Source organism: Amia ocellicauda, chromosome 1 (genome assembly GCF_036373705.1).
Source record: "Amia ocellicauda isolate fAmiCal2 chromosome 1, fAmiCal2.hap1, whole genome shotgun sequence".
Classification (NCBI taxonomy): domain Eukaryota; kingdom Metazoa; phylum Chordata; class Actinopteri; order Amiiformes; family Amiidae; genus Amia; species Amia ocellicauda.
This window is the reverse complement of record NC_089850.1, coordinates 57,366,914-57,509,758: the sequence shown is the minus strand read 5'-3', so window position 1 is coordinate 57,509,758 and position 142,845 is coordinate 57,366,914. Positions and strand designations below refer to the sequence as shown.

The following is a 142,845-nucleotide window of genomic DNA, read 5'->3' as shown; positions in this document are numbered from 1 at the left end:
ATCTCTATTAATGAAGTTTTGACTTGTCTCTCTGTATGTAAAGACTGGCCTGGATTCCAATAATGTGCACCTGAAATTAACCTTTTCCAACTGTCCATCCAAAAGATGTCATGCTGATCGCCGAATAATGCAATTACAGACATCTCATTTCACCAGTCTTACTCCTGATGTTTTGAAGCTTATTTTTAAATGGTGTTATTTTCCATCTTTTGCATTTGACTTGAGATGTTTCAGAAGGTATGATCCACAGAGGGTTGTTGGGTCCCTGTATTTTTTCCTCTTTTCTGTTCTTTAAACATTTTTATTTAGGGAGATGGTGTACAGTCCCTTCCATAAAACATTAATGGGCAGAAATATTGGCCCTTGCATATTCACACCTCCATGGGCCACACACTTGTGCGGAGATGGGGAACCATATTAAACTCATGGCAGAAATCCGGGGCTTGACTGATACCCATTACACTTTTGTCCACTTTCGAACAGAGGTTTATCACCAGACACTTCTAGAAGTCTTCATGGTGAAGTAGCTGAATGCTGAAAAGTAGGACAGGATGTACTTCACACACACACGACTGAGGCACAGACGCTTTTTGAGCAGGTTAACACGGCTATTTAACACTGGTAAATATACCATTCAATACAATGACAAATAAACAGTGAAACCACAGATCAAAACGGGGACTGTTGACAAAAATGAACACAGGCCTTCACCAGGAACATGATAGAATGGACTTTTATATACTATGAATCCAAATCACATAAGAAATTGTTAAATTAATGTGTTATGTATAATAATCTTAATTTCTCAAGCGTAGGAAGTAATAATCAGACAGGTTTAGTATTTAACATCAACCACTACTGTAATACTACTACTAATAATAATAATAATATACCAGTGAGTCCAATGACAGCTTGCATTTGAGTTTTTTTTTTCTAAGAGCTTATTTGTGGCATTGAGATCTATTTCCACTGTAAAGATGGTAAATGAAAGTCATGTTCAGCTTTAGGATAAGTCATCCTCTGTTGATGGTAATTTAGCCCCAGTAATGCACACGTAGACTGTACTTACACAACGAACCCAAGCAGCCTCGACAGCCTAAAATAAATGAAAACCCAAACCAATTGGGGTCTGCTTGTCTGCAAAACCTCCATGTTTTCTGGGCAGCGTGAATAGCATGTTTTCGGTCCTTGGAATCGGTCTCCCTTTACCTGCAGCACCCATCACTCCCTTTAAGGGGAAAGACTTTGGTTAATACTCTGTTTGATACTGAAGAGTAGAAGTGCCATGGGGATGCAGTGCAGTTCTTTGCAGGAGGGTATGGGCTGACAGTATGCAATGATCAAGAGAACCAATTCACAGTGACCTTGTGTAGAACAGGCCCACGTTAAGATTGTTACAGACATATCCAGAGAAAGCAGGGATGTGTCGAAGAGGAAAGCGGAGAAAAGACAGGAAAACAGGAAGCAGCGCATCTGATGCACAAAGAGAGTGTAGGCTCAAGGTCTCAGGACCTGTGTGAGTGGAGAGGCAGTTAGCTTTGTGCCCGTGGTGCAGTGGCTTGTGGCGACAATGTGTCTTGCGATGGAGGCAGAGCGAGGCGGGTCTTTGGAGCCGGTCCCTGCGTCAGTACCAGGGGTGCGTTATTTGACGTGTGGTGCTCAGACACAGACTGGAACCGGTTTGCGGCTGTCTTGATTGGTGAAAAGCGTTCCATTTGGTGCGGAAGGTTCAGTGCGAGACCTGTCTGCTCGCGTGTCTTGGGAAGGGTGTCTGTTATCTGATCCCAGTCTCTGCCCAGCTCTAGACTCCAGGTGATACAGCAGGGTGGAGGAAAAGACGACCAGCTGGAAAAGAAAGAAAAGATGGGATCATCTGAATCAGTGAAAATGTGTTGCAGTCATTAACTTAATTGGTTTCACATTGCGGTGTCGGCACGGCTCAGTCTTCCCAGAGCAGAGCACTGAGATCCAGCAGGGAGACTATTGAGATGCCATTACAGTGCAGGTGGAGAAATCTATTTCAATGGAGTTTTAAACTAATGTAGCAGAAAAAGACGTTGCCGATCTCGCGCCTGATTTCTGATCTGCGCAACCAATGCACTTTTCTCATCCTCATGGCCAGCCATCATTCTCTTAGTCAAGCAAGTTGAGGCCAAAATAAACTCTTTTTTTCTTCTACATACATCTGTCGGGGTTGTCTGAGCTCCTGGAAATGTGCTCTTATTATATTAATAGTTCTGTTCACTGTTGAGTTATTAAAACTCATTAGCTGGCTAAGATAAATCAGAGGAAATTATATTACAATGGAAATTTGAAAATGAAAATATAAGCATATATGAACACAGATTGTTTTGTATTAATTGTGTTTTTACTGTCATTTTTGATTGTTTGAGGTTAGCAGAGGTTTCCCCTTCCAATCCAAAGACTCAGTCAGTCTCATGCATTTATCAATGTAAGTAAGCTGGCAAGTTCCTTTGTGTATTTTTGGTTAGTATGACACGCCCTTCATTTTTAGTGCAAAATCTAGTTTTTGCATGTGCGTTTACATGTGTGCACCCTGAATAGCCCTGAACTCACATGAATGCTGGTCAACGCAAGGAAGGACCTATACCAACTGTCATGAAAACCAAAGGCTTTCTTTCTCTTTTCATTTATCAAAGACTGAATTTAAACTCATCCATCCCACCTTCAAAGAGTGTCAGTTTTGTGTGTGTGTGTGTGTGTGAGAGAGGTTTTAAGCAACTAGGGCCGGCGGTGGGGGCGAGTCTATTATGAGCAGCAGTGCAGCCAAATGATTGGGAAATTGGGTCCCTTGGTCCCTGGGGTTTTGAATCAGGTGTTGATCCCCTCGGACCTTGCAGCACCGCACACTCTGCCACCCTCCGGTCCATTCTGAGTTCCTGCTTCCCTAATTGACCCAGCTGACGTGCCTGATTTGACTAATTTAATGCTGCCCCCCCCCTTCCTCCCCTGCTCGGAAGCTGCTCTTTTGTGAGCAGGTCTGCGGTACCTACTGGAGTGTGGCCTTGGCAGAAAGCAAGCCACAGCATCTGCACACCCCGGCAGTCTCGCGTTCGTATCTAGGCCCCCTCAATAGCAGTGTTTATTTCTCGACAGGCCCCCAGTCTCCAAAGCTATAATCAGCCCCCATTAAACGCTCGTTCTCTGTCTAATCTAGCGACGTCTGCTTCCACAGCCGAGAAGCATTCCTGTCACGTCCCTAGACCTAGGTCCTTTGTTCGGAGACGCATTCAGAATCACGTGCCGATTCCCTTTGTGCTGAAGCGATGAGAATACACGATTGAAATACTCTTTCTTTCTCAAAAGTAAATCGAAATCTGGATTTTTTTTTTTTGGTTTGTTGAAACAAAGCAACACCTGAATTGGATCTTTTTTTTTTGTGTCATCAATACACAACCAAGTGCAAATGGATCACCCTGTTCATATTCTCTTACCATCTGTGTTTGCCAATTACAAGCATCCAGTGTGGTTGTGCATTGCTGTGTCTGCGGTTGGCTGCGATAACAAATCCAACCAGTGAACAGCCTTGTGTGGCTGTAAAGCGAGACCCTACTCTCTTCCACCCAGTGCCTCAGCCCAGCACTAAAGGACTGTGCGTTCAACCATAACTAACCCACATATAGGCTTTTGTCATTCCTCTCATTTAGCTACAAGCAAGCATTTCCAAAGCTGTACATATGTGTTTTATGTCCTTACCGAAGGAGCCTGACAGGTGAATGACGCTGGCTGATCTTTTCCAGTGTTTCTGGTAGATGAGCCCAGTTTCAGAGCCGATGTTCGAGCAGTGGTCTCGAACGCTGGCCCTGGCACTGTCTAGTTGGTGTCGTTGGTCACCCTAAAGCAGCCATTTCTAAAGACTTGGAACATGTTAGTTATTAACTTGTGAACCACATCCCTTGGTCAATGAAGTGGGACTCTGGTCCTCTTGGGCTGAAACCCAGTGAGGTGCTGGTCCAAATGAGTTCCGAAAGGCTACCTGTACCAACACACCAGCTTAAAACAAACAACTCAACCTTTCCAAGTGTTGCGCAATTCATTGTTTAGGGTGATCTATGATCTGTGGATTGGGGCTCTCAGTGGCCAGGGTTAGAGACTCTAGGGTTAGATCTTGGTAGACGTTGTTAGTTCCCCAGAGCTTCACTTCCTGGGTGGTTTCCTCTTTAATTGACTCACCCAAGCTTGTGAACCCAGAATTTAACCCCACTTGGCACAGAGTTAGAAATACTGTGCTATGAGAATATTAATTAATGACTTTCAAACTGCATTTAGTGTTAAAATGAGGGATGTTTCAACTTGGGAAAACAGTTTGACTACTCAATACAGCGATTTGAGACATATCTTCACCCTTTCAAATACACAACTGATGATTTAAGCCAGACAATTAGTTTTCAATATACATAGCTTGTACATTTGATTTTTATATGAACAATTTTTGTAACTGCATTTATGTTTCCAGTTTGATATGGATTAACTCTAACTCTCACCTTCAGTGCCTTTGTCTAGCAGAGATGTAGAAATCCATCTGTCCCCTGAGACCTATTAATACACCCTCCTGTCTCTCTGACTGTGATTTCAAGAACTTTAGCTCACTTGTTCAGTTGGCGGCTCAGTCCGCTCGATGACCCTAGAGTCTGGTTCTTGAAGGACCTGAGCCAATGAGCTTCCACAGTTTGGTGAGGTAGTTGATTCCAAACCCCCACAACTCTGTGAAGCTGCATTTTTGTCCCTCTGGATTTATGTCTAGTTTAAGCTGTATGTGTTAGTTTGTTGGGGGGTTTTTGAGGGGGGGGGTGTTCTCTGGACCAAGTAAGAAATCAGTAAGTAAGCTTTATGAATTTCCTTTTTCTGTTGAGGAGCAGTGAATGAGATTTGGAGCTGTCACTAAATCAGAAACCAAGCAGTGTCATGCCTTTTACATTTACTTCCACGGCATAGTGATGCTCAACCAAGTGGTTCTACTGTAGAGATCCTGGACGTGAAGCTCACCTCTTGGATATATCTCAGCCTGACGGGGTATCCAGGTGTCGCCCAGTCCCCAGTCTTTGAAGACCTTATAAATGCTTACCTTGCACACAAATTACTGAGGGTTCAGACACCTGTAGGTCACTAGAAATGGCTGCCACTGAGTCCGAAGACAACGGTCTCAACCAGACCCCCAATAAAGAGTCCTACAACAGAGTGAGGCAGTTGATACTGTCCTGAACACGACCAGTCTGCCATGTCTCTCTCTCTCTCCAAATCAAATCTAGAGCTGTATTATCTTCGAGTGAAGGGAGTGGGGGTTTTGGGTGGGAGGGGGATGGAGAGAGAGGGAAAAAATCCACTTCCTCTCAGAGCCGGTCCTGTCCTCAAATGGCATTTGGCCTACTTAGCATAGCCGAGCGTCTGTGATCTGGGAACACTCAACTGCCTGACAAGCCGACTGCTCCGCTCGGTGTGGGAGGGAGAGCAAGCGCGAGATTCGGCGCACAACACGCACAACACATCCGCCTCTCTCGCTGTTTGTTCGCTCTCTCCCTCCTGCGCAGTGTATGTGCCCTGTCACTCCCCATTAGCTCCCAGTTCATTTGTCACTGCTGATAAAGCCGCCCTGCTTCACTTCTGCTACAAAGGTCAGAGCGAGTGGCTCTGGCTGTCCAAGCCATAGAGCCAAACGGGGAGGGGGGAGAATAATGGTATGTCTCTATATATTAATATTTTAATACACGTCTATGTGTGTGTGTGTGCATCTGGAGGTGTGTGCAGGCATGTGTGGCTAGGTACCCGACAGTGCTTAAAAATATGAAAAATAGGACACTTGTCAAGGGCCCTAAGAATCTTGTCATAAATAAAAATGAAACCGATAGCGCTCAGTCAACATCAAGCGAAAGCAGAGCTAACAGAAACAGCTTGACAAAATTCCCACCAGACAAATAACTCTGAATCGGTAGGTGGGCTGAAACATCAACACAACTGGCTTCGAACAGTAATACCACAATGAGCTCATAGCTATGAAAAGTTTTTAATTGTTTTTTGTCAAAGACATCCATCTCAATTCACACGTCAGATGGGCCGACCTCAAGCACGGCAACGTCCATTGAGTCTCTATACAGACCGCAGATGAGGTGGCTTATTGAAAGATGCAGTGTTGTATGATGTGTCTGGTATATTCTTAGTGTAGGAGTCAGGTCATGGGTCACATACATAAGAACATAAGAAAGTGTACAAACGAGAGGAGGCCATTCGCCCCATCGTGCTCGTTAGGTATCCATTAACTAAGTAACTAAGTGATCCAAAGATCCTATCCAGTCTATTTTTAAATGTTCCCAAATTGTCACTTCAACGACATCGCTGGGGAGTTTGTTCCAGATTGTGACAACTCTCTATGTGAAGAAGTGTCTCCCGTTTTCCGTGTTGAATGCCTTGAAGCCCACGTGATTTTTTTTTATTATTATTTTTTTTTTTTAAGAAAACCATCAAATTTCCAATTACCATCTGTGTCAAATGCTACCCTACTGCTTGTGAAAGCGACATACTTACAGACATAAATATCTTATCTGTGTTCTGTGTTGGCAAGAACTCAGAGCTGTGCAAACGTGAACTTATTTTGACCTGTTGTCAAGCTGAAGCAGCTCTGAGTGAATATAAGCCTGAGCTCAGATCAGTTTTAAGGTATCAAGGTATTATGGTTAGAAGTAGGTTGATTGTAGAGGATTATTTTGATGAATTTAGCTACTTTTCCCGGTGGAATTAAGTGGAGACGTTAAGTAAAGGTCATAGTTTGGTTAGAGTCTCCAGTGAACAATACTCCCATTAAGCATAGGGTTGCATTTCTTTTTAGTTAACTAGGACTGTATGTAGTTGTGGTTTGAGCATTGCCTCATATTTTGGTGCTGGCTATGGTTGGGTAGGAAACGTATTGGCGTAGTACAAGGCTATATCCTGTCAAGTCTTCCCATTTTGGCACAGAAAATATACTCTCATAGTTTAGTATATATAATTAGAACATTATTTAGTTGTTAGGCTAATCAATTGTTGTCCTTGTATTATCTGTGGATTTGGCAGTTTAGGTCATTTTACCCACCAGAGAAAAAACTATTGAATCTAAAAAGAAAATATAATACAAGTGAAAATGACTGGGCTAGTTATAGAGGGATAGATGAAGTTGAGAATCATCTTATGGTTTAGTTTGCCTTAAAACTATTCATTTGACTAATTGATCCAAACTGTGCTCTGTAATTAAACTGATGCATCGAAGCCGGTTGCATTTTCACCTGGGCAAAGGTGAGAGTTCGACTCTCCATTAAACCTAGTTGTCCAATCGTTACAGGGATGAGTTTCAACTGGGTTAACCAAACTGTGTGTAATTGTGGATTGGGCAAAGCTTCAAATGTTGGTGTTGGCTTTCGATGGGTTTCTGGCTTTTGAAAAGGGTGAATTATCTCATTGTTACAGTACTGTGCTGCATAATGTCAAGTCTGTACACGTGACACTGCAATGCAGTATCTTAACTCGGAAAAAAGATTCAGTTATTTGAGCTAAATGATGTGTATCCCTGTATCAACACAGACTATTTGGCTGATTGAATAATAAGTTAACTTAGAAATTAGGAACATGATAAATTATTTTAATAATGCAAATAAATATAATGGAATGCATGGGCCTCTATGAGTGGTTTCATCTTGGTTTGGGGCCAGTGTTTATTATGAAATATGAATTCATATTGATTTCATTATGCGTCTTGATTTGAAAACCTGTACACAAGCATAAATCATTCAAGAGACGTCAATAGGGCTTTTTTGTTCTTGCATACATTTTAAAAACCAGCCAATTCTGTTCGGCCAAATTATATTTCTTTGTTGAGTAGTCCATAAATATCTTCCCCAAGAGTAAATACATACACTGATGGAATTCACCTCTCCATATCTCTTGGAAATGTTCTCAATGTTTTGCTACGGGGAACAATAACACACAATCACTATGAACACCCACCCCTGCTAACACATTGAGGTACTTTCAACATTGTGTGCGGTTGTTTTTTTGGTTATCTGGCTAACGTGACACGAGAAATAAGTTGCAGAAACATTAAACTGACCACATGGCTCCATCTCTGGAACTTATCCATATACAATACATATCAAGCTCAACTGTATTATTTGACACACATACACCGATCAGCCATAACATTATGCCCACCTGCCTAATATTGTGTAGGTCCCCCTTTTGCCGCCAAAACAGCCCTGACCCGTCGAGGCATGGACTCCACTAGACCTCTGAAGGTGTGCTGTGGTATCTGGCACCAAGACGTTGCAGCAGATCTTTTAAGTCCTGTAAGTTGCGAGGTGGGGCCTCCATGGATCGGACTTGTTTGTCCAGCACATCCCACAGATGCTCGATTGGATTGAGATCTGGGGAATTTGGAGGCCAAGTCAACACCTTGAACTCGTGATTCATCAGACCAGGCCACCTTCTTCCATTGCTCCGTGGTCCAGTTCTGATGCTCACGTGCCCATTGTAGGCGTTTTCGGGAGTGGACAGGGGTCAGCATGGGCACCCTGACTGGTCTGCGGCTACGCAGCCCCATACGCAACAAACTGCGATGCACTGTGTGTTCTGACACCTTTCTATCAGAACCAGCATTCACTTTTTCAGCAATTTGAGCTACAGTATCTCGTCTGTTGGATCAGACCACACGGGCCAGCCTTCGCTCCCCACGTGCATCAATGAGCCTTGGCCGCCCATGACCCTGTCGCCGGTTCACCGCTTTTCCTTCCTTGGACCACTTTTGATAGGTACTGACCACTGCAGACCGGGAACACCCCACAAGAGCTGCAGTTTTGTAGATGCTCTGACCCAGTCGTCTAGCCATCACAATTTGGCCCTTGTCAAAGTCGCTCAGATCCTTATGCTTTCCCATTTTTCCTGCTTCTAACACATCAACTTTGAGGACAAAATGTTCACTTGCTGCCTAATATATCCCACCCACTGACAGTGGTCATGATAATGAGATTATCAGTGTTATTCACTTCACCTGTCAGTGGTCATGATGTTATGGCTGATTATATATATTATTTTGTATATTCAGTATATATTTTTTCCCCCTTCAAATTTGTTTCCTGTGTGTTTTGTTTTTTTAATATATTTTCTTCTCTTGATGTAGTTGATGAGATGCCATTTTATAACGTTATTTAACCACTGTTTGGGGCCTACAAGTTTGTGTCGCCACCATCGCATATTGTTCTGTTTTCACTTCATTGCAATGTTGCCACAACATTATTTGGTTATCAGAGACACAGCCACTAAAGCAGCAACATGATGCATGATGCCAACAAAGCAGCTGGGGTGATTCTGAGGGCTACCAGCAGGAAGTGAGCAATCAATCCATCTACGTTCTGCCAATCGTCAGCAGATTATTGATCCTAAAACTTTGGCAAGAGGGTTTCTGGAAAACACACAGCCGCCCAGCAACCACAACAAGGCTTACCGATGGACTGCACTCTCCAATGCTTGCCTGGCAAAAGATGGTGGGATTAGATGACAGAAAAATAAAAGTCCTTGGCTTTTCACTAATGCTTTTTCAGTGGGTGACTGTTGGGAAGTGGCCAAGAAAGCCGGCCATATAGTTTTCTTTGGCTCAAATCAGTTTTATCTCCCCATATTTAATGTTGCATCATTCCCAACTGCTTTTTGAGACATTGTTCTCAGTTTCTCTAGAGTTCTTTGATTTGGGGATTTTTCCTCCTCCAGAGCAGAGAGATCCATTTCAAATTTAAATAGTTGCTTCCTGTTTCATAATCACTTCCACCTTTATTCACATTCTGTTTTTTTTTTCTTTTTTTGGTTTGAGCTTGCAGAGGGAAAGATTTCGTACAAACGGCATCGGGAGAAAGAATTGGAAAGGTTTTTATTTTCTGAAAATATTTTTTTATGGGTGTGAAAACATGTTCGGGGTGTATTGTGCCAGCTTGCAGGAGATATGATATTACAGAAATAAAAAACTATTGCTGAGGTCCACAAGGAGAGAATGAACCTAATAACCTCTGGCTAGGTTCTCTTGTAGAAATATGTTGTGTATCGTAATGGAAACAATTGGGGCCAGATTGTCCTGAGGTTTGAACCACTGTTTGAGATTATATAAGACATACTGCAAGAGGCTGGACGATATATATCCATTACGGCTGGAATTAAATCAAAACTCCCTCCCTCCGAACAACTACACATTCCAATCACCTCACAGGACGGACAACTTCCTGTTTGCCAGGGGCTTCTTGTGCTTAACCAATGAAAAGGCAGTGTCAAGTGTTGATCAAATCCACGTCCTCAAGGGCTGGCAGGATTCAGGTTAAGCACTTACCTAATTATTCACTTGTCCAGTTTATCCCCTTGCCTAGTCTAATCGAGGTGATAATGTAAAGAAAGCAAGAAAACCTAATCTGGACTTTTTATGGACTTGTGTGCAGCTTTAATGATGTCATTGTCATCTGTCCCACTTTGATCTCAGTCAGAGCCAAGCGAGAATAAATACGTTACACATCAGAGGTTTCTAAATGAACATACTTGTAATTTTATCTGTCACCGATTAGATATCCGACTCCGGCTATGTCTGGTCTTTTGTTAACTTAAGTCCAAGTCTGTTTATAGAGGGGAACGAGGGATGAGGAAGCAATGGGCATTCTGGAAACCTTGCTGTAGCTGCGTTGGTCCAGTTTGCTTGTATCAGATTGGCCACTGTCAGCTCAGTTCCCTGTGGACACTTGCATAAAACATCGTAAGAGAAGTTGCTCCTGAACTGTTCCCTTCTGTGTTCCTTGAGTTCAAGGGTGTTGCATGAAACAACATCAGACTGAAGTCAATACACTTAGTTAAGGGTAAAGCTGCTGTATTTAATAGGGATGTTACCTTTTATATACTAACTGCCACCTGAACACTATTCCCTTCTAATTTTAATTTCTTCAGATGCTGGGATCCAGGTGTGTTAGTTTAAAATACCTGAACCTGATTAGGATTCATGTCCTTTTCTTACTGACTCGACGTCTGGCCACTTGAGGTTACAGAATCGCTGGGCAGAATATGTTGCAGTATCTCTGGTTTTGTGTATTCAGATTCAAAATGGTCGCAAGGGCAGATCGACTTTGCCCCAACAGAACAAGTCTGGAGATGGTGGGAGTAAGGAACCTGACTCTTATTGGCATCCTGTTCTTCACCTCTGAGTATTGACTGTCTTAAACTTAGCCAGGCTGTCTGGGGACCAGGGCAAGCTTGGGAAACTTGATTTATAGCCACCTGAAGAGTCCCCTTCCCTGAGTTATACTGTATTGTAATGTGCTACAGCTATTTGTGCTATTACAGTATCATGTACGATAAGAATTATACAGCCAACATTAATTTTTTGGCTTTTATACACATGCACTCGTACATGAGGAGGAAAAAATTGAATTACAAAAGAATGCCATTCCAATACAGAACACTTTAAACTTTTTGAAGTATTTTCTTAATATTTGGATGGATTTTTTCAGCATGGATTTGAGATTAATATGATAGGTGTGCAGGATGAAACAGGCTACGGACCAGCACTGTATGTGCTACCGACCAGCAATTCCATGGACCTGTGTTTGAAATCCACTGATCTCCCGTAATACAGCGGCTCTGTGGCGCAGCCCGAGGGACCTGGCGATTGGGAAAAAGAGGCAAATGAAAATTGATCCAGGAAGTACAGTATGTATGCATGAGCATCGCTGACAATTTTCAGCATCTGCAGTAAATCGGTTCAGAAACGTGCACAGGTCTGAGCATGATGAATGAGCCCGCTGGCCCTGCTTTAGTGATCCCGCTAAACGCCGGATAAAGTGTGGCGTCGCAAAGCCATTACGGAGGCTTCCCCTGTTCCAGACCAGACGGTGTTTAAGTGGGCTGCTTCCTCTGATGCCGGAGGCAGGCCCAAGCATCGGCCCTCCCTCAGCAGTTTCCTGAGTGACAGCCGCTAACCGTTCCCCCTACCTGGCCTCAGGTGTGTGGGGCGCCCAGTTCAGGGCTGGTGGACTGCTACAATCTTTTTTTTTTTTTTTTTTATCGGGTTTTCCTGTGCCATTTCACTGCTCCTTTGTTTCACGTTTTGTTGTGTTAATTCCCCTCTACTCCTAGCTTCAGCCCCCAACATGGTGTGCCGGTGATCGCCACAATTTATACACACTTCTGCCGTATACGCACTCCCCTAACCCCTATACCACACACTTTCTACTCCCTATACCTCAGAACCTTCACCCTCTGTCTGACCCCTCCCACATTATATGCCCCGCCCCCCATACCCCACACTGCCTTACTCTAAACCCCATCGGTCCTATACTCTGTAGCCTCTACAGCATATACTCCAGTCCACTATACTTTTAATAGCGATAGGATGCCACACTGTTCCCCAGGAGAGTCACTTTGGCATCGGCACATTCCTTTTAAGGGGGAGGCCAGGATTAGGGGTCTTTTATCAAACAAAACAAAAACCATCTTTGAGGCTCACAACGTTAAGTTGTTGGTTCCAGTCAGGTCCAACTTGTAAAATTGGTTTGTTGTTTTTTTCCATACCGGGCTGTTAATGTAGTATGTCCTCTGGCCAAATGCGTTAAACTCGATCCTTCCTGAGAATATAGAGACTTGCTATATAATTCAGGTGGGGGATGCACAGAGGATGGCAAACTGGGGGACGTGTGTATGTGGTCGGTTCAGTCCGTCTCCCCTGCTCTGTGCCTCCAGCTTAAAGCCAGGAGGATTGAGACCCCCCCACACACTTTCTCCTTGTCTAAAATAGCCCTCCTCGGTCGAAGGAGAACAGACGATAGTAACACTAACAATAATAATAATTATGATGTGAAAGCAACCTCAAAAAGATACACCAGTACAACACGACCCCCCCACTAACCCCCCCCCCAACCTCTCCGTCTCCTTTCCTCACTTCCCAACTGTAGACTACAAGAATTTCCTCTCTCCCTCTCTCTCTCTCTCTCTCTCTCTCTGTCAAGTGCAGTCCTTTCATAATGAATGACAAGGTACGATAATAGCCCCCAGTTGCCATGGAAACCAGACAGCGGCTCTGTGTGTGTTGCATTTTTTCATCGGGAAAATGAAACCGGAATCCAAGGCGAAAGACTCTCCCTTGCTCACTCGCTCTCTCTCTCTTTCTCTCTCTCACTCTCATTTTGCACTCTCTCACTCTCTTTTAAATTTTAAAGACAGCCTTATTAAAACTTTCCATGAATAGATGAGAATCTGGAAAATCACAAAGAGGAAAGACGAAACAGACTAATCACCAGACGTGCTGAAATTAGACGCCGGGCTGCAGTGCACTACCTTGATTTAAAAGGCCGTTTTTAGACTGCTTTCGCTGTTTCACATTCAATTAAGTCATCGCCGTTCCTAGTCGATTTTCATGTTCATGTGACACACGTTATACAGCCTCCTCGGTGCAAACCTGTATCTGGAGTTATTCCATTGAATATTGTGGCTTTGTTTTACTACATTGAGCTGCTGGATTCACTGTTTTTGTACCATTTTGTACATGTGCAACGACCATGTTTTGCACACAAATGCCGTTCCTAAGACACAGAAGATATATTATCAGATACACAGAAACAACACTGGCCGCTGTGCACAGTGCATTTAATAGGCTTCAGCCGCCCCCTGGTCTTAATGACAGCTGCAGATGTCCTTTTGAAAGATGGTTGGAAGAGAAACTGTGTCTTTCCCACAAATGAAGATGATCTGTTTGTCTTGGCCCAAATCATGCTGGCAGTTCATCCCACAGGTGTTCCGTCAGTGGGATAGGGATCAAACATCTTTGCAGGGCCATGAGCTATTACAATCAACACTATTTTCATACTCTTATTAAGGCTGAACTTGTATACTAGGTTTTCTGGCTGGAACTCTGCTTCTTGGACGGTGAATATTGTACAACAACTGCAATCAACATAATGATCATTCTCTTTGAACCCACCATGTCCCTCTCCGAGCTTTGTGACACAGTGCATTGTGGTATTCAGACTGGGATGAGTTCTGTGACCTCGGCAACATTTTGGACATGAATAATTATTTGAATCACCTTGGATGGAAGCATCTGCTTAACTATTTCATAATGACATGAGTGCCTCCGTTGTTAATTGCCCAGGCACCAGGCTTTTGCTTTGCTACAGACCATTTTAAATATGACAAAATAATGTGTATACCCAGTATATTAAGGGGAGAAATCCTGATAAAAGAGCAGTAAACTGTCATAACCCTCATGGGACCCACGTTACAGTTTCTGATAATTTTGTAAATGTTATGTACTCAATTTAGTCTGTTTCCAAGAGATGAATTGGAAACAATATATTTATTTTGGGAAGACATTTTCTTTTCTTTTATTTTTTTTTGGGGGGGGGAGGGGGATTATTTTTCATAGAAGGCTTCACTGCAATGGCCTCAGTGTATTTCCATTTAGACAAAGGACTTACTAGTGAGGAAACATTTCATTAAGCTTTTAATTACCCGTGACAGTGTCTGTATTCTGGGTATTGTGAGCAGCGCCGGTCTCTCTCTCTCTTGCTCGCTCTCTCTCCCTCCTGCTCTCTCTCTCTGTTTCTCCCCCCTGCTCTGGGGCTGAGTCTGGCTCTGTGTTCTCCTCTGTGTGCGGAGACGATGTGCTGAGCAGACATGAGCAGAATAAAGATCCGTCGTCGTCTTTGTCCTACCAACTGCTGGAGTGATAGTGGGTGTATGTGTGTGTTTGCGTGTGCGAGCGTGTGTGTGTGTGAGAGAGAGAGTGAGCATCATTCCTCTCAGACACACCAGTTTCTCTCTTCCTTCCCCACACCCTCCAATCCCCCCATCAGTGCCTGTACACAAACCAGGCCAACGACAGCGGCCCCAAACCCGCAACATCCCATGTGGCTTGTAAGAAATCTTGTTTGGGGGCAAATAAAAAAATATTGAGCCACTTGAGCACATGCCATCAGACTGTGTGTAGTGGGATCTACCTCATAGTATTGGGGAAAACCTTCAGTGTATCCTGGCAGTGTCTTCAGCGGGTGGGGGGTGAGGTATGTGCCCCCTTCCACCCTTGATCCTTGATGGACGGCTGCAAGGACACTCCGCTGCTCCTCCCCGCCGTGCGCTTCCCAGTGCGGCGAGAGAGGCCAGTCTGTTCTTGATTTGCTGTTCCAGTTCATTGAAGAGGTGTTCTGTGGGATTGAGGTCAGGACTGGGGGCGAGCCTCTGAAAATGTTATTCAGCGCTGCACCGCTCGAGGCACTGGTGCAGCTCTCCCCGCGTTGGGACCTGACAGCACAGTGGTGGGAAACGTTCAGGGGGCCTCTGCTTCGAATTCCAGCAACGCGGGCGGTACACGGTCTGTCGTCTGGCATATGGTAGCACGCACAGGATGCGCAGTCATGGTGCCTTTCATATAAGCCCACCTCTGCACAGCACAGGACTTTCAATACGGGTCATTCTTGGACAAGGGAGGATTGTCCCGATAAGGGTAACGCACTCTAAATTGACACAATGCCAAGCACAAAAGGGAGCAGACTGAAACATGCCCGGGAATCTGGAATCTACCAGAAAAAATCTGTTTCCTTTGCCAGATGGTAAACAGATCTAGTACATGTATTCTAGTACATTATCTAGTGAGGCATTTTGTTTCGTACAGGCTTCACGTTGTTGCTTTCGAAAGCTGTAAGCATAACTGTACAGAACAGGACAGAAATGACTGGTTGCTGTTCTCTCCCCCAGCCCTTGAGGAAATCAAGGCAGAGAAGTGTTAGGGTGTTGCACCGGCTGGGATGCACATAGCAGCCTCCAGTGGGGCTTCAGCACATTGTCCGATAGCCCTTTGATTCCCCCTAGCTCCCCTTCCTTGACGTCTGCCGGGAGAAGCCTCTGTGAAATCTTATTTACCGGGAAAACAGCCATATGAGGACGTCATTCGTTACACAATCAGAAAGAAATTAAGTGAAAGGAGCGAGGGGGAGGACGGAGCAGGTAGCGTCAGATTCCTCTTAGGAAGTGGGTTAGAGAAACAGTTCGGTGCCTGTCTCAGGGATGTGAAATGATTTCAGAGAGGAGACACAATGGTGCTATTCAGAGGTGTGACTCTCAGGAGGGATCGCCGTGACTAGCAGTGCAGTGACAGTCTTTGAGGGCCAGACCTTAATGATGTACTCATATTAGTGCATCCGAATGTCTGCAGAAACAGTCGGATTCACCAACAAGCCACTGTTGAACCCTAGAACACGATTCAATCTGATTTAATCACGTGAAGACAGGGATGCAAGATCATATAGCCCCCGCCAATGCAAGCATGATCAATTATCATTATTAATATTAGTTTAATTATTATTAGAAGTAGTAGATGTATCATAATTGAACAAATAATCAAACCATATGAGCAGATGAGAAAAAGGGCCAAGGGAGGGTTTGGCTGTGGGAAGTTTGTGCCACAGTCAGAGTTGAACTCGGCCTTTACACCGGAGTTTCTCCCCAAGATCCTTGCATTGCTGTCACTTTAAAAAGTTTTGGGGGAGGGGGTGGAGGGTGGGGGGGAACTTAGTATGTTTTCCCTTTCAGTACTTAATGTATCATCAAAGCCGGGATTAAAATTTTCACCGAGAAATAGCTTGGCTGCTGTAAGGTTTTAAGCTTATTAGCTTAAAACCAGGATGGGAGTTTTTCAAGTGATGTATTGCAGACTTCAAAGATGTTTTAATCTGTCAGTGTACATGCTTTCTGTAGTCTATTTATATTTGGATGCCATATTGCTTTTCTTTTCTTTTTTCTTTTTTCTTTTTTTGGCTTTCTTTCTTTGCTCCGAAACTCTGGGGTTATAGGCTGCAGACAAACCTCTTTTAATTAATTAACTCTTTCCTGCCTTGATCTGTGTGTGTCGGTTTGTGTGTGGCCCTGGCAGTGCTCTGTATAGGAGCCCAGCAATCAGTTCTGTTCATAACAAAGCCTGAATTTTAAGGTAAGATATTAATTATTGTCATTAATTGATGTACAGACAATAAACCTCTAAGTTGCGCATGAGAGTTGCAGATGTAAAGATTCACTCACATTCACACCAAATGATTTTTTTTTGTATATGGGATTGTATCACAAAATATGTCTTTCAGAATATAGAGCTCATTGTGATGTCGCTGGGCCCCTGTATCTGTGGCACATTCTAGTATTTAAGCTCAAATTTGGATCCATGATAATGCATACACGTGAACAGAAAACCTTTGGTGAAGCCTCATTGTTTTAATTTAGTTTAATTTGCTTGCTTTGGTGTGTTTAGATTCAAGGCTTTCGTTTGTGTAGATTACACTAACGGCGGCACGGCCCAGTGACATCACAATATGGCTCCTCAAAAACACTTGCAACTGTGCCACTGAAATTCTCTTGTTTTTGTTGAACTGGTCTTGAAACATTGAGATTTGTGTTTTGTATTACTTTTTCTTACTTTTGTACATCACATACTCTATTATATTGAAGGCTGTTCCTTTCCTTGCACAGTAGAGTGACAGTTGGAAACCGTGAATAACAATCACCCATCTTAAAGTGGACCCAAGTGAATCGGCAGTGATTTGGCCATTTTCCCAAGATCGTACCACCCATGTGTTCTGGCCTTTCTCTGGTCTGGCATGGTTTGTCTCAGGGTGGACATTACCGCTCCGTGCTTTAGTATGGCTGGGCATGTTGAGTTAGAGAGAAAGAGAATCATTTTCTTTCCTATTTTTTTTCGGCTTCTGCCTGTGCTCAATTATTCCTCTGAGCTCTGAGCAGCAGTGGGTTTTAAAAGACTTGGAGACTTTTTCATTTTCCTTCATCATCTTCTGACTTCGTTTTTTGGTTTCTCAAGAGATTGTCTGTTGTCGGGGGTGTTGAATTTTTTTGGGGATGTAATAAAGTATTTCTAGGATGTGCTGCTGTATGTAGCATTAATCCTTCACTTCTAGACGGGCATGGAAAAGGGCAAGGCTGGCACCACGTTGGCTGTCAGTCTCATTGTCCTTCGCCCTGCATCCAATTACCTGCATCCTCCTTTTCTCTTGCCTCAACATGCTATTTCAGAAAAAAAAAAAAAATCGTGGGATATCTCAAAGCAGACTGTCAAGAACCGTATGTGCGGGGGGATCCATTTATGTAGCACCTGCAGCCAGTCACAGACACTAGATGGTACATTAGTTTATTTATGTTTTGTCCACATTTATTACTCCTTTACACAAAGATTTGTGGGTGACGGGAACACAGATGAATCTGGGATGCTTCAGATGGCAGCCCTTCTTCTCCAGACTCAAGCAGGAGATTGAGAAAATTCTGTCCTCAGCAGAAACTGACCCACATTCACTAAATAGAGGGTTATGTTTTGGGCTCACCATGTCAAAATTGTACAATCTTTTTTTCTGTGCTTCTGTCTTTCTTTCTTTGTCTTTTTATTTCTTTCTTACTTACAGTTATTCATTCACAGCCATTTTAGGTGTAAAAACAGCCCTTTGCCAGTCCCTGCCCGGACGCAGTGTGTGTGTGTCCCAGGTATGCAAGTGCGTCTCTATAAAAATACCAGATAACAGGCCATTCTAGCTCCATAAATAGATACTCCGGAGCGGAACTTGTGAGGCCCTCAAGCGCTTTCCATGGATGAGAGAAAAAAAAAAAGAAAGAAAGAAATGAGAAAAGAAAGGCACGCAACGCAACAGTAAGTCGGCAATATTAAATGCCCCTAAGGATGAGAATTGACAATCTCTTCCTTCTCTTCCCCCTTCCCCCTACCACCCCAGCCCCCCAGCCCCTTGGCGTGATAGTTACACCACCTCGTTCACATTCTCAGTCCTTCTGTATCGAGTGACGCCCCAGTTCCCTCATCGCACTCGGCTCTCACCACCCTAACGGCGCTAAGCTACGGGTGTGTCCACATCCGTGTTGGCCCAATAATCCTCCTTCCCTTGGCCCCCACTGACAGGCACCTCTCAACAGGGAGAGGAAGGCGTTACTTAAACTGATTCGCAATAGAGTTGAAACCCGTGCCTTTGTCTGCCGCTGACACGGTACCCGTCACTGCCGTACGCGGAGACGTGATGTGTCGTCTGAAGACCTGACATGCACACCTGTCTTAAAGCACTCCACCCTGAGCTACCCTGACACACTGAGCAACCCTCCCCCACTCCTGCCCCTCGACACCGATCCCAGGCAAGATCTAACCCCCAGCACGGGCTTTCATCTGTGCTTCCTGTTGTTCATTTGAAGGCTGTGAAGACTGAGGGATGCGGAGGTCTGTCTTGTAAAAACAGAAAACACTGTGTGTATGTGAGAGAGAGAGAGAGAAGGTGGGGAAGATTCATAATTGTCTTGGAAAGAGAAGCTTTTTCAGGCCATTTATGAAGCAGGAATGGCTAATTGAGATGCCAAAGAACAGCCAATCAGGCACTGAATAACTTCTTAAATATAGAACTGCTTCCCTTAAGTTGTGCTCTCAGTACAGTAAGATATGGGGTGAATCATTTAAACTCAGTCCCTTTGAAGGAGGAGCCTAAACATTTTTTTTTTCAGCCACCGTCCTGCATGATTTCTAGGGTCGCTCGTTAGCCCACAGTTCATAAAGACCGAGGACCAAAGCAACTTCTTCTATCTCTTCTTGTCAGTACAGCTAGCAGATCAGTTCAGTGCAGGCAGATGTGGCTGTATTCCTGGAAAGCTCCGATAAGCGTGCAGACGTCAACAAGTGACTGAGCCACTTAACGCTTAATAACCGGGCCAGACGATGGCTCGGCTTGGGAAACGGATTACTTTAAAACACAAAACAAGAAGAAAACTGTCGGCTGGCCATCACTGAACTACGCTGGACCAGGAACGCAGCCCCCCGACCGAGCCTACGAGCGTCCACCCGCCCCCAAAGAAAGAGGATGTGAGGAGGGCAAAGGAGGAAGGAGCAGCCCCGGCATACGAGGGCGCCCCCCTGCCAGTGACCCCAGGAAGTGTAGCGTGTGGCGAGGGAGACAGGCGGGGTATCTGCGCCGGGCTTTTCATTCTCTCTTCCTTTCCGAGGGGGTCGGGGGGGGGCGAATGCTTGGTGTGTGGCAGCTAGTTCCCCTCTTTGATCATGCCCTTGCCCTTGTCCCCTATTCACAAGGAGCCTAGCCAAAAAAAAAAAGAAAGAAAGAAAAGGAAAAGAACTAGAAGGGGGGAAGATCCATTGAAGTGTTAAGTGTGCGCGACTTTCTTTCTTCTTCCTCCGATTATAAGAGTCTTATTATGTCAAGCCAGGGGGAGGGGGGGGGTGGGAGCGGCGGGCCGGTGTAGAGTGGGGCGGGGGGGGGAGGTTGTGAATGTTCAGTCGGGGGGGGGGGCACTCTTGTTTATTAATATCGGAAGCAGGTTCCCACACACGGAACAATGTGCTACCCAAGCGAAGCAGCGGTGTCTGCCAGGACGGCCTATCGGAAACTCGACACTACCTGGGTAGAAGTTAGTGCCGGGGGGGTGGGGGGGGCAGACAAAGCGCCTGGGTCTCAGCTCTCCTCCTGTTGACTCTGCACAGCCTGGCTAAGCTGAGGGGGAAAGGAGAGGTAGAGTGGGCAGAGAATTATAGTTTTCTGTGTGTGTGTATATAAATCAGCCAAATTCCCCTACCCCCTCCCGCCATCCACCACCATCTCTGCCCTGACCCCCCCACCACCACCTGGGAAGGCAGGGTCACTGGGGGTCGGAGGAAGTCCCGCACAAAGCCCATTTGCCAAACTATTCTAACTTGGAAACTGGTGCTGCTGTGAACTGAAAACTGTGCCCCTCCGACCTGTCCCTAACAATGCCCCCCACACCCCCCAGCCCACCTCCAGCTGATCCGACCTGTAGCTTAAGAGCAGACTGGAGTCCAGCTGTTAACGGACTCAAAGCACACATAGCGACTACACTTTCGACTGGGCACGCAGAAAAGTAAATTAAAAAAGAAAAAGCACACAGAATGCCTCGCAAACTGATCCTTTAAGTTCAAGTGCAAATTCCCTTTATTTCATTTTTTCCCTCCTTCTCTTTTCATCCTCTCCCTTGTTTTTTCTTTTTTTTTTTTTTTTTTCTTCTCTCTCCTGCCAGGCCAGCCCCTCGCGCACCCAGCCGTCCGCAAGGTATGTGACCCTCTATTCATTGTCCTCGGCGGGGGATCCCGACTTCAAACGCTTTTGTTCTCCAAAGAAGGCTCGCCGAATCCCCAAAGCCGTAAGCGGTGTAGACAGGCGTGTCCGGCCCGGCCCGCAGTTCAAAGTCAGAGGCTTAGAGCTGCGGCTTTTCTTTCACTGGCCAGTGTCTGCCGTTGCTGTGGCTCTCGGTAGCCTTCGCTGGACGGTCCCTAGTTTGTACACTATGTGGTTATGGGACCTCTTTTCAGCACTTCTAAGGTCTCCAAACGCAACACTATTTAAACCAGTTATAGAAACGGATGTAGAAACAGAAATGGGTCGTCGTGAAGCCTTTTCCCCTTTTTAATGTTATAAACAGTTTGGGAAAATTGATCCTCATATTATTCTTGATTATTTGTATGTAATTTGAGCCTACAGACTAGGGGGGCTGATAACAGGTCCAGACAGAAGTCTCTCAACCCTTTATTTGGAAAGAAAGTGTTCGCTTCTTTGTTTATCCTAAAAAAGTATCTCAGTGGCGTTTGATGAACACTAATTCACTGTAGTAAGAGCAACAGGTTGTATATCTGTGGACTTGTTGACCTTAGCCAGCGTATGGGACATGTACCGGTAATCACCAGGGTGAATAAACTATGCATGTCTTACCAATAAAAATATATTTTACATTAATTAGTTAATAACAAAAAGGATGACTATACCTTTGTTTGATGGATGGTATTATTATTAGTTAAATTAGTAAGTTTGTGGTCCTCTGAGGGTGATTGGTGAGCCAGCCCCACTGTGTCTGGCTAATGCAGTGGTCGGGACAGTTGGACGCAGAGATCGGAGGTCAGAGGTCGGAGGTCGTGTGCCGCCCCACCGAGTGAGTTCCTTGCTGGGGATTGGGGCGTCCTGACATCACCACCGACCAATTAGCCGAAGCGGGGAGCCGGCCACAGACAGGTGAGCTGAAGAGGCCTCTGAGGAGAACCTGGGGCCCACAGTCACCCTCATTAGGCAGGCGAGGCGAGAGCTCGGGCCCTTGTAAGGCCCGGGCTTCATTTAGCCTTGCTCAGACAGGTTTTCAAGTGGTGCATAAAAACTCATTATCTCCTTTCGGAAAGGCTTAATAGAGTCCGCTTTAGAGGGGTATGTTTAGAGGGTTTTTTCCTGAACAAAAAAGCACAGGGAACGCTGAGAGGTTGAGAATGAAGCTTGGAGCAGGCACCCACAGGGCTGTGGAGGCAGGAGATGGGGCTATAGATTGTGCAGGTAGGAGAGAGGGAGTGGGAGTCGACGCCTCCACCATCACCAACCACTCCAACACCGCAAGCTTTTATTTTTCACTACCTACTCTCGTGCAAAATTCGGAAGTTGTTGGTTTGTAAATCGACTCAAACCCTGATGTCCTGTCTGGCGGCAAACGAGAGAGAGAGAGAAGGAGAGAGAGAGAGAGGGCAAGTTTAGTGCCAATTAGATTCCCAGCGACGGTTGTGATTTATGTTCTTATAATTGCCAGGGTTTGATAACATCACCACCCGGCCGCTCTCTGTGCCACAAGTCGAGCAACTTCAAACAGCCCAGCTCTGCGCTCCTATTACAGGTTATTTAGATGCAATTGGATAGAACTACATAAACAATTGTGGGCGCAGGGAGTTTACAGCAGTTAGCGTTCAATTACAAGCCTAACTCCCCCCCCTTTCAACCGTTCCCTGGGAGAGAGTGAACAATTACTGTAGTTTTATCGCCTTGACTTGTACAGCCGCACCACAGGCATGCAAACAGTGCAACCACAAGCTGCTAATGTAAACACCGACCTATAGACCACCCCCCCACTCCCTCCCCCCCATCCACTGCCATCGCCGGGCTGAGGATCTGAGCTCCTACTGAGCGCTGAGCCGAGACAAAGGAGCAGGGGATTCGGCGGTAACATCTCTGGCCTGTTGCACCAAACCCACTTCCCTGCGCTCTTCCCCCTGTGTCACTCCTCGAGCTGAAGGGTGCCGCACACCGTGCCGCCCCCCCAACACACTGCCACCCAAACGCTGCTGAAGGGAGCATTTCAAAGGACATTCAGAACTTTTACTGGTCCCCAAAACCCAGTGTAAGGTGGTGAGGGGGATAGAAAAGTTTGCAGGAAATTTGGCACAGGTTTCTTGTGCTCTCTTTGAAGCCTCAGCCACCACTCAGGCATCGCATCGGTTCAGTGTGTCTGGTAGAGCCCTCACTATGCCACACAACCAGCCCGGGAGTGCGTGGAAGTACGAGGTAACTGTCTGGCTCAAGTGTGGGTATCTTTTTGGCTCTTTTTGGCTGCATCAGAAGCGAAGCCTAAAATCTCTCTCTTCACACGCTTCCTCTCCTCTCTCTATATTCCACTTTTTTATCTCGTATTTCTCCGTCCTCTCCCTCTCTCTGTCTCTGTCTGACAACCATCTCCCTCATGCCTCTCTTCTCTTTTTCACCCCCTTCATCGCTTGGTTTTTCTCATTCACTCACTCTTAGTTTTCCTCCTCTCCTATCCTCGATGCAACTCTCTCCCCCCTATATGCCCACCCACCCTCCCTCCCTCCCTCCCTCCCTCCCTCCCTCCCTCCCTCTCTCTCTCTCTCTCTGTGAGGTGAGATTTCTCATTAACAATGTGTTTCAGGGTCTGAAGTACAGAGCCCCCCAGCCCAGCACTGAACTTCACCTCAGCAATATTTTATTGGATTCCTTTCTCTCTCTTTCTCCCTCTCCCTCCCTCTGTCCTCCCTCATTCCCTCCCTCCCACTCCCTCTCCCCCCCACTCCATTTCCCTCGCAATCTACCTTCTCTCTCCCTCTCATTTCCTTCCCACCTTTCACGCCATCTTCCCTCCCTTGCTCCCTCTTTTCCCTTCTAGTCCATCTCCTCCCCTTTCACCAAACATCCTCCTCTCTCTCTCCAGCTCCCCCTTCTCCTCAATCTCTCTCCCTCCTACCCCATTTGACTCTCTCTCCCACCTCTCAAACTCTCCACACCCCCACCCTCTCTCTCTCTGTCTCCCTCGCTCCCCTGCATATCGCTGGAAGGGAGAAGGGGATGTCTTCTGCTCCTTTGCTGCAAGGCACACTAATATTTATGTAGTTAAAATTGCTGTACATTCTTCAGATTAGTCTGAGCACAGTGAGCTGCAGCCCAGAGGCTGGCAGAGAGGGCTGTGTGTGTGTTTGTGTGTGTGTCGGTGTGTGTATGCGCGTGTGTGTGTGTTTCAAATCCCCGAATGTCGCCAGTGCCAATGCAGCATAACAAAGACGAGCACTCATCTGGATCCGAGGATATACACAGGACTTACATTAAAACAACACTTAAATCCAAATGCACTCTCTGAGCAAGGCGAGAACTGAGTGAGAGGCAGACATTGATCTGGATTCATTTCCTCCCGGTTTCAGGCACCTGGCCATTGGACACAGAAATATGGAAATGTGTTATATAGTGTCTACTCCCTAAATGTTCATGTTTTTGTTTTTATTGTTTCTTTCCTTCGTTCAGTTCATTCAATATTTTTCATTTTATATCTTTCTCTCTTCCCTTTACTTTTTTTCCTCTCTCTCTCAGGTTCAATATAGACACTACACCTTTCCAGATTACCCTAAGTGTTCAACACAGACGTTTGATTACCCTTAACTAGTGTGTTGGCTTCAAAGTGTCGTGGGACTTGGTGAATCAATGTTAAACACCACCGGGAAACGGAGGGGAAACTGAATGTGTTTTACGCAGCTGAAAGTTCAGATGCAGTTCAGTTCAGGTCGGAAGTGACAGGAGATCCAGGACTGGGGACAGGAAGTTCCTACAGGAGGAAGAGAGAAACAGAAGTGTAGTTACTGAGTAATCTGATTTACTCGGATCTTGAGGTCTGCCTGGATCAATGCGTTACAGAGAGCTAGGGGCCTGCTCTAGAGCACACTGATCTATAGGGGAGAGACAGTGATGGCTGCATTATCAAGTCACTTTGTTTTCTCAAAGTCTTTTCGGCTGCAGGAAATTAATTCCATGAAGCTCAGAAACATCTCTGCAGCTCCGAGCTGCGACACATACTGCTGAAAGTAATGAGCCGATGGCAGCATACAGTAATTAGCATGGAATGAAGTAGCCTTTTGGAGCGAGCCAGCTGATCCAAACAAACTTTGGTTTAATGAGCTGTGACGAGGTGCTTTGGTTGCCATGGGAACTGCCACAGAGATTGGCTTGCTTGAATTTGACCAAGTTTTGGGAAAGCGCGTTTCTCTGGGGCGAGCTCTTGGTTTTGCCGTGGCCGTCCGCTCCTCACGGAGAGAGATTGTGTTACTGTCGTTCGCCATTCTGGTTGTGTCCAGGTTTCGTACTTCTCCAGTTTCTTTTTTATTTTAATTAGATTTTTTACAGAGGTTTGATTCCAAGTTTCCCATTCTTCTTGGACACATCGCACTTCTGTTAAGCCTGTATTTTAAATATATTTTCTGTTTTGCAGCAGTGGCTTCGTTAACTGGTCCAGGAGTGGACTGTACTCAACAATATTGAACCGAAGGTTATATATCTAGCTGGGAACTGACTGAAGCACTTTGCAATATTCCATCTTGGAATGCCAACTCAATCGGATAATCGTTGAGTTGAGATTTCAAAACAAATCAATAAAGAGACACAACAGGAGGGAGTCTTTAAAAAGGAGACCACCTATTATTTGCAATTGACCTTTGTCATCTAATCAGAATGTGCATTTGATACTCGTATAGATTCAATGGATTTGGGAATGGATTCTTAGGAAGGAATTGGAATTAGGACAGAACAGCATCCCTGACTGTTTCCTGTCTTGACACATAGAGTTTATGCATGTGACGCAGCACCAGGCACAACAGGGAGCAGGCACAAACACACCAGTGTTGTGCAGGCCCCACTCACCATCAAGCCAGGCCTTTGTTTTGCTGGAGACATGGGGTGGAAACACAGAAGAATCCCACGGATGTTTGTCCAAGTGCTCAATTAACTATGACAATTAAAAAAAAACTAATAATAATGACATTAACAATTTCCAGCGAAACAGAACTCTTGCAGAACAGCCAAAGTAGCTACAATACCAGCTGTTTACTATTTAACAACCTGTGAAATGCGCCCAGCTGAACAAAGTGGATGCCATGTCGACCATCGTGTCGAAAGGCACTCCCTTACAAAGCAAGCACTCGACTGATGTGCGCGGTGACAGAAAGGCCTGTGAAAAGTGAATGCTTAAGTAGGTGGGAAAGCACACACACAAACGCACAATTGACCGAGCCAACATTCTTCACATGAAGGCCCACCAAAGCCTTTGAACACTGTTGTCTTGGTTACCCTGACCAGTAACAACAGGACAGGTGTCTGAAACAGAGGCCAGCAATGTCAGTGCCTCCCCCTCTCCCCCTCTCCCCGCTTCTTCCTGCAGTAAATGACAGAAAATGACACACCTGCTCTCTCACATTTGGACCCCCAATTTCAATGTCCAAATAAAATCCAGGTCAATTTCCTCAAACTTTCCTCAAAGTCAAAAATGTCCAATTTTTTTTTTAATCTTTTTCCCCCACCTTTAAAGTTTCCTCTCACTGGATCTACTAAGGCAAAAAGGAGAGAAACATTCCAGGTTACTAATTTGATTTGATAGGAAACCACAGATCTGGTGCTAGTAATTCTTTGGCCAGTTTTGATTGTTTTATAGGAATAGATCATTTTAACACTTGAATTTTTGTGTTCATTTTGTTTTAGAACAGCTTATTATTGTAACTTTCGGTATTTAAGACTTTTGGGGGGTCTTGTAATAAGAAATGATAGTTTTTGAAAGTGTTTGATGTTGCATTGTTGGATTTATCTGTGATTTTGGATGCTTTGTGTGAATCTGAGCAGTTACTAGTTGTCTTCTGGGTGCTGATTCTTCTGTTCCCTAGTGGAACAGGAATTCATAGTGGACTGTTTTGAGGGTTGTCGTTGGTTGGGTAAAGGAGGTTTTGATTGGATGTTGAGAGGGATGGGCGGTTCGTTGGTTGGATGTTTGGTGGTTTGGTTGGTTGGTGGCTAGTGGGTTGGTTTGTTGGTTGATATTGGGTGGGTTGTGGGTGGGCAGGGCTGTACACTGGAGAGTTAGTTAGTGTCTATCTTCTTGTTAAGTGGTTTATGTTTTAGGACGAAGGTCACCTGTTCTTCTGCAACTCAATGTCAGTCTATTATAGAGCTATGGCTTCTACTGTCTTTCCACTTCAGGTCATTGCCACTTGACTATTCGAGGGCACCATTTTGGACTTGTAAGCAGCCACCCTTCCACCTCTGGTCAGACTTATTGGGAAGTCAATGTCTACACAACGTTGGCTTCCCAATTCTCATACAGGCCATACCTGTGTCTGTGTCTTTATCTGGACCTCTGTGCGTCTGGGTCCCAGTGTGTTGTGGGTGCCTGCCATACACACAGCGTCAGTTTGGGCATCTATGCTGGCACACTCAGTCCAGGGCACACCAGACCATCTCCCTGCAGTAGCTGTGCGTTGGCCCAGAGCCGAAAAACAAAAGAGATCCGTTCTGTGTGGTTCGCCAAAATGTGAGAGTGAGCTTCAAAGCAGGCGCCGGGGCATGCTTGGACCTGTGGCCAGGCGCTGGTTTCAGGGGCCCAATCTTGCATGGCCTTCCAAGGAGAAAGTAGTTTTTCCCAGGTCCCTCTTGGCCTCCGACCGAAAAAAGGCTTTTGGCTGAGGTCCACAGCGTACAAAAGGGCTCGGCATTCCAGCTGTCTGCTTCTAATCCCCAGTGTCAGGTCGCGTTAACGTTGCAGCATGAAATCTGAAGGTGCAGAGCACCGTGGAATATTAAAAAACACCGTTCGAAATTCCTCTGGAAACGCAGCCAGTCTGCCAGGGGCATAAACGCAGGGCTGCGGATCTCTATCTCGCAGAGGGTGGGGGGGGCGTTGGGGGGGTGCCGAAGAGAAAAAAAAAACAATAATTAAAGTCCAGAGAGAGCTCCGGCTTCCAGATCCCCACCCTCCCTCTCTCTCCCAAAAAAAGAGAACAGGGCTTGACTGACGCGAGACTAAATTAGCATTTCCGATTTTTTTTCCCCTTCCTTTTTCATAGAGACAAAGCTAACAATAAAGGGATGATATGCTGGGGTGCCTGGTTAATTATCTTAGTGCAACCCTCCCCCCCACACACACACACACCCACACAGCTCTCTTTCTCACTCCCTCCCAACAGCCCCTTATCCACTCATTCCCTTAAAGATGGTCCAATACTTAAATAACCCACAGCGAAATGGCCCACCTTGTGTTATTGGCCTTACTTGCCTCATCCTGTGTTGTGTGTGTGTGTGTTGTCAGTGATTGTTTCTGCTCAGACTGTCACTCACTATTCTGCTTGGGCTGGAAGTTGAGCAGCAAATCAGCATTGCCTTTGGCGCTCACTATTTTCCCAGCGGGCTCCAGGGAATTGCTCAGTGCTAATAGACTAACTTACAGCTCCAAGGCCTGTTCTTTTGGCCTCGATTCCTTTTGATGGAATAGTTCGTTTGCATTTCCAGCAGCAGGTAGAGTCCCCCAGCGTGAGAAAGCGGAGCAGGCAGGGCAGCAGAGATGAGGTGTGGGGGGCGACCCCACACCAGGCACAGAAGACACCACGACTGCAGTCTGCTGGGGAGTGCGAATGTTGAGAGGAGGCTGGGATGCTGAACAAGGTGGTGGCAAAATCCCCCTTTATAGAACAATTACCATTTGGTAATAAATGGTATGTGATGATTGATCCTTGTGTAAATGGCCCTACTCGCCCTATATTTCAATCATATACACTCATATATGGATTACAGGCTACAATAACATTTTTTTTTTAATTATTATTATTATTATTATTATTATTATTATTATTATTTATTTCTTAGCAGACTCCCTTATCCAGGGCGACTTACATATATATAAGAGCAATACAAAGTGCAATAATACAGTGTGCAATTTCAGGCATAATACATTTACAAATTCCAATTTACACAAGTGTATATGAGATGTACAGTAAACAATATATGAGGTCTTACATCCTAGATTGTAAAAGCTGATGAGTGCAGACAAGATGTTAGGTCACAGTCAAGGGCCAGAGGAAAGGGAGCATAGGGGAGATCAAAATAAACAATACGAGTACTAGTAAAGCAAGGCAAGTAGTATGATAAAATGTTGTAAAGTGCTATCTTACAGGAGAGTAAATGACTAAATTTCAAGTACTGTCTGAAAAGATGTATATTGAGTAAGCGCCGGGAGGAGGTCATGGACTGTTTTGACTTCAGTAGGAAGGCCATTCCACCACTTAGGGGCCAGGGATGAGAAGGAGCATCTCTGAAGGAAGGAGAGTGCAGAGGAGGCAGAGTTAGTCTTCTGGCACCGGAAGACCGCAGTGGTCTGGAGGGGATGTATGGGGAGACGAGGGTCTGAAGGTAACTCGGTGCAGTCTGTTCAAGACAGCGGTAGGTGAGGGTCAATGTCTTGAACTGAATGAGTGCCGCTATCGGGAGCCAGTGGAGGGAGCGGAGTAGTGGAGTAGCGTGTGTGAATCGGGGCAGAGAGAATATCAGACGAGCCACAGAGTTCTGGATGAGCTGCAGCGGCGGGTAGTAGTTGCAGGCAGGCCGGACAGGAGGGAGTTGCAGTAGTCCAGGCGGGAGAGGACCAGACACTGGATGAGCAGCTGAGTCGAGTAGTTGGTGAGGAAGGGTTGGATTCAGCGTATGTTGCTCAGGAAGAATCTGCAGGTGTGTGTCAGCGTGGTGATGAGTGCAAGAGAGAGCAGGATCGACTCCTAGGTTCAGAGTGGAAGAAGAGGGAGAGAGTGTCGTAGATTCAGAGAACAGGAGCGGGCCCAGGACGGAGCCTTGGGGTACGCCTGTGAGGAGAGGTTGGGGGGTGGATGAGGAGCCTCGCTATGTCACTTGGTAGGTCCGGTCACTGAGGTAGGAGGAGAACCAGGTGAGAGCAGTCCCAGAGATTCCAAGGTCAGTGAGGCATGAGAGGAGGATGGAGTGATCAACGGTGTCAAATGCTCCGGAGAGATCAAGGAGGATGAGGACTGAGGAGAGGAAGGCCGCCCGAGCACAGTTGAGGGAGTCAGTGACTGCCAGGAGAGCCGTCTCAGTGGAGTGAGCTGTGCGGAAGCCAGATTGCAGAGGATCCAGGAGTGAGTGATGGGGCAGAAAGACAGGTGGACCACCAGCTCGAGAGTCTTTGAGAGGAAGGGGAGTAGGGAGACAGGGCGGTAGTTCTGAGGAGAGGTGGTGTCAAGGGTTGGTTTCTTGAGGAGTGGGATGACAACAGCTTGTTTAAATGCAGAGGGGAAACAGCCAGAGAGGAGGGAGGAGATGAAGGGGAGTAGATCAGGAGCAGTCGCTTGGAGGAGGCGAGTGGAGAGAGGGTCCAGGGCACAAATCGTGGGTTTGTGACGTAGGAGGAGAGAGGAAAGTTCAGAGTCCGAGAGAGGTGAGAATGAAGAAAAGGAAGCTTGATGGGTTTTAAATATATTTTAAATATATTCCTTAACCATCCATCCATGCTGTTACAATCCAATGGCTTCGTCCAACACGGGGTCACAGTGAGCTGGAACCTAACCTGGCGGACTGAGATGTATCCCATGTATATTAAAATAAACCAAAAGGAGGCCATCCTTGTGATGAAACCTTCTCCGAGAACAAAGCAGGGCTCTGCAGAAGGGGACCTAACAAATTTAAAAGGGAGTGATCCCAAAGACACAAATTCCCTGCAGCCTTTTCTGATGACTGGCCACTATGTGGAGGCGCTGGGCAGGGTGTTCATTATCAGGGCGGTGTCATCTTTCTCTGTTTTTATACAGAAGGCTTGTGGCAGCTATGTGAGAAGTTCTGCGCCATGCTGCTGACCACTGCTGCTCAGACCCCCCCGACAGACCTGCGAGGGATGGTGGGGCGAGTGTTTTGGGTGTCAGAGGAGGGGGGGTGGTGCGCGCCGGTCTTTTATCTTGGGCCGTCCCGTTGCCGTCCATGTTCTGTCGTGGCGTGTGGAAACATGAGCACTTCTGTCATTGAAAGTGTCTGACGGCAGGGGATATGGGGAGGAATCGGCCCGCAGTAAGTTCTGTGGCGTTTCCTTTAGCGTGTTTGTGAAGTGACAGCTGATAGGAGCCGGGGCTACAGTACGGTTCACTGGGCTGTTACTGTAAATCCAGGACCTAACCTTTCTTCAGGGCCCGTTAAGCCTACTTGTGAAGTGCTGGTTGTCATGGGAACCACGTCAATTATTTTTTCTTCTTCTTCTTCTTCTTCTTTCCAGGCACCCCAGAAGCTGAAGTAAAGAATTATATAAAGTACTTCAAACAGTCACCCGAAAAAACGTAAGAGTGCCCTCAATGCCCTGTGGTGTGTGTGTGTGTGCGTCTGGGGCAGCTTTTCCCTGAACTTGCAAATTCCAGTGAGTGGAAATCTTTTGTGCAGCATTCTTTTAAATTGAAGGAACTAAGGGCAACCTGAAGCAGTTTTATTGATACTGAAGGGTTAAGGGGATGGCTGGTTTGTTGATTAAGAAATTAACTTGTGTCGGGGCTGTGACAGAGCTGGCATTGTGGGTCGGGTCTGGTTGTCCGAGGCTGGCCGGGGGAGGCGTGGCGTTGCGTGGGGAGCTGAGTGTGGTCTGCGATGAGGTAGTGTGGTCATGCACGATACCTGTGCATTTCTCCCACTGCTCCTTTCATCTGTGGCCTAGATGCGAGCCTAATCCTGACAACAACAACAACCAAAAAAATAGCTCCAGACAAAGCCTGGAGAGCCAGGTGGAACACTGTGGCTGTTGTGTATCAGGGCTAGCCTTGGCACCAACTCAGCCTGCACTTGTAAGACTATCCTCCCTGCTTCCAGCCCCAAGACAAGCCTCTCAATGCTACCTTTGTCCCAGTGTGGAGGGGGGACGACATTGAGGATCCTGGCGCATCAACACCTGGCCTTTCGGTGCCGTATAACAAGGCGTATAAGCTCACCCCAAAGCAAGGGACCTTCCCTGGATATTCATTGTATGAAAGGTCATCCAGCCACGTTCCACGACTCTCCCACACGCCTCAACTGTGAGTGTCCTCTTCTCACCTGTGTAGGTGCTGTTGACCATAGTCTTGCAGGTGCACAATAGTTTGTATTTAAATGTTCTCATATCTGCAGGATTGTTTGAGAGAGAGGGAGACACAGAGAGAGAGAGAGATCTCCTCCCATAAAACCTCACACCCACCTTTTTTTCACTTTGCTTTTTTTACCCTGGAACTCAGACATCACGTGCTCTGACTGGGAAGGAGTGACACCTGATATTAAGATACCCCTCTCTCTCAGACACAGTCATATGGGCACAGACACAACCCAGAGAGCAGGTCATTCACATCCCCTTCACCTGCTGTCTTCTCTCCCCTGACTGCCTGCCCCCCCACCCCCCAAACTGAACACACATCTGTTCCCTCTGGTCTCTCCTTGTGCCTTCAAATCCTCACCTTAAATCCCCTTCATCTTCACTTCCACACGTATCTCCTTGTCTTTGCTTCCTGGTAAGTCTTGAAAAATAGTTCTCGGCTTTTGCTGATACCTTTCAGGATTTGTGCATGTGATTTCTCCTGTCCCGGACTAAAGCGATTCAGAGGCGCTGTTCTCCGGTCATTTCTGTTCGGTGAGCATCCTCTCCTTCTCGTGAAATAGCCAAGCTTCACCAACTTTGTTCTGAGCTCAGTCTTGGCCTTCACACCCTGCAAGCTCTTCTACGGCACCCTTGACGAGATTCCAGGAGGCTGTTACAGTGAAAAGGAACATTTGGAAACTTACGGATCGGGACGAATCGGCCGGATGGCCAAACGGGAGTCATTTGGACTGGAGGACGTGTGATTGTGCTGCAAGTCATATATTCTGATGTTCTACTGGGAAGTCATGCTGTCAAGTTAAAAGCCATTGATTTATTCACTAAGGCGCGTGTCCAATTAATGATGCTGAGGATTTGGCTGAACACTGTCTGGCTAAGGGTGGGGAGAGAACAACAGAAAGAGCACCCTTGTTTGGTTGGGTGGAAACACTAATGATCTGTGTGCATGTCCTCTGTCTGTCTGTCTGTCTATCGGTTGGTCTGTCTGTACTTCTTTGAATACCAGCCAGAATAAGAACAACTCAGCCTGGTAGTAGAAGTACTTGTTTGCGTGTGTGTGTGTTTGTGCATGAGTGTGTGTGTGTGAGTCTATTCAGCTATCTCCTTGTGTCTGTGTTTGTGTGTGTTAATCTGCGCATAAGAGTACGGGCTGAATAAGACAACGAAGAGCCGATTCCAAACTGATCTTGATTTAAAAAAAAAAAAAGGAGAATTTAAAAAGCTCTCCGTCCCAGTAAATGCAGGGGGGACTCTGCTGTGCTGTTATACGGTATTCTTCAGCGAGGGGGAGGAGGGAAGGCAGGGAGGGGCGCCGTGAGTGCAGCTCTTACTTTTTTGCAACATGATCTGTTTAATGAGGAGAAACAAGAAAGAAGAAAAGGAAGGAAGAGAGAGCCCTGTTTGAGCCTGACTACAGGAAAGAGACGATTAGCAGGGTAGCTGGTATCAGGTGTGCAGTGGGGAATCACGGGGGATCACAAGGTCACTTTATCAAAGCCGTGAGAGACGGCTGTGCCGCGTCGGCAAACCAAGACCGCACAGAGACATGTCCTCCAGACGTGAGAGAGAGATGGTTATGGCCACTCTGCTATGGTTTTACCAGGGTATACTATTGCAAACTATCCTGAGGGGAAGAACACACGCCCCTGGGTTCCCATTTTGCAGAGCATTGTAAGATTCCAGACAAAACATACCCCTCCCAGGTTCGCATACTACTACACCCTGCCAATGGTGTGTGGAGGTTGACATTGGGTTTTGCCAAGAATGATGTAATAGAGCAAAAATATCAAACACTCACTGAATAACGTTGGCTGAAAGGTTAAGTATTTTTTCGTGTAAAGCCCAAAGTTGTTTAAATGGGTCCTGAATGTTCTACTGTGGTGTTCTCGGGATTCTGCCCATCAGTGTCACAGGCATGATTTATTGGTCCATGTCTTTTCCACTAAGAACGAAAGGCATTTCGAATAGTTCCTTTTTTTGGCGAAACTGCGTTTTTTGTTCGGTTGTTCGTTTCTTACCGTATTGGGAAAATCCAAATGCGAAATATCACCCCGTCTGAGTATCATTTTACAGACGTGGCAATTCGACATCTCGGGACCCGTGTTGCGGCATCGGTGCTGTTGCCGCCACATTTTCTTCACTGGTTCCTCATCGCCTCCCCTCCCGGGTCCTCACACGCATCATTCATGAAGCAGAAGGGAGAATGGTGCAAATAAAGCAGCCATTATAAGGGCAGAAAAAAACATAGTAATTTCATATCTCCAAGACAGGGTGGAGCTCTGATGAATGAACTGCTTTAACATCCTGTTCCTGTGAACTATATATATATATATATTTATTTTTTAGCCCGACCCCACATGTTTTTAAAGGCCAGGATAATGTGGTTTGGGCCCTGAAAATAGCCACTGCCTAAAATTAGACTTCATTATGCAAATCGCAGATACTTGAAGTTCTATAAGTGGACCAGTGGGAATGCAGCGCGGAGCTGTAATTGTTTCCCCTTCCTTATGCGCCAGGCCACCGCACGCCAGACAAGCGTGGCTATTGTGGGCCCCGCAGGAGCTGTGCTGGTCTCATCTACAGTTTGCCAAGCCTTCACGACTGCCCTGGATTCCTTCGCAACGCAGCAGCCCCCCTGACACCCTGGCATTTAAACAGCAGTGGTGGTGGCCGGCAGTTCAATCAGTGCAGTTGATTAATTTATTTATTTTGATGTCTGACCTGAAGATTTGCAGGGATGTGAGTAAGGGCAGAGAGCCGACGCCAAGGTTGCCTAGGATCTGTGTGCGTCTCCTTCACAGACCCAGGTCCTTGGGGATCCGAATGCATCTCAAGCTCCGATTGCAGATGGCAGCTGCACCGGTGGGGAGGAGAACTGGCGGGGGGCACATTTTGAAGCATCTCCACAGAAGATGGCCAGCCAGCAAAGCTTGGGAGAGGTGAGGAGAGGAATGATTCCCTCCAACCCCTCTCTTGAGCGGTGAAGGTGCTGATTTCTCCCGTGCTTTTGTGAACGTCTGTAGCCGCACGTTGAGTCTGGCAACATCTCCCTAGAGTCTACTGAGGTGTCCTCACAGTCAGATGGATGTGCTCTGAAAGCTGGGCTCAAGCAATGAGCATGACCTGTCTGGATGGACATCTTTAAATCTTTATCACAAGCAGGAGTGACTGTGTATGCTTAACTTGTAAGAAGCAGTGGACTATGTTCTCTCCCCCTCTTTCCATCTCTCTCTCTCTGGCTATGCTAGGCATAGCAGGTCATTTGCTTTAATCGTGGCAGCAGGAATTGGCATTGGCCATTCCCCCGCAGACCCTCTTCAACCCACACACTCACCCGGCGCTCCAGTCGTATCCCCCCACCACTACCACTTCCTAACACCTCCCATCAGAACAGTTTTGTGTGTGTTAACAGAGGGGCAGGGGGTGGGGGAGAGAAAGTCTGTTTTTTTTTCCCCGGAAGTTGGCTCAGCCCGCGATGTGTTTGAGGGGTGACTGAGAGAGAGATGGAGAATATCAGAAAAAATTAGGCGGAAATGAAAGACAAAGAAATAGAGAAAGGAAGAAAAAGTAGAACATACAAAAATGAATGTCTTTTGATCTGGTCTTGTCGAACACAAAAACGTTGGAACCAAAGGACTCTGCTCTATCCCCCCCCTCCCCCCCTCACACTGCTGTTCGTAGGTGAGGCGCAACATGCTCTGACACTGACTCTCAATTACTCCAGATTAGCGGCTCCGAGCCCCAAGAGGCCTAGCTCAGGAGAGAGCAGCCCAGCCGGGGCCGGCCCGTGGCCTCTCCTTGCTCTATCTGCTGCCTCCATGTTTCTCCCGCAGTCCGGCCCCCAGACTCTCCTCAGAAATGCATTAAAACAAGAAGGGGCCCAGATTTTGCCTCTCTGACCTCAGTGTGGATTTCCTGATGGTACACAGGACAGGAACGAGCCGGTCTGTTCCGATTAGAAAAAGGGGGTCATGGCGGTTTCTGATATTACAACATGCTTTTTCTAACATCCAGCTTACTCCATAAATGCAGAAAAACTAAAAACTGACAATGGTTTCATAAATCTGAGTTCCCCGGCAGCATGTCACTTCCTCGGGCTGGCTGTTATGGAGCCGGTCTGATTGCCCTGCTTGCCGCCGCCAGTGAGAAATGGGTGAGCTTCGCATTTCTGCGCCACACAACAAAAAGAAAAAAGCAAGAAATGATAGCAATCAATCAATCGCAAGCAGACACAGTCTTTCTTTGTTTGGCTAGCAAGAAGACGAGGGCCAGGGAGGAGGGGGTGAGCGTTGGCAGCAGCGATTTGTTTTGCGGACTCCAATAGCCAGCCCTTTGTCCAGCGGTATTGATGGAATCTGAAAATAAGCAGATTTTCAACGGATATTAATGGGCAGGTCCAGAACAATGGGCAGTCGGGCCACAAGGTTCAAAACAAGCGATCCTTTCATGTTCTCAGGGCCCAGCGCGATGGTGCTCTCAGTCACAACAGGAGAGACAACGACAATATCTCCCTCTGTCCCTAACTCCTGCCCCCCCGACTCCTCACTGTGTGTAAAGCCACCGCCGTTCTTGTGCAAAGAATTAGCCGCTTAGCCAAGAATTAAAGACATTATAATCAAACGCCACTGCTGTGGTGCGTCAGGAGGTGTGTCTGTGTTCCAGCATTAGTTAACACTGTGTATCTGAATTATTCAGAGCATCAGCTGATAGTGGTCGACATCGCCCTGAATGGCAGCATCTCAGCAATAATCCTGATATGATTTCACAAGCAACGTGAATACAGCTGTGGGGAAACGGCTCCACAGGAAGTGAGCACATACACCAGGTGGTAGAAACTAGGTGAGGTTGTGTGATTTTAAAATGCTCCTTCGCGTTCCAGTTACCACTACCAGTCCAACTGGTGACAGTTCTTCTGTACAGGTGATTTCTAAAAGAAGTTGACCAGGGGTCTCCTTGAAGAAGGGCAGCTTCTCCGCGTCTCAAGAAACTCTGCCTCTCACAGCGCAAGGTAAAGCAAGTCAAAATCACTTGAATCGTTTCTCTCTGGCGTGGATTTTGTGCCTTTTGTAAAAGGAGGGTGGCACGAAACGGAAAGACACAAAAATGTGATATAACCATTACAAAAAAAAAACTATTTCAGCCAGAGGATATGGCCTGCCTGTTTTCCTGTGAAGGAGCATCACAGTCCAAATAATTGTGTAATTGTTCTCAGTTGACAATGAGTCGGCATCCAACACAGTCACAAGTCGACTCGCGGACAGGAATTCACTCCCACGAGGAGTGATCGGACACACACAGCCACCGCCATCAGGTCTCCTGGAAACAATCACCAGGGAAATCCACCACAAGCAAAGCAGCCACTGAGAAGCACAGAGATTGATAGTAGAAGCACAGAGATAGATAGTAGAAATCGATTTTGTGGAAAGAATATAAATACAGAAATCTAATAAAGCTGAAAAGGGAAAAAAAAAAGCAATAATAATAATAATATCTCTTGCATCGCAAACCCATAATCATGAAAACTGAAACTGAAAACTTGCCAAGCATTTTGCAGTGCTGAACTGAAAGTGAAACTCAAATTGCAGTGGTGGGGAGGCAGGAAATGCAAATCAAAACTGAAATAAGCAGGAGCCACTACAATAACCCTGATAAAGACCACATTCGCAAGCATGGCCATGCGAAGCCTCCTCTCCAGAAGCAATTGAAAAACAAACGGAGCGAGAGCAGCGTGTGTGTTTCATTCAGCACTCGGTTACATAAAGCCACGAAGGACACCTACCTATTGCCCACGAGTGGCCTTTTCATATCATAGTGGGCTTGTAGGGCATTCTGCCTTTCAACTGCTCTGAATGGAGCGTCGCAGTTTCGCCGCTCACACCGGCAGACACCACTCCATCAGCCCCGCCATACCAGGCCTTGCTGATTGATATAATCTATCCGTCGTTTGAAATGAACACACACAGGAAAGGTTACTAACGAGAGGTGGCCATCGGGTTGCCCCGGCCGCCGTATATCGATCGCCAATTCTCCTCGAGTTGTCTTTGATCCCTCTATAGTTGGCGCCCCCCCACCTCGCTCTTTCTCTCTTTGTGTTAAGAACCACCTCTTGTTCTCAGCTCGGTCATCTCCTGCCACATTGTTTCCCAGAATCTTTGACCATTGGATCATTGAACTTAGTGCTACATTTAAGTGGAATTTCAAATCACATATGATATGAATTGGCTCTGATTCAGATTTCTCTACATTATGTAGCGATTTCTAGCTCAGATGCTCCTGGAGAAGACCCCTCCCCCCCCCCCGCCGATCTGAACAGCATGTACCAGTAATCCCATGCACACGTGTGCTACCTCACAGACGCCTGCAAGCAAAAAGAGACGCTCTGATGGGTGTAGAGAAATAAGCAGAGTGCCTTTAGTGTCTGGAGTGTATTTCTCAAGAGGAGACAGTTCAAGGATGCAAAGATATGAATTATCCCCGGAGTAGAGAAGCCCAGCCTTGTCTCTCTATAGATAATGTATTCCTTCCTGCAGTGGGGTAATGTATGTATGTATGTATGTATGTATGTATGTATGTGTATATATATATATATATATATATATATATATATATATATATATATATAGATAGATAGATAGATAGATAGATAGATATAGATATATAGATATACAGTGAGGGAAAAAAGTATTTGATCCCCTGCTGATTTTGTACGTTTGCCCACTGAAAAATAAATGTTCAGTCTATAATTTTAATGGTAGGTGTATTTTAACAGTGAGAGACAGAATAACAACAAAAAAATCCAGAAAAACGAATTTAAAAAAAGTTATAAATTGATTTGCATTTTAATGAGGGAAATAAATATTTGATCCCCTATCAATCAGCAAGATTTCTGGCTCCCAGGTGTCTTTTATACAGGTAACGAGCTGAGATTAGGAGCTCTCTCTTAAAGGGAGTGCTCCTAATCTCAGCTCGTTACCTGTATAAAAGACACCTGTCCACAGAAGCAATCAATCAATCAGATTCCAAACTCTCCACCATGGCCAAGACCAAAGAGCTGTCCAAGGATGTCAGGGACAAGATTGTAGACCTACACAAGGCTGGAATGGGCTACAAGACCATCGCCAAGCAGCTTGGTGAGAAGGTGACAACAGTTGGTGCGATTATTCGCAAATGGAAGAAACACAAAATAACTGTCAGTCTCCCTCGGTCTGGGGCTCCATGCAAGATCTCACCTCGTGGAGTTTCAATGATCATGAGAACGGTGAGGAATCAGCCCGGAACTACACGAGAGGATCTTGTTAATGATCTCAAGGCAGCTGGGACCATAGTCACCAAGAAAACAATTGGTAACACACTACGCCGTGAAGGACTGAAATCCTGCAGCGCCCACAAGGTCCCCCTGCTCAAGAAAGCACATGTACAGGCCCGTCTGAAGTTTGCCAATGAACATCTGAATGATTCAGAGGAGAACTGGGTGAAAGTGTTGTGGTCAGATGAGACCAAAATTGAGCTCTTTGGCATCAACTCAACTCACTGTGTTTGGAGGAGGAGGAATGACCCCAAGAACACCATCCCCACCGTCAAACATGGAGGTGGAAACATTATGCTTTGGGGGTGTTTTTCTGCTAAGGGGACAGGACAACTGCACCGCATCAAAGGGACGATGGACGGGGCCATGTACCGTCAAATCTTGGGTGAGAACCTCCTTCCCTCAGCCAGGGCATTGAAAATGGGTCGTGGATGGGTATTCCAGCATGACAATGACCCAAAACACACAGCCAAGGCAACAAAGGAGTGGCTCAAGAAGAAGCACATTAAGGTCCTGGAGTGGCCTAGCCAGTCTCCAGACCTTAATCCCATAGAAAATCTGTGGAGGGAGCTGAAGGTTCGAGTTGCCAAACGTCAGCCTTGAAACCTTAATGACTTGGAGAGGATCTGCAAAGAGTAGTGGGACAAAATCCCTCCTGAGATGTGTGCAAACCTGGTGACCAACTACAAGAAACGTCTGACCTCTGTGATTGCCAACAAGGGTTTTGCCACCAAGTACTAAGTCCAAGGGGTCAAATACTTATTTCCCTCATTAACATGCAAATCAATTTATAACTTTTTTTAAATGCGTTTTTCTGGATTTTTTTGATGTTATTCTGTCTCTCACTGTTAAAATACACCTACCATTAAAATTATAGACTGATCATTTCTTTGTCAGTGGGCAAACGTACAAAATCAGCAGGGGATCAAATACTTTTTTCCCTCACTGTAGATATATATATAGATATACACTCACCTAAAGGATTATTAGGAACACCTGTTCAATTTCTCATTAATGCAATTATCTAACCAACCAATCACATGGCAGTTGCTTCAATGCATTTAGGGGTGTGGTCCTGGTCAAGACAATCTCCTGAACTCCAAACTGAATGTCTGAATGGGAAAGAAAGGTGATTTAAGCAATTTTGAGCGTGGCATGGTTGTTGGTGCCAGACGGGCCGGTCTGTGTATTTCACAATCTGCTCAGTTACTGGGATTTTCACGCACAACCATTTCTAGGGTTTACAAAGAATGGTGTGAAAAGGGAAAAACATCCAGTATGCGGCAGTCCTGTGGGCGAAAATGCCTTGTTGATGCTAGAGGTCAGAGGAGAATGGGCCGACTGATTCAAGCTGATAGAAGAGCAACTTTGACTGAAATAACCACTCGTTACAACCGAGGTATGCAGCAAAGCATTTGTGAAGCCACAACACGTACAACCTTGAGGCGGATGGGCTACAACAGCAGAAGACCCCACCGGGTACCACTCATCTCCACTACAAATAGGAAAAAGAGGCTACAATTTGCACAAGCTCACCAAAATTGGACAGTTGAAGACTGGAAAAATGTTGCCTGGTCTGATGAGTCTCGATTTCTGTTGAGACATTCAGATGGTAGAGTCAGAATTTGGCGTAAACAGAATGAGAACATGGATCCATCATGCCTTGTTACCACTGTGCAGGCTGGTGGTGGTGGTGTAATGGTGTGGGGGATGTTTTCTTGGCACACTTTAGGCCCCTTAGTGCCAATTGGGCATCGTTTAAATGCCACGGCCTACCTGAGCATTGTTCCCTTTATGACCACCATGTACCCATCCTCTGATGGCTACTTCCAGCAGGATAATGCACCATGTCACAAAGGTCGAATCATTTCAAATTGGTTTCTTGAACATGACAATGAGTTCACTGTACTAAACTGGCCCCCACAGTCACCAGATCTCAACCCAATAGAGCATCTTTGGGATGTGGTGGAACGGGAGCTTCGTGCCCTGGATGTGCATCCCACAAATCTCCATCAACTGCAAGATGCTATCCTATCAATATGGGCCAACATTTCTAAAGAATGCTTTCAGCACCTTGTTGAATCAATGCCACGTAGAATTAAGGCAGTTCTGAAGGCGAAAGGGGGTCAAACACAGTATTAGTATGGTGTTCCTAATAATCCTTTAGGTGAGTGTAGATATATATAGATGCTGCTTGGTCCAGATGTGTTGGGAGGGCAGGTGTGTCAGCATGGGCGGCGAGGGGGCAGTGGGTGGCACACTGGCAGGGTTTCAGCCTGGGGGTGTTAAAGAGCTGTGAACAGGATTGCGTCACACACCGGCCGCCCCCGAGGAAATATTTGGAAATCGTTAAAAAGCAGCCACAGCCTGTAAACACAGCCAGCACAGGGCAAAACGCGGGCAACGCCAGCCTCCAGGTGAGATTAGTGTTGTTGCTTCAGTTTGATTGGCTCTTCTTATTATAGTATCTGGGCCTTTTGTTTTGTTTGAAGTCTGCAGGCTGTGACATCACAGCGCAAATGATGCCCGAAAAAATACTGTTCCATTGTGCATCTGTGTAGAGGAAGAGACTGATTTCATAGTATGGCTAATCAATGGCTTTTGACATAAGTGGACTGGTCTTACATGGAAACAGTAAGACACTAAGACACATGGAGTCCGGCTTCTTATCTCCTCCTCTGCCCTGAAGGAAGACTCATGATTCTCATTTGTGAACGATACAGTACAGCTAATCTCCTCTCTGCAAATTCTGGCCAGACCAAGACAGGCAGCTGACAAGCTGTAAACAATCAGAAACGCAAATATTTATCTGGAAATGTTAGTCTCCGATGCGCAGTAGGCAATCGGACCTCTACCACAGATGCCCATCTTGTTTTTCACCCTTACATTTCCATGCATCTCTGTTCCTCACCAGATTATAAACACACCAACCTGGTGTTGTGCCTGAGAACGGTGTGCTACATATAATTTCGCACCCAACTCCATACCCCTCCCCTCCCCTGTAGTGACAATTTTGTATGTTCCTCCTGAACCGAGCTGTTGTCAAGAGGCAATGTGGTGTAAAATCAGAAAATTACAGAAAGACAGCTGCTGATCTGAAATCCCTCATTTCCTGTGAGTCCCATGTGCGGGGGATTGAAAGAGCTGCCCCATGCTCTCAATTCAGAGGAACAGGGACTGAACAGTGGACTGACCTGTCTAAGCGAGAGTGAGAAAGAGGGTCTCCTGAGTGTCACGAAAGACCAAAAAGCGGGATCCTACTTTAATTACGGGGACCAGATTTCCTCGTTGGCTTGTACGACACGCCAACTTCCTTTTCACCCTTTGAAGAGTGAGTACAGCAGTGTCAGCCCATGGCTCTCACCAGTGACCATCTGCTTTAAACCGGTCACCTTTAAACGCACGGGGGAGTTTGGTCTGATCTGTATTCAGGGCCACCGAAATGGAGTCGGAGGTTTGCTGAGCTGCTAAGCACTGTGTCTCCCTTGACCACCTTTGCTAACAGGCTGCCTTGCCCTGTCCGGGGGCCACAAGTGTTAACAAACATGGCGTCTGGATGCATCAGAATAAGCCTGAGCAGCACCATAGAGTCGATCAAGGGGCTGCGAGCTGTCAGCGTCAGCGGTGACTTGACCACATCTTGACTTGACCACATCTTCACAGCCCATAAATAGACCTTAATCACCAATGACATGCGATCTGACACGCGTGGGTGAGGCCACGGGATAACCCTCGGTGACCCCACGATTAGGAAGTGTATTTCCGTCCTGACGCCGAATGCAAGGGGGCCGGGGGGACGTCGGATCGGTGTTGTTTTTTAGTGATATGAGGTCAGATGAGGGCCCTCGGTCGGGATGCGACGGAGCTCCCAAGACTGTTGACTTTGGCACCACCCCATTGCCATGCCGTCTGCGGGAGTCAGAGGATCCCGGCAAGCGACAGAGAGACACCTTCTAAAGATAGGAGCCTGACAAGGACTCTATTTATAGGAGAGAACTGGTACTGTGCACAAAAGAGGGTCCTTGCTGCATCGCACACAGGAAAGACAATAGGCATCACTCCGGTGCTATGTACCGACACAAAGAGATGGAGAGAGAACAGAGAGAGAGGATTGCGGGTGGTGAAGAGAGAGAGACAAAGAGGCTGACGCTGTTCTTTTTTTTTTTCTCTCCCTTTTCTCAATATCTCCGATTGTTAACCTCTTAAGCACCGGCACCCACGGCAAAGAGAGCATAGCCTGCCAGAGCGGTAATCTCGGGATCTCTGGATGCCGGCGCTGTGTGCATGCAAGTTACAAGATCATATAGCACACCTCCCTGTCTAATCTCAGTCACGTCAAGATTAAAGAGGAGGCAGCTTGATGCATTGACAGCGCACCCTTGTTATATCGCTGCCTGCGTGTCGTGTGCAAGTCCTGTAATGTATGTGTCTCGCTTTTGTTGTCTGTGCGTAGGGCGTTTGTTTTGTTCTCCTGCGCTGTGCCAGCAAACAGACGCTTGTGAAGAGATCTCAGATCACATAATGTGGGGAAGGTGCATCTTTGGGTTGATTCCCTGGGCTCGAGGTGTCTTTAACATTAGCGCAACACTAAATTGCTTCTCCTGCTTGTTTTGTACCCTAACGGGGCACACAGTGTACATAATGCTGTTATGGAGGCATCACTCCCCTAGACTTGAAGCATCATTCACCCCCCATCCCACCACACACACACACACATCAGGTATCTTTTGTGTCACTTGGCTAGACTTGAGCGGAACAGGCACTCAGAAGTACTCTAGTCCAGACAGCTCATCCTTATTTATGTGTTGTGTTTTACATGTCAATCATCATGTTGTAATTGATTTGTAAGTGATAGAACACACTTTCAAAATAGGTTTTAAAATGTATTTGGCTTTCCACATGTTTTATGACCATAAAAGAGGGGAAGACACAGCTGTTTGTGTCATTTCCAGTATTCAGCATGCTTTACCTGCAAAAGACTCTACATTATTATAAATATATGTATTACAGTTACTATTGTTTGTTTTTGTAGGCTGTGGTCTGTAAACCCTTCAGAAGCAGCTAGTTTATGAATCATTGTACAGACCTGTGGACAGAGTCAGTCAGTTCAGAGTTTACTGTGCTTCAGTTTGTATATCCAGCTCAAACAGCCGCTGCTAGACTGATTTCCTAAAAAAGGGACCGTGCCCCTTTAACACACCAAACCAAGAGTACCTTAAACGCACTTTCCAATAGGAGAAAGAGAGCCAAGAAGGAACGAAAGACAGAGAAAGAGAAAAAAAAAGAAAAGCAGACGAGAAAAAAAAAAATCCCATTCCTTTCCCTGCCCCCCACTACAAAGCTGTTAAGTTGCCATTATTCATGATGTAATATTTCGGGTGTCAGTTTGCTAGCAGTAGTGTGGAGCGAGGGAATCTTGTTGCTAGGAGAGGAAGAGCTCAGTCGCTTCCCATTGGCCATGAGCGCCAGCCTGCTTGGCCAATCAGCCGGTCTGAAGCACCAGTGGAGAGAGCTGGCAGGCCAGACACAATTAATATGTTTGCCGTGTTTGGGGCTGAACTAGATTGAAAGGTAAATTTATTGGAAAGGTTGAGACGGGGAGGATGGGGAGGGGGAGCTGCTGTAGTGGAGGCTCCTGCTATTACCTATGCAAGGAGGTAAAAACAGACACAGGGTGTCTTACAAGCATTGAGAAGACTATTCAGTTTACTTGCACAAAGCATTTGTAGAAAATGTTTTCGCATAGCAACACCGGTTAATGTATGAATTCGATCTATATGTAAGCCCGGGGAAGTGATGTTCCAATACTCGCCCTGCTGATCACCGGCTTCTGTCACGACTGTAGAGAGGGGATTAAGACACAGCCTGATTCAGTCACTGTATCCTGACCCAGCAAATAAAAGATATAAAGAGAAAAGGCAAACATCTCTGCGGGGGGATGTAACTATCCAGTCTATACACACTGTCTTACAGCTCGAGATCGTGTCTGACTTTGTGTACTGTGACACATGACTCCCCGCAGCACTCCCGAGTTCTGGGGGAAACACAGTTATGTACAGTCTTTCGAATCGGGGACAGGAAGGCCCAGGGGCCGGTTGCATAAAACACTTCTAAGTTTTGAATAACCTAAGTATAAAACCGCAATGTCTCCCTGAACTAGCTCATTGGCGGCTGCAGTGTGTTCACAGTGCTTTGTGAGACACCCTTAGACACAAGGAACTCCTCAAGGGGAAGCTCGGGGCATTTTTACACCGGCCTTGTTACCAGTGTTAAAGAGACAGGTATGATGGCGGTGGGCCCTTCAAGTCCAAGAGGTGCCACCAGGTCTAGGGCAGAGGGAAGATAAGTCCAAGTTAAACAAAGACTCTTTCTTCGCTGAAAGATCTCTTCACCTCCGTGAATTCACATCCCTCTACCTGTAATAGCGAGGTGCCTGATTTTTCTCATAGCACACTCATCTTGGGTTTTATAGCTCTAGCCTATTTTACAGCCCCCCACTTTCCCATCCTGTTTGTTCCTTGAGCCCTGTCAGTCTTCACCGACTACCGTGCATAGATCCCTCCTCCCTCTAGGCTGTTAACTGTCCCCACTGTCACATCCCGACATCTTCATTGTGCTAAAAGACTCAGCGCGTGCCTCTCGTCCTCCTCTCCGCCTGCGCCGCTGCAGTGAAGCCCTGACGCAGTGTGCCTGCCGTGTCGCACCCCAGAGGCAGCTGCTGCTCAAGGGTATTGCACTGTGTTGTGAAGCACGCTGGGATGCTGTGACCGGGAAGAGTGTCTGCCGCATTCTGCCCCGTTGGAGCGAGTCAAACATGGTGCACTCTCTCCCTCTGAACTCATCTACATGGATGCTGGGAGCAGCGAGACAAATAGCCCAGCTGACACACTTCATTGTGGCGCAACATCGTGTGAGGAAGTAGTTGAGTCGTACGTCGGTTCTGACAACTGTGACGCCACAGCGATGTTGTAGAAACGTTGTGCTCTCTGAACACACGGTGGCATTTCATGTTCCCCATGTCATGTTCATTGGTCCATCTCGGGTACGTTTGTATGACCTAACAAACATACACTATATTTTGTCATCTTTTTTCCAATTTGATTATTCCTTTTTCGTCTGTGTATGTGGTCATTTGGGGAAATTGTCCCTCTGGGAAGTAGGTATATACATTTATAATTTTATTTTACAACTTTTATCACCAGGGGCCTACATTTTTTTTTTTTTTTTTTTTTAGTTATTTTTTGGTTATTTTAGCTGGGAGACTCACACCTCAATCCCAAAACGGAGGTGTGGTCCTGTTGTGAAATAAAATTCCATACTCGGTGACGATCTCAGAACAATATATCTGTTCAGAGGTCTATTTAAGATCCATTCTGTGGCCTGACTGCTTCCTCTCATTCTTGGCCAGATTAGTGATGCTCGGTGCTGTTCGGAGATATTGGAAAATAAGTCACAAGAAAGTGTAAAGCTTATATTGCTTATTGTGTCAACTGTAAGTCGCCTCGTATTAATAAATAATAATAATGTCACCATGCAGACACAAATTGACTAATGAACTTGGGTAACAGACTCTGCTGCTGGACACAGCGTTGGGATTGGGGGAAGGGGGCAGGGTGGCTATGGATGGATCTGACCGAGGGATCGATAATCTGTGTCTGGGAGATTCTCTCTCTCTCTCTCTGTCTCTCTGTCTCTCTCTCTCTCAGTCAGCAGCAGTTGATCAGTGTCCATTCGCCCTGCCCTGTGGATAACCTTACATAGCAGCCAGTCTGCCGACCTCTGACCTCCCCCAATAACAAGTGTCACGACCCCCAGACCAGTGAGGCAGCGCTGACCTCCTCTCCCCCAGCCATGAGCGGCAGACCACGGCCACAGACCACACAGCGCATTATGGGCTGTCCCTGCTGTTTCTTATTGAAGAGCCCTTATGTACCGTGGATTGGATGGGCCCTAATTGAGGAGTCTTTGAAGTGTTTAAAGAGCTGATAATGGGTTTGTAGGATTGCCCAAAGAAAGCTCGTTCTCGGGACTGGCGAGCCTGTAATTACATCCTCCTGCGATTTGTTTGTGTGTGTGTATGTGTGTGTGTGTGTGTGAAATAACTTGTTCCTGTTGTGCATGCCTGCGTGTGTGTGTGTGTGTGTGTGTGTGTGTTTGTTTGTATGCATGTTTGTATGTGTCTGTGTCTGTGTGTGTGTGTGTGTTTGTTTGTATGCATGTTTGTATGTGTCTGTGTCTGTGTCTGTGTGTGAGAAAGAGAGATTTTCTGTGTCAGTCTGTGTGTGTGTGTGTGTCTGTGTGTGAAAGAACTTGTTCCTGTTGTACGTGTGTGTGTGTGTTTGTATGCATGAATGTGTGTGTCTGACTGAGAGAGAGAGAGAGAGAGAGAGAGATTGTCTGTGTGTGTGTGTGTGTGTGTGTGTACACGTGTGCATTTAAAGAGCAGAGGAAGCTAACTGATTAAGTCTTCATGGATATCATATGTCATGGTCAAAGTGATAACACCCAGCAGATTAAAGTGTTATACACATACATGGAAAACTAACAAGTGGACAGACCAGAATAAGACACACATGAAACACAAATCTGACAGACAGTTAGACAGACACTTAAATACCTAGAACAGATGAACACACAGATACATAGATAGACAGGTATATAGACGCACAGCTTAAATTCGATGCAAGGGATCCAATTTAACACCGGTCTGATGTCTGTGCCACCTGTTTTTCCCTGCACTTCACTTCTCACATGTTGTCTAGTCTAAGACTTGGGCTCCTGCATAACAATCAGGGCTTGACTTGGCTTAAATCACTATTGGTATTGCTCATATTTCTCCTCACAGTCAGTTTCCCCTCAGGTGCGGTCTCAACCAACAGGAGCGTTGCGTACAGAGCAGACTCCACTACTTACCGTCCCTGCAGCGACCGTTACACCTCAGGCGGCACGATGCTGGGGTGAGACAGCGCCACGCCACGGTGGATGCAATCCCATGCACCTGTTTGTTTCCCTCCAAGTTGTGTTCCAGCGTGTTGCATTGTCACCTTGCATATTACCGACTGCAGAGGCGGTTTTGCACTGTTGATGTTTTATCGCGTACCCGTGTAGTCAATTTGTATTACAGTGTTGTTAGACCCCTCTGTGTTGCGGCGTCAGTGCTGGCAGGGAGTTGTAAAAGCACTCGTTTGTTGAATGGGAGACGGACCGTCAGTCAAGTAAATACCGAGATGACAGAGGCGTGCTCAAGAAGGTGACATTTATGCTGCTGTGTACTATTTATAGATTTCCATAGTACAAAAAATGGCAGGAATTTACTGCACTTACCCATTCAATTCTATCAAAATGATCCTCACCAAAACACACACACACACAGGGTCATTTTGGGCATTAAAAACACAAGGAAAAAATCATCTACGCAAGTAGAATATGAAATGTCTTAGTTTTTTGACAGCTGTTTTTTTCTTTTTTTTTTTTTTAGTTTAAACCATTTTCCTGGCACAATTGTAAAGTCACAGGTGTCGCAGGCTAAACTGAATCATTATGTCTCATCACCATCCCCTGCTGCTGCCCTGTAAAATCAGTGTCAGCCCTGTATTGTTAATACACACTTAGCCTGTTGTGAGTTTATGGTTTGGAGGCTGTATTGTTTAAGATATATTGATTGACCCCTTGCCTCACAGCCATTAGGTGATGTCACCTCGTCTTTCCAAAGTTGACATCTGCATGTATTTGATTTTTTTTAATCAACCAATTAAATCACATCCAGATTAAAGCGATTGGCTATTTGACAGTTTGTAAGGTCAGAGATGTGGTCAGTGGAGAGATTCATCCTTGTCTGATGAAGTCAACACACCCACTCTTTGTGTTGTTAGCGGAAGTCTTGGCACATAAAAAGACAGCTACCTGGAATAGGATCTTAAAATGCTTCTCCTTTCACTTTTGATGTCATGTGTCGATTTCCTCTACATGACACCCTAATTGGGAGTCCCCAGCTAAGTGAGTTACGTTGTGGCAACATTGCAATAAAGTCGACACAGAAGAAAGTGATGTTGTGGCAGCAGAAACATTTAGACTCCAGGGGGTGGGGTTAAAACATTGTAAACAGTTGTAAAACAATATAAATTGACTCGTGTAACCACGTTAGGAGACTAATAAATCACAAATGACAAAATCAAAATACACAGAATAAATACCTGGAGTAAAATTCAAAAATCTTAAGGAATATACTGTATCTATACCTGCAAAATGATACAGCTGTGCTCGGTATGTATGGTTCGTTTTTGTGCAACAAAGTGAGAACGTGGTTGGGGTGATAGATTTGTGCAACGTTTTTCTCCCATCGTCTTTGTCGGAACCAAACTACAACCGCATGCCACGCTGCCGGAATGAAATTTGTGAGTTGGGGCAGTAGCCGTTTGTCCTGTTGGGACTCATACACACTTAGTAAAATCATGCGTATATTTGTAATATCCTAAAGTTCGTCGCCCTGATGTCACATTTACCCAGATCTTGTGGTTCATGTCTGAATGCCTGGGACTGGCCTTCTTTAGCTTAAATCGTACACTTGCCGATGAAGTGCTGGATTCGCCAGTCTCCCCGAACTCTGCCTGAACCAGCGCCGCAATGCCACTTCAGTGTTTATTTATTCAGGGCTTGAGAGGAACGTGGGGGACTGAGCCTTGAAGCGTCCGGGGGGTGGAGGTGGAGGTGGGGGGAAGGCCATCCACGGTCGTGCGGCAGAATGGAGGCGGGGGACAGTATGGCAAAAGGAAGTGTGTGAAAAGGAAGAGAAGCAACGAGTCGCCAAAGCCAGTGGGACGCTCAGTGGCTGGTGTAAAAGTGTGCATGTGTGCCCGAGAGACAGATTCGTGTCGTCTTATCCGGGACCCAGATGCCACATTTTCCCTCCGCCTGTCCTCAAACAAGACAGCCCTCCCACTCGTACACTCGTAGACAGAGGCCTGCCTTAATAAAGCAGCCGTGGCCCAGAGAGAAAACTACTGGACAAAACACCAAACACAAACTGGCAAAGACGCCCCGTGCGGTGGATTCACCTATATACAGTATATTTAAGTTCCGTCTACAATACACTGTACATGGTTAACAATCCAGCACATCTGTGAGTGGAAGCTTGGCTTGAGGCAGTTCGCAGGGCCTGTGACCACTTGCATGAAACAATTTAGGTTATGTTTCCCCTTAGTTTCCCCCTGAAGAGTTCCTGGGGGTTTAAGGTTGATGCACAAAGTGCCCGGACACATTGCAGCCGATACGCCAGTTAAGGGAAAAGCTGCTCTTTTTAAATATACAAGTTATCTGATACCTTGGGGGGGTTATTTGACGCTGTTACCATGGCTATCGGAGAAATGGGCATTTCCGAGGTGTTGTGCTGCTTAGTTTAATAAGGAAACCAGAGCTCTGTGGTATTTCAGTACAAGAAGCCCAAATGACGCGTGAATCCCAGTGTATTGTAAAGGGTTACAGGCATGAAATGAATGGGCGCTGTTTCTCCCTTCAGCCGGATTTCCCTCTGTAACAGATATCAAATGTAATCTGATTTCTCTCTATATCTATCTCTCTCTCTCTCTCTCTCTCTCTCTCTCTCTCTCTCTCTCTCTCTCTCTCTCTCTCTCTCTCTCTCTCTCTCTCTCTCTCTCTTTTCATGGCCGTTGTCATTAGCTTGTCTGTTTTTCCACAGATTTGAAAAATTCAGGTCAGGTTGTATAGCAGCTATGCGTCGGCCTCGCCTGACCTGTTCACTCATTTGACTCCCACTGCGAAATATATTTCATTCAGCCTCTCTCTCTGCCTCTCCCTCTTCCTCTCTCTCTCTCTTTCTCTCTGCCTCTCCTCAGTGAATTGAGGTCTCCCCTCTCGGACAGCCCTCTCCTGTAACTCGACAGACGAAGGCCGGCATGCGACTCGTTTTCATTATTTATTTTCTGTCAGGACGACCCGCAATGGGTTAAGCAGAGCGCGTTGTGGTTTTGTTATAAAATGATCATCTGGAAATAATAAAAGACCCGGCCAGGCCAGCTTGCGCGCTGGTTCTGCTGACACCGACACCGCTGTGTGAGTCGGGCTGCCATCTAGTGTCGAGCAGGGGGGTGGCAGGACCCTGGGCCCCCTGGCTGATCAATGGGATCGGAGCTTCCTGTAGGCCACTTCCTCTACAGTGAGGCACCATGGCAACCTGGGGCCCACATCAAAGGTACAAACTTTCACAGTGCGAGCCTTTAAAACGGAGAGAGAACTCAAAATCTGCGGTTATGCTATCGGTGAACCATTTGTAGGCAGAACTGCATCATCAAACACCTGTCTCTTCAATAAAACCTGTCCCACCTGTCTTAATACAAATAATAATAATGAGAATACATTAAATCTCTTAAGAAAATAACTATAAAGGGGTTAGTTATTTTAGCCATACAAACGTTTTCTGACAGGTTTGGATTCAGAATGCATTTCTTAGTTAGTGAACAAAACACTGAAAGTGAGAAAACGATCTTTGTTCTTGTCTCCTGCCTCAACTGGCCATATTTCTGCCTCCCTGATGAATGTATTTCTAATATTCCCGTTCGAAAGGAGCTGTTGGTTATTTCAACTCTGTACGAGGTGAGTCTGTGAGCTGAGAGCATGTGAAAGCTCAATTTCTTGCTCTGTTCTCCCCTGCCGTTTCAGTATCGGTGGGGGAATGAAGGAAGAGAACGGACGCAGCAGAAGAGACGAGTCTTTCTGAGGTGGAGGTGAGTGCAGGGGCTCAGGAGTAGGTTACGCAGGTCCTACTAAACTGGAGCCTCTCTCTCGTGCGAGGTACACCTTAATAGCATTCATATCAATGATCGATACTTGATTCAGGACGTGAAACTCCTGACGGGTATTGACAAAGGCAACTGGGACTAGGACATGGGGTCGTAGTCAGTGTCAAGATACACCAGATGAGGCAGAATGGGAAATGGGCAATGCTCCTTTACACAAAGAGGGGCGGGAGTCTGGAAGTCTGCGGACAGGGCCACGGACCTGAACTCGGGAACCAGCTGGCCTAGATTAGCTGCACGAGACGAGCGCAAAAACAGGGGCCCGACTGTCCCTTTGTGACTTTGCCTAAACATTTGGAGGTTTCGAGGTTCCATCTGGGCGGCCGATGGAAACAAGGCTTTACCCAGACTCCTCCAGGGCTCATTCTGCCTATATGAGTAAGTGTGTGTAGTCAGCCCTGTTTGTTGGAGTAGGGCCCCCCCTGCGTGTCTGTGTCCGTGTGTGACTGTGTGTGTGTGTGTGTGTGTGAAGGAGGGATGGCATTGACAGAAAAGGCTGTCTGACTAGGCTCTCATTCCCCCCTCGAGCAGCTGCTAGCCAGGCACACACTGCTGCCTTTTTCCTTCCGCTCGCACAGTACAGGCTTGTGTTTGTTCTGCGCCGGCCGATAAGAACGGCAGGAGATTTCTGATGCGTTTGGGCTGTCACCGTCCCCCCGCACACAACTGCCCTGTTGTCTCGCCCGCCAGGTCTGGAGAGAGTGGAGGAGGGGGGGTGAGAGGGGGCGCAGAGCTGTATTCATGATGCGTTCGCTTCCCCACAGAGGGTACAACACCCTGGCACTGCTATTGACAACTGTCTGCTGCTCTTTGAACCCCACCGGAACTCTGTAATCTAACCCTTTGATTGGACCGTCATTAAAACTGACTTTCTGTTCTTAATGACAATTTGGCCTAATTATACAATAGCCTTAACCTTGTAATGACTGCTGGGGTTCAGGACTCCCCTTATTTTGGGGAGTCTTTTTCAATGAGCAAGTAGGTGTCTGAAAATGCAAGTTTGCGAGCCCAACGCTCATCACAGGAGGGTTTCACTCGCCAGAGAAACCATCCATGTGTGTGCATTACGAGCTGGTTACCCACGCGGTGCTGGTCAGATGGGTTTTCGGAGAGAGTGGCCGTGCATTTGCCAAGTTGGCTGGCAGAAACCCTCCCCAAAAAATCTCAGAAAATAGTTCACTTAAGGGGGTTGGGAAGTCTACTGAGATCGAAAACAAGGATTGAGTCTTGGTCACTCGGCCCAGGTTTGGAAAAACGCCGAATTAGGCCGCCGCTCGAACGGCATGGCCTCTACCGCCACGGCGCCAGTGAGGCAGAAGACTCCGTGTCTGTGGACATCTAGCGCTGAACATGTTTATTATACTGTGCAGTCCAGCCATCTGATTAAAATGTGCCAAGTGGATAGGAGCTCACCGGCAGACGCTGTGGGGATGCTGTCTGCCAGCAAACCCAGTGGCCTGCCCGGGTTTCCATGGCACAGACGGTCTGTGGCGTAACTATCAGCGACAGTTTATCTCTGTGGGAATTCTGCCTCCAGCAGGAAGAGCCTGAGAAATGTCAACCACAAGAAATGGCCGGCAGCTTTCCTGGAAACGATGCTGGTGGAAAGGGCGGCATTCTAATGTTAGCGTTCCAGCACACGGAACACGAGATCCGGAACCGTCCTGGCCGGATAACACTCCGCAGGCATCGGCTTCTGAGAAACAGAACGCTGGTTCCAGGTACGTCTCCGATCTCCCTCCCGAGACCTAAAAATAATCTAATCGACTAGAAAGTGTGATTGCAGACTCCAGCCAGTGTTTAAATGAATCGCTGCTGGCCCCTTTTACTCTGCCCCCTCTTTAAGGTCAGGGAGGTAGAGATGGGGAGAGTGTTGTAACAGAGGTCTGTTCGAGGCTAACGGCAGCGTGTACATTGAACAGTAATAGCCGGCAAATACGAAGACACCCCTGATTCTCTAGACCTTCAGTAAGGGGGCTCTGCTTTGGAAAATCAAACTCTCGGAGCATTAATGTTCAGTTTTCTGTTACAATGTGTGTGTGTGTGTGTGTGTGTGTGTGTTTGTGTGTCTAAATTCTGGTTCAAAATAAATTATACAGAGTTCTGCTTTGTGCCAGAGGTGTTAAGGCTGTGTTTAATCTGGGCTCACTTTAGTAAAGACTTGTGTTTCCTGTGCAGAGACCCTTCTGGAACAGGAGACAGCTGTGTATAAATATATTCATCAAACACTTCAATTAGAAGACACGTTGCATTGGAAATTATAATTATTATTTGTATTATTAGAGTTCATGTCCACTTGATTTCCTCATCTGATAGACTTCTGACTATAGTTTGTGCCAATTTATTTGTGGAGAGAAATCTAGTCGCATATTTGAGTGGTAATACCAAGACTGACTGGATGTGTTCTGGCCAATGGAGCCCTCTACTGGTAAGCTCAGGAAACAAACTGAACTAATCCTAAGAAACAAATAAAATGGGAATCCAGCCACATAAAAACCTTTTCCTGTCACTGTCCAATTAACTCCTGATCTTCTTCCACTTCTTTTTTAAACGGCCCTCGTTACAAATATATACCCCACACACACACCACCCCCCAAGTTCGTCTCAGGATTCCCCGTCTAGGTTTACTGTCTGCGGTCGGCCTGGCGAGGACTCAAAACAAACAGGGGCCGGGGCTATTTTAAAAAGAGGAGCACTAAAACAAAACAGGCGAAAATAGGAGCTTGACCTCAGTAAACATCTCGGGCAAAGCGAGGGCGTAAGACCCACACTGCACCTCTGGCAGGGATGGCCGAAAGGTTTTTTTTCTTCTATACTGAATATATGTTTTGTGAGGGAGAGGGAGTGATAATGTCATTGTGAATAGTAGGAAAGACGTTTAGAGTAATACAGGCCATTCACTGTATCAGAAATGTTCACCGAGGTGCTAAGGTTGTCTAAAGTTTGATTGAACCCCTGTGGTATCATTAATATATCCATTATTTTGTGTCTGTAATTCATTCCATCTTAGTGAATTTGCCAGGAAAACTTTTATCTGCACATTACAGTGAATTATTAATATTTATCTAATAGCAGACACCCATACCCAGGGCAAAAACACTACTCAAAGGCATTACATTGTACCATGAATTACAATAAGTGCGAAATATGACATTACTATGAAGCATAAATCCAAGTAGATTGTGCAATACAAACCCAGTAGAAGACATTTAAATAATTACCCACCCACCCCCACCACTCTTTGTGTAAAGACTCGCCTCCAGTTTTTACCTGTACCTTTTACGTGTTTTAAGAGACTAAAATATCTAAATAAATTACACACTCAAGATACACAGCCATGAAGTTAATCCAGGTTATAAATATAAATAAATAAAAAGGTGTCATTTCAGATACCAGCCAACCTGTGTTTCTTCTCTCTGCCGTTTCTCAGCCCTCGTCCCGATGAGACGACCTCTCGTTCCGGACTGTGGAGCAGCTTTGTTCAGCACGTTTACGCCTCACTGTCAGTGAATCGAGATGAAAGGGAGCTCTTAGACAGCCTCCTCCGCCCTACCATAGAAAGTACAAATTCTGTAATTGTCTGTGTTTTGGTGGTTAACCGCAACATAGTAAACCTCATTTGACAGGAGCCTTCTGCAGTAATTCTCTGATTCAATGAATGAGTGTAACAGACGTGGCAAATCAACTCACTTTACAATGCTAGCAACCATGTGTGCGTGAGCTCTAGGCCAGTTTATTTCCAAATACACATTTATTCATGGAGTGTGACGTCACGTACGAGGGACAGACATGGGGCGATTTTAAAGGGTCACTCATAAATCCTGCAGCCACCCCTGGGAACAGAAGACGTCTGCGTTGACAGTCGCATTTTACACATCCAGGCAGTTATCCGTTGTCTTAAAAACACACACAAGAGTCTTTAATGGCCCATTGCAGTTATTAAACAATACACAAGTGTTCAGCAGGACCTGAAATACAAATTATTTGACTCATAAAAAATGATTGAGGAGCATCGACTGGATATATATGGGAGTGTGTGGTCCCTGGGTTGACGGTTTGGGGTGGGAGAGGAGAGCGGGCAGCCCAGGTAGTGACTCAGCTGAGGAGGGCCACGGTTTAATAACATGGTCCAAGGGAGAGGCGAGAGACTGCAGGTGAGAAGGACTGGGGAAAACCGTATTGTCTGAGAAAAATGAGAACAGGAAAAAGAGGAATTAAACCTAGTTTGCCAAACTCGCCTGCTTCTCATGGTCTGAAGGGTCCCATTCGCTCTTCTGTGTTTTGGGATTTTATCAGGTGGGTTTACAGTATGAATAGTGGAGAGACCCCAGGACATCAGAAGACAGAAAGGAGATTCCGAATCCAAATCACATCCGTGGGTTTTTCTATATTTAGAAATATAAATGCATTCCTATCAAATCCATCTCATTTTTCATGGTAGAAAATATAAGATACATTATAGAAATACTGAGGCAACATTTTTAAAACATTATTATTAGGATAATGATGCTATGATTCTTGTTTCATTAACCTTAAGTGCTTACGAATGTATTTAATTAGGCAGAAAGGTACCTGAGGAGAGAGATCTATTTGTGCAGGCAGACCTGTTGAAGGACCTCAGTGCTCATTATATTAGAGTTGCAGTGAAACACATCTAATTCAATAACGATGTTTTAATTAGGAAAAGCCATTACAAGGTGTTATGCTGTGAGGGGCTGCAAGTGTATGCTGCACTGTTTAAACAGGCCCGGCCATGAAGGCGCACACAATGGCTTTGTGGTCTGGTACTGAGCAGCGCCAGATCCGATCAGCCTGTGCGTTGAATCAGGAAAATACTTCATATGCCGTAATGAAAGTTTAAGCATTTTTAAAGGTGGGGCTTCATGCACGTTGCAAAATTAGAAATCATCCACACACCCGTTGCTGCTTTAAAAAAAAAACATAGGTCTAATGTGTCTGTGGTGTTCGAGATGCTTATAACAGGATTCGTGTTTAGTAACCAAGCTACGTGAAACCAGCTGTGGCTTTAGTGACTGTGCAGAGGGTGTTGGTTATGGCACGGAGCTGACACCCCCATGGCTCCAGTTGAAACAAAAACTAGCCACAGCCAAGTTCGTAAGGAGTGATTTTTCCACAGGATAAAGATGAGGTTAGTAGTGGTAATAGTAGTAGTTGATGGCAGTGGTATTGTGCAGATTAGAGAGTGTGCATTTGAGAACTAGTTGTGTTTTGAAAAGGCCAGCCCACTGGTCGCGTGGTGGAGGGTGCAGGGAGGAGCCCTGACCCAGGGAGTGATGTCTGAGGTTACTGTGGTAGATGGTGCTGCTCCTTTAGCTCCAGAATGAGATCTGGAGGATCAAGGTGTCGTGATTTGGTATAGTGGTGGTTGTCGTGGCTTTATCTTCATGAAGTGAAATGTACTGAGGCACAGGTGGCTCCTCAGTGGATCCAGGTGTGTGTGAGGGCGCAGTGAGCTGGAGGGTCTGGGAAGCAGAGCACACAATGTGTTTGTCTGCTCTGTGGTGAAGAGAGAGAGATGAGCAGGTTTAGTCCATGAGTGAGATCTGCCATTCGTTCAGTTTCAGTAAACTATTCATAGCCAGAAAACTTTTTCAGGTTGTCAAATGCTTCTTCAGGCAGGAGAAAGCAGGACAGATTGCAGCTGAGTGTGTCACAAATGCAACAGTAGTTATGAAACAAAATGATTCGCAAAAACAACTTGGTTCCCAATGAAGAATGCGAGGACTTTCCATTACATGACCCGTGTCAGCTGGCAATCGACTGTACTTTGGCTCTAGAATCAAGAAACAATGACTACTGTCAATATGACATTTACACAAATTTCGGTTTTAAGGAAGACAACCCTCTTACATTCCTTCAGGGTGGCACCACACTTCTTTTGCCCCATAGGTGCCCAATCACCACACTGGAGGCATCTGCCCTCTCCTAACCAGAGCAGTGCAATACACCAGGGAGATGACACCACCCTCAGTCTCCCCGACACTGCGGGAGCACGGGCTCAATACAATATTATTGCAATATTACGGCAGCCAATATAGCCTTGTCGATTTACAATAAGATCAGAACACATTAAAGAGACGGAAACCTTAAAACACGCTCCACTCTTTGACGGTGGGGTGACTACCGACTACAGGACAATCACAACACAATACTGTCTGCTGGGCAATTGACCATAAAAAGAAAGCACTTGAATACTGGTTTGGTGGCAACCAGTTGAGACTTGTGTGGCACATGGAAAGTGGGTTTATAAAGGAAAAGGGACACCCCATGCACAAAATTCAAAAGAGTATTATATTACTGTAGTGGTAAGTGAAATGATACCAACAGATGTAGTTCCAGCCTCCAGACGCTAGTGTGTGATAGCACTATCTCCACACAGTACGCAAGACTGGAGTGCACTAATCATTACAGATAAAACATCGGGGTGACTGCATTGCCAGTATTGTGTGCGTGGCTATAACGTTTTATAAACGTGTCTATTATTATTTACAGAATAAAAGAGGCTACATTGGAACAAGAGTGCCCCGATTCATTCTTGTAAGTATGGAGCAGAAACTGACAAGCCGGAGAGGCTGAAGTGTTACACATGGTTACATTAAAAGCAATAAGCTGGTAATGACACATATACACCTGGAAAAATACAACTTTGTTCTCTGCAGTAAAACCAAGATATCTGAAATGTGGGCAGACAGATTGGGGTCCACTAATGTGGAAAAGAGATAGAGAGAGAGATCCCCCTGGTGTAAATATCATAAAGCAGGTCCAGTGGTAAACTGGATCAATGAAGAACAGCATTAGAGCAAAGAAAAATAACCAAGACCAAGCTTGACACAGAGATGCACTGGAGGCTGGAGCGCAGATTAAGAAAGTGTCAGTACTGGGATTTCCTGACACATACAAGGCTGCCATGAAACTTGGAGCGCTGACCGTTTCCACTGTTCACTGTTCACGAGGAAACTGTCATTTTAGACTTATGTGACATTTAATGAAGAACTCTACTGTGGTAACTCATGCTTGCACACACTAGGTTACTGAATGTCCAGCAGAAGGAGACATCGTCCTTATGTTTTTCCACCCAGCCCTTGTCACAAAGTTCTCACCACTGTAACATTATGTAGCTTCGACGAATGGACGGGTGAAATGGTGTTCCCTCTGTACGAACCCTAGACCTGCAGGATTGTGGGTTTAAACATGTGGCTGTTTTACCAGAGCCAGTGGTCCCTAAACCCCCCTCGGCCATTGTGTCCACCACTTAATTCATTTATCATTTACCGCTTATGAACCAGCGCCTAGTGAACATTGTGTCAGGAACGGATACACAGTGATGAGAATTGCCCAGTGCCCTGATGACAGTAACTGAGGAGACGAGGGTCTGGGTCCAGCTTCTTGCTGGGGGTAAGTTACCTCTCACCTCTGTTTGTCTTGGCAGAGATGGACTGGACATCCCTCCAGTGTCTGCGGATCTCGCCAGACAGGTTCACATCTGCAAAACAAAACACACTGAGACCCACTGACCTCGACCACATGTTTACTCAATAAAAACAATAAAATAAATGCCAAAGACCAGCCCCCGCACCAGAACACTATTCTCTAACAATGCTTGCTCAGCAATGCACTGTGTACAGCCTGCTCCTACTTACACAACCATTAAAGTTGTACATTGTGCTTTATTGCTTTGTCGTGTTTCTTGAGTTGTGTGTCACATATACGTTTCCAGACCGCCGCTCAGGCGCGGGGGGCAGCGGTGCCGTCCTTCTGGAAAAAGAAGGGACGCCCGTCACACAGCCGCCTCATGCTCCAACCACTTAGCTCTCACTTGCCCGACTGAACCCTCATCATTTTCCCAAAATCAGAGTTTTTCAATTACCTTAAAACAGCTGGAGATTTAATACAAGTCCTACATCCTAGACTGTGATGGCTCATAAATGTAGACAGGTATAAAGTGATAGAAGGCAGTTGAAATCTCCAATGTTTTGTAAGCTAAGGAATGGAAAAACCCTGCGCCTCTGCGGCTCCCGAGTGCCTTCATGTGCTGGGAATCTGGTCCTATAAAGCCAAGGCTGCAATTTAACAGTAGGACCTGCAGCCTCACATCACCATAAACACTCTTGTATCGTCCTTATTAATGACTAACCACAGATTGAAGGATTGTTGAAACTGAGAGCAGAGACCTTCAACAGTGTGAGCCCCGGCCCTGATGCGTCAGAAGGTCTTCAGTCTCACTGCAGCTCAATTACTCCATCCATTTCTGAGCCAGGCTGATGCAGGACAGGCGCGTAATGAAAAGGTGAGCAAGCAGAGCAGGTGAGCCTGGAATTAAACACTGCAGCCTCCCCTCAATGGAGATGAACTGCTTCCACTGTGAAGCTCGACGCCCCAGGTCGGACACTGGGGAGTCCCACTGCAGCCAGCTTCACTCTCCAACTCAGAACAGATGTCAGTCCATCCCTCGTTGAACAGACAGAGTAGCTTGGCCTCCCAGCTCTGTCCTTATCCACATGTGAAGTGCTGTTGATGAAGGTTTACCATCACAGTTTCTCCATAACAACCTTTTTGCAAACAAGTGACATTACATCCATTTAATATATATAAACTATCAGTCCAGTGTATAAACTCTAGTTCTAGTGGCCAAGGGCTGGGGGCTCTGGGTGTGGAGTGGCAGACATCCTAACAGTAAACCTGAATTAAAAGGTAATTCTACCCAACAATTTTCAGCCCTGCTTTTAGGACAAGGTCTTCTGACCATCCCACAATACACAGGTAAACAACCTGCTGAACAGACATGATAAACCACTAGTAAAGCATCATTTACCTCCTGTGACCTGGGACCAGCCAAACGCCCTTCACACAGTGGAGGCTGCACTTCCACCATCTCCCACAAGAGGGAGTCAAACTGCTCACAGCTCCAGCTGCCTGGATTCACTTTCAGGGTCATGTCTATAGAGAAACACAAAGTTACAATTGCTTTGACATCCCCATCCCCCAGCTTCACTGCAGCTTGTCCTCTGATCCACATCCTCTTCAGCAGTCCTGCAACATACAATAGGACAACAAATAAAATCACCTCTGCAGACTTTTATCCAGGGTGACAGTTTACACAACTAGCATTTTAACCTTTTTTTTTAAGTGCTGTCATAAATCAATACAAAATTAGCATACATTAGAGCAGGTGTTGTCAACCCTGGTCCCGGAGAACCCTCTACCCTGCTGGTCACTGCATCAGAGCTCCACAATAAACACCTGCAATACACCCGCCTGGCAGAACTCGGCCACCCCTCCGCTCCAATCACCGGAAACAGGACAGGGCAGTTACAGTAGGATCACCCAAACCTGTAGCCCAGTGGACTCTGCAGGTCTTCCGAAACATAAGCACAAAAATATATATAAATAAACCTGCACATCAATACCATCTCAGTTGTGTTGGGGGCAAATGCTCACAGTCCACCTGACAGATGGAGATACATATTGTTCAACTGCTTTAGAAGAACACTTTTCTCCAGCAGACTTTGGCCACTCAGTTATTATCTCACACCGGAGTCCCCAGAGAGAAGAGATTGCTACGAAGTCTCCTCCACAGGATGTGCAGAGTGAATCCTAAACAAATGTCCCCTAATGCAGCGGTGGCCAACCCTGTTCCTGGAGAGCTGCAATCCTGGAAATGTTCCAGGTCCCTCGGAATTACCAATTAATGGAAACCTTGAACACGGGGACATTTTGCCTAATTAAGACCCACTATTGGTTCAATTAAGCAGTTAACGATCTGGAAAGAACAAAAAGCTGTAGACCCTGCGGCTCTCCAGGACCAGGGTTAGCCACCCCTGCCCTAGTGGTTAAGAGGATGCTAGTGGTAGCCTGGCCAGTACAACAAGCAACACTCCTGCCACAGTAACCCCCACCACTGGAGGACTGCCCTCCCATACAGAAGCTCCGTGTCTCCAATGCACAATACTCTGAGTGCTGCAAGTGCTGATCAGCAACTATACTGAACTTCCAATAATTCAGTGTTGCTCGTACAGGGTCTATATGCATTTGCCTTTCGTTGCATCTTGATTAAAAATGATAACCTGACCGTTGTTTGTATCGGTCGTCCACAAGGTGGCGCAGTGGAACTTCAACAAATGCGTCTCATGTTGCCCTGCAATCCAAGAAAACACTTTCGAGATTCAAGCAAAACGATAGAGAGAGAGAGAGAGAGAGAGAGAGAGAGAGAGAGAGAGAGAGAGAGAGAGAAACGCAACTGTGTCTTTTGTGTGTGCTACTTGATTTCCTCCAAGCAACATTACAACTGTTTTGTAACCACACAAATCACAAGACGAGGGTCTTTTAATGTAGAGGCGACTATTTAAAATAAATAAATCAAAGTCTTTAAAGCAAAAGCATGACTCCTCCTGTGCCAACCCTGCTGCCGGCTGCTCTTTTTGGCCGCAAACACCGCGCCCGACACCCAGCGGCCACACGTGTGCGCTCTCTCGGCACTAATTAATTAATTGGACAATTAGGTTCTAGAACCCACCGATGATGATGTTTATATTCTCACTGGTCTTGTTACTTTCTTACTTGAATGGCGTGTCGTGTATGTTGGCTAGTTTTGCCGTCACTGTGATTGGCGGGCCTCCTTAAATCTCCCAACCCCGCTGTACAGAAAATGAGCATAAGAGAGCGTCTTAAATTGGCGAAGTTTCGTTATCGAGTTTTACTTTATTCAAGAACAGAAAGCGAAAGCAGCAGGACACCATCTGCTTTTATTAGTGACGGGAAAACTACTGGACAGAAAGGTACGTTTCGCTGGCATTAAACTATCTGACAAATACTTAATTTATTCCTATCAGGGTCTAGGAAAATAACACATAACTAACAGCACCCGAAACCTCGCCTGTGTTTAGCACTCTTTCCGGCTGGCTTTGGGCAGTTTCACTTTATAAAACACATACAAGTACGAGATTCAACAGCGATTCATTCATATTTGTATTGCATACTGCTTAATGATATGTATATATATACTGGTTTGTTATTTTTATATTTATATACATTTCTTTGTTTGTTTTGCTCTTCCAATGCAACTACATAGGTCTACTGGGCTAAACTGCGAAAGCCACACTGCCCACGCACATTAAGTGGCGATCGCTGTTATTCATATCAAATTAAGCATGCCCACACACACACACGATTATATACATACATATACATATACATATATACACTCACCTAAAGGATTATTAGGAACACCATACTAATACTGTGTTTGACCCCCTTTCGCCTTCATAACTGCCTTAATTCTACGTGGCATTGATTCAACAAGGTGCTGAAAGCATTCTTTAGAAATGTTGGCCCATATTGATAGGAGAGCATCTTGCAGTTGATGGAGATTTGTGGGATGCACATCCAGGGCACGAAGCTCCCGTTCCACCACATCCCAAAGATGCTCTATTGGGTTGAGATCTGGTGACTGTGGGGGCCAGTTTAGTACAGTGAACTCATTGTCATGTTCAAGAAACCAATTTGAAATGATTCGACCTTTGTGACATGGTGCATTATCCTGCTGGAAGTAGCCATCAGAGGATGGGTACATGGTGGTCATAAAGGGATGGACATGGTCAGAAACAATGCTCAGGTAGGCCGTGGCATTTAAACGATGCCCAATTGGCACTAAGGGGCCTAAAGTGTGCCAAGAAAACATCCCCCACACCATTACACCACCACCACCAGCTTGCACAGTGGTAACAAGGCATGATGGATCCATGTTCTCATTCTGTTTATGCCAAATTCTGACTCTACCATCTGAATTTCTCCACAGAAATCGAGACTCATCAGACCAGGCAACATTTTTCCAGTCTTCAACTGTCCAATTTTGGTGAGCTTGTGCAAATTGTAGCCTCTTTTTCCTATTTGTAGTGGAGATGAGTGGTACCCGGTGGGGTCTTCTGCTGTTGTAGCCCATCCGCCTCAAGGTTGTACGTGTTGTGGCTTCACAAATGCTTTGCTGCATACCTCGGTTGTAACGAGTGGTTATTTCAGTCAAAGTTGCTCTTCTATCAGCTTGAATCAGTCGGCCCATTCTCCTCTGACCTCTAGCATCAACAAGGCATTTTCGCCCACAGGACTGCCGCATACTGGATGTTTTTCCCTTTTCACACCATTCTTTGTAAACCCTAGAAATGGTTGTGCGTGAAAATCCCAGTAACTGAGCAGATTGTGAAATACTCAGACCGGCCCGTCTGGCACCAACAACCATGCCACGCTCAAAATTGCTTAAATCACCTTTCTTTCCCATTCAGACATTCAGTTTGGAGTTCAGGAGATTGTATTGACCAGGACCACACCCCTAAATGCATTGAAGCAACTGCCATGTGATTGGTTGGTTAGATAATTGCATTAATGAGAAATTGAACAGGTGTTCCTAATAATCCTTTAGGTGAGTGTGTATATATATACACACTACATACTTTGGTCTTGGCAGAGGGGTTGGATGTGCACTAATGCGTCCAGCCTCCAGAGGGCAGCAAAAATTTGCAAATCAAATATATGACTCCCTGTCAAGCAATTTAGAAACAACCGTTGTTGTCTATAACCTCGTCTTTCCTCTGCCGCAGCTCGGCCGACATGTCTGTGCACTTCCAGGGCTGGGAGGTGCTGTATGACGACGACCAGCACCTGTCGGCGGAGCAGCAGCCCAAAGCGGGGCACCTGTACACGATGTACCACGGCACCACGGTCGCCCAAGCCCAGAGCATCATACAGAGCGGCTTCCAACAGTCTGCGGACGGCATGCTGGGGGCGGGGGTGTACGTGAGCCGGGACCAGAAGAAGGCCAAGCGCTACCCCCTTAATGCCCCCCCTGCCGACCGGGTCGTGCTGAAGCTGAGTGTGGACACGGGGAAGGTCAAGCGCATCGACACCGACAACCACCCCCTGCAGAAAACCTGGCATAGTCAGGGCTACGACACGGCCTGGGTGCCCCCCAACTGCGGCATGAAGGCTGTGCCCAGCGGCCTGGAGGAGGACTGCGTGTGGGACCCCCAGCGGGTGCAGGTGGTGGACATCGCCCTTGCCGACAGCACCGTGCTGCCTCAGCTCAAGGCCCTGGTCGCCGCGCAGCCGAAAAGCAAGAGCAGAGCCCAGAACGGCCCGGCCAACTGCCTGCTGTGCAAGAGAGCGTCCTCCGTCCACCTGACACAGCCCTGCTGGGGCTGCGGCAAGAACATCTGCACCTTCATGACCAAGCATGTGTGTAAAACAGTGTAGCCTGTCAAACAAACACAAATCTGAGGCCCCAGCATGGCAGTTTGATCCCTGTCAGCTTGTCTTTTCGATAAGCCAAACGATCAGGTGCTGGATGCTTCAACCTTTTTTAACTTTGCATTCCCTGGTATAAATACGGGTATAAAGTAATCCTGTTTAGTTGCTTTCTCTGCTGCAACTCCGCAGCCCGACAGGGTTCACACTACCCATGCACCGGAGTCCTGTCTGCTTACTGTGTGAAGAGTACCGTCCCCCCCACCCACCCCAGTGCCAGGCCGCTGCATGAGCAGTTGTGTCGCTCAGCCTGTGCCATGGAGAAACATCTGGATGTGTGAAGCCCCAGCTCTGAGTACAAAACACACACAAAGACACACACACCAAAACCTCCTCATTGCCAATGTCACACCTTGGACTTCTTACATTTGATCGTTCCTTCTTTCTGAAGAACTGGGTGCTGCTCTTGCTCACTGCCATACTGGAATAGACAACGCCAGATGTCTCTGTTCCGATTTACCTTTAAGCCTTCTCACTTTCTCCAATATCAGATAATTTCTTCCTCAAACTCAGTAAAGTTCTAATAAAAATGTGAGAAACTCGTATGCCTGGACTTCCCTGTGTCTCATTCCACGTCATTAATAAAAACAAAACCAGCAACACTGTGACCGCAGGCCTCTGATGTCTGATTTGCAACTTTTTATTGAGAAAGTTTTTCTTCATTATGATAAAAAAAAGCATTAAAGATTAGTCTAACAAAAGTCTCCTTAGATGTCACAGAAACCACAAATAAATACATAATAAAGAAAAACCAAAAACAAGTGAATTGTTACGCTTTAGTGCCGGGGCTCACAGACTCCTCGTGATCTGAAACAGCTCAGGTGTTGGGATTTTAGCAGGACGTTTACATACGCGTGATAAAAGACCTGTACAAATCATATTGCATACTTCAACCTGAGAATATTACACACTATTTAATACAGAAAGTAAAAGAACAACAGTACTCGTCGGTGGTGTGTTTGCATGCAAGGCCTGTTTCCTCTGCCCATGATACCCAGCCCTTAGGAACTGCACGAGGAGCCTGGGAACTGCACGAGGAGCCTGGGATCAGCGGGCAGGCAGGAGCTGCGATCGAGTGAAGGCCTTACAGTCACCGCCTGGAACAAACGTGTGCAAGGATGAGCGTCCCACTTTATGATGCGTAAAGGCAGCCAATCAACATTTAGGGAGGACATCATTCTGGTTAAATACCTGGCCTCTAGGGAACCAGCGCCTGAGCTATGATAAGAACTGGCCCAAAGCCCTTAATTTGCCCTCGAGAGCACCTTGACTTGATTTCCCAGCTCTTGTGGGGCTGACGATTTCAAATAAACATGTGACTGAAGGTCCGGTCCCTACAGAGACATCCATCGACCTGGAGAGAATGAGTACAAGTCTTACAGTTGAGCAGATAATCGAGCGGCTGAGAGCCAGGGAGCAGCGAACGCCCCAAAACAGGAACTGATTTCACACCTTGACATAGTCCCGAATGTGGTCTGGGAAATAGGAGCTTGGGTGAAACAGGTTCATTGCCAGACGAAAGTAGATTTCCTGGCATTTCCTTTCCTCCCATACTGTCACCAGTCTGAGGGACAGTGATGGCAGGGTTCGGGTCTCTGCCTGACTGACTGGACAGTGTCAGCTGTGCAAGAAATGCTCAATGTACCTCCCACACAAACGTCTACTCATAAAATCCATTCACCGCCACGCTTCCTTCTGATGTTGAATTTGCCCATTATAAGTTGAAACCACACAGGACAGTGGGACAGCGTCCTGTCAGCAGCTTCCTTTTTCCTTCTCCAGTCAAACTGGGATGACACCTGTATAGATCTATTTTACCTTCTTCAAAGACGGCAAAAAGGCAGCAGACTTTGCAGGGTGGAGAATGAGTTGTGAAGGTGTCTTACTGAAAGAGAGAGAGAGAGGGGGCTGGAGGGCATTAAAGATTAAAGAGGTTGGGGAGATCGAGTGACCGGCAGGAAGAGAGAGATCAGAAGAGCGAGAGTGATTAGGAGAAAGCGGAAGTGATCTTGAGCTGCATAACTCGGGTCCTGCTGGGCCACAAGACTTCAGCAGTGACTACGGTGGCTCAACATGTCCAAAGAAGCCCAAAAATGTGTTCAAGAAGATCATGGGGATCCCGGGTGGAAGGAAATGCCAGAGGAGCTGAGTTGTGCTGCCCTGACCCAGAGAGACTGCGGTCCGCTCATCGCCCTCCTCAGTCCTCGGAGCTCTCCTCCGATTTCTCCTCGTTCGCGACCTTCCAGTTCTTCCTCTTCTTGCTGCATCGCTCCCCGGGCGCGGGGCTCTGGGGCCGCGCCGCGCGGTGCCTCTTCCTGCGGTCGCGGGCCGGTCTCTCCCCTCTGTCCTCGGCCTCGCTCTCCCCCGAGCTGCCGCCGCCGCTGCTGTCCGAGTGGCTCTCTTTCTTTCCGCCCTTCTCCTTCCTCCTCTTCTTGCGCTTCCCCTTGCTGCTCTTTTTCCTCCGTTTCCGTCGGTCGCTGCCGTCGCTGTCCGACTCCTCCTCCTCCTTCTTTCTCTTCCTCACCTTCTTCTTCTGCTTCTTCTTCTTCACAGACTTTTTCGAGTGCTTGTGTTTGCTCGGCTCCCGGCTCGTGGACTTGGGGGCTTTCTTTTGCTGTTGGATGTTTTCGTCATCGCTATGCTGTTTGTCACTGACAGACAAAAGGAAACAATTATGTTATATATATGTTTTTACGTTCTTTCACCATCAGGTGTTTACTTCAGGGTGCTGTGGTAATAGGGGACAGTTTGATATTCAAACGTTCAGAAAACTGCCAAATGTCACCGTTTATATACTGAACGTCCTATTGCAAGGGTCATGCAGGTACAGTTAATACAGAATTCACTAAAGATTAAAAACAGAATAATCGTAACACACACAAACACTGATGGTCATTGGCTGTTCTCCCTGGTGGAGAGAAGTGGGGCGTACCTGCCACTCTCAAACTCCTCGGGGTAGAGCTCCTTAAACCCGCTGTGGCCCCACCTGGAAGAGACAGAGCACAACCATCACTTCCACACACGGTCTACACTTTTACCTGGAGGCTCTCTCTCACAACTCATTTTGACTCGCGGACAGAGCTGCTTACGATTTCGGGGCAATGGTTTCGGGGTGTACGCACCGGTCGGGGTCATTGGCCTCGAAGGTGTACAGTTTCTTGGTCCAGTGGCGAGCCTCGCGGAGATCCTCCTCAGAGCTGCGGGTCGTCACCTCTCTCTGGGTCTGGGGAAGCTCCGCGTCCGCCCAGCCGTCGCTGTGCATCCGGGCCCTGGCACACGGCACAGCACAGCATCACCCGGCCGCCTCTCTCCCTGCCCCCCCGCCCCCTCAAACACCAGGCCTGCGCAGAACCGTGGTGCCGACAGCGGCACAGGAACGGCAGTGAATTGACCGGCTTCAAAGAGCTGGCACCATGTGTGTGTGTGTGTATATTGGTAATTTCCTTTAACTCTGAATATGACAAAGACACTGAGAAATACTTCCTGGAAAGCAGCAACAAAACCAGAAGCGCTCCCTACCGCCTCCCAGTTCACTGTGCACTATGAGAATGTCTGCTGTTTTCTCTTAAATAGGACAAGACAAGTCACGGGTGAGCTGAAGAGAGGAAGCAAACCTGCCCGGGTCTGGAGCCAGCATGCGTCTGTGCCATTTGGTCTGCTCTGTGGGCACCTGTACCTCCAGCTCCCTCTTCTTCCACATCTCCGACTCTTCCTGAATCTGCCGTGTTCAGAGGGAGACAGAGAGGGAAGCACTTCAGGCACAATAATGACAGAACACGTCCATATGCCGTAACTGGGAGTCGGGACAAAACAGGATCCCTGCATTAAGAGTGAATCACTACTGTTAAGGATCAGTAAGAAGTTCCATTTTCCTGCTAATGAACTTCTTACAGGGATTATTAATGGGCTAGTATATAAAATACACCAGCTGATAAAATAGAAATAAATGAAGAACTTAAACGAAAAGGAAAAACAGAAAGATGCCCAAAACATCCAAATACACACAAAAAACACAACATGTCATGAACTTCCTTAAAGTTCTCCACATCAGTTGCGCTGCTGTGCTTTTCAGGTCATGTCAGTTACTGTAATTGCTAATGAATAATTGTCCTCCACTAATGTCTACCTGACAATATGTTGCAGTGTGTGTGTGTGTGTGTGTGTGTGTGTGTGTAGATTTCAGCTTGGACATGCATTTGCTGCCATTTGCCCCAGGCCTCTTGGTCACACAGTTCAACAGTGGGTACCTTGTTGTGAGCGTCTGTGTGGCGGATGACATTTCGGAGAAGCATCTTCCCCATCGGGACTCGAGACATGATGAGACCTGCAGAGAAAAAACAAACGTATGAAAGGCCAATTAAAAATAATAAATAATACATATAAAATATTACTACATTTAGGATGTCCCTCATATTATTCAAGAGACAAATGCATCTGATGTCCTTTTTGTAGAAAAAAAGTGGTGTACAGCAGTTTTGACTAATATTCAAGTATCAGAAAAAGAAGTTATAAAAAAACATTGCAGGGAGGATCACCGGTTGTGTTACATTGCATTCATGTAAAAATGTCCTTCATCCGTAACTGTATCACAAAACTATGAAAAAAGACAGACAGACGTGGACACTTTGTCATGACTTTGATCCGTTAAAAGTACTGTGTACTCATACTGTGCTACTGCCATGAACAAACTATCAACAGAACAAGTTATAAGGCTGACATGATGTTTATATTGTGCACATCGCCGTCTGCTGACATGTGGAAAATATTTAAAATGTCTGTTACAATGTGACTTACATGGTAGAGTCACAAATCTAGCCCTTAAACATACCTCCAAATACAGGAAACGCTGTTGTAGTTAAATGCAAATAAATCTTACCTTTTAATCACAGTTCTTTAATACATAATGTGTTTCTATTTCTGTATTATTGCATTTCTTTTACATTAAAACACCGACAGATTCCGTCCAAATGACTTCCTCAGTTTTCAGTACGAATCGTTCTCCGGAAGTTGTTGTCATTTTGTCCGACGTCACATCCGGTTTCCGTAACTAAAGCGAACAAACCGCTTTGTAGCGACACTTGTATTGCAAATGACCCAGACCGTCGTGTGCTCGTATTATATACATCTGGAGTAATGCGACAGCAACCCCATGTCCTTGATGAGAGACAGGATGGCAGAGGCGGCTCCGGCCCGGTCGGACAGGAACGATGTTTCCCGGGAAGCGTTTCCACACGGACACGGTGCGTTTCTATGGCGACCATGAAGACAAAACAGGAGAGAATCGCGTGCGAAGTCAAATTCAACCACTTTCCTGTTCTCGGGTGTGATAGTCCGGGTTTGATTGTGTATGTATTTGCAATAGACAGTAGTGAAATGTAATAAGAGTTTTGTTTTTCAATTGGTTTTATAGCGCCTTTCATGCTGCACTAGTTAGAGCTCATCTGGATACTGTGTGCAGTTCTGGGCTCCACACTTCAAGAAAGATATCGCTGCTTTAGAGGCAGTTCAGAGGAGAGCAACCAGACTTCAGACAGGTCTGAAGGGAAAGTCCTACTGAGAGACTGAGGACCTGAACCTTTTCACCCTGGAACAGAGGAGACTACGTGGGGACTTGATCCAAGTCTTCAAAATCATGAGAGGCATCGACCACATCAACCCAGAGGAGCTTTTCCAGATCAGCAGGGACACACGCACCCGGGGACACAAATGGAAATTGGGCTTCAAGGCATTCAAGACAGAAAACAGGAGACACTTCTTCACACAGAGAGGCGTCACAATCTGAACAAACTCCCCAGCGATGTGGCTGAAGAGACAATGTGGGAACATTCAAAAACAGACTGGATAGGATCCTTGGATCACTCGGTTATTAATGGACACCAAACGAGCACGATGGGGCGAATGGCCTCCTCTCGATTGCACATTTCTTATGTGCTAACCGATACTAAAAAAATAAAATCTTTGGGGGGTCGTATATTTACCTGCGTCTCCTCCCTCTCTCCCTCAGACAGACCATGGCGGGGCCCCTTACCCAGCAGGCCGTGCTGCAGCAGGTCAGTCAGATGTGGTCCATGCTGGACGAGATGGCGGAGAGCAGCCCTCAGAGCTATCGCCACTTCATCCAGCGGCACCTGCAGGAAGGCGTCAACTACAGCGCCCCACCACAGCCACACACCTGCCTGCGGACCGAGGTTCTGGTACGGCCCCTCGCCCGCATCCCTGACCCATTCCCAAGGCTCAGTTTACACTAGTAGCCCGACTAGGAAGAAGCAGTTTAGTACTGATAAGGAGCAAAGTGGCGAATCACTGCAGATCTAGTTTTTGTGCCGGAAGCCTCAGATTCCAGCTGTGTCTTCTAACTGCACCACAGGGGGTCCCCAGTCCTCTGCTGGTCTTTTTCCAGTTCTCCTTAAACCAGTGCCTCTCACAACAGGGAGTGGTTAAATAGATTATATTTAGGCCATAATTACTTGAATTAAGTAGTAAGCAGAGGTGAGGTAAAATGACAACCTGCCCCTGTGAGCCTGACTGAAGTGTTGTGCTGTGCCGTGTCTCGCAGGAGCCGGAGGAAGGGGTCCTGTATATTAACGTGTGCAGCTGGAAGCGAGTCCCGGCCCCTGGCTCCGACACCGAGCCCGTGCCCCTGAATGCTGGAAAACTGGAGAAGACCACTGAAGGAAAAGGTGCTCTTTCTGCTTCCTCTCAACATGACACCTTGCTACTTCTGACTGACCTCAGAATGTGCCACTAGTCCTAGACCCCAACAGGAAGTCACATTAAATCGGTATGATAGTTAGGAAATCGCAACAGGTTTATCCAGGAAGCAACGTGAACAGACCTCAGATGTTTCTAGTTAAGATGAGAATGTACTGACGGGAGGGGAGGGATGGAGGAGGGAGTGATGAGACAGGCTTGGTAAATATATCTGCACAGTGCCAGTAAAAGTGTCCTTCACTCCAGGTACGTTTTAAAAAAACTACAGAGATCGGGTGTATGAAATTGCTTTAACAGTCACCCCCCCCACCCTAAAAAACAACAAAAATAAACCTATTATCAGTTGTGGTTTCCCATCCCTCTCCACAGAAGTGTACAGTGTGATCGCGGTGGCATTCAGCCCCGAGGTGCTGTGCAGAGCCGAGAGGGATGGTGCGGAGAGAGACCAGCTCCTGCGGCTGGCCATGCGCTACACAGAGCAGCAGCACGGACTGCGCCTCTCGCCGTGCTACGCCCTCGCCAGCGCCAACCTCAAGGGGAGCGCCCAGAGAATGAGGAGCAACCTGGCAGGACGCCGCCAGCCCCAGTCAGATGTGCCAGCCCAGCCTGTCCCAGGTAACGAGCACAACCCACCACCGAACTCAGCAAAACAGGGTGGGCTTCACTCCAGGGAAGGGGGCCAGGCTGGGAACCACTCCCAACACTAGTGATCACAAAGCTCTCTCTCTCTCAATTCAATTCAATTTTTCAATTCAATTCAAGGGTGCTTTATTGGCATGACAAACTGTTTCGTAGTGTTGCCAAAGCAGTTGATATTATATACATACATTGAAAAATGATAAAAGGAAAGAAAAAGAAAAGAAAAAAAATGAATCAGTACATTATAATTTATAAATAAAATCTTAATAGATATGTACATTTACTTTATTTATAGTTTACAAGTTTACAGCTGGTGCTCATGTATGTTTTCACAGTGAGCCCCTCAGGCTGTGGCAGGTGGCTACATATTGGGCGGCCAGGGGGGCTGTGTGTCCCTCCCCCAGGAGGATAGTTATTATTTTTTTTAATTTTATCAATTCAGAAAATGATTTTATAATATTTATGAATTTATTAAAGAATGTGTCCCTTAATTTGGCATATTTATTGCAGTGGAGGAGGAAGTGCATCTCTGTGTCCACCTCTCCTGTCTCACAGTGACCACAGCGCCGCTCCTCTCTGGACAGCCAGCTCTGCCTGTGTCGGCCCGTCTCTCTGGCCAGGCTGTGGTCACTGAGCCTGTACTTGGTCAGGATCCGTCTCTGCTTCGTATCTCTGACAGTGAAGAGAGACTCTGCCAGGGTGTATTCTCTGTTTAGGGCCCGATAGCAATCCAGTTTACTTTGGGATTTGGTTTCATTGTTCCAATGTTCCAGATAGGAGGTTTTGGTTATCTTTATGATTTGGTTGACTCTAATTGGAGGCAGGTAAGCAGTGCTGACCTGAAGCTGGTCTCTGTTCGCAGTATTAGCGGGGGTCAGTGCCGTGAGCTTCAGGGCCAGCTGACTCAGGGGACTCTTTTCAGGGCTGAGCTCTTGGCTCTCTTGTACTGGAGTGAGTCTGACTCACTTTTCTTCAGGTGCATCCAGAATTTCAGTGCTCTTCTTTATATTAATGAGAGTTGGGAAGCGGCCTAATTCTGCCCTGCATGTGTGGTTTCCTGTGCACCTGCAGTATGTTTTTATAGAGTTCAGCATGCAGGGTCTCTATTGGATGTTTGTCCCACCTAGTGTAGTCCTGTTGACTGAGTGGACCCCATACTTCACTACCGTACAGCGCAATGGGCTGGATCACACTGTCAATTAGTTTGAGCCAGATTTTGACTGGAATATTAATGTTATAGAATCTTCTTCTGATTGCGTAGAAAGCTCTTCTTGCTTTGTCTTTGAGTGCCTTCACTGCCAGGTTAAAACCCCCTGACGCACTAATAGTCAGGCCCAGGTAAGTGTAGTGTGAGGTGTGTTCAAGGGTAGTGTTGCCTAGCGTGAAGTATTTGTTTCCCTGAGGTCTGGCCTTTCTTTGTCTTCTTCATGTTTACTGCCAGGGCCCAGGACTGACAGTACTGCTCTAGCAGTGCCAGGTTTTGCTGAAGCCCCTGTTCTGTGGGCGACAGCAGGACTAGGTCATCTGCATAGAGCAGGAATTTGACTTCTGTGTCATTTAGGGTGAGGCCAGGGGCATCAGACTGCTCCAGCACTGTTGCCAACTCATTGATGTAGATGTTGAACAGTGGTGGGCTCAGACTGCAGCCCTCCCTCACTCCCCGCCCCTGAGTGAAGAATTCTGTTCTTTTGTTGCCAATTTTTACTGCACATTTGTTTTTGGTGTGCATTGATTTTATAATATCATAGACTTTACCCCCTACACCGCTTTGAAGAATTCTGTAATAAAGTCCCTCGTGCCAAATGGAGTCGAATGCCTTTTTGAAATCAATGAAACAGGCAAAGATTTTGCCTTAACTTTTTTGGTGGACGTGTTTGTCTATGAGGGTGTGTAGGGTGTAAATATGATCTGTAGTGTGGTGATTTGGGAGGAAGCCAATCTGACTCTTACTCAGGACACTGTGTTCGGTAAGGAAGGCCAGTATCCGGGCGTTGATGATACTGCAGAACACCTTCCCCAGGTTACTGCTTACACAGATGCCCCGGTAGTTGTTGGGGTCGAATTTGTCTCCACTCTTATAGATTGGGGTGATCAGCCCCTGCTTCCAGATGATAGGGAAGTAACCAGTACTGAGGGCCATGTTGAACAATTTAAGCACAGCCTCCTGCAGTTGTGCGCTGCTGTGTTTGAGCATCTCAGTGCTGATGCTGTCCGGGCCGCAGGCTTTTCTGGGTGGAAGTGCCTGGAGCTTTTTAGATAGTTCCTGTAGGGTGATTGGAGAGTCAATTGGGTTTTGATTATTTTTAATTGATTGTTCGAGTGGTTTCAATTTTTCCCTGGTTTCAATTTGTTTGTGTGTCAGATCATTTTGTTGGATATCTTTATAAAGGTTTTCAAAGTATTTTTTCCAAATGGTTCCGTTTTGTATTGCCAATTCTTGTTGTTTTGTTGAATTTAAATTGTTCCACATTTCCCAGAACTGGTTTTGGTCAACAGATTTCTCTGTCTGTGAGTGTTTTGTTTGTGTGTTTGTTTTTTATTTTTAAGGGTGTGTTTGTAGTATTTAGGGTCTCACAGTACTGTTGGCGTAGTTCTGTGTCTTGTGGTTGATGATGTTTTTGATTGGATAGGTGCCTTAAATTTGTTCGAATTGATTTACACTCATCATCAAACCATGTCTGTGTGTGATTCTGGTTGATCTTTTTCTTTGTCTTTTTAAGATTTGCCATTGTGGCTGCAATTTGAAATATTTCATTGATATCATTTATGGATAGATTTAGTCCTGTCACATCAGGCTGGTACTGTGAGCTGAGGAAAGTGTTGATGATGTCTGTTATTTCTGTAGAACTGATTGCTTTGTTAAATTCCTCTGTGCTGTTTGGAGCCCATCTGTATGTTTGATTAAGGTTGTACAGCTTACTGGGCTGTGTCTGTGTGTTGCTGGCCTGACTTCTTCTTTTCAGGAACACTGTGATTTGGTTGTGGTCTGACATGGGGGGTTGCTGCCTGACAGTGAATGCACTAATGAAGGAGGGGTCCATGTCAGTGAGGGCGTAGTCGACTACACTAGTCCCAAGAGCTGAACAATACGTGATCCTGCCATTAAGGATGTACAGGCCCAAGGCTTGGCAGAGATGCACTAACTCTCTCCCATTCTTGTTCACCGCCCCGTCGGGGTTGTTCCTCTGGGTTGTGGTGGGGGTGAGGTACAGAGGGGCCTGGCCAAACACATGGCTGTTTCCCTGTGTGCCGATGCAGTCGGGCTCAGTGCCTGTCCGGGCATTGAAGTCCTCACAGAGCAGCACATTCCCCTGGGCCTGGAAATGGCCGATCTCTGTGTGGAGGGTGTTAAAAAAATTCCTCATTGTAATAGGGGGATTCAAAGGGGGGGTATACGCTGCACACAGGTATATATGGTTCTCACACTGGGCTATTCCCTTCTTAATTTGAAGCCATGTGTGCGTTGGGCCCTGTTTGACTGGGCTGATGTGGTTGGCCAGCTCCTCTCTGTACCACACTATGATCCCCCAGAGTCCCTGCCGCACCGCACTGTGCTCAGTTTAATTGAGGGCACAATAACCTCCCTGTAGCCCAGGGGGCAGTGTGTGGGCACCTCTGCACGGCACCATGTCTCCAACAGAACTATGACATCTAACTCCTTAATGCTTTTAATGAATTCAGGGTCTGTGCTCTTCAGCCCGAAAGCCGAGGAGTTCAGGCCCTGAATGTTCCAGCAGCTTACTGTAAATGAGCTCATTTTAGCTAACATTGTACTTAGTGGAATAAAATGCCTATCAACAATACAACTTTTTAATCTAAGGTTTTGTTTAAACTAGAATTTCAAATATTGTAATTATTAGTTTTATGTAAAGTATGGTTACATTGTATGTACACAGATATTTATGGGGTTGTGCATCCCTACCCGAGTGCTCTGGCTCAGCTCAGCAGTCTGGAGCAGAGGAGTCTGAGCAGCTGCTTGATCTCCCCCAGCTCGGTGGGGGCCAGAGGGGCGGCCTGGGTCAGGGCTGCGGCGAAGCTGAGCGGCTTCTGATGGGCGCTGTGCCTGGGGGGCGGGTGAGAGGCTGGGTGATGGGGGGCTGGCCGGTGCTGCGGCGTCGCGGTACATGTGCTCCAGTGCGGGGGGGCTGTATGCTTGGCTGGCCTCTGTTGATATTGCTGTGGGGGGGTGGGCTGGCTGGGCTGCAGCCCAGGGCTGTATCTTTCAGAGTCTGCGCTAAGACTCTGACCCCCTCCTGATTTAGATGCACCCTGTCATGGAGGTGCCAGGGGCGCACAGAGGGGTGGTGCACCAGGCTTGATGGGGTCCAGTGTCATTCTCTCTTGATTTTGAGCTGGATCCTCATGGTCGGTGCTCTTGGGGGGGGCAGGCATTGGGAAGGATTTCTCCTTATCTGCCTCTTCTTTTGTTGAAAGAGTTTTCAAAGGAGCTCAGGCTGGCCTCGCTGCCCTGGATCAGCACAGTCCCGCTGTGGTAGATGTTGACAGTGAGCACTGTGCCGTCCGGGTCCGAGTCCTCCCCAATGAGAACCTGCCTGCCGTAGCTGATCCCCCTTTTCTTAATGTTGCTGTATGTCCGGCATACAGCAGCGTGCCAGGCCTGGGTGTGCTCCGTGAAGAAGATGAGGTTGCATCTCAGCCTCTTGTCTCCTGCCCCAGCAAAGTCTGTGTACAGACACTCAGGGTTGCTCTTCAGCACCTCCAGTCTGTGCTCCTTCCTGGTCTTTGCGTTGCTGCCTCAGCAGGTCCTGCATCTCCTGCTGTCTGCATGCTGACCGGTCTCCATGGCAACCGGACGATTTGAATACAATGTTGCAGTTTCTGAATTTCCAACTGCCACTTTTTAAATATACAGACTGCTAAACTTCAACTTTACTTTGATATTATACTAATATTATATATTATATAGAGTAATTGATAATTTACCTCTTCTTCAGTTGATTTCTTTCTTCTTCTAATTTAGTTTCTTCAATCTTTCTTTGCTTTATGCTTCTGATCCTTGTCTTCGGGATTTCTTTCTTTTTTAAATGTTTTTGTAATATTTCACCAATGTTTTATTTCTCTTTGGTGTTAATTATTACTTCATTTATCTGTATTGTTGATTTTTAGTATTTTATTCCATCAAGAAACAATATATATTTTAATAATTTTAGGAGCTCATAATTTCAGTGACCCCTCTCTCTCTCTCTCTAGACAGGGGGTCCCTGCTCCGGCAGATCAGTGCGCTGCGGCGGGGGGGGGAGGAGGAGGAGGCGGCAGAGGGACAGGGCAGTGCCACCGTCCAGCTGTTCCCGGCCAGTGAACCCCGGAAAGCAGGCCTGATCCAGGTGATCTCCAGCACCGAGACCCCCCAGCTCCAGAGGCCCCTTCACCGGCTCTGGGTCAACAGAGACGCTGGCGGGAGAGCCCAGGCCGTCCGGCTCACCGTGGAGCTGCCAGGGATCAGCTCCGTCTCAGAGTGCCGACTAAGCATCTCCCAGGCATGTGACCTCCTCGCCGTCCGCTCCCATTGGCTCTGGGCGCCCAGCTCAACGAAGCAGTTTACAGAGCATGCGTTTCCTCGTTGTTGTTCGTTAAGATCAGAGCACAGTCTAATATAGCTTTTGTTTTGGTCCCAAACTCAATTTGAAGATAAATACTTAAACCTGTATGTGACTGCAACTGTACTCTGTCTTGGCACAGGACGACGTACTGATCGAAGTGGAAGACCTGTACCACCTGCACCTGGACCTGCCCGAGATGGTGAACGACGAGGCCGCCAGTGCCAAGTTCAGCAAAAGGACCCATGTGCTGACCGTGAACTTGCCGGTGTTGTAAGATCAGTGGGTTCACCCTGGGACTTCCCTTAAGTCAGGAATGCCCGTACTGAATTAAAGCAGTGTTAAACAATCACAGTTGCTTAGTCAATGTTTCTGTTGGACTGAGTGGATGGCAGCTCCGACCCACGCAAGAAAACGGGACCTTCCTAGTATTGCCCAACCCCGAGATCCCCAAACCCGACCTTGGAGTAACCCTTGCCCTGCTTGTTTTTGTCCCAAATGAGCTTAATTGACCCACATATTGCATTGGATTCAATTAAGCAATTAAGAGCACAGACCAGCAGGGCAGGACCAGAGGTACTCCAGGACGGGTTTGGGAATCCCTGCCTGAGCCATAGAAGGCAAAATGGTAGCGTTGCCATTTCGTGTGGTCAAATAAACACAATCTTCATGGACCGAAAGAAACCTTTAATATCCGTTTTACAACACCCATTGTGCGTTGAAGTATATAAACACTGCGGGGAAAATAAATCTAATACAAATCAGGCCAACTAAGTAGAAAATATTGAATCAAGATTACAAAAGCATAAACAGTGAGGTTAGAGAGAAAAAATGTGTCCCCCCTTTTTTCTTTCTTTCTTTCTTTTTGCAATAGTACATCGGTACACCGTTGGGTTGGATATTGGTACAGTCTATGCATTGCACAAAGGGAACACACACCGGGCGGCTTAATATAAGCTGTACTATTTCAACTGAAGGTTACATGCTAAACACAGAACCTCAGTATTTATGCTGAATGCAGGCTAAAAGCCAACACTGTAATCAGAACCCAGTATTTGTGGCCAGAATATATATATATATATGGTTTACGTAATAATAATAAATTACACGTTATTTTTTCCAAGCCCACATTACAGAGATTGAGCACACTCAAGGAGGTATGTACAATCTTGAGCTGTTCACTTCCACACACACCGCCGTCCATAGAACAACACACAAAAAACCGCATCCTGTCAGACCTGCACAGTTAGCTATTTGCATCGATGTGCACTGTAACATGGCAATAAAAAGTGCATTCCTAGATTCAGGTGAAGATCGAATGCTTGGTTTCATACAGCAGGTCAGTGGTTCCCTACCTCAGACCTGGAGGACCACTGCACTGTGGTTTCTGATCCAAATGGACTCTGAATCGAACCCATAATTGACCGGATTGTTTTTAGCTCTTGAACAGGTGGAGACCGGCAAACTAAGTAGCTGCCAACAACTGGGGCTGGAATAAAAACCAGCAGACACTGAGTCCTTCAGAATCCGGGCGGGAAACCACTCTGGTAGGTCATTCCCAACGTATAGAAGTGCATACATTCAAAAACGGACAAAAAAAAAAAAAACATTTTATCTTTGACATGTTTTAGAGCCAGCCGATTGTGAGAGAGATCTGTTTGGGGTACAGAAACCAGGCAGATATGTCTCTTCACTTTAGCAACTTAACTGAAAACAAAAACACACTAAAAGTGAACATTTCCCATGTTCGAGGCTCATCACGGGGAAGGCAAGTACTGTTGGGGGCAACTAGTATACAAAGCATATCATGAGATTCATGATAGCCAGGGCTCCCAACCCTGGTCCTGGCGGACCCCCTTACCCTGCTGGTTTCTGTTCCAACCGAGCTCTCAATTAATTTGAACTAATAATTTCATGAATCAGATGATTTAATGATTTTAAACAGTAGGGGCTTTAAGTTAAGTATAGAATTGTATAAAGAACTTAGCAAAGAACCAATTCTTATTACACAATTTAAAAAGTCAAATCCAAGTTGATTGTTATTTCAATTAAGGGTTCAATTAAGTAATTGAGAGCTCAGTTGAAACAAAAACCAGCAGGATAGGGGCTCCTCCAGGATTGAGAACCCTGGCATTATAGCATAAAGAGTCCTTGTCACACAGACTGGGACAGCGAGAGACACATTTCTACAGGGCGAACACACACACCCCTTTCTAAACCCCATCTTTGCTGCGTTCCCCTTCGTAACCACACAGGTCGCCTCCTCTAACCTCGCGCCTTTCTCAATCCACAGATCTCGGCAAACTCTCCCACACTGCAAACATATCCACCTGTTATCAGCCAGCAGGCCAGTCTGTCTCTGATGAGGCTTCCAGAGAATACGTTTTTTAAACGTAACAGAATACATAACCAATAATCCAGTCAGGATGTGTAGATTTAATCTTGGGTATCTGTTAATATTTTGCCTTCCCAACCCAGAAATACACATAATATTGAAAAATGTATATATTTGTTTATGTACATAGAAATTCTCCCAGTTCTCATTCAGCTTTCTCCCCCCCTAAAGAAAAAAACTGAATTCGTAGTGCTGGCTTGTAAAGGGCTTTCTGACAGTCACTACAATACATCGCGATTAGGTTTATACGTTTAACAGTATCAGATAAACACATATTCAGTCTGTGCCAATGAAATGATCCCTGTAGCCGAAACCTGATGAAACTGACAAGTCTTATCCCACAAGTTCAAAACCAAACCACAACCATCTCCAGGCAGTGTGGACATCAGCCCAGGCTCCCTCACACAGATATCCCTTTACCTTCACAATCTCAAGTGTGCGTTTCTTGTACAAGCGGGGGAAATAAAAGTAATAAAAGTTATAGAAAAAAAAACAAAAAAAAACAGGAACAACCCAGAACCTTCATCCTACTCCGAAATGAAGGAGTAGGATGTTTCCATAAAACAAGGCGTAACAGTGCCAAATCTGGAGTGCGTGTAGTACAGTATAATAAATAAATCCGCTCCCAGCATTCGAGATTTACCAAAGGATCAGTTCTGTGCGTTTTTCCACTCGAGAGAGCGAGAGGTAATAGTGACAATAGTGACAGCAAGAACAGGACAGGACAGAACGCAACAGGAAGAGTGAAGTCAAGCTACATAGAGATCATTAGCTGTACCTAGTTTTCAGTACTGAACGATCTCTGGTAAAGACACGCAGATTCGATCCCTTATATATACGTTTGCATCAGAGCCATTCTGATCGCACAACGGCCTGCACCCACTTCCAACCCCTTGCAGCACAACGCTTTGCTAAACTAAACCATTTTAAATCAAAAGGAAGCCAGCAAGGCTAAGAAGCAGCAGCCGCAGTAGCAGGGATGATTTGAGGTGAACTGCGGGGTTTCGGACTGTAGCTCTTATCGTGGGCTGATCACAGAAGCACCGTCACTAAAGGGTGGTTCTCCACACGTGGACCGAGTCCAGTCCACGGGCCTGATGCTTTGTTATGGAGTCAGAAGAACACTAGCCAATGGAGGAAAACACAAAGAAGGGGGCTTCATTTAAAAACAAAAAACTGCACAAGCACCGCAGCAGTGACCTCAGAGATGGCAAGCTCTGCGAGGACAGGGAGGAATTTAAAGATGAAGTGGGTTTTGTCAGAGGGTAAATCGGGACAGCAAGAGAGAGAGAGGACACTTGTACTGATAAGTGCTGAACATTATGGAAAAGGTCATTTTTTGGCACACGTATCCTGCCCTGAGCCTCTCAATTAGACACTCTGCCTTATAACCAGGACATGAGAACCACCAGCTTTCCAAACGGAGTGACTGATAACAATACCAGGAGAACCGGACAGTGGATCCCAGATCAGATCTGTATGGGAACCGAAAGAGAAGAATAAAATGTTTTCACCCTCCCACCAAGGTAGATTTATTAAGCTTTTATTTCTTTATATATATTTAAATAATATAGGTTGTGCCGGCTACTTGCGGCAATTGTTGCATCTCTCCAAAGAGAACTAAAAATGTTGTTCTGCGAGTTCCAGAACTGAACCCTTTACTTTGTTTTATTGTTAAACCGTACCCTGCTTCCTTAAATCACAATTCTATAGGAATAGTGGTTTATTTGATTGTTGCGGCTTCTGTTTTGGTGCCTCACACAGAAAGCTCAGTCAGTCCAGCCCATCCGGTGGCCGTGTGTGTGTGGAGAGAGGGGACAGAAGAGGTGGTGACGAGAGAGAGAGAGCGAGAGAGAGAGAGGAAAAGAAAGAACACTGATCCTGTGAGATGAGGCTCTGGGGATTTCTGTTCCTCCTGGGGGTGGTGGGTGATGGTGGCATTTTTTTGGGAGGAGGGGTCAGGGGTCAGAGGTCAGAGGTCACAGCAGCATTGTGACTGGTTTCTCCAGAAGCTTCCGGAACTCAGCCAGCCACTGGGCGCCCACGGCCCCGTCCACCACCCTGTGGTCGCAGCTCAGTGTCACGGACATCATACTGGCCACATCGAACCTGCGGAGAGGGCGGAGACACGTGTAAGACACATACACATGGGGAGCATCACTTCTTTAGCCACTGATTTGGCCTTGCCAAAGCAGTAGGACATGCCGACCCCTCTACAGAACACCCTCGAACCCGAGCTCACCCTCTCTCGTTGTCGGCGGGCAGCAGCCTCTTCTCTGAGCCACCCACGGCCAGGATGCAGGCCTGCGGCGGGTTGATGATGGCGGAGAAGTTCTTGATGCCGAACATGCCCAGGTTGGAGATGGTGAAAGTGCCGCCCTGGGGGACAAACGCGCACCGAGTCACCGCCAGCCCTCACACACTGAGGTCCGGATCACTGGGGACCTACACACCGCCCCCCACGCTGTGACTGCCCTCCCCCCTGCCCAAACACATCAGTTTCTCCATCGGTTTAGACGTTTCCTGCAGTGACTCATTCATTCACAGACGCTGTTGGCTTCCTGCCGTAGATTTTTGATTTTCACTCTATGCCTATTATACCGATATCGCTCTCTGTATTCTCTCATAAGCACTGGTGTTATAAAGTATTAGGACACTTCATACTGTACAAAGTACTGTATAATGATTATATTATCCACTCATAACCTTGTAAGTTGCCTCGACAATAACAAACAAGAAGCCTGTCTTCATATTAGTCAACGGCCCTCAGAAGTTACTCAAACACTTTCCTGCCCATTTCCTTCCTTGTTAACCCCCCTCTCTCGCTCTCAACATGTTCTTCCACGGCCTCCATTTCTCTCCTGTCTTGGTGCTTTCCTCCCTCTCGCTCTCTCTTACCTGGAACTCGTGGGGCTGCAGTTTGCCGTCCCTCGCTCTCGTGGCCAGACTGGTGACGTCTCTGCTGATGGAGGCCAGGCCCTTGATGTGGGAGTTGAAGACGATGGGAGTGATGAGGCCGTTGGCCGTGCTGACCGCGACACTGATGTCAACGACATGGTTCCTGCGCGGGAGGAGGAGAAACAAGATAAGCAGATAAAAAAACATCTGTAGAACGTATGATCGTCACTTCAGCTGGAGGGGCTCGTGTTGAACCCTGAACCGAAGCTGGAACTAAACAACTAGAACAGCGCGTTGACTCTTTACACCCCTCGGGTTCAGGGTGTGGCCACTCACTGTCGGATGACTGTGTCCATCCAGGAGGAGTTGGCCTCGGGCACCTTCAGGCAGGCCAGCGCGGAGGCCTTGATGATGAAGTCGTTCACAGAGAGCTTGATGTTCTCTGCCTTCACCTCCTGAGGCGCGAGGGGGAGCAGGGGAGGAGAGATAAGAAAGAGAAGGGAAAATGACAATGCAGTTCATACAGCTCAAAGGATACGATATGAATCCACCCTGCACACAGGTGGTACAACTGTCTCCGTCATGTTATGGTCTCGTGAGCGCTGGCGTTGGGCCTGTCTGTGCGAGTCTCTCCTCACCTCATTGAGCTCCTTCCTCAGCTCCAGGACCTGGTCCATGTTGACGTCTATAGACAGGTAGTAGTGAGGGATGGTCTGTTTGGACTGCATCAAGCGCTGGGCAATCACCTGCAGGCAAAGAAAAGAGTAAAAACACTATTAGGTGAATAAATCAGCATTGAAAAATAAAACATAAAGCAAGCATTTCTATAGTAAAGTCCATTACAGTCCTTTCAACTACATGAATACATCAGAAACTTCAAAAAGGATCTGCACTCTCTCTATTTTCAGCTTCTTTCAGTTTGGATTATATGCGCAGATGTGAGCGGTCACTGAAACAGCAGGCCTTTTTGCGGAGCTTCAAGGCTTCTTCTCACCCTGCGGATGTTGCTGATCGGGACGTCCGTGAAGGTCCCGGTGGGCACAGCCGCCACGGCGGGAGAGGGGGGTGCTCCGGGGGCGGGGGCAGCCGCTACCGGGGTCTGAGGAGGAAGCGCACAGATATGTTTAAAAGCTTTCGGTCTCAATTCTGAAATTAAACTCGAGGTGTTAAAACCAAGGCCTCCTCTGCTTACAGGCGCCACCTTTGGAGGAACGAAGCTCTCTATGTCTTTCCTCGTCACTCGGCCGTCTGGACCAGACCCTGCGGGGAGGAGACAGAGGAACAGTTGGCTCTACAGTTTCAAAGGACCTGCACTTCTTCTGCTCGTAGTATAAGTGTCGACTGTGAATGTGAAATAGCGAAGACTTGGTCTCTCTATCTGTTCCTGAACCTGAAGCTTAATTTCCCTCTATAGCAGTAGCTGGGAGAGCGTCTCCTCCTCACCTGCGACCTGAGCCAGGTCGATGCCCTTCTCGGCGGCCAGTTTCTTGGCCAGAGGGCTGGAGAAGACCCTGCCCTTCTTGGTACCGGCGGGGGCGGCCGGGGCCGGGGCAGGGGTGGACATCTGGACCGATGGGGGGGCTGCCGCCACCTGAAACACAGCACAATGCCTGAGCCGACTAGGCACCACACTGGCCACACAGGGCCTGTCTATAACCACACTGACTTTTCCTGTTGTAACCAAATCCATTCACAGCTTTGTTTAAATACTTGATGTTTAAAATCCTTAAATACTACATACCTTAATGTTATTTTAATAGTGTGTATTTTAAACAAATGAATTCTATTCCCATTCTAAAATTGTCAACTGTCAAAATGCAATCAACCCTTATACAGGTGAGTAAATATCTACTGCTCAACAGCTGACCATCACTCCCCGAGCGTGAGAAGTGTTCACATCGGCACTTTCCTGTGGTTCACAAAAGAGGAATGGCTTCATCAAAAGCCCTGACCATGCCTGTTGTAATACCGCTCACAGGAAAGGGAAACCAGCTCTAGCTCAGTACAGACAGACACTCATGCCACCTGACCTGGCGGACGCAGTCACTCCTTTAAAAGAGGACCTGAGGGGTTGGTTCTGCTTACCGGGGCGGGGGCCGGAGGGGGAGTCTTGATCTCTGCCACCCCCGTCTCCACGTAGTCGGCAAAGGCCTGGATGTCGGACTCCCTCTCCACGATGATGCACAGAGGGGCCCCCAGAGGCACGTCCCGGGTGCCCTCTGAAACCATGATCTTGGCCAGGTAGCCCTCCTCCTGCACCTCGAACCCTGGACACATGGGAACGAGTCACACAGCAGCACAGCAAGAGGAAACAGACACACAGCGCCCGTAACAGTGGCTGATCCATCTGGGCGGCAGAACCCAGGCGTGCTGTTCTGTAGTGGGATGTTGTGCACTGTTGTGTGTGGGTCTCCCCGGGAATAGAGAGTTACCCAAGACATTGAGCTTTCGGGGACAGACTGTGCACTTTAGGTGCTGCGTTTCTGTACCGTTTCCCCACTGATGTGGAATACAGACTGTGTGTGTGTGTGTGTGTGTGTGTGTGTGTGTGTGTGTTTTCGTCCTGTTGCAATGGTCACTGTGTGGGTGCTGTACCCGGGCAGTGGGGTGGGTAGTTGTGTCGGTGTGTGCGTGTGTGTGTGTGTGTGTGTGTGTGGGCTCCAGGCAGCCCAGCAGTCTCACCGATGGTGGCCTTGTCGGTCTCTATCTCTGCCAGGAGGTCCCCTTCACTCAGCTTCTCGCCGACCTTCTTCTCCCAGCGCTGCACCGTGCCCATCGTCATGGTGGGAGACAGCGCGGGCAGCAGCACCTGTGGAGGGGGCACCGCACAGGACATCACAAACACCCTTCAGACCATTCCTTACAGAGGACACTAGGGAGCGTGTGGTAGACTTAGGCCCACTAAGCAACATTTTCACGTCTTTAATCTAACATTCCACATTCCAAAACCAAAAGACAAAGAGCAAAACACACGAATCACAAAACAATCAAATCTCACAGTGACATCATTTCTTAATATGCCCTAATTATGCACATTTTCAGTTCTGTTCAGAAGAGGGGCAGTCCTTACAAAAGCTGAGTATCGGGTTCACTTTTGTAAACATGTCAGTCAAACCGCAGACACTGTAAAGAATAAAGCAGCAGCGATGGACGCAGGAACAGGCATCTCTGTGCCAATGATGTTGTGCCAAGCAGGGGTCCTACCTTCATGTGGGGGGGGTAGGAGCTGCCGGGAGCCTGTGGCGGGGCTGCAGGGGGTGGAGGCGGTGGAGCTGCCGCTGGGGTGGGGGCGGCTGAGGCTGAGGCCATTTCCAGAGTGTAATCCTTGAAGGCGGGGATGTGGTCAGCACTGTGGGCAAGAAGAAAAACACAGTCTGAACAGGGCTAGGGAATGCATGATCCATGCTGAACAACACACTGAACACAGGACACACCGGCATCTGGAGGGAGGATGACAAGTTTCTTCTTGGATGTTTGAATCCAGTGCTCCTTACCCAGACCGGCGACTGGAAACAAGCAGAAACTCACCTGTCCACTGTTATACAAATAACCGCACCAATCGCCACGTCCCTGGTCCCCTCGGCCACCAGGATCTTGGCCAGGTAACACTCCTCCAAGAGCTCAAAGCCCACCGTCGCCTTGTCGGTCTCCACCTGGACAGAGACACTGGTTAGACTCAGGAGAGTGTTGTTTATGTGATTGAACAAGTAGCTTTCAGTATTAAAAGCAAGAATATCAGGAGAAAAGGAGAAAAACACGAGGGTTTAGAAAATAATTCAAAGTACCATCCAACTGAAACATGATTTCTCTTTAATATGAATTACAATTAAGTATTGATCTATTCTATTAGTAAAAACTAGGGAATTGTGTTCTTGCGAAGGATTATTTTTTAGGCATGACATGGTCAGACTGAAACAGGGAAGGAAATGGAAAAGAGAGGGAATGAGGGAAAGTAAAGAGAGAAAGGGCTAATTTGGACATAGTAGTCCACCAATTCATTGAATGCACTTAGGATTTAAAATTCCAGTTTTAACAGATTTAAAGGGATCTTTTTGACACATTGTTTATCTTTGTCAAATGCAGGTTGTGTTGAGTTGAGGAAGAAATAGTGAGTGAGACATTGAAAGATGGCATTAAAGGAGACTTGAACAGGCAGATGTTTTCTATGCTGTGCCACACTGTGCTCCACTGTGTTGATTGGGGCCCCAGAGCTGTCTGAGCCCGGCTGTAGCCTCACCTCGGCAATCAGATCCCCCTCGTTGATCTTGTCTCCTTCCTTCTTCTCCCAGCGAGCGATGGTACCCAGCTGCATTGTGGGGGAGAGCGCGGGCAGCACCACCTGAACAACGCAAAGCAGTGTCACTGACACAAAGGCACTGTACCCACAGTACAGCGACACTAATTTACACAAACACAACACTGTCTGATAAACTCACACACTCCAGTCAGTCATTTCTCATACAGTATTCTCATTCCCTGGAAAGGCATTATATCTATAACTCTAAAGCTTTATGCACCTCAATTAAAGGGAAGTGTAGCTGATATTACATTCTCTGACTCTTTCTCCGGGTGAATCTGTGGTACATTTGTTATGGTGTGTTGTAAGAGTTTATGATATGTCGAGTTCTTCGATGTTCTGTAAAACAGGCAAGTGAAAATGAATTTCTAAATCGGTGTAGATGTGGAGCTCAAGAGTTGATTAGATTGGGCAACACACCGATAAACACTGAGAAGGACAACGACCAAGCATCGACTTGGACTGCTCGATCGATCCCGATTAAGAAATTAAGGTCAACAGTGCACCAGTTGTGACAACTTCGCAAATTGATAGGCCCTAGTATGTGGTCATAGAACGTAATCCTCCAATGGCAGGATGCAGGGCTGTCCACACCCACAGTGTGGCCCAATCAGATTCACAGAGGAGCGCTTGAGAGAAATGGGGAGTGTTTGGTACACCCCAGGAAATGATGGAGTATTCAGTATTCTACTTCAGAGCATAAAAGTTTCTCACCCGACACCTTGATCTATATTCAGAAAGTGCCCGGACACGCACAACAGACTACGTGTCCTTGGCAAACAATGACACAATTCCAATAACCGTAACTATTAAAGGCTCCAGATCACTTTAAGATGAGGGACTGGAGAGCAGTGGTGCATTAGCCCAAAACCGAACGCAGGGCCATTACAGAATTGTGCATTCGTGGAAAGGGAAAGTGAGAATGACTCTTATTCATAAAAGCGATTGCAACTGTGTGGTTCACCAGGAGCACACACTACTGGACTGTTCCACCTCTGACACTAAATGCCTCTGAGCTTTCAGGAAGAAATGCATTTCCAACACTGACATTGTGGGAGAAAGCCTATATTAAGCCAAAATCAGCTGCTCAGAAGATTGTCATGGCAGTCTTTTGGAAACTGTCCTTGTCAACATCTCAACAGTGGCAGCATATAAAGACACTTCATCAGTGTGCTGGATGTGGGATCTTCACCATTTTAAAGGGTGTCTTAAGACGTGTCTGCATCTGGCCACAGAAAGCATCAGTATAAATCAAATACGACTGTGTCCAGCCTCTAAGGTCACATGGTAGCGGAAACAAACAGAGGGGGCTCTTTCTCAGGTTACCTGAAGGACGCCTAGGCTGTCGAGTCGACCTGTTTAAGACACTTGTCCTAATGAAGTCCCACTGGACAAAAATCAAGCAAGCCCCCATCTCTGCCAGCTGTCAGTCCAGTCCAGTCTGCGGCTTTAACATCTCTGCAATGCCAGGGTGCAGAGTAATACTCGTCCTACAAGGTGACACACAACTGTCACGACAGGACGCTTCTAAGCTACAATGGCATTAATGGCGTTGATAAGCAATATCTGTCGTGGTGCACCGACGTCAATTAACGTGCACCGTGATGTGTATTGTGCACTTAAAATAAATTAAAGAGTTGCAGGTTTCTTCAGTTAATTATACCACCCCACACCGCCATTTTGGCAATTCATATTACCTACCCAGTAAGAACAGGTTTGGTGTCATGCATCCTTTTATTCCCACAACATGCATTTTGAAAGTTTGGACAGAAAAGGCGGCGTTACAAACCACGGCGGGTATCTGATGTTACCTTCTGATGCGGCGGCAGACTGTAGAGCCGCCTCCCCTGGTAGCGACTGGCAATCTGGCTGCTTAGCAGGAAACCGGGTCGGCCGGCTCCCATCGCGGTGGCGCAACACACGGGCCGAACCCCGGCATGGTAGCTCCTGAGACGACAGGTCCCCGAGACGGACCTGGTGCTCAACCCGGGCCCCGAACCGAGGCCAGACCGGGGGGCTCCGACGCCGTGCCGCAACCTCGCCACCCAGCGCAGCATGTTGCGATTTGTGTATCGTTTGGCTCCGGCTGCTTTGCGATGTGCCTGTGTGTGTTTTAGTGCACGTTGTGCTGTCGCGCCGCTGCACCCCGAATTCAACACAGACTCCCTCACTTTCCAATGACCTCCCCGCACCAAAACATCCCGCTTTACGGCTCTCCTTTCCACTCGTCCTCGACGCCTCTGACTCCGCCCACAATCGAGTGGTATTGTCGCAAAGCTCCTGTCGTAATGCATGTGGCTATTCATCTGAATGCTGTATTGGAAGGTGGGATATATTTATATATATATATATATATATATCTCAGCAAATGATGGTACCGTGTGTCTTCTGTGCTGCTGCCCTGTTTTCAGGCTCTTTTCATTATGTCTGTGAGGTTTCGCACTGTGCACTTTGTTCTTTGCACTTTGAGCTGTTAAATCAATACCCAGGCAGTGTTTTTTTTTTTTTTTTCATCTGTGTTTTAGAAAATACAGTAGGCATCTGTAAAATCACATGATCAATTCATATTAATATTTTTTCGGTTGTTGCACTGCCGAGGAAAAGCACAAAGAGGGCTGCATGAAATGTAGACCTGACCCAAGACCCTTCACATCTGGTGAGATAGTTCCCTGATTTAAGGGTCATTACTGTACGAGTTTATACCACAAAAGATACCTGACTGGTTACATTGTTGCAAACAGGCGTACAATCTGCAACTTCACGGCAAAACAAATAAATAGCAATAAATATACAATAATAGCTTTTTTTGTAATTGTTGTACATTTTATATTTTATTAAAACAATCCACAACCATTATTATTGTTATTAATAATAATAATAATAATAATAATAATCATCATCATCATCATCATAAACATTTCCCCGTCTGTAATGGATCTAAATAAAAGCTTCCCAGCTGTCAGTAGAGGGCGAACAGAGACTATATGTGATCAGGGCGTCCATCGAATTCATCTCACAAAACCAATCCAGTTTCCACTTGTATATTGCATGGATTTGATTTTTGTTTTGTTCAGTTATATCTTATTATTTATTTTCGAGTTTGATCATAATTTGCTGCTAAATTAGTCACTAAAATTATTCCATAAAATGTGAATTTCAAGGTGACTTATTTTGTCACATTCCTTTTGTCACTTATTTTGACAACTGATTGGTTGAAATAATAATGGGTATACCTATCTACGGAAATATTGTCCACACCTACATATTCATAGAAATGGCATCGCCCTTTATTTAGTACTTCTGTTATGAGGCTTCTCTAGACAAACAGAAAGGGCAGCAAATTACCTACATATTAAAAAGCTGTGACAAAAGTCTCAAACTGGAAAACCCTGTGTATATATTTTTTGTAATTTACAGCTGAGTAGGTTTGTCTATCAATTTTAAAGGCAAGAACTGACTTCTTGTTTTTACTGAAATGTTAAAACATTTTTGGAATGCTTTCACAGGTAGTTTACTGCCCTCCGGGTACTTGATAAACTGGAACATTATGGATTTTCATAAGCCAAACAGTTTATTGACCCAGACAACTCCACTTGCCTGGTGTCTCAAATTAGGTGTTAGACAATCTTCAAAATGAAAATGGTCACCGTTGGTACTGCAATTGCATTTCCACTGCAGCTCTGGTTGTTTGTAACCTGAATAATGTGGTCTCTTTATTGTCTAAAACTTTGTGATTACAAAATATTGGCAAAACATACAGGTAAATGACCACATGTGATAGACTGGTCTAACAGGTGCATAAAAGCTGGCACTGCATAAATGTGCAGAACTCTATGATGTTCGCACTTGGAAACTCATCTGTACTAGCATGTGTACTTCATTTATTTGGTACTGATTATATTTATTGCGCTTTGGAATGTTTTGAAAATGTTTCTTGTCAAAACCGTCACCCTAGGTAAGGATGTCTGCTAATAAATACATACACTACCGGTCAAAAGTTTTAGAACACCTAATCCCATGTGCACTCTTCACTGTTGTGTTGTTTGCCAAGTGTTTGGTATCCCATGAAAGCTGAGACTCGATGTGAAGCATTCTCTGATTCTGAAATGGGGGGTCGGGGGATACTTGGTCTGAGTAGGAATACAAAATCTCAGAAAATATTGACAATGATGACATATTCTGGAACCAGACAGTCTACTGATCAAAACAAGACCATCCACGTTTTGGTAGAAGCAACACACACCCGTAGAGAGCTCAACATGTCAAGATGGAAAACTCTGTTTACAGTTTACTAATACACAATGATGTTACATTATTACATTATTACTTCTCTGTGTTTGACAGAACATCAGATTATATATACTGAATTGTTAGGTTGTTCTGAACAAAACAAGCCTGTTTGCAAAGAAATCCGATCAAACTGAGTGATCTGCACTGAGTGATCTGCACTGAGTGATCTGTGACCGTCTGAATGAGACCCCCCCCCCCCCAGGAGCTGACTGCACGTTTACCCCCCGGGCTCTGAATGACGGCGGGCAACACTGAAACTGTAAATCGGATGTGTTTGAGAATGAAACGCTCTGGTAGCCAAGAGAATAAGCTTTCAAACGATGTGCGCATTGTAGGAATACAGTGTAACTTCTACACACAGGAGCTGTGTGTAACACTGCCAAATCATGCTTAAGAGGGTGTAGTAACACAGTATATAACTCTGAAATGTACATTATTTTTCAGTTTTTGGTAACCTAAACTTTTTTTCTAACCTCTAGCAGCTTACCACTTACCTTTGGACCATTTCAGGTTATTCACTGGACTTGACCTGCTTGACCTGTTCTAAAAATTTTGACCAGTAGTGTACATGGCTAGTGTCTAAGAAAAAAATGCAAAAAAGCAGTCTGCAGCCCGATTCTCCTCCTAGGCTCATCTGAGACCTAAAGTGTCCTTTAGTATGAACGGTTTCTGCCAGCAGCTTTACTTTGCAGAGTCTGTGGCCCAGCTGGCATTTGGGAAGCCAGCCAGGGCATACAAATCTTCACTGACCCAGAGTGTTGTGTTGTGGGCCCGGTCTGGGCAGACTGGCAATTGTTCGGAAGGGAGATGGCGCACAGATCCCCGTCCCCCCCGGTGCGGTGGGGAGAATGCTGCAGATGGCGTTGCTATTGCTACCGAGCATGCATGCACACACATGCACTATAAGCTGGTAGAGACGGGTCAAAACAGACTCCTCTTCCGACTCCCACTCCCTGGTATTGATCCTCTGCACTGCTCTTTGCGGGTTCCCCCCCCCCACCCCATGTGCGTGTGTGTGTGTTCCAGCACAGGCTTAACCTCTGTAACATCAATCATTGGATCAGAAATCTCTTAAATCTCTTTATGACTGGTGCACCAACCGAGGCCTGCGTGATGCGTCTCAGTTAAAGTGGTGTTGCTCTATTCTGGATTGCCCAACCTCTTGTGTGTGTGTGTCTGTGTGCATATGTGTATATCTGTGTGCATGTGTGTGTGTGTTTGTGTGTGTGTCTGTGTCTGTGTGCACATGTGTGTGTGTGTACATCACAGCTTCAGTGCCCAGACTGGCTCTTCTGCTTTTCCAGTATTAAGAGCTGGACCAGCCTACCTCTTCTTGGTTTTCAACCCTTCCTGTGGTTTTATAACCCAAAGCCAACCTTGGAGGAGTTACTCAAAGCACACAGACAGAGACAACAGCTGCTTTTCCAAAAGGAGAAGAGTTTATTGTTGAAAGCAGGAAAAGGGAATGTTTGCTTCTCTTTTACTTTGTTTGTTTTCTCACACAGAAGGAAGGCGAGGTCAAGCTGCACAGTCCAGCATCACCACATCTATAACACCAGTATTCTTTGGTATATGGACACCACCCCCCCACCCTCATCACCCTCAATACAGTGAAGGAAGCCCAGCCATTGCAAACACCTCAGCAATGCTACAGCAGACATTACCATAACCACAGATTACTGGATGTTCCCGTAATACACTGACCCTGTTTGTACCGCCACCCTGTAATACTCCCACATGTGGCCAGTCTCCCTGCTGGAACAGTATTGCACCAGCCCCTCAAAAATAGTGCCTCATCAGTGTCTGTCTCTCACTTGGACTGTATTACATTATACTTTGCAGGAGGGATTATCAAACTTTGGTCCCTCGCGGCAAAAATGCTGCAGGTGTCTCTTAAGACTTTTAGGATGTCTCTCAGGTCTTCAACAGGTTAAAAAAAAAGCAATTCCCCCTGTAGCCTCCAGGCTGCCTCAGGCCCCAGTCGTGGGCCTGTGTGCAGCCTGGCCCTATTGTGAACAAGTCTGAAGACAAACGTGAATGTTGCCTAATGATGCAGGGAAACCAGGAGAGCTGGAAACCAGCAACAACAGCAGTCTATGGCTGTAATACTAACACTCGCGGCACCAACTGTATGCCAATGCGTAATTCAGTTATCGTAATGTCTGCTCTTTGACTGAGACAATATTTTCCTCAGGAAATACACATCGAACAGGAGAAAATAGCACGCTGGGCTTATTTAGCCGACCTAATCTCTGCAGATCTAAAGGCTGTGTGACACTGCCAAATTGCTTGAAATACTGAGCCTTTCAGAAGCTGCCCGAGAATAAAATGCAAAGCAATTACTTGTGTGTAATTAATGCCCAGCGTAGACTGGCCACAGGGTGTCCTTTCTGATACCAATTAAGGTCTCCAGTGTACAGTGACTGGTTAGGAACAGCCTAGAATAAGATGTGAACAATACAAGACCTGATGTAGCAGCTGAAACACAGGCATATTGATTAAAACGCTGGGACTGCACTGAGACAGAGCCAGTACATACTTTTAAATGGCAACGATGAACAAGACTTATACTTTTAAAAAGAACAAAAACTGCATTAAGCCAGTTTGAGTCTGCAACAAGACATATCAAAAGCCTGTTTGGAAAGAAAGTACAAAGGTTTAGTTTTTTCAAAACAAATCATGGTTCATGGTTCATCAGTTCATGGTTAGCCCCCCCCCACCCACAAACACACAGTTCTCTTGTTGTCCCAGAGTGGTGTCCTCCCTATCTGTCCAGTGTCCCTGGCAGTGTGTCTTCACTACAATTTCAACAGCATACAGCCATAAAAGCAATGGAAATAATGGTGATTTACGGTTTAATTAAAGTGTTACTGCAGGGCAGCACTTCCTCTATAAACTTAAAGAAGGTTGTTACATTTGTAAATGAAGAGGAAAATGATCTAAAGGGACACTGCACAGATTAGGGTACAGTATTTTAAGATGAAAAACGCTGATCGTTCAAACGCAGGCAGAATACAGGTACAGTTCCAATTTTATTTTTCCTTTAAAAGCATGTACCGGTTCCAGAAAAAAACAAAGAAACAAACAACAAAACTGTCAAACTTAAAACGTGCCATAGGTTTACAATATATAAAACTATTTACAGGAACAGATAAAAACATTATAAATGTGATTCCACAGGAAACTGAATCAAAATAATAATTTAAATCCTCTCTCTCACACACTCTCTCACTTTCATAGGTCATAGTTCCCTCACTCTCCTCCTCTCACAGCAGTTTCTCACCCAGCACAAGAGAAATAAATCCCCAAATATAAAATTAAAAAGCCATCCAAAGCAGCAGTTAAACAGCGGATGCAACAAACTCCAACTGGGCACGACTGGACTACCATCCTCAATGTGTTTAAAGAGAATTACTGCACTTGTTTTGATTAGTTTTCCTTGAAAAAAAAAATACAAATCACCCCCTCAACTGCTTCATGAGGAGAAAAGACAAAACATTAGAAAATCTCAGTGAAGTATCATTATATCACCCCATCACAGACCACAGCTGCATAGATGAGTTTGAGTAAAACCTGGTGTCTGTTTCAGTGTATTGGAGTTTGTTTCAGTTTAAAATGCCACTGTTGGAAACCTTTAAAAAAAAAAAGCTTACCAGAACGCATCTGTACGAGTAAATTTTATCACACAGGATACAAACAAGTAAATTACAACTGATCTCATAGGTCTGTCTGAACACTTAACAGCGCAGTGCGGCAGTTGGTCCTTCACTGAAGGCAATTATGAGACTAGTCCATCACTGTCAAGTGTGGCTGCTTTCCATTGGTTACTCCCATTCCTTTTTAATGACAAAACAGCATAATTTACATATTTATTAATAAACAAGAACACCCGTACCTGCGCAGAGCATTTCAGCAGGCCGATATGTTACACGATGTGACAGGATTGAAACGGAGGCAGGAATTCGGACTTATATCGCAGAGCATTGTGATCCATTTAGGGCAAGCACACTTTTCCGGGTTCTCATGAACAAACTGTGCCAAAGCAGCGGGCAGAAATGCCCATCATGTCGAAAGACACGTCTGTCTAGGCACAAAACATGCTCCGAACTGGTGTGAGATACCAAGCACGTCAGAGCCCTGCACACTGGGAAACCTGACATGGATCACAGTGCAAGGCAATTGGGAAGTCTCAATTCCAGCCCTGAGCTAAGAACCTCTTCAGATCCCAAGTCTTTCCCTCTGGGGCCTCGTTTGTAGGAACCCAAGCAGAACATTACCTGGGATTCTTCTTCTAAACCCTGTGTCTCTCGCCCGAGTTTGGGATCTAAGATTCTCAGCACTAATTCGGTTTCTCGATGATTGTTGTCAACATTATACAATCTTTAAAGAAAATACTTTGCCAGTTTATCAGGCTGTGGGGGGCAGGGGGGGGGCTGCTGATATGAAGCAGAAGGCTAAGAGTCTAGGAATGTCACTGATATGTTAGTGGGGTTTTGCCACAATCAGTCAACAAGGAGGAAAGGGACATAAAAAAGAACAATACAAAGTTGCCACCAAGTACGGCATGAAGGTTAACAAAGACTAATCCCAGAAAAGGGTCAGCTGTAAAATCTGTACACGATTTGGCACAAACGTGGAATAAGAAAGTGTAGTCTCTCCATTTCTCTCTTCCTGTATACATTTGCCAGGCGTAATTGCCCCATTCTATATATATATAAATAAGTGTAAACATCAGCAGCTCCATCTGCATTCAATAAACCCCACACATGGGAACACTGCTGGTTTGGACTGCAGTCCCTCTGGGGACACAAACTCACGACTCCGCAGTGCTCCAGCGATGAGGGCTGCATTAATCCCCCTCCCCGGTCTCAGCCTAGACCCCCAAGGCCCTGTAAGGCTTCTCTAGGGTTGGCGTCTTTACACCAGCGCCTCCCAGTCAGTGCAGAGCTGGGCTGAGCCCTGTGCAACAGCATCACACGTATCTGAGGCGCCTTCCAATCCCTCACCCTGTTGTTAACCTCAACCCCAGGCTTTGGTTCTGTCCCACATTGGGTGGGAAGCTACAGTGGCTCTGATTCTTTGCTGTCCACCAGGTCTGTCCCCTCATTATAGTTTGCCATGGAATATTTACATGTTCTGCAAGGCACCCCTACGCATAACCGTGATCATCCCCCCCTCTTACCACCAAGGTATATTACAGTAAGTTGTTAGAAGGACCGGTACTCAGGAGGGCCACCGCCGGCACACGGAGGAGCCCACACCAGATCCTTCCCAGCTGCCCCGTGTGTTTATGCGTTTATGTGCCCCGCGTGTGACCTCCTGCGGCCCAAGTCAACTCGGCACTGGCGGGGCTATGTATCGTGGGCTACGGTGGGCGCTGGCTGACTGGCAGGGTGCCGTGTGGCCGCCTGCGCCGCCCGGTCTACCTGCCCTCCCCGTGGTCCTCCTCCACCCAAGCCACGATCTTCCCCTCCCAGCCCGGCACCACGGCCTCGTCGTGGAACACCTGGCCGGCCCCAGACAGAGACGGAGTAGGAGGGAGCGAAAGAGAGAAAGATTGAATGAAATAGAAACCCATCTTATTAAGAAAAACTGCTTCTTATATTTTGTATTTTTACACTGTTAATAAGAAACATAACAGTGTTCAGTGTAGCCTCAGCTTTAAACTCTATGGTCAACAAAGCATTGCTGTCCAAAGAAAGAAAGCAAACATACAGTAATCTAGTTCTGCTGCTTGTTTTTTTTTCATTCTTACTAGTTTATCAAGCTAATTTCAAATTTCCATATCAGACAAACATTCGTTATTTCTCAGTTATTCAGCTCCCAGCGCATTACTGTACATACCTCTTCTTTCACTGTGCCGAACTCAGGGTCCAGGGCTTTAAAGTGGTATCTGTAGCTGCCCTCTCTGTCCACAGCCGACTTGAAGTCTCTCAGCGTGACCTCGCCCAGCCTGCAGACACAGACACTGTGAGCAAGGGCTGCCGGGGCACTCAGTGCAAATTACATAAAGATTAACCAAAAGATAGAGAGGCTATCTGGCACTACTCACCTCTTGGGGATGTTCACCATGAAAGGCGTCAGGGAGCGGTCAGTGAAGTACAGCACTTTGGTGGAGACAGAGCTACTGAGCACAGGGCTGCTGTGGGAGTGAGCCACCTCTGGAACACACACATGACACAGAGGTCAAGGGTCAGGCACAGACACAGACCAGTTTACACAGCAACGTGTGTGAAGGTTTCTGGTGCACTGAAAAATGTCCCACACTTCTAACTCCAAATCTCAGCCCTGCCACCATTGCTGTCACCATTTATGTAGACAACCAATGAATAATCATTAGGGCGTTGGGTTTTTCTCAGCTGCGGTTCAAACCCTAGGGTGATATAGGCTCCTCTTAAATACATGAATTGAACAAGTATCGCTTTGCAGTTTCTTAATTATCTCAATCAGACACTTTATATCTCATAATGAAGTGTTATAGAGCACAATGAAAAACATAAAATGTCTTACTGGTGCTGGGGGGCCAGGAGTCCCGGTCCGAGTGAGTGGCTCTTCGGCCTGGAGACTTTCCTCGGCTCTGCAGGGAACAAAACGGCAACATCACACTCCAAATCAGCAGTATTGTATTATAGACAATGGAAAATATGTATTGGGTGTGTTAACCTATTCATCTATGTCTTGTGTATTTTCTCTTGTGCTCATTGTTAGCTGCTTTTGTCTGCGTTAACTGTAGGCCTACAGCCCGTTGGGATGGTAAAGACACTGCCTGACACACTCAGTGACACCATGGGGCGTACCCTCTTGTCGTGGCGGCGCTGCGAGTCCAGGGCGTGCAGGCGGTCCATGAGGCTGGCCACCCCTTGCTCCAGCGTGTCCAGCGTGTGGTGCTGGGGGTCGTGGCCGCTGAAGCTGTTCCTCAGACTGCGCAGAGCGTCGCGAACGAGCTGCAGCTCCTCCGTCTGCGCAGACACAGAGGGGCGAGAGCAGGGCATGAGTCTGGGAACTGTGCGTGTGTAAGTCACTGCAGTACCACCACCGTGCTACAGGGGACATTCACCTCTGAGATTCTCACTTTCAAAGTTTAAAAGACAATCAGTTCTTTAGGAGGTTATTCTTTGGTGGACATCAGAACATTATGAATGGCTGCCCTGAACAAAATACATAAACCCAGACTGAAATAATGGGTTCTACTACTTGTAGCTTAGGCCTGAAAAGGGATTAATGTTGCTGTAGAAACAGACAACAGACAAACAGACAAATCCTGCCGAGTCACTCACCCCTCTGTGTGTGGCAGCCAGTGGGGCACCTGCCCCTGGGGGATGTGGGTAACCGTTATTCTGAGACCGCCCTGTAGAGCCGGAGAGCTGAAACACAACACGGACACACAACGTTGGCACCACACGGTACACCCTGAACAACTGAGCAGACAGTCTCCTCTGCGTCACACATCAGCCTGGGCAACCGTCACATGCTTTCGCTATGCAGCACACGACTCAGCACACACGACTGTTTGGGTGACTGTACACACTGTGCGGATGCCCTGAATCAAGACCCTCTTTGAACCCCAGTCTGAAAGATCTCTAATGGAGACATCAGGTAGAGCCAAGTCTTCGATTAGCCCTACGAAGTGAATGGAGAGCATGGGGCTAGTGTGGAAACCAGACCCAGTGGCTCTCCGGGACTGGGACCAGAGCTGGAGAAGCCCGGAAGTGGGCTGAACCATGGGGAAACATGTGGGAAACATATTGGGAAGCCGTGTCACTGTGGAGATTTCCCAGGGGGGACCCCATTAGAGGTACGCTACCTCGTCCAGTTCGCGACTCATCAGCTCCTGCAGGACACTGTCCTTGTGCTCCAGCTCCCTCTGCAAGTCAGTCTGCGCAACGACAGGACATGGGTTACCGCTCTCTCTCACACACACTAGGGCAGGGGGAGTCACTAGAGTAGCACTCTGGACTGCTAGGCGAACAGGGAACCGAAAGCCTTCTACAGTTAAAGCTAGAGACACAGGAGGCCGAGGGGAAAGTCACTGACAGGTTCGGTTAAGTCTCGGAGGAGAGAGAGAAGGAGGAAGGAGCAGGAATGAGTGTTAGTGCACTAGTCTACCGCTATTGCCGCTTAATTCATTCTCACAGAGTGGAATTGGGCAAGTGTGTGCCACGGTGTGTCAGTTTATGAGAGCACGTCAGAGTGTGTTGGCCTAGGTGAGTGTGTCAGTGTGTGTGTGTGCCGAGTGTGTGAGTGTGTGTAGGTGTCTGCATGTGCCTGTGTTGGCAGGTGGGTACGTGTTTCAATGCATGTCTGCGTTGGCATGTCCGTGTCAGTGTGTCGATGCGAGTCTGCGTCAGCGTGTCAGCGTGGCAATGTGCGTCAGCGTGCTGTACCTTGTGGCGGCTGGTTTCGGACAGTTTGCGCAGGGCGTCGTCCAGTTTGAGCTGCTGCTGCTGCAGGAGTCTGTCCTTCTGTCCGAGCTCCTTCTGCTCAGACAGACACACAGACACATGGCAGCATCAGAGGAGAAGTTCAGTTCTAGGCCAGTGTCCCGCTGTCTGCCATTCCTGACACCTCACAGTGTGGAAAAGACATGGAAACTATATACACATACAGAGTCATTTTTAATTCATCGAACCATTGCAGTCGCTTATGTTTGATTCTATCCCCTGCTAAATTTAGACACATATGAGGAACTCAGTTTGGTAACAGTGATGTAAATACTCCTGGGCTTTACAAAATCCGCGTATTGTTAGCAAGAATTATACGCATCCTCCACGAGTCAATTCAGAGGTTTGCCTCGAGGATTTGATGTCCATTTCTCATGGACTGCAGTGCTGATATCACTGAAAACAGGAGGAGCAGGAGCTGTAGTCATTGTAGATTACATTGTATTGTAATCAATCTTCACAGAAACGTTGCCAGCAGCACTGCGGGATGCCATTATTCGATTCGACATGAGTTTCACACATCGTACATGCTTCCCATACATACTGGTACTTGTAGTCAACAGGTAATGAGGTCTGTAGTGATTTAATTCATTTTATGAGTAACTGAAATGGCTCGAAGAATACAAAAATCACCCTGTATGTTTGAATCTATATTTTCCTTTTTGTGCTCATTGTTATGTATTCCAAGGTTCCCATCTTCTTGGGGTGGTTCTCACGCGGTCGCCACACTGACCCCCACCCACGTCACCTCAACACTGCCCTCTCACCTTGTAGTCGGACAGGAGTCGGCTTCGTTCCTCCAGCTTTCTCTGCAGCTCCGCCTGTCAGACACACAGCACGGTCATCACATCATCCAACGCTCACTCACTCTCAGTCCCTGCCTCACTCACTCGCTCTCTCACCCATTCCCTCACTCACTCCATTCTAGTTTCCAAAGCCACTGCCTTATATTGGGGATTCCCAGTTATAAAGGCAGCAAAAGGAAATATGACTAATCTTTCTCATATAATACTCATCTTACTCACACTTACCCCCTCCCTCCCTCACACCTTCGCTCTTTCACTCTCCACCCCCCCCTTGCCCTCTACTTTGCTGCCTTCCCTTTCTCTCCCTAACCCCCCCCCCTTTCCAGTGTAGCATAACAATATATTGTATTGTTATAAAGCTTTGACAGGTTTGCAAATGAAGCCCGTCTGAATTGAACTGCAATGAATTTCCAATTACGCTCTGCGTCAGACTCACGTTGTGTCCGTGCAGCTCGTCCCTGGCCATGCTGGCCCGCAGGAGCTCCTGTTTGAGCTGCAGCACGGCGCTCTCCTGCACGGACATCCGCTGCTGCAGTGCATCCTGGGAGAGAGAGAGAGAGAGAGAGAGAGAGACAGAGACAGAGACAGGCAGGGAGAGAGAGAGTGCCTCGGTGAAGCCAAGTCAATGCACAGTGAAATAACAAGGAAAAACACAGAGAAAACACCTAGAAACTAAGCAAAATATTTTTTAAAGAGCAGTCCTGGTCCTACCTTGACCCCCTGCAGATTCCGGGCTTCCTGTTTATATCTCAACAGCTCTTTCTGAAAGTCAAGGACAAGGACAGGACAGCAGATTAATCAGAGGACTTCCTGAACTCTTTCTCTAAAATACCACAACTGGGGACCTCTCAGTGACAAACACTGTCTTGTTTTGATGAAAACAGGAACTCTCAGTTCACTTTAGTGTTTTTTCTCTCCCATCTGTTTGTGACCAGGTGTGTCTGGCAGTGTCTAGCCAGCAGCTAAACATCTCCCAGGACAGCCTCTTTCAAAATACTGCATCATACCTGTTCTGCCCAGCTGTATCTTCCTGCCCGCTTTAGTGTGAGGGGTTTTAAATTCCCCCACATCGACGCACTATGCCAGCTTGTGTAATTTTATCCTGCTGGCATCGGACTACTTGTGCTTTAATCCTGTACTCCTGTGTGTTTACCTGGTATCTATGTGCGGTTGTAACCTGAGAGTAAAGTGCTGGGGAGGTGAGGCTACCCAGGAAACAGAGCAGTGTGAATTTAAGCGAGGTGAAGTTATAATAAAGTGAAGCGAATGGGCTGTTTTGTGCTCACCTTCAGGTCCTGAGCCTCCTCCATGCTCTGATCCAGACGACTGCGGATTATAATCTGGAGAGAGATGGAGGAGGGGGTAGTGAGTTAGCTACTGACAGCACAAAGGCCCAACAAAACGTCTATTAACAATTCTGTCTGTTCAGAGAGAGATGTACTTCACAGAACAAGACAGAAAATATGAAAAATGGAGAGAGAGAGAGGGAGGGGAAGACATAGACAACACTGCCTCACTGACACAAAGAGTGACAGAAACCTGAACCTTACTGAGAGAGAGAAAGAGAGAGAGAGCTGGACTTCTCTTACAAAAAAAAGCCTGTGATATAGAGAGAGAGAGACTTAAACTTTACAAAAACAGAGAGCGAGAGAGAAGGAAAGATAGAAATATATATACACAGAGAAACAGCATGAAGAAAATGACTTGTTCCCTACTGGGAGGGAGGGGGGAGAGAGCTAAAGGCAAATAAAACAGAGAGAGAGAGAGAGAGAGGAGAAAGAAAATGGGACCGTACCAGTTGCTGCTCTGCGTTCTCGGCCCCCTCTCCCCCCAGGCTGAGAGAGGCCTCCTGTTCGTCCTCAGGTAGTGAGCCGTGCAGCAGCAGGGCCTGGGGATCAAAACACAGCACACACGCGCACACACACACACACACACACACACACACACAGTCGTCTCAGGCTGCGCTCATGTGACTGGGCACAGCAGGGGGAGGGGAGGGGAAGGGGACTAATCCGATTCCTGTTCTTAAAGCCGCACCTCAGTGTCACCGCCTCACTGCCGGCCTTCGGTGTGCACTGCCCTGTTGTGGCGGCTGGACGGCCAGCATAGGCCACCCCTACATTTAACTACAACCAGTACTGGGATACAAATATTTCTGCACTGCCCCTGTATAAGAATCTGCACTGTGTTTTGACCCCTGTTCTTGTTTAAATCAATGTGCACAATCTTACATCTGCATTTGTTTTTAATGATTTTGTGAACAAATGTATATTTTGTCATTCACCCAGAATAAGGGGCTCAGGGGTCTTCAAGTATTATTATTGGTCATGAATTTGGCAGGCAATTTTAATAGAACACAATATAACCAATATACAATATTTACAACATTACCACTATTACACACACACAAAAGTAAATAAATGGTCTAAAATGTTGGATAGGTGCAATATGGTGTGCAGGGCGTACAGTGGGAGTGGGTGTGTAGTGAGTGGGGTTTAGTGTGGCCAGTGGGTGTGGCCGGAGTGGGCAGTCACCTGCAGACTGGAGATCATCCTTCTGGCCTCCTCCAGCTCCCCTTCCAGCTGCTCCTGCTGCTCCAAGAGTTGGTCCTCCCACGTGTCCCCCGAGCCTATCCCAGGAGGCCCTGCAGCCCACTGCCCACCCACGGGGGTCTTCACCACCTCTTCTGAGAGAGCGGAAGGGAGACACAGGAAGGGGGTACGTGTGTGAGTCGGGGCTTTCAAATACAGGCATGACTTATGGCAAGGGAAGGGACGTCAACAAATCTGACTTAATTTGGTATTTCTTCTGTGGATATCTGTCTATCTTTAGATCTTTATAAGCGAAAGGCAACTGTCCAGCAATGACATACTTCTTTACCTGGCACAGTTGTGAGTTTATGCCTTCTTTTGCTCTCCTTGCTGCTGTGGCCATTGTTTGAAATATTTACTTGGGATTTCATAGAAGACATTATATTCAGTAAACAAACAAAAAGTGTAACATACGCAGGCAATTAATAAAATCTATCAATTTCCTAGATCTGGGTTTGCACAGGCCCGGCAGGCTCCGTCATTGACAGATGGACACAACCCCCCACCTGATTTACTCTGCGTCTCCTCTGATTGGAAGACGTCATCATCCTTGTCTTCTGATTGGCCGATGACAGCTTCTCCTTTGGGTGTGTGCACGGGGCTGGGAGAGCTAAGACTGGACAGAGAGAGAGAGAGAGAGAGAGTGAGAGAGAAACATGAAACTTCTGCTTGACACTTGGCACTGGCACTTGACACCCCAGCCATCAAACCCAAGAGCTAGTGTGGCTGCCTCCGCCCTCCAGTCTCTATGGTCTTCTCCTCCCTGCTGTTCTGCTACTTCCTCCTCTTTGTTCCATTCTCAGCTGACTGTCTCCGGCTGCGCTGACAAGCTTTTTCAGCCCAAACAGCTGATGCTTAACATCCAGGAGCACATGACCAGACCAAGAGTGTAAGTGTTTGAGTGAGGGTGGGGGGGGAGGGCATACCAGCCTCCCACAATGCTCTGAAACCCATTGCTGACTCACATGCACAACTGTCAGCACCCTCTTGAACGCACGCTGTTTAAATTGTTCAGTCTAATGAATGTGCTTCACAAATCTATACTCGCTTATCTTACATTTGAGCTCATGTTAACTTCGATCTTATTCTAAGTCTATTGAGCGCTGACCCCTGGCTGACCTATAAATAACTGACTTGCAAACCTTCCCCACTACTCACAAGTTCGAATTGCTGTTTATTAAATCAATACATGTAGTTAATTAAACACTATCTCTTAAACTAAAGGAATCTGTAAATAACATAGCATTAGAACTGAGGGGTGCCAATCACTTGTCTTTTGAAGTTTAGTTTTTACTATGAAGCTCATGGTTATGAAATGATCTCACTGCATTCAGAACGTGTACACAATTCAGATAATACCAGTATGACATCCTCAGTTTAGCATCTTCGTTTGTTCGTTGTCTCTGGAGCTGAGAACAGCCGCCCCCCGCCACCAAATCAGAGAAAATCAGGAAGGAATGAAAATAACAGGAAGAAAGTAGTTTGACATCATAATCAGATACTGCCCTCCCTCCCCCCAAAAAAACCCTAGGGATTTGTCTGTATGTACCCTGCCCTGGTCTGGCAGGTATTTTGTCAGACAGCGATCACACATTAAAGATACACCCCTCCCGCCTTTAATCTGAGCAGACCCTCTGATCTTCACAGACACACAGGAAAAACGTGCCGTCCATAAGACATCTTACACCAGAGGAAGCAGACACACACACACACACCCTTCTCCGGCCTGGCAGGGATCTGTGCTATCAGCGATCGCTCTGGTCTGGGTAAACAATCTGATGACAGGTGCCAGTGTCTCCCAAAAGGTCAGCCGTTGAAAATCACATTGGAATTCAGAACATAAGAAAAGGTTTTCCAACCAGAGGTGCTCCATTCATTTGGTTGCTGGTTGTTTACGTTTTTACTTAAAAAATGGTTGGAGTAGCTTATTCCAGACACCCTGTGTTATGATGTGCTTCCTATTTTATGTTTTTAATGCACTTCCTGCTAATGTCCACTTGCGTGCCCATTTCCCAGTCTGACTAGGTTGACCTCTGTATCAAAACACCACTGTTCCAGACAAAAACACTATTCTGCTCTTTTGGCGGCTGCAGTCAAGGAGAGGGTTAATGACAGGAGTGGCGTGTGCATGCCGGGAGTCTATAAATAATGTACACCTGACCCGCTTCAACCAGATGCTGGCACGCTGGAGTGTGGAAGCATTTCCTTCTCCAATGAACACAGGGCTGGAACAGTAATGCATTGACAAGAACTCAGAAATACTCTTTCAGCTGCAGAGAAGGAGGGCTGAGCTGGCTAAGCAACACAGAGTGTCCTATCAGCTGACACTGCTCCAGAGATACAGTCACCCTCCACATGTGGCATGTCCCCCAGTGTCGGACTCCTACAGCTCACATTCTCCCTGTGTCACGATTTACAGCCAGATGACTATGCTGAGATCACACTGGGAGTCATTTGACAGGAAAGAGAAACAACCTGGAGAGTTCCACTAGTTCCAGAGTTCTGTTGGTTGACCAGGAGGTGGCGCTATTTCTCTCTGCCCTCTGGAGCTCAAATTTGACTCCACTGCCCCAGTCTGGGAAAAGGTGCTGTAGAAGGCAGGCATGCTGTGGATGAGTAGTTCCAACAAGCTTTGTCTGCATAAAAGATCCCAGGACATTTCTATTATGAGCACCGAGGTTTTTCCCCCTCAGTGGCTTTGCCAAATGCTAGCACAGGGCATTAAAATCTGCCCTGCCTATATCCCCATCTCACCCCTGAAAAATAAGACAGAAACCTGGATATCATAAAAACTGTGACCCAGGCGTGGAGAATCACAAATTTCGAAGCTCAAAGTGCAAGGAAATGTTTCCAGATGACACATAAAGAGTCATGGATTACTGGCAGTGAAAATGTGACCTTTCTGGAATAAACCTTAAAGGAATTAATGCATCCTTTGGAAAATGCATCAACCCAGTTCTGATACTATGGGCCTCTCGAGACACGCAAAGAAGCCTGTTGGAAAATGGCGTCAAACCAAGTTGTGGGTTGGGGCAGCCAAGATGCTCGCCGACAGGTGACCCTGTGGACGCACACCACATGCTGACACATCCGCTGATCAATAACAGACCACATATTTGCCATCTGGCATTTCAGAGAGAGGTGTATAAGGCCCCGATCAATTGTAGTGACCCCCCCCCAGCTTGTTCCTCCGAGAGGCGAATCAATCCGTGTCTGACTCAGAGGGCACTCTGTCAGCCGCTGTGAAGACACCATTTAGTCCAGACAACTCGTTCCAGGGTTCACCTGAATGTCACTTATTGATCAGGAACAGAGTGAGCACAGGCAACACTCCTTACAAGCGCTCGCATTTCAACAACACAGGGCAGCCGGCCAAAAAAAAAAAAAAAACAGCCTCTATCTCCTACAACCGAATCCCTGCGGATGAATGATTTACAAGCACTGGGCAGCAGCGTTATGGGTAAGCAGGTAGAGTCAAACAAGGGGGAGTTACAGTCCAGACAGTGTTTCTAATAAAGTTGCCAGACCCTGCTGAGCACAGAAGGGGTATCCACAGTGCTGTCTGTCTTACACCCCACACCCCCCGCCCTCCTTCCTCCCATATCCCAGCCAGGCATAATCAGCCGAAAGCACAGACACTCGTTCCCTCAGGAATAACACCACAGCCAGGGGGAAACGCACAGCGAGACAATGGAGATTATCTCAATGCCGAATCCTAGCCTCTCGACACCCTGGGCTCCCACTCTGTACACAGACAAACACACGTATAGAAAGTTAGGATGCAGTACAGTGTGAAGCATTGCAAATGATCACAGAGTATAATAAACAGCAGAAAGCCAAGGAACCCATCTACAAATCTGAAACTCACTCATTTCATATGCAGTATTAAGTCAAGACTAATGGTCCACTGGGAAATGGGAATGGATGCTTCTAGTTTAGAAATCATTCAAGTAAAAGATGAGGCTGCTGGGAGACTTAATCACATATATACAGCTCTCGGTAGATCAAAGATAAAAAAAAAATAAGAACACAGCCTAAACCTATATTTTATAAATGTTACACTATTAACTAACGGTAATAAAACCCCACCGACCATATGTACACATTTGTAAACTAATTTCTGCTGGTTTAATATATGTGATGTGTGCGTCAAGGCGCGTCTGAAAGAAATATAAACACGCATACATGCTTTTCTTTATATTTTATGACACCGTGTCTCTTTAAATATCCTTTGCTGACGTGGGTCTGTGTATTTGTGTTCTCCCGGGGCTGCCCCGAGATTGCCATGCTCAGCTTGCTCTGGGCCCGTGAGTCTCGGGGCTGGGGAGATCTCCAAACTAGTCTCTATGGCAACGGCCAACTCAGTGGCCTCTGTTGTCCCGGCTGACAACGAACCCCCCCCCAGCACAGACCTTACCCCCACTTGCTCATCACATCAACAAAACTGCCCTACACTGCCACACTGGAAGAGAGAGAGAGAGAGATGCGAGGGGGGGTGCGAGTGAAGAGAGAGGGAGGGGGGGAAGGAGAGAGAAAAAGAAAGATGGGGAAGAGAGGAAGAAAAGAGGAGGAGAGGTTGAGAGAAGAGTAGAGAGTGGGAGGGAGAAAGTGAGAGATGGGGAGAGAGAAAGGGGGAGGAAACTCTAGTGAATGTGTCCCTTTTGAGAAATAATTCAGAAAAAGCAACAATGCAGGCCCAACAACGGGGGGGGGGGTTGTTTTGTTGTTGTTGGCCTCAGTGTGTCTGCTCAGGAGCCGGGCCCGGCCTGTATTGTCTGCTGGGGTCTCTGGTGTTGAATAGAGGCGGATTTTCTCGCCCACCAGCACTAAGGAACTAAGGACTGGCTATTGTGCGACTCGTTCTCACAACACGGAGGGGGGGGTGGCCTGGGAGTCTACTGCTTCTGAGCTGTCAGAGAAAGAGAAACCATGAGAGAGAGAGCTGCTTCAAACAGCAACAAAGCCTGCTTCTGGGAGATTTTCTTCTGGTTTGTTGGAAGAGTAAAGAAAAACAAAAAACAGAAGCCGTTTCCAATGCCTTGGCAGCCGATACGCTCCAGTTTTAAGCTGGCCGCACTTCATTCATTCTCAGCCCCACTTAACCAAGGGCGTTGACATTTCCATCTCTGCACCGGCAGACAGGAGCCGTGCGAAGGGGAGAGCTGCGCGGCGCGTTAATGAATGGTGCTCAGAGAGGCTGCTGTTCAGCCACATCGAGGTTCATTTGCTTCCAAAAGAGAGATAAAGGGGGCTTATCTACTGAAACCAATTTAGTTCGGTGAGCGGGGAATCCATTCTGGGTCATTACAACTAAGGGAGTATAGAGACGGCTCTTGGTTGACATTGACAAGGTTTTTTTATTTTTGTTAGAGTGTACTGAAAAACAGATTGGAAATTATACTGGGGTGTAACAGAAAGTGTTGGGGGGAAAGCACAACTTTCCTGCTCCTATCAGGCACCCTGAACATTGAAATGCCTCTTCTGCAGCTGGCATTTTGCCTAAACGTTTTCCTGGAGTCCTGCTCAATGTGACTGTCTTTTCAGGTATATATATCTATGTGAATCGGGGCGAGGCGTTCTCACTAAGCACGATGCAAAACCAAGCAAATTTCTGTCCACCACAGATCATCTTATCGCATCCCTACCATGGTGTTCGCCTGCTGAAAATACCCCACTGTCTGGCTGAGTCGGGGTATAAAAGCCTGCAGTAAAGTAGGATCCTATCAAGCATTTCAAATGAGAACTGGTTAAATAGAGGTTTGAATTGAATTGAGGAGGCTTTAAAAACAAAAACAAAGAAACGACAGTGTTAAAATAAACCTGCATCTATAGAAGCTGAGAACACTATTAGACAAGCCATACACAATCCCCGTGTTATTTGTGTTATGCTGACTTTTATAGACATGGACATGTTTTCATTACTGTTCTTTGCACCACTCCATTATTCTCCCAATGTTACAACTACACAACTGCATTTGTGTTGGCAACAGACTGTGGCCCATAATAGTACAACATATTCATACCTCACATAGTTCATAAACGCTGTAATTTAACAGTTTAATAAGGTCTATGGTTCGTGGCCTCTGGATCAACCCCTTGCTGACAGTAGTAGACTTGTGTTGTAACTTTTGGCAGCACAGCGCAGACACACACAGACTCTATCAATCCAAAAAAACACGAAGATGCGTTTCAACTGGGAAGCAAAGGAGTGGGGAAAAGTTGTGCAGCATGTGGCATCTGCAACGTGGCTCGAGGCCTGAGAGCCGGGCTGAGGTTTCTCAACAGGGCGGCTAGGTCTCTGCAGGATGTAATAGCTGCCAGGGAGGGAAGAGGAAGAAAACACACAGGCAGAGAAAATGTGTACGTTTTGTACGGAAAACATGGAAGGAACGTTTCCTGCCCGTCTTAAAGGAGAAGTGCAAAGCCGCTGACATCAGACGTCCTGCCACCCAGCCCTTTGTCCCACGACTCTGTACAGAACGCACTGGGTATCGTTTTTATAACTGTAGCTCTGGTGAGGGTTTACAATAGGCGATCACCGAGTTGTTACGGTACGGCATAGTGTGGGAAGCCAATTCAATATCGGTGAAAACTACAGCGGGAGAACTGTGTGAAAGGAGAGTCACTGTGGCATAAGTACAGGGACCCTGTTAAAAAGTGTTAAATGCCTACACTAATTTACTATAGTAAAGGGTTACAACAGAACAACCCCAAGTGCAATGCAGAACTGTTTGTTTTATGCAATTGACTGAAAATGTGTAACTTGGGGGAGCTGGACTTTAGGACACCTCTTGGGGATTTCCTTTTGATAACACAGTAGCACTTTGTCTATAAATAGCCCATTACTGGCCTTCAGGGTTCAGCAGGAGAGAACAACTGTGCTTCCCACTGTGGTCTGTGATATATATATATATATACATACACACAGTATACAACACAACCAAGAGGGTGATATCTAGACCAGATAGCCGAAGGAATTGTAAAAGATGGCACCCAGGGCCACGCACACTTCCTGTTTGGAGCAGTTCCCCCGAAAACCAAAAGGGCAAGCAAACTCTAAGCATCAAAGCGATACTACACAGCCCTTGCGCTGCCCACCAGGTGACTGAAAGTAGCATCTTGGGAGATTTCTTCCTAATTTATTGTGTGGTGGTGGTGCTGGTGTTGTTGCTGGTTGAACCCAAAGCTTTCTCTTATTCATCAGAGAGTTAGTAAACTATACAGCCGAGGGGACTCTGATCTGAAGGGCACTTATCACTTATGCTGCACCTTTGAAGTTACCTGCAGCTCCAGGCACAGAAGCTGAATCTCAGACGCAGTTGCCAGGCTTTACAAACCATTGCTCTGAAGAAAGTTTATTTCTCCCCCACAGACAAAAAGCCTCCTGGATGGCATTTCTACAGCTGCTCCCGATCTGACAGGAGCTCCCAGTAGTTGCTTACGTAACTCTCTCTCTTCATGATCATCCCGTTACAAAATGCTGGTACAGAGCGTGTGGGGGGGCGCGGGAGGGGAGTGAAAGTGCTTGATTCCCATGTCACGCCAGCTCTGTATAAGATCGCAGACGAATCGTAGAGCACCAGCTGAAGAAAACGCAACAAAACACCTTGACAGCGGGAAAGAATAAGAAAATCTTTCTTGCACAACCCTGAAAATGTATCAATTTAAAAAAACACAGCCCCCCTCCCCGCTCTCCCGCTTCATCTTAACCAAATCCATCTGGTTTACCTTGCCGGTCCGGAGAGACTAATCTGTGAAGCCTGATATTGCGCACTACAGAGTAACACTGTGCCACGGCTGTGAGGGGATTAGGATTTCTGGGATAGTAATTATAACGGCATGGAACTTGCTGAGACAATAGGCTCGGGCCGTGGGGAGAAGATGCTGCTTAATATGCAGAACTACAGTAACTCTGTCCCACAATTGAGGCAGAAATTCTCTGAAACCACGGTCTGATTTCCATTTCTGAACATAGCCTGTCTTCAGCGGTCTTTGGTCGCGCTCTATTTTTATCAAAACACTTGGGAATGGACATGATTGAAGCTTTCTTTGTTGTTGTTTGGTGAAGTTCAGTTTTTAGTGTCTCAAAATAAAATAAAAATAACTACAGAAAGTCATTTGCTTCAAGCACTGCAGGAGCCAACCATTCAGCTTGATGGAGCTGTTATTTAAACTGTCATTTTATCCCGCCCTCCCCCCGAACATTCAACTTTTGTTAGTGCTTCCAGATCACGATCTCCTGTGAAAATAAGCCACCGCAACATTTGCCAATCTGTCCAAGGCTTTCTAACCCATTTGTGCTCACACTGACTCACAGTCTGCCATGCACAGAAACACACCCACCCACACACAACCAGCGTCTTCAAACACAGGCTCGCATCCACCTGTTCACCAGTGCATCTCCATGGGAACTACATTCGCAATGAGCTGCTTATGTAACAGCAAAAGACAAAGCGATGAGACAGGCAGACAGCGCAATAAATACAGAGATCGGTTTGGAGAGCGTCGCAGCCAGCCCACGAAAGGGCTGAAAAACATACACACAGCTCTACGTGTACACAAACACACAGACTAGCGCGGTTCCTGGAGAGACAGAGAAAGAGCTGCATCAAGAATAGAATCTGCAGTGTATACTGAGAGCTGAAGAAAAACTTCTAAGAACCAAAGCCAGACCTGTCCCTGTTCTCGAACCCTCTGCCCACCTGTTTGTGAACCTCACATGATCACACACACTGGCCAGAGCAGAGACTGTGGCACCAAGGTGTCATGGCAGTGCGTTTGTTTTCCTTGGGTTCTCGCTTCAGAACAAAAGCAAGCCGTGGTCAATTGCATAAAGCAGCTTGACTTCGAGTTCGCTTTTTTCTTAACCGGCGTCTTGACTTCTGTGCGTTAAGGTGCTTGGAGCTACAACCTAGAAGTAACAGGACGCTGAAGGGGAAATCAAAAGGCAAGATATACTTCTCTGTTGCTCACGGGGCACTGACCCTTTAGGTAAGCGAGAAAGTAAGCACGGCACATTAACGCCCTATGGAAAGGACCACGTGGGTAGAGGGTGAGAGAGAGGGACAGAGAGAGAGAGAGAGAGTGTTGTCTGTCTGCGCTGGTGTCTCCCCCCCACTCCCTCTTACCATTTCATCTGCTTGGCCCCCATTTTGTTGTTTGACCTTTAACCTCCCAGGATGCTGCTTCTCTCCACCACCCTGGGGACAGCGCGATCCCTCCTCTCCCGCATTGCCAACCAAGACCAGTGGAGTTGGGCTGGGCAGGGCAAGGGGCGCGTTGGCACACAAAGTATCCGGAGTTGTTTTTAAAATTTCGCTTGTTTTTTAAATTTTTCTCCCGCAAGCACGAAATAAAAAATGAATTAAAATTAAATAACAGCAACAATCAAAGAAATTCCTCTTCAGCCGGCGAACTGACAACGCAGACGGCAACTCCAGCTGCCAGAAACATCTGGCTGCATTTCAGAATCACTTCCCCCTCCAAAAGCAGGGATTTCTCACGGCAGACTGTCCACAGGCAACACTGAGACGCCCCCTCTAAAGATGTGCCTGTGCGACAGAGAGCGTCCTGGGGAGCAAGAAAACCCCCCCAAGTCTTCCTGTGTGTGTCTGTTCCAGTCCTCCTCCACTCATTCCTCTCACCGCGCTTCAGACCTCAGCCATCTGGACTCCCGGTGTGGACGGACAGAGAGGGGTATGAGATCCGGCTCCACACCAGATGAGAAGGCAGTGATATTCCTCCACCAAAAGCTGTTCCTTTTCAGGCACTGCCTCCAGCTCATTTCTTTCTTTCTTTTTGTTTTTTTTATTCTTCTTCTTCACTCCATTCACATTTGCATTGTCGAGTTCCTTCTCCTCTCTCTCTCTCCCCCCCCACAAAAAAACGCTTTCCTTCCTTCTATAGAAAGCTGGCAGCCTGTGTTTTGTGCATCTCTCTGTCCTCACTCCTCACTCCTCCCTCTCTCTCTCTTTCTCTCTCTGTCTCTCTCTCAGTCTGTAGAGATGTCAGGCATAGCTCAGCCCTGTGGTCTGTTATCCCTCCCCCTCCTCCCTCCTCCCACTCTTGCTCTCTCTCTCTCTCACTCTCTCTCTCTGTGGGGGGAGACGTGCTGTAGCAGCAAAGGGGAGTGGGGGGGTGAGTCTTAAACTAAAAAGGCCTGTTTATTCAAGCATGAGAATGGAAGATGATTTTGACAGATCCCTGACCGGCACGTTTGTTTGTTGATTTTTAACAAAACCATTTAACTTAATATGGCCAGAGATGTTTCCACACTGACACGGACACACACACACACATATCTAGAAATACATGGTCAGTACACTCACTCACAGGGACCCCGACACACCCAGACAAACACATACACACACAGATAAACACACGCGCACAGACAAACACAGACGCACACAGACGAGCGCAGACTCCAACAGACAGACACACACAGGCACGAATAGACTCCCACACACACACACACACAAACCCAGACCAGTGTAGACAAAGGCAGACAGACATGCCCAGATACATACCGACACACACACACACACACGCACACACACACACAGACATACAGACGCACACAGCAGGTCCCCACAGATGCACACTCTTCCCCTGGTCCCTCGCTAGCACTGGGGATTATAAAGACCAGTGATCTGGGTTTTTATTTTATTTTATTTTTAATAATAATTAATTAATTTGTTTCTACAGTATAAAATGCCATCACAAACACCTCATTTTTTGTGGGGTCTATTCATTAGGGGAAACCAGTTAGTAGAGGCAGTGGCAAAGTGGACGGCACTGGACTGGGTGTCAGCGCCAGGGGTCCTGACCCTCGTTCATCACACTGTGTCATTGGTGGGCCTGTTCTTTGGCTCCCAGTTTAGTTCTGCCGCTTTATTTTAAGGAATTCCAGCTGCGAGAGCCAAACACACGCAGACCTGCTCTCACTTTACATCTGCAAAAGGCTCTCCATAACACACTAACGTGTCTCGATCATGCGTGAAAAGGAGCGGGCGTACGGGAATACAGAGAGGAAAAAGAAACCAGAGAAAGAGGAGTAAATACACACCTCAACAACAACTGCAACACAATTACAATTAATCAACCATACACACAGACACAAAGTACAAGCAAAAAAGGAAAATAACTATAAAATGAAAGGTAACAGGTCTCACCAAAATTAATGTGGTCATGATTATCTAAGTGAAATATTATTTATCTGCACAGTGTAGCAGTCGTACACTGCAAATATCCAGCTATCGTTCTCACAACGTTGTGGTGCTTTGGTTGGTGTGTTTTCCCATCGCTTAACTACTGACAATTACAATTACAGTTTCGAGCACCTGTCCCCTGAAAGGCAGCGAGGGGAGAAAGCAGGGCTGGCTGGAGGGGATGAATGTAATGGAGTTTACATTACGAGCCCTCTTAGCACGATTAAAAAGCTCTGGTGAAATGAACTTCCACCGGGCCAGCGAAGCAGCTCAGAACACTTCCCTTTAATTCAATCTGATGACATTTTTAACACGTCCTGTGATAAGAGAGGCCAGATGACACGAGCATCGATTAGCAAACTGAAACCCAACCACACTGAGCGGTCCACCTGCTCTAAAGACCTCGGTTTCCAACTGCTGCAAAGTCCCTGTACTGGAGAGTGAAGTGTGTGTGTGTGTATGTAGATTTCAGATCCACAGTCTATTTAGAGGGATATGTTTGGTCCCCTGTCAATTGCCTACTTGGGTCCGGCCAAGTGGGATTCTTCGCCCTACGAGATTCTGCCCTCGTTTATCGTTGTGGGAGAGTGGATGTGCAAGGGGTTCAAATCGGGAGATGATCAGTTCACGCCCCTCCGTGTGGAGACTCGAACCCCACACACAACGCCACGCGCTGGACTGAAAAACACAAGTCATGGGTTGAACCATCTGAAGATCCCACAGTGCGATACCCAACCACAACCGGGGGCTCAGAAGATCACACACAGTTAGTGCCAAAAGGCATTTGATGGTCGGTCAGCGTCTATTCTGGAACGCAACGAAACAAGGGGAGGCAGTGAGAGGCTGTGCGCGGTGAAACTCAGCTGTTTGTTTTACAGGAGACACACTCAGGGTACAGAACAGAGCCCGTACTGTGAACATCACAGATCCTCGGAGTGTGTGTGTGGTCTGTTTATTTTAAGAGTAACCTGCTGGGCTGTTCTGTATCATAGTGAATACAAATAAATATAAATAAACAAGCTCTGGGCACCACACACAGGCAACCATCTTGTGTGTCTAGTGTGAGATGCATCCTGGGGTGTAATAAGCATACAGGGCTGGTCCCCCGGTCATTCAGGGACACTGTCTGGCCAGCTAAGGGGAGACAAGATGATCCAAGGTACCGTACATCTTAAATCATCGATTACTTGAAGGTTTAAGATCAGAACAGGTGGGAAATTATAAGTGGCCATCTGCCATGTAATGCACTGTTTCATTTATCTTCAAGTTGACAATTGTTTGTCTCTCTTTCATATTTCAACGCCACATCACCAATTCGAGCTCCACTAAATGTTTCTTTGACTTCTTTCAGTCAATGTTTTCAAGTTAGACTGACACCGACCAAGGTCAATAACCTGTGAAACTGAACCACTGCAAGATCCTATATGGATCCATCAGTGGTCTCGAAGAAGAGCTGGAATAAATGTGAGAGAGAGAGAGAGCAGAGGTCTTCTCACATTGGGCTTCCAGGTCTGACTGGGTGGCCCCTAATTGAAATCAGTCAGTCCTCGAGTATTGGCAGGCATGGCTGGACTAACAAGAACACACAGGAGCAGCAAATCAATACCTGGACACATCGGGAAACCAGCAAAATCCGATCCAGATAAGGCGATCATTTCCCAGGGCCCAGACAATGATTAATACTGTTTACACTGGCACTCTTGGGTAAGGAGACCTGCCAGACCTATACCCAGAGTGAGATCTCAGTTCACAGTGGAAGGCCCTTGAAAACAAACCAACAGAGAAAGGAGCCCAGAAAGGAAGTGTGTGTGTGTGTGTGTGCGCGCGTGGGGGGTGGGGGTGGGGGTTAATGCCATCTTGTGTTTTGTGTTGAGAGCGTGCCATCTTAATAGGGTCTGTCAGCAACACACACAAAGCAGCTCACTCCCGGCAGTGAGGAACTGGCCAGTCACTTCACATTACTGTTGCTGCTGCGCCTGGCCCAGTTTCCCAGCTCCCCTCAGCTAGGGAGTCGCCCCACGGAGACTGTCTCTCTCACTGGGGCAGCAGAGAGGTAGTTTGGCTGAAGTACATTCGTAGGCCTGTTAAACAGGGCCTAGCCTGCACACAATAGAGCTGGGGTTCCTAGCTCCAGTGTCGGGGGCGAGGGGGTCGGAGGGGGAGGGCAGGGCTGGTATTAGCAGCCCAGATTTTTTTCATCCCACCAGCCTCCCCACTATCTCAAATGTAGGGCGTCAGGTTGGCAAAGCAGTGTGGATTACACCATCATTGACCAGGGTTGTGTCGGATTAAAAACCTGAGTTTTGGGCACGTCCATTCAGGCTCTTTGTCATTAATTCAACCATGCATTCATCTATCCATTCACCCATTCATTCACTCAGTCACTCTTTCTTTCATTCAGCAAACAGGCTGAAACTGTTCCCAGTGTCACCTGCACGGATCACACAATGATTGACTGCTTTGAGGCTTTTTAAGAGTGGCTCATTCACAACGATGTCCGAGTGCCACTGTTTAGCCACTGTTTATCTTCAGTATCCATTGACAATGAGTCACGGCACTGTTTCCCGCGCACTGGCTCACGGCAAAATGGCCAAAAGTCAATCATAGCATTGGACTAACTATTGATAAACGACCACTGCAATGGGAAAACAAAAACAAAAGCCAGAGCATCATTCTGCACATTGGTCATGACAACATGGTTATGTGATAATCTGAGCTGTAGACACTATGACCCACTCTTTGGTAAAAACAGCGTGACTTTATTCTCTCTCAGGCTGGAGCCAATTGATTGTACTGTGCATTGTGCATGTATCCAATTCGCACAGTGTAGCCTGCCTTACTGAGGTCAGCGTCTCTCCCTCCTGAACCTGCAGTTTCCCCATTTCTTCTGCTGGGTTCCAGCTGAGCTCTCGGTGCATTCAGTCCTTACCTGAACCGTCTCCAGCCACCTGCCCAGGTGACAAGCTCTAAAAAGGCCCAAGGGAGCCATTACATTAAGTTTCCGGACCGACTTTCTCAATCTCAGCTGGACTGCAGGACCCAGGCTGCGCACTGACCTAGATATCTGCAGCATTAGGAGAAGGGGGATTCAGTGAGTCAAGTGTGCTGGTTCTGACGTAAGTGGAAGGACCATAGGCTGAGATGGCTCTGCTAAACCCCTGCAAGATTCAGAGCGTTTTTTCCTCTGAGCCAGTGAAGGCATTGTCCCGGCCTTGGTGTCCTATAGGCCAAATCTCCAGGAGACTGTGCCCTTCTCGGCCTCCTCTCAGAGTCAGCATGAGCTTCCCCTGCTGGTTTGCAGCCACACAAACACACTGACTCGGAGTGACAGTTTTAAAGGGTTGGTGTGGGTTTCTGGTGGAAATATTAAATACTACTAGCTTCCTTCAAGGCTCCCCTGCTTTGAGTTACAGTGCTTGGATATCAGGGCCAGGATTTTACATTCCAGGATGATAAATTCAGCTCCAGAATGAGATTCCACCCCCCAAAAATATGAAGTACATTAAAACAAGAGGGGAAACATCTAAGACATTAATATTATTTAATACTCCCATCGCAAGGCTATATGAATAATCCCTTTGAAGTGCTTTGCCATTTAAAACAAATATATATATACATATAAACATTTCCAGCTGCTGTCATGAGGAGATATCAGGCCAACAAGGGAAAAAGTGACAAGGACCAACACAGAATCATGGACCAACTCCCATTTTCACAGAAATGGGTTTCAATCAGCGAGGGTAATGTGGGGCTTTTTGGCTGGTTTAAATAGGTTGCATGCCCTGCTAGGATTGACCATGAAAGCCTTTTGCAGATTAATAATCGCAGCTCGGTTAAGCCTTTCCACAGCGGCCAGACTGGGGGTTTGGGGCTTGGGATCAGATTCTGTTTCTATCAGGAGTCTCAATTGACAAATGCCTGCCCCCTCGACAGCAGAGCCAGCTGTCAATCAGGGATTTATTAAGAAAATTAGGGGAGAAGGGGGGCTGGGACTTAACTGAACCTGTAACACCCCAGGCTACAGGACTGAGGGCCAAGGGATTGTAGTCGGTTTTGCTTGGGCAAGAGTCCCATGGAGACTTGGATGTATGTAGAGAAATCCGTCCAGAAATGAAAACCAACGACTCAACGTCAAAAGGGTTCAAAAACAAAATCCAAACACAGCCACCAGCAAATCAATTTCCCATTCCCTTGGGACATTACACGGGCCCACAGAGGCAGGGAGTGACATCTCCCTGCAGAGCGCCGATGCTGAGACAGGAAACCCTGCCCAGGGGGGAACCTGCAAGTACGATAGCAGGTCTGTGCTCAGAGCAGTGACAATGTGCAACAGAGGAGAGGTAGGAGAGGAGTGGAAGAAAGGGATGGATGAATGGTGGGGAGAAGAGAGGGGCTGTGATTGTGGTACAGCTGAAGGAGAGGGGAGGAGAGAGATGAAGGAGAAGGAGAGCAAAGAAAAGCACAGGGGTACAGTAGGATGACTGTGAGACAGTGGGGAAGCCATAAGGGGGCGGGGCTTACCCAGAGGGCGAGGCCTGGTCATTGTCCGTGGACTTCTTCTGGCCTTCGTACTGCTGCACCAGCACCCGCACGCTCCACGACGGGTTCTCGATCTCATCATCCAGGCTGGGCCCCCGGCTGCGGCACAGGACACAGCACACTCAGCGCCCGCCACACCCACCACAACGGGAGCCCCTCACACACAGCCCAACACCGGATTCGCAGCCCCCTCCAGCACCAAGATTAACCCCCATCTTCCAGGATCGGCCGACACCCTTTCCAGTCTGTTGCTGTTCAGACAGGCACAGCAAAGTGGCTGAAAAGATGGCGTGGCTATCATGGGGAAGTGGAGAACAGGCATCCAGTTCGATTTAAAAAGTAAAAACTGTGTTAAACAAGTGTCCTAGACCAGCGGTTCCCAACCCCAGTCCTGGAGGAGCCCCTATCCTGCTTGTTTTTGTTCCAACCAAGCTCTCAATTATTTAATTGAACCCTTAATTGAAGTAATAATTTCCTTTTAATTATTTTAAACAGTAGGGGTTTTAAGTAAAGTATAATAATGTATAAGGGACATATCTTATTAAGGAACCACATTTGTATCAGTTACACAATATAAAAGTGAAATCTAAGCAGATTGTTACTTAAATTAAGTAATCAAGAGCTCAGTTGGAACAAAAACCAGGAGGGTAGGGGGTCCCCAGGTCCTACTGTTTGTAAAAGTTAGCAGACCCTACATGTCACACAGCCTGTGTTGAGTGAATTTCCACTGCTGCTCTGCACATCAAATCCACAAGAGGGCAGCGCACATCCACCAAAAGAGAGTGCAAGTCGGCGCTTTATTTTTGGCTCCTTTTAAAATAAGGGATTTGTCCTCAGTCGCCTAAGCTTATTAAGCAGGGCTGATTCAATTGAGAGTGCCGAGGGTAAAATTAATTTTTAAGGGATAATGAAGAACGACTCGCGAGGCTGAAAAGAGGTTAGACTGAGTGATTTGATTAGAGTAATACAGATTTTACTACTTTGACAGTCTAATTTGTATAAAAGCCAACCGTTTGTTAAACCCGACACAGAGAGTGTCATTTCTGTTGATATAGTGGCTTTCTGGTATCGTCACACCAGGACTGAGCGCATCTGATCAGCACAGGCTGGGAAATTGGCTTTCTTACAGTGCGTACAGGCTACGCCACGACCAAAGGCAATGTAACAACGTCTCACAACTGCCGAGCATCCAGGCACTGGGGTATTGTGCAACTGGCAGAAACCGCTGGGACTGTGGCGCATTCCGGGGGGGCAATAAGACAGAACTGAGGGGCCACATATTCACACATTGGGTAAGCCATATTCTATATCAAAGAGCTGAGAAATCAGTGCAGGTTCAGTCAAAAGCTTCATTTTGCCAGAGGGGACACAAGACTATTAAATGACAAACACACCAGGGACCCCCTCCCGCCACACCCACAAGAGGAGCGAGGACGACTCCGTTCCCTCTAGGGCAACAAGATTAATTATGATTCATGATTGCAGATTTTTGATTACCTTGCAGACCCAATTTCATATTTAATTAGATGCATATCCCCGGGTCTCAGACGCTTAAAGTTGATCATTTACAAAGTTTTAGACAACAGCTCGAATGCCAGTGGAGACAATTCTCTTCCACAATGACCAGCGATCTCCACGAGCAGCAGAACACACACAAAGAGATCACAGCCCATCCCAGAGCAGAAGACACGGAAAGGGGAAGGAATATGTCACACTGCTGGTGAAAAAAGCAGAGGGAGAGAGTGCAGGGAATGGGTGGCTGGGGGGTGCTCCTCACCTATGCCAGTCCTGCCGAGCCTGGAACACTCCGCGCCCCGAGCGAGAGGCGCCCTGACGGGCCGCCGCCAGCGCTGCCACGGCGTTCTGGGCCATCGCCGTGGCCGAATTCGGCCTGTGGTTGTCCGAGGCCGCCGTCTGGCCCCGCCCTGCGCTCGCCCCTGCCCTGTGATTGGCTGAGGTGGAGGGTTTGAAGTGGGCAGCCAGGGCCAGGATGAGCCTCATGACAGACTTGAGGTTCCCCTCCACGATATCTGAGCAGAAGAGGAGGAGAATGTCACAGCAGCACAGTCACCTTAATTACTTTATTATTATATTTCTTAACAGACGCCCGCATCCGGGGCGACTCACAATTGTTACAATATATCACTTTATCACCCAGAACAGAGAGGTGAGAATGCCCAGCAACTTCAGCCTACAGTCAGATACACCCCACAGATCAACACACACAGCCCGGCTCTGCCTAGAGGGGGGTTTCTATGAGAAGCCCCAGGACTGTCAGTAAGCAATGTGCTGCTCTTGATTTTTATGAAGGCTGTTTCTGCAGTCCTTCGTGTTCTCTGTGTGGGGCTCCAGCTGAGCTCTCAGTTACTTAATTAAATCCAAAACTAATTTATAGTTTAAATAAGGTTCTAGTGGAGTCATTTAGAGCTCAGCTGGGACCCCCTGCAGGCAGAGGGAACTCTAGTGGAAAACCGCAGCTCTAGGCAAGTACAGCCACACTGACTTTATGGCATTTTGAAGCCAGCATTTTTTTTTTTTTTTTAATGAATAAGAAACACGGCTGCACTTCAGAGGTACCAGAGACTAGTTGTCCAGGGCTTCTTCAGTGACAGTAGGTACTAAACAATCATGTATACGCATGCTTTATACGCATATGTGGCATATAACAGTGACTGCAACTTTTTAATTATTACTATGGTTTCATTTTTGTAAGTAAATAAATGTCTTGTCATTTGTGTTTTTGGCACATTTATACATGCTAGGGTATTTACATAGCACACTAAATCTGGAAAGTAAGCTTGTGTATTATGCAAGGGGCAGCTGGCAGGATCTCCACAAGAGGGCGCCCTTACTCACCCTTGGCCGAGGTCTGGTGCATGCGGATGCGCTTGGAAGCCACAAACTGCAGGACCTTCTCCACGTTCTCACGCATCTCCTGGGCATCGCTGGGGGTGCTGTGGATACCCTCCAGGAACTCGCCGGCTGGGGAGAGACAGGCATGGGTGGCGACTTCTTATCTCGTTCGTAAGGGGTCCCCAAGAGAATGATAAACCCACTGTATAATTGGCAGCATAGTTCTCACAAAGCTTTCTGCCCCAGGACAGTGTCGTGCACCTAGAGAACAGTGTGATTATCTGCAGCGTCTGTGTGGTACAGTACAGTGTGGTGCAGGGCAGTGTTATTAACTACTTAACTTTGTTACAGAGACAGCCATCTAATACAGCACTGTAAGTAAAGCCTGCTAGCCCTAGAAGTTAGTAAAGTGCAGTACACTACAGTACATTGTATTTAATGTGCATCTCTCCCATGATTTACATGAGATATGAGCGCAGCACAGTTTATTGTAGCACAGTGTTGTCTGAATAGGGAACACACACTAATTTGAGTGTAGTGTCATAAGGCAGTGTGGAATTGTGTAGTGAATTGCGAATTGGGAAGCAGTCATTTGGGGAACCCTATATAGCCGACCGAAGACATATAAGAAACCCAATGTCTCTCCAAGTGTGAGTACAGTGCAATGAGGTCTAGTATTGCCTGTGTGTATAAGAAACACACAGCCGGTATGGGTATGAGTGGGAGGATGGTACGTTACAGTGCAGTGTGATATTGTGCAGCGCAGTGTTGTCTGTGTGAGGGCCAGACTCTCACCCACGATTTCGATGAGGTGGGCCAGGATGACCCCATCACGGAGGTCCTGCCGCAGGTCCTGGACGGGCTTCACTCTGGGCTTCCTCTTCAGCTGGAAGTTCACCCAGGACACGTACGCCTGCAGCTGTTGCTGAGACACAAAAATACACCCGGTGCTGGAGTCACACACTGCACTGCACTGCCCTGCAGGTTGGTTAGCTGTAGCACACATGCCAGTGGTGTAGTCAAGGGCATACGCTGGCATACAACGAGTGCCCACGAAATCTGAAGGAAACACTGTGTATGCCCTACTATAATGCCTATTACGAATTCTGTCATTGGTGTGGAACACAAAAAGTGCACTGACGTTTCGCATGACTGAAACCCAACATAAAAAACTCAAGTCACGCAAACGGTCTTGGTTAGTGGACTGAACTCAAAACACAGGGCTGTCAGCGAGATCCACCTGACAGCCCTAGAGGTTAGGTAGGACACTACAGTATTGTATCTTCGGTTTGGCTAACATGTATACGTCTCAATGGAATACAAACTACCCCCTATAAATGTCCCCCCTTCCCCCCCAACAGCTCTCAGTGGTTAGGCCAGGAGAGAAGGCATTTGTGACTACTCCCCTTGCTTTGTTTGGGCATCCTGTCCTAATACCTGCAGCTCACAGATGGCAAAGAGGCTTTACTGCTCAGAGCTCAGCGACCGGCGCCTGTGACAACTCAAATCCCCATGCCTTTGAAAAGAGAGCATGTCATGTCCACGGATTAGGCCCGGTTTGCACTTTCCCTGCTGCAGCATCATCAGACACGGCCCAGGAAACAGAACCCCCAAGCAGCTGAGCACTGTATTATCATGGTTCATTTACTGTATTAATGGGGAGTCTATAGATCATCACCAGTCTTCACTACACTATTTCGAAGTCAATGCCATTATAGGTATGTCAATACCTATAATGACTCCGGTTGGTTGAGGTTGCAGTTTTAAAATGTATCCTGCTGCTCTCTGTACATCTCCATTGGACACAAATACACTATCTATTCATTTTTATACCAACTGGTTAACTTACTAAGTTATCAACTAAGCTAATAACAAATACTCGCACTGGACTCCTCTGCCAATCCACTGCAGTGTTTTTGCAAGAAAGCCCACATTTACCACAAAAACAAACAAACACAAAACAGCCCACAAAGTGTAACGCTGCAGTGCTACAAAATTAACCAACCAGCTGTGTAGGAGCAGATTTCCCTGAGAAATTGTTTCTGATAAGTGACGGACACAGAGAACAAAAGTGATACTGTTATCCACCTCATGCTCGCAATACCGGCGCCGAAAGGGACAAGGGAACACCTCCGCCCTCACGTGCCGCAGCGCAAGGCCGTGCCCGGGCCGGTGCAGCGCTGCAGTCCTGGACAGAGCGGTGAGCACACTGAGGTGTTGCCCCCCCAGAAGCCAGTATGGGCGCAGCGGGGCCTGATGACATTGCCGCACACAGGGCCCATTGTGCGGACCGGCACGTGTTTGCCCAGGGAAGAATAAGCTCGCAGGCCGGCGGGAACACGGAGCCGCTCTTGCGTGTCCGGAGCAGTGAATCGGGGCCCTGTCTGAGCACCCGTCTGCAGACACAGCTGTCAGCATGGCTGGAACTCTGCCAGCCCCCCCTGCACATAGAGGCCCGCAGGAAGAGGCCCCACTAGATTATCTTTTAAATATTTTCCCCTTTAACAAAAACAGCATCACATATTTTTTTTAAGTTACTGGTATATCATTCAGAATAGAGAGAACCTAAACTGCACTGACTTTGATGCACTTACTAATTGGCACTCCTCCACTCCCTCCCTCTATTGTCACTCCTCGTTATCTTTCCTTCACTTGTTCTTGCACTGTTAATTGCCTTGCTGTAACTGCGTCTGTCCTATTAGAAGGCCTGCTCTAACTAATATAATAGTGCACCCATATTGTATTTATTTTGCCCTCGTTGTACTACAAAATATGTTCTGAAAAAGGTGTATGCTTCATTTTAGGCAAACTGTAAATCAGCCTGACAATAAATAAATAAATGATAATCAGCGTGAAACAAAAACATAAGGCATGCACACAAAAAGGTAGAAAAGAATATGCATAGTATTTGAATGTATTGTATTACAGTTGTCCACTTAATGGTTAAGTTGTTCTCTAAGCCGACATAATGAAATAAATGCATTTATAGAAAGTGTCCTTGACAATCTTCTGCATGCACCTGGTGCTGGGCCATTATCCCAGCAGTGGTCTGCTCTCACACACAATCCCCCCCCCACATCCACTCTCCTAAAAGGAGGAAATACTCAGATGTAGAGTAATGTACCTAATTGCTTTGGCAATACCTGTGTAAACATGTCATGCCAATAAAGCTTGTTTTGAATTTGAGTGGAGCCAGAGCCAGATTCTCAGCATGGGACAGTGTCACAGTGGTGGGGGGGGCTCACCATAGGAAACTGAGCAACCTGAACAGAGAGGTCACTTAGTTGCGAGCCAAGACCAAGCACGAAACAGAGCAGACACGAACACCGTATCTGCCTGCTCGGCCGGACAGACCCGAGGCAGACAGTACTGCCATGGTAGAATATGTGAAGAACTTTCCTAGTTTGATTTCTATGTTGAAATCACGTTTTCTACTTGATTTGCATCTATAAGGTCTTTACAATGTCAGGTGACACCCTCCTCGTCCCGTTTCTATTGCTCTCTCCTATGGCAGTCCTTTTTCCAGTCAAAAAATCCCACCTACCCATATATGGATGTATCTATCCGTTTATCTATCCCTTGTTATTAGTTTTGACTCAAGAAGAAGATCATGCACTATCCAGAATCCCATGCCGTTGTGTTCTGATGTAACACAAGCGAGAGTTCGGGCAACGAGACGTATGTGTCTTCAGCGATGCTTCTTAGCCCGGACGTGACATTTCTAAATCACCAAAAGCAAACTGAGCAAACAATCAGACTGAACATAATCTTCATAAGGAAAGGAAAATGGCGTCATTTCATTTTGGCTCATGTTTACTCTTGTCTACAAACACTGTTCTGTTGACCTACAGGGGCCGGCCAGAGGAAGCGAGTGTGTGGCGACTCTTCCCTCTGTGAGAGGAGAGGAGGGGGTTCCATGGCAACAGACCGCTGGCTGTCAGGACCAGACAGCCGCCTGCACCGTGCTGGGACAGCTGTGGGGGAGCTGGGCCGTGCACAAAACAGCTGGGCCGCCCCGCAGGGAGCGCTGGGGAAAGGCCTGTCCTCTTCACGCAAGGCTCCAGCACTTACAGCCTTTCCTCAAAATGCCACAGCGGCTGGGCGAGCGCAGGCTCCTCACACGATGCGAATACAAATCAGCCATTCAGCAGGTTCTCCCCCCAGAACCGCTTACTGTACAGCGCAGCGTGTTGGACTTCAAAGATTCAGCCTTTCTTTCTTTTTTCAGACTCAGCAGTGCTGCAGTATTAACACTCTGGGGGAAGGTGCACTGGGGAGTCCTAGAGAAAAAACATACCAGGACTGTTTCTTGACACAAACCGATAAATTCAGATGGCTTGCCTGCTTTGTTCTATTTCTTAGAGCTGATTTTTCAAGAGTGGGATGAGGACAAACAACAACACCTTCTCTGTATCTGTATAACAAACTTGCAGCTTGTAAGACTTCGAATGGGCAGAACACCTGCACAAGGCCAACATTTCAGCCAAATCTGATCACAGCGTGGACAATAACATCTGTGGGTATATCTGATCGTAGGCCTCAGCAGTATCCATTCTGTACCAGAGGCAGAAATGTATCAGAAGTGATGTAAAACGGCAGCCCTACAACATTTACAATCTCATACGGAATCAGCATGCCAGCCACGAAGCGGTCCAAGGACCTCGCTCCACAGAGCGCTTTAATATTCCTGATGTGACAGATCCAGAAACTGCTGAAACATTCCAGCTGGCAAAACACTCTCTCCTCCGGGTCCAAATCACAAACGTGAAACACATGACAGCCCGGCTCCCGATGGAGAAAGATAGAGAAGAAAGAACCGAGACAGAAAGGTGTAGACCTGAGCGGCTCAGGTTACTGTAGCGAATTCCACTTTTAAAAACACGAGCTGTTAGGGACGTGGACAGAGCTTTGTCTGTAACTGGCCGAGCTTGCATTTCAGCACGGTCAGCACTTCCAGTTTCAAATCCTGTGCTGAAAAAAACAACTCACAATGAATAATAATAAGGAGAACATTGATTCAAGTAACCATGAACACATTTCTGCTTTAACCTGAACTTGGCTAACCCAATAACAGCGTCCTGTACTGTATTTTGTTTTTGATTTCAGATTAATTGACCTTAATAAAGACATAATTGTATACTGTATTGTTTATGTGTTTTGTAAAATGTGTGTATTTGTGACAACTGTAAGTCTGTATATAAAGAAAAAAGTGATATGACAAAACATGTCCTATTGCTCTAGGCATGATGGAAGAGATTTTTGTAGTGCTAGCACCGATAAGATCTGGAGATTTTCCTCCTTGGAGTGAACCCCTCTGAAAGATCTTCTCTATTGTTTGCAAAGGCCGCTAAAGGTTTATCCCTTAGTTTGCAAATTGAATTGTTTGTTTACATCTGTTGTGTGTTACTACGATGTACTCGCAAGGGCATCCCCCTGTGTGGATACGGCCGATCCTCTGCTGCTGTTTTATCCCCATGTGTCGCGGTTTCTAACTATCCCACAATGCATAATTTCTGGACCGCTTTAAATTAAGTCCGCCCTTGCTAACCCGCAAACACATCCAGCTTCCCGATTCATCGCATCTGACATGGGAGACCTGGACCCGGCCTCTTTAATGGGGGCGATGCTGTAATCCACTCCCCACAAAGCCAACCCCAACTCTTCGTGCACACTCTTCCCAATCCGAAAGTCTCCGCTTTGGTAAATGTCATTTCTGCGGTGAAGGCCCCACCTCAGGGAGCCGTGCGTCTCGCTATGAATACAAAGTAAGGGCCACAAATGGGGCAGCGTGTGGAGGCAGCTGGGGAAGTAGAGAGAGGCGTAGAGGCCGGCACAGCGTGTAACTTACAGCGGGGCGCAGCTCTCTCTTTAACAGGGCTTTTTTTTTCACCTGCCAAGACAGGGAAAGCACTTACTCCATTTCAGCCCATTTGCACGGGACAATTATTGCTCCACAGAGGCAAACTGAAGCGAGCACAATAACACGATCCAGTGATCTCCTGCCTGCGGTACTTAATAACAGAGCTGGTTGTCTCACTAAAGGGTTGAACTTTTAAATGTAACTAGGTCAACGTTTTCATATGTATTTGAGTGGTAGTTATTTTTTTATTAAATTTATTTCTTGTATTTCTCAGCCAACACGCATGACATTTCACAAAACATTTCACCGAAGATGCGAGAAAAGCACATTATATAATGTAGGGTCCCAACTGAAATAAGTGAAAACTATAGTCCAGTACACAATATGGCACAGTCTTGTTGACGTTCACGTGTACACTTAAATGTAATTATACTTCCACCAATAATTTCTAAAAACTGATTCCTCAACAAGAACTAAAGGTACCAATTTGATTAGATATGGATTGTGTTTTTTAATTTATTTATAAATACTCCACACACACTGTACCACAGTGGTTGCCAAAAAGGGCTCGTGGTGGGTTTCTCACTGAGGGTCCCCCTAAAAAGCCTGTGGTAACATCACTCCAACTCGCCTGCTGCATTTGTGTCTCGGTTGACTGCAGATCTTTCATCCTGCAGTGCTGCTCTTGTTACTGATATTAACACTGGGCTGGATGGATGTAATTTGCTTTTAAACTGGGGGGAGGCCCACCAGCTGAGACGCCCCTGCAGGAAATAAACTCTCTCTGCGTTCACAAACGTCTTGAAGTCGGAGCCCTGTAAGTGAGAAACAGTCCAGTGCTGTGTCATAATGGCACAACCCGGAACAGGCCAGTGTCAATCAAGTGGGAATTATGGGATTGTATTTCACTAAAGAAATCACATTCCACCAGACAGTGGGCAATGGGGAAACATTTTTAATTTAAGTAGGTTTCTTTCAGCTGCTTAAACAGCCGATTCCAATTTCATTCTCACTGCCTCTCCAGTGAAACAATTTAGGCTTGTAAACCACTCTCACACTTCTGTTGTCCAGCCAAGGAATATCCCTTACGCCTGTCTCCAGTCTTGTTCATACCACTCAAGTGAAATGATGCGTCTGCAGCCTGTAAATCCACATTCTGCTGACTTAATTGGATATTAATAATCTCCCTCTCTTCTGAGATACAGTTTCCACACAGTGGGCAACAATGGCTGCTGTTCATCGTTTCATTTTAGCTGTGTATTAAACAGTCATACCCTGATGATTCATATAGGAGCTGCTACAGAAATGTTGGTTCATTTTGGTTATGAAAACGATGTACATATGCAGGGATGCTAAAATAAAAAAGGAGTACACTGCAAACTAGCTACAGAGTTAATGACAAGTACATGATCCCATGAAAAACCATCAGCAAGTTTAGCATTTTGTCATTTGTTAAGTTAAAGTTTGAAGTGTTCATTCGCCATCACAAAACCACACAACATCAGGCAGTCATTCTTGGGTTCTTTGACGAGATCTAGCCAGCTACACCTTCAGAAAGTGTCCAGAGGCATTGAAACGGTGACAAAAAGGCTGCACAAATGAATGTGCCTTGACACCGTCCGAAAGCACACCCTGACGTCATCCACTACATTTCGGATAGAAGAAAACAAACACACGTGACCGCACCTCTACCTGATCAACGCGCATCTTCCACCCGCGCAGAGGCACACATGCAGACATGCAGACATGCACACACCAGCACAGCACAGCCGTGCGCATCGCGGTCCCCAGCAGCCCCACAGCGGGCTCTGGTGAAGTTACCTGGTTGAAGCCCTCCTGAAGCACATCGAGCAGATTTCCTCTCGACAGGGATGCGATCATGCTTGCGCCTGCGTGCTCCCCGCGGCGCCGAGCCGGGGCTTGGAACGCTTGGAACGCTCAGAACACGGAGAGAGGTTCGAGAACACACCCCGGCCCGCGTGCAGCGCCCATCTGTGCAGCCCGTTACAATGAAACAGGATACGGCTCGAGGCTGGGGGGTAGACTGAGCATGCGCACGACCCGCGGCTCGCCGTGACAGTGTCGTCATGGCGACGCCTCCGCTCTCAGCGTGGTGGAGAAGATGCTGCTGCTCTGCTGGGCTCTTCTCTCTCTCTCATTTGAACTGCGGTTTCTTGGTTTCAACACACAGTGAAGGGAAAGGGGAGGTTCAAATCCACCAACCAACAACAAAGTTTCCCTTTTTGCAAGATAGCCATGGTTCATTAACACAATTACTGAAATAAGGTTACATTTGAAAAGAGACTTGTATCGGAGGTTCTTCGGCTTCTTTTCAAACAGATCTGACTTTCAAATTTAAATAGATGGGCCTAATTCAATAAGGCAATGTTCATTCGTTATCAAAAATATACACGAGCAGGACAGATCAAATGGAAGTTGGTCTTCATAAATACTTGATGCTACACTTTCTATTGATATTGATCAAGATGGATGGACTCGTCCACCTCTTTCAGATCGTCCCAACAGAGTCAATTAAAGTGAAAAAAATAACCATTCCAACAAATGAATACCTCTACTGCCATGACTTATTTCCCAGTTACAGAAAGTTTAAATATTCCCAAGGCCCACCACCAGCATTAATTCTACAGGTTTTGTGGGGTGTTTTTTTTCTGTGAGGAGGCTTTCTTACCCAGTCTTAATATCCTGGCAGAGCTTGAATGGGATCTCAGGAGCTAAGGAGTTTCTGGACAGGGTGTAGCCGACATCAATGGTGCTTTACCATCAGGGCAGCTTTAATCCAATTTAATGACCTCCTATCTAACAGAGGGGCTTAAAAAGCAAAAGTCTCCGTCTGTTTCCACAGCCAGTCTGAATAATCACACAAATGAATGATGGGTAACAACAGGAATAAATAAATACATACAATGAGAGATCTTTGTCTCCGTCATATTTAAGTTTGTCCTTCTCCTGTAACACACCCATCATGTCTCTGTATTCGAGTGGCCCTGTTCAAATGAGTTGTCTACTCGTCTGTCACAATGACAAGCCAAACCAGTGGCTCAGCTCTTTAGATCTAGTCGCCAAGAGCTACAGGGTTTCTGCTTTCCTGCTGGATTGTGGCCCCCTGGGCACGGGAGTGAAAGAACAATGATGCAGGGCCTGGGGTCGAAGTGTTTAATCTATACCTCAGCTATAGGATGATGCTTACACTACTACCTCTTTAAACAGGACAGCCAGAGTCCCAGGGTCCACCCATCGATCGCACGCACACAGAAAGTGTCTGAAGCTCCTAATTGCATCCCAGATTGCAAGCAGGGAATGAGAGGCAAGGGTGGGGTATTGCCTTTGAACCTAAAGATGAGGTCCTACACTTTAATCAGTCATGGGGATAAACGCAGGGGAATTTGTATTTTATTTGTTTTCAATTTTCTTTTCAGCAGAGATCGTCCACCCCCCCCCCCCCCCCAACTGACGGCTCTGGGATGAGAAGGAGGAAGAGGATTAATGCAGAGTTTCCCAGGACATAGCAACAAGACCCAGGATGCAATTCTCCTCATCCCCTCTCACTGCGGTTCATTTGGAAGCAGACCAGGAGTGGCTGTTCATTCACTCCTCCCTTAAATCCAGTTGAAGAGCAGTGTATGCTGTCCCCTTAGCCACAGCAGACTGGCCTCTTCGGTTCAGTCACTATTGTTTCCTTTGGAACTCGATTCATTTCCTTTTCCTCACCATATTGCAGGGCAACAGACCAAACACAAGCAGCAGCTGTTTACAGTGGACTGGATAGGGGCAAGTCACAGCTCAAGACTGCTTCAATCCCTTATTGCACAACCTCTTATTGGAGGGGGAGGCTTCCCTTATGCAAGTTCATAAATAAATACATTTGACTACTGGTGAAAAGTGTTTTGATATACTGTAGGCACTAATTTGCTACCCTACCAGTAATTATTTTTTACAAGGACCAACTTGAAGACCAGTAACTGGAGCTGGTTAACAGTTAACAGTTCATCCGATCAGGCAAAGCCCACACAATACCTTGTGTGTAGAGAGGCAGCAACCAGGTCTTCAGATACAGATACTTCTTCACAGGTTGCCAGTTTCAGGAATTAAGAGACGAGGGGGGTTGAGTGCTCTTGCCGCAGATTATTTTTTGATCAGCGGTAATCCTCTCAGTGCGACAGCTGGATAAAAGGCATACCAACCCCGAGAGACTCAAGACTGTGTCACGGCTGTGGGCCTAAAAAAAAAGGATTTTTTTGTCTATTTTTATTTCCACTTGTGTAGTGTGTGCAGTCAGACCCTCTATGGGGATTTATAACGCCATTTTTTAAGGGATGCCTCCAAGGGCCCGGCCTGCACACCACCCCCATCGGAGCAACAGAGCCGCTGGGCCAAAAGACCGGTCCCCTGACGCGAGGGGGCCTGTACACTCCACTGAGCTCATAGAGGGACTACATCATTGTAACTAGCTCTCACACACTATGAGCCGCAAGAACCTTTTTCCCCAAGACCGCCGAGGGAGGTCGTCAGAGGCCGTCCATTTTGGACACTACAGGACTTGCTGCCAATCTCATAGGCTGACACCTAGGGACAAACAGGGAAGAGCTGCTGTCCCATCCTTCTCCAGAGGCAGTTGTCCCCAGAGATCTGGGAGGAACAAGCTGCGGTCTCATGTCTGTCCCATTGCCAGTTGGGAGTGTATCTGCCCCCTCTGCCAAGAACTAGGGAGGGTGAAGGAGCTATTCTGACCTACAAGCCCCTGAGGCTGTTTAACAAGCAGAATCAGGTCCTGTTATGCAAAAATCGGTTTCTGAAAATTCAAAATCCGAACAAAAATGCTTTTATGTCTTTAACTGTGTGTCAGCTGTCCCTTAGGAACTCCACAGTGTTGTAGCTTTGAGCTTTTTTCCATTAGCACTATGGTACCACAGTCCTTTCCCCTCCCAGGGATAAGTATCGTGGGAGTAACTAATACAAAAACAGCCATCCATGTTTTATTACGCAATGGGCATTCAAATACCACCAATGTCTGTACATTTTTAAGTGGGACTGCACTAGCTTTTCACCAAGTCCCCATACACTGGATCACAGCTCTGTGTGCCCCTGAGACACGCGCGATGTGCTGAAGGGAGTGAGACAACAGCACTGAAAAAGTTTAATATAACTATTTAGCTTTGAAAAAGTTGAATCTAGTTGTAGGCCTATCTCTCTGTTCTTTTGGAATATAAATACAGCCCTAAATGCATCATAGAACAAATGTGTTCTACTGTGTTTTGCTCTGCTGTCTAACTTATATTTGATTGTCCTTACACTCCAAAATGTAAACATAACAGTTGCCATGTTTCCTATAAGTCCTCCTGCTCAAGGGCACCTGACAAATAATACATGAGTCTGTCATGCCCAGGACTACAATATATTATATATGAGATGATTTCCACTGTCTCATGGACTCTGGACTGGAGGCCGCCAGGAGCAAGAGCACAGTTACATCACTGGGTCTATAGATCTGGGAACAAACACCTCCCAGAGCTTCCAATCGGCCTCTCAACAGAGTCCCACCAACACGCTGAGCAGAAGCCTTGGCATAACAGGGAACATTGTGGTTTAACAATCAATCAGTTCCCTCTGTTAGTCACCAGTTTGTCTCACATCTCAGCTGACCAACAGAATGCCTCGCGCTTTGAGCACACAGGCAAAGTCATTGAAAAAGCTCCTGTCCCAAAGCGTGACTCAGGAAGGAGTAGCGGAGATGACCGCGAGTCTCATTGAGATGGGGAAAGTACTTTTTCATTGACAAGCAGCCAGTCTGTGAGCTCGGTGGACAGGAGCCTGGGTGTGCAGACGTGACAGGACACAGCGAGGTGCTGGGAGCCTTCACTGACTGTGTGTGAGCGGCACAGACACACGACATGACACTGATTGCAATTGAGTGATCAGTCTGCTGGACTCAATCGAGTTACTGGTGATTGATACCATTTTTTTTCCCTTTTATCAGACAACTGTGCTTTGCTTTACGCCGCACAGATGACGCCGCAGTTCAAACGCAGGGACTTTTAATGTTTGCCATCTTTTACAGCCAGCTGAACTACATTTGACCCGAACGCCAAACAAGTTCCAGCAGGCTGCTCTTTGGGTCTTAACTGATCTTCTTAATGTTTTCTTTGTTCCAGCAGTTAAGAGATTTGATTATTTGCACATGTGCTTATAAGACACGCCTTGTTGTTACTGAGACATGTTTTGTTTTGTGTTGGCCAGCGGTATGTTGTGGCGATGCTGGGCCCCCCAAACTCAATTCAGTCAAGCGCTGTAGCCGGTCTGCTCAAACTGCCATTCATTCCCTGCCCCCATACAGCAAATATGTGCTGAGCGCAAGATATACGCTATCAGCTGATGAGCGAATGTGAGAGGTGAACTGTCCTTGTTCCAACGAACCCTTGCCCTAACTTTAGGGTGCACGAGCAGCACTCTTGAAGTCATTTTCTATGCACAATTTATTCCCCTGTGATATTTTTCTATTGGTATTTATCAAGCTGAATGCATTGAGAGGATGTTATGAATGAATTAACTGAAGCAAAACAGTCGAGACACACAGGCAAACAGTTTTCTGAGAGATGTGCATCACTGATGGATCCTTCAGAGCTTCAGTATTTGTGGGTAACAAAAGGAGATCAAATTCTAGAGATAAAGGGCATTTCCCACTTTCTCAGTTTTGTAAGCGGAAGGAGAAATATTTTGAAAATATCAGACGTTATGATCTCTGCTGGGGGACTCGTGAATCTGGTGGCGGTTTCAGCGAAGATCAGTTGTGAAATCCATCTCTGCCTCGGTTTAGATACTTCACTTTCTCTCTCTCCCTCTTCCTCGCCAATGCCACGATCTCGTGTCTGATGAATGTCTACTGTGGGGCTGGTATGTTTCCAGAATAAGGAATAAATGTATAAAACAGTGCAGACCACCTTCTGTTTTTGATTTCATGCCACAATTCATATACAATTCCAGACAACATACCTTAGTGTTTAGAGCTAACAACCGCGCTTGCATCACTGCATAACATACAAAGGAAGAGGCACAACTTTGTAACTTTGTTACTTCCCTTTCAACTTTGGTTTCCTGCAGATCGCTGTTGCAGCACAGCACAGCTTTCATCAATTACCATTAAATCGTCCCCTGGCTGCGACTCCCCACACGCTCTCCTTCAGCCGCAGCTCAGAGAGCACTTCTAAACAGACCCGATCACTTCAGCCCATTCAGAAACCCAGTCACTTTGGCAAAGCTGACTGGTTCTCACTGTGCACCGAGAAAGAGGCTCAAGACAACAGAGGACATAAATAAATCAGCCCAGCGGCAGCTCTGCTCATGAAAAACTAAAACCAGCTGCTCAATTTTACAGAGACCGCAAACACACGTGGATCAGATGTGGATCCGAACCTCCCGCGGCTGCTGAGGAGAAAATCTCTCAAAAATGATCATTATAAATAAATAAATATATTAAAACACCTTGGCTTTGTTCTTCTCTTCCGTTTGTTTGATTGATTGCACTTTTAAGGCATTTTGTCAAAATGTTATTTTATAAAAATCCCAATGTTGACTGTTTCACAGCCCCCCAGCTCATGTGGGCTTTCATCTCCCCCGGTCAATGCTGGCCTGCGGTGACAGGAATAACTGCCATCCTACCTGGGAAAGCACAGAGTGACCATGTGGATTTAAATTAGGCAAACCAACATGAACAACAGAAATGGAAGAGCTAATTAAAGCAATACGACATAGTGGGTCTTCAAAGCCGCTCAGTTAATAATAACACACACACACACAGACGTGAAGGCATCACTGCACACAACCCACATCCTTCCTCCTGCCCCTTCACTTCCTCCCCAGCGCAGGTCTGAGCGTTTACTGGCCTGTTTACAGCCTCACGCTCCTGCAGCCCCACCTCCACACACCTCTCCCAGCAGGGTCACCCACACACCTGCTTTTCCCCGACGGCGAAACAAAATGCCGAGGTTCCACTGCTTTTCATGTGGAAATATGCAAGATTCAAGAAGAGTACGCACAACAGGCTGGGATTCACATCGCTTATGGCACCAAGCAGCGTACTGGGCCGTTTTGAATCCATACTGCAAAGACGATGTGCCTGGGCAACTTCAAAACAGAGGACTGACACACTGACTGACAGAGATAAACTGAAAAGGAAATGACAAATACCCTTTAACAGCAGGGGTCCACTGGTAGCCATTCTGACTAGAATTACCAGAGATTTATCCCACAATATATAATAATAATAATAATAATAATAATAATAATAATAATAATAATAATAATAATATGGATCACCAAAGGCTGATTATATCCACTCAGCTGTCTCGAGTCATTTTCTTTTATTAAGTGTGTAGAGCCCTCTGGTGGCAGAATATGACACAATATTAAGGAATTGTTCTGAGGCGATATCTGTATGAATTTGAATGAATTGTGTCCTGAATTCACTTATTTTAATTATATTGGACTCAAGTACAATGGCTTAAATGAAGGTACAATGCTGCCCCAAAATAAGGTGACTGTCAAGACCAAAACACAGCTTCTCCTCCCCCAGCATCTGGTGAACCAAGAGGCTGCTTCTCTCGAGAGGGCTGAAGTTTGAGACCAAGTAAAGGGCTTACAGACTGCTAGTTCCCCTGGGAAGCAGGCAACTGCTGCTGGTGACTTTCAAGCTGGATTACAACTAACCTGCCCACAAAACTGTTCTGCCTCCAAGAAATGAAAAGCAAAGTACTATGAATAATACAGAAATGATCTTCCATTAATTCATGCTGCTGTGCCTTGGATTTATCCTTAACTTACCTTTATACTCTCTTTATTGTCTGATTTCAGACTTTCCTTTTTTCCTCCCCCTTCTATTTTTTCCTTACACCACCATAGTAAGTAGTGAATACCAGGATGCCAAGGTCTCAGCTTCACAACAGAACCACATTACAGACATTTTGCTAATTCCTCACTTTCATTTATGCACATCACTCCTTCTGGTTTTGCTCGGCCTTTACACAGCCTGGTCGACAGAGACAGATCATGAGAAAAGGGCCACAAAATCCCATTGGTGTTAGTTGCATCCCTCAATGGCCCCAGTGATTGGCGATGAAGAGCCCTTATGAGGTGCAGGACTTCAAAACAATGACATCGACATCACGTATGAGAGCGAGAGACCATTGAACAGTTTCCAGAGATTGGGGATGAGAGTGACCCAGACTCCCAGACAACCAGCCTCTGGTTTCTTCTGAAGATTCGGGCCAAACTCCTTACTCCACATATCTGGACTTTAAAGCAGGCTCACAACACTGACGTCCTGCTCATGTCCTGAGACACAGACAAGATCAAAAAAGGTTGCTGTGGCTGCTTTAAAGATGCCTTTGATCGCAAACACTAAGGACACATTATGGAGAATTAAACTCACACAACCTGCTAGTGGGGCAGATGTCCCTCCTTCCTCTGTGCTGATTGTGACAGACGAGAAGACCTGCTCCAGGGTCACATGATGCCCATCCACCTGCAGAAGTGGACTGAGTGGACCGAGACAACTGGGCCGATTCCCAGCTCCCAGAAGAGCAAAATGACAAGTCTGATTCACAGAACAGTGAGTAGCTACACAATCAACAGATCCTGTATGAACTGCCTCTAACGGAGAGCACATGACAGCATACCAGTTTGGCCCCTAAGCAATAAACACATTTATTTTCTGATTATAAATGTATTATTTTTTCCTTCGCCATTGGGAACTGAGCCTTGGAGCACAGATCTCCCCACCTCCTGACCCCCACAGTGAGGTGAACATGAAAGAAAGGAGAAACGTGTGTGCATGGGAAAATGAGAGAGCAAGTCTGTGTAAATTCAAATGTGTGTTAGCGATCTGTTTCCTGAATAAAGTGAGTCCTGTTTCAAAGTATTATCCCAAGTATTTTAAATACAACAAGGGTAGAATACAACCGGGAGTGCCCACAACCATGTCAGTATAACTGGAACGGGGTTGAGTTTGATCCTCTTTTGATTGACACAGAAAGGTACCCTGTCACAGAAATGACAGGAATAACATGGTAAAATGTTAGGACACTTTCCTTGCGCGAATCCAGGAGAGAGACGAGGGAACTTGCTCAGTGGCAAACTATGCAGATGATACACAGTTGTACAGCTATACTGTGCTTCAGTTATGAATTGTCAAAGCACTCTCGCACTCCACTCTACTTTGTTTTTTTCTTATAAACAGCATATAGATCAAAATTGGCATTGTTGTTTTTGCTACAAGCTCATATCAAGTGATAAAAATAAATATATGACAGGTTACGGTTCCAAGAAAATATCAAGCAGGCATCAGCTAACACTAGGTGTGGGTGTAGGATTGTGAGCCCTGCACCGGTGGGCTGAGGCAGGTACTTACAGACCCCTCCACGGCCGCTTCGCTGCTGACTGAAGCCATATCCGGGTCAGGGACACAGGAGCACCCGAACCAACTAGGCTCTGAAAGAGACACAGTGTTAGAGCACCCGACTTCCCTGGACACCTCAGATATGGACCAGTCTAACGGTAACTGTTGTCACTGGGAAGGATAAACAGCCATCTGAGCAGGGCCATGTCATGCTAAGTAATGGCTAAAGCCTGATTACTTCATAATCCCACTGGGAACTCCTACTCAGAACTAAATTAGGATCCTGTCATAAACATTTCCCCAACAACAGGACTGGTCCACCTAAATGCACCTAAACAGCAGACACATAAGATGCTTGTTATTTTATATTCTGGTTTTGTATTATTTATTGATTTGTTTTTTCATGTGTAAACTTAAGTAACATTTTACAACTTTGTTGAATAGGAGTCTTCTTGGATGATGACGTAATAGACAACAGCAATATTTAGGCTTATAATAACAATAATAAAACAAATAAGCCCAATAACTAAAGTGATCACCAACATAATTATTTCCGTTCAGTATATTACAGTATGCATTTGAGCACCTTCTTCTTCTTCCTCTTCTGATTATTATCGTTTCAATTGCGAGACAACAGTAACAATTAGATGTTCGCACTCTCACAACCCTCAGTCTCCGTTTCTAAGCTGAAACAGCAGAGTAAACGGGCGGATGAGAAGCAGATCAAGCGATCGGCCAAAAGAGGCGCTCCATCCATCCATCCATCCATCCATCCATCCATCCATCCAAGGCAAAGCATGCACCGACTCCTCCTGAAGCATGCCGAGATTGCCTGTGGCTCGTAACGCAGATGGGGGTTATTTTGGGGGCTGTACTCACTGCGAGGGGAGTCCCGCACAGGGGGGGTGCCGTCCGTCCGTCCGTCCGTCTGGTTTCTGGCTGGATCTGCGCTTTTCTCCGCATCCAAAAAGCAGAAATAACTTTGTTTCCGCGCAGTGTTGCAATGAACAGCAGTATCATTCCCACACCGGGGGAGGGGGGTTTCTATGGGAACCCAAGCTGCAACACTGGGCTGTGTAATAACCCCCCCCCCGCCGGAGCACAGCTCACACTCATTCATTTTGATTGCCCTTCCGTCCTTTAATGCACAGGAACGCACCCACCCATTGTTTAAATGCATCACATACATCGCATATCGCGACACGCCGAGCTTCTGATCTGAAACAGAGCCAGACGCGTCCATCACTCAGTGCTTTCGTTTATTTGATTTGTTTCACAGTGAGGCACACTTTCAAATACAAGATTTCGTTATAGCGACACGTCAGGATCACGTCCCTCGTTTTACAGCATGGTGAGCAAACACACACAAGCCAACATCAATCGTGCACAGCAACAGGCGCTGTCAGTTTATTAACCAGTGCAATGCAAATGAAATGAACTCCTTCTCTTGTTTAAATAAACGAAAAACGCATTTACACTATTTACACTTACACAAAGGAAGACATCTTGATTGTAGAAAGAATCAAACGGTGATAATTACAATTTATTATGGAGCTCTGAAATCGAGTGCTGCTCATCAAACTGTAATCTTTATCCCAGGCAAAGGAGATATAATGAATCAAAAACTGTAGGGTGGCTTTCAAAGTTGGAGCACAATTTTCTCCCATTCCCCTAAAAACAATCAGTTTATGGCACACAATGGAGTAAATGGAGAAAAGAGATTCTGTTCTGCATTCGTTTTTTCCCCCCTGAAATTGATCTGGATATAATTCAGTGAATTTTTAAAGTTGAAATCTGGTCTAGATGATGATGATTATTTAAAGTTGTATCCCTTATGAACCCAATGTGACATATGGGTCACAAACATTTACCAAGCAGGACAAAAATATATTATCCCTATTTAGCAGGCCTCAAAAGTACATGATCTGCAAAAGAATGATAGGAACACGAGGTTAGCGATAACGATTTACAGAAAGAGACTGCTGCTTAACTGGGAAGGATGGATTTTTCTTTCAAAGTAATCTTATAAAACAAATGATTAAAAAAATAAATAAAAGTGTACCGTTGTGTTTTCCCAACATTACAAGTGCATTTCGGAGCTTTGTTTGTGATGATGTTGTCAGAATATATGTATCTATGAACACAACAATGTCCAAAATTCATGACTAAATGCGCGTTCATTTTCAAAACACAGTAATGTTCAGAAGTTGGGGGGGGGGGGGGAGCTGATACTTGTGGAAACAATTGCGCAAAACCTTAAATGTAATCTCCACCCACTATGTTGTAATACATATAACCTCCAACCGCTATGCTGTACATATTTCCAGTTTCTGTCTGGGGCCGGTCAGTGCACACCGTGAAGACGCCGGCCAGCGGTCGTGCAGAATGGAGGCCGGGATTTGGCCAATCGATCAGACTATCAAAAATCACCAGGTGTTGCATTTCACAGCGCCCGGGGATCTGCGAACTCCCCTGGGTGAAGCCCTCTCTCTCCGTGCGTGCGATCGGCATTTCAAATCCACTTTCTGCATGGAAATATGCTACTTAACAAAATTAAATTTAAAAAAGCGGGGGAATGAGGTGTCGAACCGGGAGCCCTGTGCGAATCAGCACTATACCAGCGTTCCCTTCTGAGAGTGACTTTTCTTGAGTCGGGGCCTGGGGATGGGTTTATGCATGCCTTCTTGAGGGATGAAAATATCCACAGGCTTGGGGGCGACGGGCGGCCGGTTGGAGCTGGCGGAGCGACGGGGCATGCGTTTCCGGTGGACAGGTGGGGGGGGCGCGGGCGTCTGGGGCTGGAAGTCTATGGTGGCGTACTCGGTGCAGGTGCTGGACAGCGCCGGCTCCTGGCTCCCCATCCTCGGGTAGGGGGGCGGCTGCAGGACTTGAATCTCGGCGTACTGCACCTCGGCCTGCGGCACGACCTGGTTGCGTGGCTTGTTGACCACCGAGTACAGCGCCATGTCGGCCACCGTGTCGTACATCGGCCCATCCGCCGGCTTTAGAGAAAGCGAGAGAGAGAGAGAGACGGGCAAGTGAGATAGAGACGGATTAAATCGTGCAAAGGAAAAAGGAAGAGATGGGAGAATGAGAGAGAGGTGGTGGGAGAGGGCGTGGGGAGTGAGAGAGAATGGGATGAAATGGAAAAGAAAGAAATTGATAAATGGGAATAAGAGTGAAAGAGAGAGAGAGAGGATAGTGAGATACAGAGGGATGCATTAGGAAAGAGAAAGAAAAAAGAATGGGTGTCAGATCATTTCTGATTTGTAAGATATTACAAACCTTGCCAGCATTTGGGAACAAATGTCAATACAGCTCCTGAGGACAGAGAGGGAGGGAGGGAGAGAGGAAATGCAAGAATGGCATGAAACCAAATCCAAGAGAAAAAGTGAGAGAGTGGGACAGACACAGAGACAGGCAGATTGAGCAAGACCAAATGCAAACAAAGACAAACAGACAGACACAATCAGAGATTCAGACAAAAGGAGAGGGACACACCTGCTCTTGTTTGCAACCTTCCTCATATGCTTTGCTCATTGTTTTCATTTTGAAATTGCATGAAAAAAATACATTTTTCAGTACAGTTATAATGTATTTTACAGTAACATTATAACAATTCTAGCAATTTAAAAATCACTGTATGTGTCAAAAACAACATGAACAAAAGCATATTCCATTTGCTGCA

The 142,845-nt window shown here is 46.6% G+C and overlaps 5 protein-coding genes across 9 annotated transcripts; 2 read left to right on the top strand and 3 right to left on the bottom strand.

Moving 5' to 3' along the window:
- Nucleotides 1-62,914: 62,914 nt before the first annotated feature.
- gig2p (grass carp reovirus (GCRV)-induced gene 2p) lies at nt 62,915-66,209 on the top strand. Its single transcript, XM_066710515.1, has 2 exons — nt 62,915-63,146; nt 64,962-66,209. Exon 2 carries the CDS (start codon nt 64,972-64,974, stop codon nt 65,611-65,613), a length of 642 nt encoding a protein of 213 aa, XP_066566612.1. The 5' UTR covers nt 62,915-63,146; nt 64,962-64,971; the 3' UTR covers nt 65,614-66,209.
- Nucleotides 66,210-66,281: 72 nt separating this feature from the next.
- nkapd1 (NKAP domain containing 1) lies at nt 66,282-70,691 on the bottom strand. The gene is made up of 6 exons (XM_066710514.1): nt 70,541-70,691; nt 69,912-69,988; nt 69,279-69,382; nt 68,787-68,933; nt 68,597-68,650; nt 66,282-68,315 (listed from the first exon to the last, which is right to left on the bottom strand). Exons 2-6 carry the CDS (start codon nt 69,978-69,980, stop codon nt 67,862-67,864), a joined length of 828 nt encoding a protein of 275 aa, XP_066566611.1. The 5' UTR covers nt 69,981-69,988; nt 70,541-70,691; the 3' UTR covers nt 66,282-67,861.
- On the top strand, nt 70,691-78,924 carry pih1d2 (PIH1 domain containing 2). Of its 2 annotated transcripts, none has more exons than XM_066710513.1 (6): nt 70,691-70,904; nt 71,669-71,858; nt 72,221-72,344; nt 72,745-72,990; nt 78,226-78,512; nt 78,715-78,924. In XM_066710513.1, exons 1-6 carry the CDS (start codon nt 70,798-70,800, stop codon nt 78,847-78,849), a joined length of 1,089 nt encoding a protein of 362 aa, XP_066566610.1. In that variant the 5' UTR covers nt 70,691-70,797; the 3' UTR covers nt 78,850-78,924. The 2 variants fall into 2 exon arrangements, with proteins under 2 accessions (XP_066566610.1, XP_066566609.1); XM_066710512.1 differs by having other exon boundaries at nt 70,691-71,009.
- Nucleotides 78,925-79,238: 314 nt separating this feature from the next.
- dlat (dihydrolipoamide S-acetyltransferase (E2 component of pyruvate dehydrogenase complex)) lies at nt 79,239-90,408 on the bottom strand. Its single transcript, XM_066710511.1, has 14 exons — nt 89,974-90,408; nt 88,103-88,204; nt 87,394-87,518; nt 87,070-87,214; nt 86,548-86,674; nt 85,951-86,132; nt 85,309-85,456; nt 85,058-85,125; nt 84,860-84,964; nt 84,504-84,611; nt 84,202-84,320; nt 83,866-84,028; nt 83,210-83,346; nt 79,239-83,076 (listed from the first exon to the last, which is right to left on the bottom strand). Exons 1-14 carry the CDS (start codon nt 90,217-90,219, stop codon nt 82,947-82,949), a joined length of 1,905 nt encoding a protein of 634 aa, XP_066566608.1. The 5' UTR covers nt 90,220-90,408; the 3' UTR covers nt 79,239-82,946.
- A 3,461-nt stretch (nt 90,409-93,869) lies between these two features.
- LOC136754317 (dixin-A) lies at nt 93,870-140,163 on the bottom strand. Of its 4 annotated transcripts, XM_066710509.1 has the most exons (21): nt 140,037-140,163; nt 139,170-139,249; nt 123,685-123,814; nt 122,893-123,018; nt 121,814-122,066; nt 120,019-120,135; nt 104,797-104,906; nt 104,234-104,385; nt 103,495-103,587; nt 102,986-103,039; nt 102,411-102,461; nt 102,136-102,240; nt 101,661-101,714; nt 100,837-100,929; nt 100,257-100,328; nt 99,730-99,816; nt 99,250-99,411; nt 98,963-99,029; nt 98,505-98,613; nt 98,297-98,405; nt 93,870-97,958 (listed from the first exon to the last, which is right to left on the bottom strand). In XM_066710509.1, the coding sequence occupies exons 2-21, from the start codon at nt 139,206-139,208 to the stop codon at nt 97,875-97,877; spliced, it is 2,067 nt and encodes a 688-aa protein (XP_066566606.1). In that variant the 5' UTR covers nt 139,209-139,249; nt 140,037-140,163; the 3' UTR covers nt 93,870-97,874. The 4 variants fall into 4 exon arrangements, with proteins under 4 accessions (XP_066566606.1, XP_066566603.1, XP_066566605.1 ...); XM_066710506.1 differs by lacking the exons at nt 139,170-139,249; nt 140,037-140,163 and adding an exon at nt 130,571-130,767; XM_066710508.1 differs by lacking the exons at nt 139,170-139,249; nt 140,037-140,163 and adding an exon at nt 130,571-130,767 and having other exon boundaries at nt 104,234-104,382.
- Nucleotides 140,164-142,845: the final 2,682 nt, after the last annotated feature.

What these genes read in the sequence shown, in the direction of transcription:
- LOC136754317 (XM_066710506.1), bottom strand. Translation starts at nt 130,630, where the DNA reads ATGATCGCATCCCTGTCGAGAGGAAATCTGCTCGATGTGCTTCAGGAG. An exon ending in TGAGTCGCGAACTGGACGAG is followed by an intron (nt 99,817 to 100,256) that starts GTAGCGTACCTC and finishes GTTGTGTTTCAG; the next exon opens with CTCTCCGGCTCTACAGGGCG. An exon ending in TCGGCACAGTGAAAGAAGAG is followed by an intron (nt 97,959 to 98,296) that starts GTATGTACAGTA and finishes GGGGCCGGCCAG; the next exon opens with GTGTTCCACGACGAGGCCGT.
- gig2p (XM_066710515.1), top strand. Translation starts at nt 64,972, where the DNA reads ATGTCTGTGCACTTCCAGGGCTGGGAGGTGCTGTATGACGACGACCAG.
- dlat (XM_066710511.1), bottom strand. Translation starts at nt 90,219, where the DNA reads ATGCTGCGCTGGGTGGCGAGGTTGCGGCACGGCGTCGGAGCCCCCCGG. An exon ending in ATTTGTATAACAGTGGACAG is followed by an intron (nt 87,215 to 87,393) that starts GTGAGTTTCTGC and finishes TCTTGCCCACAG; the next exon opens with TGCTGACCACATCCCCGCCT. An exon ending in GACCGACAAGGCCACCATCG is followed by an intron (nt 86,133 to 86,547) that starts GTGAGACTGCTG and finishes CCATGTGTCCAG; the next exon opens with GGTTCGAGGTGCAGGAGGAG.
- pih1d2 (XM_066710512.1), top strand. Translation starts at nt 70,798, where the DNA reads ATGCGACAGCAACCCCATGTCCTTGATGAGAGACAGGATGGCAGAGGC. An exon ending in GAAGACCACTGAAGGAAAAG is followed by an intron (nt 72,345 to 72,744) that starts GTGCTCTTTCTG and finishes CCCTCTCCACAG; the next exon opens with AAGTGTACAGTGTGATCGCG. An exon ending in GCCAGCCCAGCCTGTCCCAG is followed by an intron (nt 72,991 to 78,225) that starts GTAACGAGCACA and finishes CTCTCTCTCTAG; the next exon opens with ACAGGGGGTCCCTGCTCCGG.
- nkapd1 (XM_066710514.1), bottom strand. Translation starts at nt 69,980, where the DNA reads ATGTCTCGAGTCCCGATGGGGAAGATGCTTCTCCGAAATGTCATCCGC. An exon ending in ACACAGACGCTCACAACAAG is followed by an intron (nt 69,383 to 69,911) that starts GTACCCACTGTT and finishes TGAACACGGCAG; the next exon opens with ATTCAGGAAGAGTCGGAGAT. An exon ending in CTGGCTCCAGACCCGGGCAG is followed by an intron (nt 68,934 to 69,278) that starts GTTTGCTTCCTC and finishes GCCGTGTGCCAG; the next exon opens with GGCCCGGATGCACAGCGACG.